The sequence below is a fragment of the Dendronephthya gigantea genome, unplaced genomic scaffold, assembly GCF_004324835.1.
Source record: "Dendronephthya gigantea isolate DGI-Jeju-01 unplaced genomic scaffold, DenGig_1.0 000076F, whole genome shotgun sequence".
Lineage (NCBI taxonomy): Eukaryota > Metazoa > Cnidaria > Anthozoa > Malacalcyonacea > Nephtheidae > Dendronephthya > Dendronephthya gigantea.
This window is the reverse complement of record NW_021163086.1, coordinates 936,913-1,042,500: the sequence shown is the minus strand read 5'-3', so window position 1 is coordinate 1,042,500 and position 105,588 is coordinate 936,913. Positions and strand designations below refer to the sequence as shown.

Sequence of the window (105,588 nt, the reverse complement as noted above, 5' to 3'; positions counted from 1 at the left end):
TTTTGATGTTGTGACTTGTGACCATGCGAATTCGGTGCAATTCAAACAGGATAAACTCAATACCGACAATACGTTTATCTGAACTGATTTTTCATGCACGAACGATTTCGAAATGGTTTCAACACGTGTTCAATTGTTCCGGAACACGTGTCGCACCTCTTGAGAGTTTATCGTGTCGCTTTCGATTCACAACAATATTGATATCCGCTGAAAAGGGATACAGATAACAGCAATTCAGCAAACCGAAACTTGGGCGGCCGGCACACTGGCGACAATATTTTTCAGGGGGGAGGGTATTTCATGTGTAGATGAGGCATCTTAACACTGTCGGCAACTCAGCATCATATAGATTGTGAAGAGTTTGTGGTCAAATCTCTGAAATCGCTAATAGAAAGTGCATAAGCCCACAAGAGAGGTAAGCTCAGCTAAGAAGGGTGTGTGAAGGAGACCACTGAAATGCATCCATTTCGAAATGTAATCAACTTTGCGGTTACCGGAAAACAAAGTTTTAATAAAACTTGTATCCTTGGTGATGATTATCTGAATTATATGCAATTATACCTATGTGATGTAATTTTGTGTCTTATTTAAGTACGTTATTTTAAGTATAGTATAATATACATGGTGCATATAGAATTATAGATTAGGGGCCAGTCTATATGCACAGTGAGTAACACAATACATCGAAACATATCAATCGCTGCTGATATCCATGAAAGGTATTCAGCCAGGGCAGTTCAACTAGTTGTTTTGCATCGTTCGTGTGATCGTTCTGTATACTCCACACACATGCGGCACCAGCCAACGCTTGAGTATCAAACTTTGAAGTCCCATATGCACCTGCAATCCTAAAGCTTTCCAAAACTCGATGAATGCAACACAGGAATTGCCTTGTTTTTGTTCAATGACATTGAAGGAGCACTTAATCCTTATAATAAATGAACAGCATGTTAGAGTGGCACGTAAAATAAAACTATGGAAATTGTGAAATCTGTTATGAGGAAATTGTCAAATCCGGCTATGAATTGTGAGCTCAACCGTCTATTATATTAAAAAAGAATGTATTTCGAAGTTATATTTGTTTGACTTGCATTTTGCAGGTCAAGTGTAGTTTAATTCTCGTGGTCATGATGTACTGATGGTATCATAAGATATAATGCATGCGGAACTCCCCCTGGAAAATATTTTCGGCAATCCTCCTGCTGTGTGTTAATCCAATAGTATTCAATATTTCTCACGCGGTTCCGTTTCCAGTTCGGACTCCTTAAATCGCCCGTATTGTAGTTGTATATCATTCCGCTTGCTTGACACGTTAGACTCTCGTTAGTCCAGCTCAGTGATGTTTAACCAAGGCGACTTGCAAGAAGCAATATACTGCATGGTTCTTTGCATATATAGACCTTGGTTATAGGTAAGGATGATGTTCTTTATATGCCAAGCTTCAGCGTAATGTAGTTATTGCTTGGTGATGATCTATTCATCATCTGAGGTACAGATGCGTACATTGGCGAGAATAATGCTCTTTTATTAATTTGAGTGACACAATTCATGTACGCGCCGAGGTCAAGGTATACTCAACATGTAGAATGTCGTCACGCATTATAAATATATCGCGACCTCTGATCTGTTATTCGAGGATAAGCTGATCTATACATAAACTGAGGATTGTTTGTACATTTGCTAGATAGCCTAGATAGCGCTGTGCACGGTATGAGTTTTCAACCACTGTAGTAACCACTGTATAACAATGCACATTTCAAGAGCAATAAAAGTCCTTAATAACTGACTGTGGAGAAAGTTGGCTAAGCTTATTCTAGGAGCAATGCTAAGCCTACGATAAGGTTTCAATTTGCATGGGTGATACTACACACGTCTTCATTAAGACAATTTTAGGGCTGGTTTACATACGACGAATCATGACGAATTATGTCACAATTACGTTTCGATCATGCTTTTCAGGATTACCATCTTTACATTTTTTGCATCGAAGATAACTTTCTATATATTTTATGCATCAGTTGCAATTGCTGTTGCTTGTTAGCGTCCACTAGCTTGATCGGTAATATGGATAATGAGAAGACCGAACAAGGCCGTGCAATATAATGATCACTATGTAAAGCCTATTACGTTTATTTTTTAAGTTCCCCGTGCAATTAAATAGGGCCCAAGGTTTTTTAAAAACGGCGTCGTTTTCGACTGCTTTCCGCAGTGCCGTTTTGAATGCAGCAAGAGCTCTGCACCAATCTTGTTAATCATAGCATTGTAAAAAAAAGGTTTATGGCAGTTTATATAACGCATGCAGGTTATCGCTCTTCAGGTGTCAGGTGTCTTATATACTGATCGTGTTCCACATATACTTTCAGTGATCTGATGGTAAGGCGATCGACCTGCTGAGCTGTAGCATGAAGTATTTCTTGAAGTCAAAGATTTTCCTTCACGCTTTCCATATAATAACGTTCTCTGCGTTGCTGGTTGACACCGCTGGACAAGAGATGGATTCGAAAGAACCTCGTGGAGACGATATTTCGTGCGTTAAAAGCTGCGTAGCGCAGTTACTGGGAAATGTAAGTGAACTGACCGACTATCCTTTAGGGGTATCTTCCGAGATGCATGTATGCTTCTGATTTATGGCACTTTTAGCTTGCTCGCTGCATATTTCAGCTTATTTATGACATCCGATAATATTAATATCTATCATGCACGCCATCCATCTAAGAATATTCTCCGAAACAAGACGCATGCGTGCAGCAACCAACCCAATTTCCACTACAATAGGCCATGGTCGACTACAATTGTGCAGCGATTTCTGAAAATAAGTCATGCACCCAAAAATAGTTGTACTTGGAAACGAGCACTTTTGCAGTACATCGCGTCCTATTTCTTTGACGCGCAGGACATCCTGTTTACCGTGGCGATGCTGAAACGGATGCTCGTTTAATTAATATCAGTTTACCACTTGTCGAAATGTGCTCTCGAGAATTTTATTGGGTTATAATTTATAAACGGATTCGATACATGAATATTTATACCAAGGTCCGATCTTTGCAATATATGACATATTCACAAGAAGAAAAACTTTAAATTTGCTGAAGGATGTCGTAATATATATAGAAACACTTCGGAATCGACTCGATTTGGCATTCATTATCTTTATATTGCAATCCCCTTGACCTTTAATATCCATGCCTTATTCGTCTTGAATTTAAATGAATATCACGTTGCACAAGTGTGGTTTTGGCCAAGTGACAGCGAATTCGATCGTGCCAAGCGAGGTGTATGTCTGTATGAAATGCAACAGTTTGAAACATATAAGATATAGCTAATTGTTGTAACATGGCCTTCGAGAAATCCTTGTTTTTGATTGTCTTCCTTTTGTCGGGAATTGAATGTCGAGTAATCATCGGTGGAACCGATTGTTCCTACAACTGCCGAGCCACAGCAGTCGAAGTAAGATGATATTGACACATTATCTATGTTCCTATATGTAGTTTTCTTTACTATACAGAATTTAGCAAGGGCGAATTTACCGAAACATCGTACCTGTTGCATGCCCGGATATTTTTTAAATTTTAAATGTGTGTATAAAATATGTGTGAGATAAATTGGTGAATTTTACACTGAGTGAACGAATCGTATTCATCGACTGTGTAGAATTAATAGGAAGCATTTAAATGGTATTATTTTTTCTCCACTTAGTCAAGAGGAAGGTAGTTGACTTTATCACACTATGAATTTGACTCGACTAAATTACGCAGTGAGACATTCACATGACTGACGATTTGCGTTAAAGAATTGGCGCACAATAGACGATTCAATATACACATATTTATGGCAAGTGTTAACTCGTTAAATGACGCTCTTTGATTGGTAGCTGACAAGGCGGGCTTTTCCATATCGAGCAATGAATGGCGCCCTTCCAACAATTAAAGGCTCGTTCACCATTTAACTGTTACTGCAGTGAACATGTCATTTTCGAGATGTGAAAAGTTTCGGCTGTATCGTTCTGCAAATTAGTCTAAGTACTATAGTATCTCAGTCAAGTCGTCAACTGGTAATTTCAAACCAGAAAAACCTCAATCAAAAAATAAGGATTTACCCTGGTAACAGCCAAAACAAAGCCATATAAGGTTAAAAAAGACGTGAATTGGGAAATAAAATAAAAATGAATGCAGCAAATGGTGCAGACTGCATGCATGGTCCTATATTTTGAACATTTCTTTTCCTGTGGTATTGGGCACATTTTCAACAATTGAAATATGCAGGGTTAAAAATGACCTAAACTAAAGGCCAATAATTTTTCTAGACCGCTCTGACCATTTTAACTAAATTAACTAACCGTAGTCATCATAATCATCATATCGTTACCAAGATTTTAAAACAATAAAATCAGCATATTTTAAATTGTAGCGTTTTGACCTGATTTTGACAGATCAAGAATCACCTAATATGAATTTTTTTCTTAAAAATCTTGAAGATGAAACTCAGGAAAGGGCCCCGAAGACTGAGACACTAAAATGCTGAAATTCAGCAGCGTTTCAGACTTTTGTAGCAATTCAATCGGACGTAGTCCCGCCTGTAGCTCTCCAATTCAATTCTGACATTCACACTATACCTAATGCGATCCTTTGAAGCTTCAAGTATGTGAAATTAAGTTTGTCTTTCCTTGCTAATATTACTTCAGGATCGTAGAAGATGCATTCTTGGATGCAGATTACGAAACGAAGGTATGAATGTTTGCTTTTTCTATTCAGCATTTTTGACCGTGCATAGGGTCCTAAGCCTTGGGGTCAGGGCCGTCGCTAGAAGATTAATTGGGGAGTGTATATTCATATATTCATGATCCTAAAATCAACAAATTCCTTTAACGAAGATCCACGCACCCTCTCCCCGCCTTAACGTTGTTCCGTTCCGAGTCAGAACGAATATGAAATTTCATATTAGTTTTGATCTTTGTAGGACGGTCTGCTCGAATCCAACGAGCTAGTGAGGACGACAACAGTCTCAAGGTAGTTTATATAGTATATAATTGAGGTGGCGCCCTCTAATATTTTATGCTTTTTTTCATGCGGGTATTAACGGTTGTTCGTGCATTTTTAGGGATTTCCAAGAACGTCAAGAATTAAAAGAAACGATGGTAAGATCCATGCATACCTTGTTTACATTACTATAGCAAAAGCCCGACCCATTAAATCACGCGTCGGGGACTGACTGTTGCCACCATCTTGACAGTTCTAGTTTTGTCGGGAACTCGCATTTTTTATAACATTATTAAGATGAATCAATCATTAATTTATGTGTTTTTTAAAAAGGAAGAGGCCTCCGCAACTCCTTTGCTTAAGTTGTTTAACAACTTGCTTAACTTGTTCAGAACAAAAAATGTTTTGACATATAACGATATACGTATATAACGATAACGATATAATGACATCTAAATTCTTATGAATCACTAGCTATATAGGAAGGGCTTAATTTCAACAACTGCCGGAAATATAAGTTAAATTTTGCGACGTTTTAAACAAAGTCAAAGGGTAACATGGATGAGAAATGCAAAAAATCGTAAATGCCGAATGGTGCTCGTTGTATAGATCTACTGCAAATATTTTATCAACGCAGAAAGTCAGAGTGCATGTTTTTTACGTCTGATATATCAATACAAATCATGACATTATTCCTGTTTGTCAATAATCCCAGCGAAAATTTTGAAAACGGTCACGTTTTGACTTGGAACTAATTCTCATGAAGCATATAGATGAAGAGAATCAGTGGCGGCCTGAAATAAAGTAAATATCGCGACGTTTTAAACATATTATAGCCAAAGGGAACCGTTGGGAAATGTAAAAAAAATCGCTATATAAATTGATTGGCAGGCTAGCCAATATATATAGGTATGTTTAAAGTGGATTTATATAAGGTCGAGCTGAAATGTAGTAAACGGAACGGCTTCAGTGTTTGACTGGAAACGTTTCCATATATGCATGATCCAAATCGTGATCAAATGAATGACACTCTTGTGCATGATTTTTTGTTAATTTTCTTTCCGCTGTCATTATAGATTGCTCTTTTGACTCAAAAAAATTCCTGAATCCAAGACATGGAATCAAGAGAGCAAAAGCGAAAATTCGTAAAATTGTCTTTAGTCTTGATAAGAAAAACAAGACGGTAGCGAGGATCATATGGGATCCCCTTCCAGGTAAAATGAAACGTTTTGGGAATAATGAGTTATATTTGAGTTATTTCAGCTGTGGCATCATCGTATATACCAGGTTTCAGAAAATTTCGATTAGGCACAGAGAATAAAACCTAACGACTAAACATGCAACCATTTACACTGAAGAGAATTTTGTGGAAAACTCTCGACAGAACGTTTAATTTTGCAGAACTTGATGAGTTTCGTACACATTTGTATATACTATACGAACAAGTGAATAAGCATGCACTTTCGGCTTGAAATTGTATTAATGAACTACTCAAAATATGATCGGATTGACCATTTTGGTCGCTCAAAATAGGAAAGCACCCTAGGATTTTACTTTTCTATACGGACACAAATCTGCCCCTCGTGCCCTTGCATCGTTCCGGCGTCGACCTGTGAACAAAACCAACTTGTTGATCGGTTTATAGAATGCTTAAAGAGAAAGGATTACTGCAAAGGATACTTTGTTCAATGGTCGTTTGCTTCCAGAACATTCGAAGGTGTCTATTGTACGACGGTTAACAATGTAAGCGAAATAGCTACAATTAGTTCTAGCAAAAACTGGGAGGGGAGACAATACCAGCCTACTTAATTTACTGTAGGTCCGTGGGTGACATCGCAAAGGATTAATTCCTGCGCATGCATGCAGAAACTAGTACAGTCATACACATGCATATATATAGCTATATATACATTTTCTTTCCAAACCATGAACGAATTTTAATATAATTATAGTAAATCGATCCTTTCCTTTTTAGACGAGCGACTACATCATTTTGGATGAATCGACTGGATTTAATGGGCGAAGTAGTTTTGATGTAAAGGTAAGCACGCACAAGCTCGCCCCCTACGTGCATATATGCATGCGTCTACAATTCAAGCTAATGTTATCTTCCCTCAGGAATATATATATATATATAAGGTTATTATTATGGTTTGTGCCATAAAGTGTCAAAGTTGAAAATTAGCTATTAGCTATATATATGTAGGCTATAAGGAAAGTCAGTGAACATAATTACCCCGTGGTTGGGTCTTAGAGGTTTCTTTCAAAAATGCGATTTACACTCGTTTCATTGTCTCTTAATCCATTTAGGTCAAAGCTTTTCCATATACGTCAACAGAGGACCTGAAATTTTTTTACATGGATCCCCCAGCACCAGGTAAAGTATATAAATATTATTATTACTATTATATATTATTATTAATGCATGATTTAAAGGCACACTTTCGCAATAAATTTAATTACGGTGCTCTTACAAAGGTTATCAAAATGTGTACTATGAATATTAATGTCACTATCATTATCAATTTGATGAATTTTTTTAATAAGTTCATTTTGAAATCTTTGAAATCTCTCAACATGTTGGTAAAAATTGAACCGAGAAGCAAATGCTCATATTTTAGAAAACCGCATGATCATGTAAATTTATTCGTCTAATAAGTTAATTGTTTCCATGTTCTTTGCGCAGAGAGTTTGTCAGAACCACGCGTCTGGATATTTACCACACCAAATCCAACCGACACGTTGGTTATACCTAGTACGAACTCCTCTCTCCACGTATCCACAACAGGTACGTCTGGTCCATACAACAGATATATCTGCTCAGACAAGGCCAGGCCAAGGTGTGTTTCACGAAGATCTAGGCCAAAGTGCGTTTACACTAGGAAGATCTAGGCCAAAGCCAGGCCTAGGCCAGGCTCAGGCTTGTGGTGTAAACACGGCTTTATACGGAGGTTTAGCAGAGGTTTTAATCGGCACCCTCCGTGCAACAGGGACGAATTTCGTTTTAGACCAATCAGGAAATTTGTATCATTTTAATGTAATCGAGCTGTCAGTATTATACTGGCGGACATGCCAGCAACCGACTTCCTTCCCAGGCCCACACTAACAGAGCGCATACCCTAGAAACGATGTTGTTGTTCAGAATGTTGATTGCATGGCCAGGGTGATAGCGGACATGACGCGTAATCCTCCTATATGGGTCTACTATATATTCTCTGTAATGCGACCTGTATGTACATAGATATATGAATCATCTTCTTTAAAATTCTAATCTTGTTGATAACCCCAAATTGTATCTCTTCCAGAGTCGTCAAAATCGCTAAGTCCAGAAGCAAATAACTCAGGTAAATTTAACAGAAGCTAGATACGTCAAAACAAAAGGCCTTAAACAAACGAAAGGTTGTTGCATTGCAGTAATTACAGCAAGTAAAGTATAGATGACGTCAATACCGGGTAGCTGGAGGGGTGGGTAGTCCTATTGTCGTCGTTTATCAGTAAACAACCTTATTATTTTCTTTAGCAAAAGAACCTCACAATAAAGAGGAGATATCGCCAACAACTCTGATATTCTCGCTCTCAGTGTTTGCCGTTGTCATCATCGCTACAGTTTTCCTGGTTGTGAAGTGGTTCTTAAGGCCCAAGAAAAATGATTTCAAAATTACTTCAAAAAGTAAGAAAGTTTTTGCCACTTTCAGAGTCCACACAAGTCCACATCGTTTCCCGCTACACCACGCGATGACGCGAACTCCCATAGGCGAATTTTTTGCGCGAAATTTTTCACTGACCAATTACATTGCCTCAGCGCCGCGCGTGACGAAAACAAAATCGCGCAGTGAATGAAGCCTTAGAAGAGCAGCGGCAGGTTTTTTTACTGTTTTCATTAGCACGATCGAAAACAAACGAAATGTACCATGCAAGTCCCATGCAATTCTGGTTACGTGGTTTAATGCCAAATGATTCTTTACAGGCTACGAAGGGACGGTCTATGTTTCTTATTTGCCGGAGAAAAGCACAATCAATCAAGTTAACGAAATTTATTCGTTGTTGAAATCGCACAACATCAACGTTGTTATGGACCAAATGTACGACCCCAAGCTGTACAATTCCCTCGGTCCTGAACGCTTTGGCGAGAAATTTCTGGCGCACGCAGATAAGGTCATCATGATCGTGACGCAAGGTTACCTCAAGCTTTGCAGACTGGACGAAACCGTGGACATCGGCTCGAGGCCTTGTTTCAACTCCTTGAACGACCAGAGGCTCTATGGAGAGGTGGTCAACATCAAGAGTGAACTAAGCACGAAGATGAAGCACAGTCCAGTTCGCTTTATTCCAGTGCTGGTGAACGTCGCAGACGATTATTTGCCAAAGTGGCTGCAAAAATTGACGTCCGTGACGTGGCCGGACGATTGGAGGAATAGCGCGTTTCTAAATCTACTCAGCGGCGACGACGCGATTGTTCATGAAAAGGATAAGACATACTCCTTTGCTTGAAACGTCGGACTTTGTAGTTTGTAATAAATATTTGGGTGCATAGGTCAACTAGAGCTAGGGAGATTGTTCTATGCTCAATAAGTCAAACCTGAAGGTTTTCACGCATATTTGGAAGTTCTTATTTTTATGCAGTTCGCTTTATGAAAAACATGCATCTACAACTACATAGTAAAAAAACATTCGCTTATCAGCCTCCTTTATATAGAAGAAATTCGCTAACACGATAAATAAATGGCTTAGTTATATTCGGAATTTTAAAAATAATAATTATATATAGAGAATTGGTTTATTCAACATTGTTTATTCAAAGTTACTATATATATATAAGGGGTGTATTAGAACTAGAAGATTTTATATTGTCCAGATAACTATCATTTAAAAAAAAATTAAAAATGTATTTCATCTAGCAATCGTTTGGCTGAGTAGCCTTTCACAGCGCTGTGAAATTCAACCGGCTTACTGTGAACAAAACGACAAACGTACGACTGTAGAAACATCAACGTACGACTGTAGAAAGATAAAAACAGTTAAAACATCCTACTTTGGATTTTCGGGCCTTTTTCGAATGTCATTACGTTGTCGTTTTTCCTCCATTTGCCGTGATTTAGTTGTCATGCATGGTAATATTATTTGCCATTTCATTAGCTGATACCTGACTAGGATATACTTTTAATCAAGGAATTGTTGGGGTATTAAAATTCTAAAATGCCGCGTATAACTACATGATCTAGCCTATAGAAATTATAATTTTGATAGTTTGTTCACTAAATTTTTTTTGTTTTGTTGCGTTTGACAAAAATCAATAAACTTAAATCAATAAAAACTCGGTTGCGACCTCGCCCGTTTTCGAGTCCTCGGCTCGGGCACAGTTTTTTGTATTCGGACTTCGTAGGCGTAGCCATGCAGTAAATAACATAGCATATGTGTTTTAGCATCTACTAGCTCATCTATACATGCATGACAGTAAAAACTATATCAGAAAAATTAACCTCAAAAAGCCGAAGAGAGGTTTGTAGAAGGCGAAAGCCTCATTCTTAACCGCTTACGCAAAGAAAGGTACTTTTTCATTTAAGCATCAAGAATTATGCATGTTTACGTTTTTGCATTACAGTACGTTTATGTTTTTGCATTGCAAAGATCACTGCAAACATTACTTCATAACTTGTCTGGTTTCCATTTAAGAGTTTCCTTAAGACTTACCAGTTACCATTAAAGAAGACGTGTCCACATTCAGTATTAGTACATCAATCAATTTCCAGCACAAGTTTTCCTTGAGCAGAGCCTTCTATTATCTCCTTATGAGCTTTGGGTGCATCGATCAACTTGAATGTTTTGCCAACTATTGGCTTCAGCAATCCGTCCTCCGCCCATTTCTCGAGCTTGGTTACAGCTTCGTCAATTTCAGTCTTAACATGTGACGAGAAATTTTAGTTAGTGGTTGAATCCCGTTCGATATTTCTCGGTATAATGACAACGAAAGCGATGTAAAAAAGTTTATTTTTTGGCACATGGCATGCATTTGCATTAGCTTGGAACATAAACTAGAAATAAGCGAATTTGTATTAGTGAAACATGGCATTATTTTAACCTAAACCTATATAACTATTTGCAGACATCTTATTGATTGTAATATAAATTCAATTTGCCTATGAGCTACGCGGAAGATATATAGTCCACGAATCATTTCATTTCATCGCGCAAAATTGATATGCAATACAGCAACACCCGCGCACTCACTTGCGAAGCCTTATGCAGCAATACACCAATGACACTCGACTCTTTCATCATCATTAGGCGAGGATTTATTTCAATTGAACCGCGGTTCCCAACAACCTATATAGCAACGAAACAAACCGTTACCCGTTATGAGTTGCATGCGTAAATATATATATGAATGCAGCAACAGTGAGAAGGGTGTCATATGGGTATATCAGGGTTCGGGAATTGCACATCCTTGATTCGCTTTATTTTTGCACGAATTAAAACACGAAGAGAGAAACATACACCTAAATAATAGTGAAAGTACTGCTTTAAAATCTTGCCGAAAGACCTGAGCTAAATTTTTCGAAGCGTTCTCAGTTTGTCTTAATAATAGTATATTTCTAGGGACATGTCTTCGCCCTCGGAAGCTTTCGTCCAATTGGATAATTCGTTTCTATGCTTTCTAAAGAACGAAGCTATGCTATTGGTTGAAACAGAAATGTATTGTAAAGTTCAGCCAATGAAAATCATTCTTGCGAGGAGCTGCGACACTAGTACCTACTCTATTTCTACCTTTGTTTCCTGAAACCATCATCAGCATTTAGTATACATAGAAGGTTTTAGATACCTTGGTCTATAGGTACTGGTAGTTTATATTTATCAATAATTAGGTTTCCATTTTGTTCATTCGTTCTTCATGACAGTATAATCTAAACAATATTGAGCCAGCAAACAATCTCTGTTTGTCAAGCGGTTTCCCTTACCCCTATCCTGCCATGGTCCGCCACAATTTTCAAATCATGCTCCAGGTTCACATTCGCCAAATTTTCCAAAATGACATCAGCACCTCGGTTTTCAGTCGCTGTCTTTTAGAAAAAAGTGCATTCAGTTGATAAGGATGGCTTCATTTGTTGTGGAGCTTCATTAAACCGTGTCAAATATCATCTACAACATCATGTATACCCAGCTAAAACCCTTACTGAACAGCACGGACGTGCAGGAAAAATAAATCATAGAGAGAAAATGCGAGCACAACTTTGTATAATGATGCAATCCTCACCATAACTTTGTCTAAATAGCCACTTTCCCGGTGGTTGAATACTTCGTGAGCGCCAGCTTCCTTCACAACCTTACTTCCTAATTCGGTTCCGGCAGTGCCAAGAACGCGCATCCCGTGAGCTCTGGCAAGTTGTACTGCCGCCACACCGACCTTCAAAATATGAAGTTTTTAAAATCAATATCGCAACCTTTAGCCCGATAACCCCGTTTGCCTGACCGCCCCCCCCCCCCCCCAGCTCAACTCGCAAAGCACTATTGCTTGTAACTAGAAATACATATAGCTTCTTAAAACAAAAACACTTGGGGAGGTGGAGGAGAAATTGAGTTTAAAATAATATCTTGTAGTAACCGTTGTACCAATCACCAAAATCATATATTCCTGCGAGAGGATGAGAAAAAGTCAACAATAGTAAGCTGTGAGTAATACTTACTCCACCACTGGCACCATGTATAAATATAGTCTCTTGTGGTTTCACGTTCATTCTTAAAAGGAAAGTAAAATGAAATCCATAACTGCATGGCGAGGGCCATATAATTCTTATAAGACCCTGTAATTCTAGGTCTATAGGGGCTGATATAAATTATAAAGGACCGCGTATCTGACAAAGCAGACTTTTGACGAACTTTCTTTTACCCTCTTGGTAATGTGTTTTCATTTGCAAAATATTCAACTTTCAATTTATTTGTTCCATACTCAAAATATAACTGACTGGGTCGACATCATACTACACATTGGCAATTTTGATTTTACACAACAATGTATATGTGTGCCAGCAAACTTATCAAAACGTCAAAAACGACATTCTGATTCAAATATTGAAATTGAAGAACCTGTTGCCCAGTGAGTACATAATTTATAGCCTATCTATCTGATATGATCGAGTTTTGTGCTTGGCTTATTGTAACAAAAGTGAACAGTGTTTATGATTTGTACTTAGAAAAATATCGGACCGAGGTCTTGACAGTATACGGACCGAGCGATAGCGAGGTCCGTACATAAAAGACCGAGGTCTGATATTTTTCCAGTACGGACCGAACGTATTCGGTTGATAAGGGATTTATTATATGGCATATAGTATTTAGTTTATTTATTTCTACAATGCGCTGCAGCATTTTTGCCGGCTCTTTCGCCAGCCAGTCGCCAACAAGCACTGAAGTCGCTTCCAAAACTTTGTTTTTTACTCGTTAAATAAGAATGATACAGTAATATAAACAAAAATCAAAGATGAATAAATATAATATTCACATGTACCAAATAATGCTCTTCCTCGTCCGTTCTCCGTCGATATTTTTCGCGTCAAAAATAAAAGTGCAAGCTTGTTTTTGTTCAGAAATATGAGAGTTGAACCGTTACTACTTACTACGGCAACGGTCTAATACTGGGGGATTCCAGACCGACAAAGAACCAATCAGCGCACGCCATTTTAGTCACGAGACCATGTGCCATATAATAAAAACCAATATCAAAGCTCTTCGTATAGGTCGATATACCAAACCCTCTTGTTCAATAAAAAAACAAAAATACTTGTCGCTACAGAATTTAACATGCCGCGTAATACATTGTACATTCAAGTTCGTTCTGCGCATCTGCGCATAAAATGTTGCCAAAATTTCATGTATGTCTCGAAATTTTCCGAAAACCTCTAATCCATATTTACATATTTAGAAGCGTAGCGAATCTAAAAGCATGGTGTAAGATATTCAGACGGCAGCACGTCGTGTAGTTTGCAGCATAGAAGTTCAAAATGTATAAACAAACAGTTTGTTATGATATTCTATTGCATCGGATCCCATTCGAATTGTGTAGAGGGAAGTAAACTTTGCCACTGGAGAATTGAACACAAACAGAAAAGATCGAGGAATAATCCTTTGTGAAAATCATACGTTCGAAAAATGCAAATCTATTCAGTGCAAAGCCTTTTCTTCTCGAAAAACACCACAGGGTGTATACATTCAAGGGAGGTTCTTATTTGTATTCACCGAATATATCAACTTCAATGATTGAGAAAGCCTTCTCCCCTGCCTGAGCCGGGCTGAGAAGCGAGGAATTTTATGCTCGACGCGATAGCTGTTTTGTTGAGGATGTTTAATGCATTTTGCCATATTTGGTAGTATAAAGTGAGGATTAAAAAAAGCCCATAAAATCCGCGTCATTTTGCACAATAGCCAGTCAGTATATTGGCAACTAAAAAGCAAGTTCACTCACGTTAAAGAATCTATACGCGGGTAGGTTGCTTAAAAGCATACATGCATGTAACTAATAATGTACTGTATATATAAATTAAGATTTGCAACCAGAATTTCTTAAATTTTAAAGCCTCTCTCCCTCTAAATCTTCAATACGCTTCTATACTTACAGAATTAGAGTGGTTTGACATTCCGCCTATATATATATGCACATTTTAGCGACTTTTTTTTCAGTCACAGAAGGATACTAATGAATGCGACTTAGTACAGTTTGGAGAAGTAAAGTTTAAATTCATTTTGGTTGCAAAAATACTATTCTGCTGCTAACAATTATAGCCGGGGTATAGCTATTATATAGCTATGTTCAGGCAGTAAACATACATGCATGCATAGTCATAGAGTTTACACTGAATTCGTCGTTTTTTGCTCCTCACAGTACATGAAAACCAAATTGAAGCTGCATGCATGGACAAATCTAAAATAAAAGCTCTAAACTATCTGGACGAATCTACCACCCGGATAAAGCAGGTCTATTTTTGCATGATTTCTAAAATTATAGGATGACGCATAAACACGACGCGCAACTGAACCTGCTCTGCGGTTAAAATAATGCGAAAGAAAGTAGATATTATATACCGCGGGTAACGTAAAAGCTATAAAAGCAGGCAAAATAAAAAATACAGTAACCAATTGCATGTAGAAAGGGCTGACTTTATAAAACATTAACGCATTTATCCGTGCGATATTGTTGGAGCAATTGAAAATCAAATTTGAACTACCATTTTTGAAAATGTTGAGAATTAGCATAAAACCGAATTAAGGCTTAGATTATAGTTTTAGATTATTTTTCTTCTTTGTAAAATAATGCGTTTTCATTTAGTTACAAAGGATTAACAAATATACAGTTTACTTATCAGGAAAAGCGTGTCCTTGAGCCTGAATGAACCTTCATGCTCGAGAGATCCAAGATTCACAAGCAGACACGATTTCTTCGCGCAATTCTCTAAGGTTTCTTGAATATCATACTTTATTTTATCCCTAAGAATAATTCTTTTAGTGTAATTTTTATTTTTCAAAGTATAAGTTTGCAATGGTAAAGCCTACCTACAGTTAAAGTTAAAATCATTCAAGTTAATATAAAAACTTTCCAAGGGAAGTGGCAAGTATTTTCAAATTTTAAAATTTAATAGCCGATTTTTGTCGATATTTTCACGAATTTTGAAAGTACCTCGCGATATCAAATGCTTGAATCCCCGTCAACATCGCATTTTATAGTTTTTGAGTTACATATATTAAAACAATAGAAATTAAATTACGAGGGATATTTTGAAAATACATTGAGCAATATTAATGCTACCACGAGAGTCAAATGAAACTCTAAGACTATCTCGTCTATATACTTTAAGTCTTTAAATGTGATTTAAAAGGGAATTTTTTTAAATTTAGCTACTTTGACTACTTTGAACGCATTTTGAAATTAAACTAATTCGCATTCCTAGTTTTATAAAAAGGATTGTTAAATCAAGTTAAAAATTATGGTTGTTTTAACCACGTTTTTAGTTATTTTAACCAATAAAAAATTGGTCTAATAAATTAATCTGAGGTAACAAATTTCAAAGCGCATGCATATATTCTTGAAAACGTAAAAAAATTTTAAACGAATTTTTCAGAATATCAGAAGAAAGTAAAATAAGAATAATTTTATAAAGCTGAAAATTTTGACATACAGTACTCAGTAGCTATAAGAACGTTGTAAATTAAACGGGCATCGTACAGACCACAGAATAACAGGAAAGTTCCGATCATATATAATACAATCATCACTAAGAAGGCGAGATCCAGTGCTCTATCATATTTATATCTATTTTATTTATTTATTTACCATCTTTGTCAAATGTGACTGGTGATCCCTACAGAACTTTATTGCCCCATTGACAGGTTACCCAAAAAATATTATGTATATTAACTTACTTGTGAAACAAAGCCCGATAAGCAGTGAGATATGGGACTCCCAGCGCCGCTCCTTGATTGAAGGTCAATTTTGGATGAAGTCGATTTACATTCTTTTGATCACAAACAGCAAATTGAGCGTATGTTCCGTTGGCGTGATGCACGTACACACGGTCACCTTCCTGCCAGAAATTGAAAAACCTAGGACTAGGTATAATTTCAAACAACCTGGTTGACGGAATATATTGGCCGTACTGTATGTATATATGTAATATAGTCACACAATGTGTAGGATGAACAATCAACAATGCTAAGGTTAATTAAACTGAGCAGTTTCGCTCATCAGACGCATTAAGAGAATAGACAAGTTGTAAAGTTTGGTGGCAAAATGTTATAACATGTGGAATATATGGCCTTCCAAAGATCGCAAATTTAAATACATTTTTTGTGTGCACAGAGATTGAATTACTTTCATTAAATACTTTGTATCATGCAACCTCAAAAATTTTAAAACGCCATACCGGTATTACCCAAAAATGAGGTTCATGTATATATAATACATGTATACATATAATCGCCATGCCCAATACATGCATACATATAATACATACTATAGGGCTGGCTACCTGTATGTGATCGATTGTACATAGCAATGCCTGGTAAAATGTCTCACCTTGAAAGTTGACACACCTTCTCCTACTGTTTTTACAATACCGGCACCATCAGCTCCTGGAGTATATGGCAATGTTGGTTTTCTAGCATATGTGCCACTCCTGATATATGTATCAACAGGATTCACACCAGCAGCAAATAGCTTGACAAGAACCTCAAAGTTCAAAAACTAATCTTACCCTAATCGGTACCCTAACACACAGCTGTACCACATGGTGTACATGTTTTAAGAGAATCCACAGATTCTGTAAGGCTAGTGAATTTATTTTTAATCCATAAACAAACTAATGGTTTTTTTCAGGGAAAAACTTATGTAATACCGTTACATACAGTAGCTAGAATATAAAAAACTCTATCTTATCTTATCTTAAGCCAGCAGCATACATGAGTATATATGGCAAATAATTAAGTTTATAGCAAATAGTTTTCATAACATATGACAAGTTGCTAGATGAGAATTACTTCTTTTAGAAAAGTCAGAATGTATATTGAGTATAAGTATTGGCTGGTAATGGGCAAATGGCAACTATAGTGCTATGTCTATAATGTGGCAAGTGATTTGAAGAGTCATTTCAGGACTAAGATTGATTATCAATTTGTATCTATAGTTTCATCATCCAGATAAACAATTTCTTAAGTTATATACATTTTATGGTATTAGACCTTCATGAAAAGTCTACATGCATGATTATTAATTTACACACAGATTATCTGGCATGCTTCTAAATTATTAGCCAATGTGGCCAGTTAAGTAATTCAAAAACATGATATATCTCCTGAAACTACGTTACATCGCATGGTGTTCAAAAATGTGTTTATAATGTAGTACCAGGCTACCAGCTAAACACAAAAACCTCTAATGGCCTACTTCACCAACTAATTGTTACATTTATATGTCAGACAAAATGTCATAAAAAACATAAGATTGTATGTTCACTTGTTTCTAGCGAATTGACTAAACACTGGGGTCTGGTAATGCACAATTTTTCCAGATGATTGTTTTATATAAAACAGTAACCTTAGCTAAATATATACCTGCCCCTTGCCTACATTTTGAATAGGTACATCACGAAATTGCAACACTTCTGGTCCACCAAAAGCCAAAACTTGAATTGCCTTTGCGCTCTTCATCCTTTATAGTTTATTCTTGCACCATATATTACTATTCAATCTAAATTATCGGGTGCAACCAATAATTTGATCGATTGTTGGTGAATATGGTTGATTTAATACCTGACACTCTGTGAGGCTTAAACCAAGTTCAATGTTTATTGACACCGCAAAAACATATTAGTGCGGGCGCACAAATGCGTTCCCCAGATCCAATTAAGACCAATTAAGACCAATTAAGACCATAAAGGCTTTCTGTATAACTACCAATTCTATATATCTCCTAAACCCAGCCTGACCTAAACTAAGTCTTTTCATTATTATAAGGTACATATCTTCTGTTACACTTGAAAATGGAAATTTACACTAAATTAGAAACTACACTAAATCATACTTGAAAATTAATGGATTTACAAATGTGGCCTTGAAACGCTGCGTGTTAATATTGGGATAAAGCTATAGAGGCCAAATTTCTAATCGGGAGTGAAATGTAACTACGTTTGTAGCTACTTTATCTCCATTTCAACTTTATGTCAGAGCTATAGTTCTCATATCTAAACATAATTACAAAATTTCGACTAGTTTCAATAGTTTAATCTATTTTCAGAGCCGGCCGTGAGAGAGATCACCTTGAGATATACTACAAATAATGGTAATTGCACTGAGTGGAATGCAATTTGGTGTGAAATCAAACGCGTGATTACAAAATCACACGACCGCAAAGCGGGAGTGCGATTTGTAATTAAAAGTTTGATTTCACACCAAAATTGCACGACTACGAAGTGCAATTTCCACTTTATTATATTCATTTTGAAATCATACAAAAGATTAAACAAATTCAAAACGATTTATTGGCTAAAAGAACCGTAAACGGTGTAAAATGTGAGTAATTTTTTCTTATTTTTGTCAAGAAATTTTGCGGGGCGTTTAAAAATTCAAAATAATAAAATTTTATAATAACTTGTAGGTACACCACGTAAGTATTAAATACTGCAAAGCTTTCGGTCCGTTAACCCGGACCTTCATCAGTGCAATTACTTGAATACACGTTTGCGCGTCACTTAAATATCATGTTAGTCGTGATTAGTTTGCTCGCGCTATTAATTAAACGGTTTCTAACATGATATTTAAGTGACGCGCAAACGTGTATTCAAGTAATTGCACTGATGAAGGTCCGGGTTAACGGACCGAAAGCTTTGCAGTATTTAATACTTACGTGGTGTACCTACAAGTTATTATAATTACTAAAGTCGCCATGCAATCATACAAGAAAATTAATAAAATTTTGTTCCATTTTCCCCTGTAATTTGATTAGATAGTTACACTGAAATACTAAATCTGATTGGTTATTATGGTGCAGAGCTTCAATCTTATTGGCTTGTAAATGATGTGATTAATGCTCAAAAATAGTGCGATTTGGGAATTAATCACACTATTTTTAACCAATCAGATTGCAAGAAACACCATTGATTTCAAAATGAATATAATAAATTAATTTACATCGGACTGATAGAAATGTAGTATGACTGTAAGGAAACAAGAAAACTTTCCTTTTCAAGGGATGCAAACTTAAATGTCTCCCTAATAGATCCGGAATATTTTTTCTCAAAAAAATATACAAAGAACGCGAGAAATAAACGAAAAGTTTTACTTAATTAGGGTTTTACCCCGAGCAAACAAAAGGGGGTCGATTGGCTTATTCCATTGTTTCATTGTTCTATTGTATTGTTCTCTATAATTTACGAATATATGCAAAACTTTTTTTTGCCGCTTTTCTTAGCAAACTAAAATTCTCATTCCCCTTATTTTGGGGAACGATAACTCAAAAATTAATAAAGCTAACTTGGTAGGCTGACTTTGAAGGCAATTGGGTCGGACGTGAACCTACTGAAAATGTTTCATTTCGTTCAGTCGTAAGGTAATATGGTCTGGCGAACTATAGGGATTGAAAAGGGTCTTTTTTCACTCAGAGCAACTTGGCTTGGAATATGGCATGAAAATATTTTCAGTATACTTTTAAAAATAAAAAAGTACCATTTTTTTGTACAAGATCACCTTAATTTATTAGGCGGTGCAGTGTTAACATAAATATATGTATAGACACAGAGATATTATTAGATTCCGGAAATGCGAGCGAGAACATACTAAGCACCTGCAAATTCCACGAATAACGACTTTTTAGGACAATTTACGCAGAAAGGAAGTTGTTCGAGAAAATAACATCTTCTGATTGGTTAATTTTGTTTTACTGCAGATCTTACTGTTGATAGACGCGCAAACTGGTGTTTCACTTTCACATTGCCTTGACAAGACCTGAGAAAAGTTTGAGGACCATTTGAGAGCTGAAAAAATGAGTGCCGCGAGGAAACTATCTAAAGCAGGTATATATTCTGACTAGCTAAATATTTATATTGTATGAGATCTGATGTATAATTTTTCTCTTTAATACGATAGTATGCGATTAATCATGGCTATGTGGCCATGGAACACGCTACAATAATATGTTCAATTTTATAACGCGCCACTCAAACAATTTCAAAATTTCTTTCTTCACCGCACTTCAAGGTTTTCAACGTGAAAACTTTAAATTTTGCTAATAAAGAAAACAGCATCTAGTTAAATTCACAACTGTTGATATTGACGTGACATTCGAAATTGCAATATTGGCATAAAGCAGTCATAGGAAACCTAATGTCGAATCTTCCCGGTCGGGCTTTTTTTTGTCATTTTTGGGAATTTAAGCTTGACCATATATTTAAGTAAAGCAATCACAAGTTTATATAGCTTTCCTCAGAACAAATAGTTTATATCGTCGCCAGTTCAAAACAGGGGCGATTGAAAACAAGACATACTTCAGAAAATGTAACTATGGAAATGTTGCAATTGTATGCAAAATGACGCGAGTAGATATATATAGACGCTTATTTTTTTACAGTGTAAATAAAGCAATCTGATTGGCTGAGAAGCGTTAAACAGCGGGCAGGAATTTTCCATCCGGCCCGCTGTGAAATGCATCCGGCCCGCTGTGAAATTACGGCTAAAATGTGTGAAAACCTTTGTGGAAAAGGCTAAGAGACTGTTAAAATAAAAAAACATACCCGAAAAACCACTTAGTTTAAATTTTTTACGCCTTTTTTCGCCAGTCAATACTTGCGGCTTGCCATGATTTAGTTGCTATGGTAACAATATTTGCCCATTTCATTGGCTGTTTCCCGATTAGGATCATAGAGATTATAAATAACATCGCAAAATATATGCACAATTGATAATGAACTCCTGTAAAACACGAATACTGACAAGGATAGGAAGAATCACGTTTGATGGAGATTATTAAAAAGAAGATTGATAAAGTTGAGTTGCGTTTTCGAGAATTTAATGTGTTTTTTTAATTGAGCGGATAGGGAAAAAATATGGAGGATGCGGGCATCGATCCCGCTACCTCGCGCATGCAAAGCGCGCGCTCTTCCATTTGAGCTAATCCCCCGTAGCTGCCGAAATACTTTGAAATCCATTGTTACAATGACGCATATCTATTTTGATATTTTTAACTTTTGATTACTGACGCAAACTTTTTGGCAAAACCGCAAAATGAAAGCATTATTCTCAAAATTTTGCAGACATATAAAGCTAACCGGCAAAATATTATAAATTATTTCCTGCCGAAACCCGCAATTGAACCAGGGACATTCAAACCTTCAGTCTGACGCTCTCCCACCTGAGCTATTTCGGCACACAGCTGAAAACGACTATTCATATATTCTTCAGCCGTTTTCGAACCTCCACCTAGTTCCCTAGCTGCACACAACAACGGAGCAAACTGTGCAATTTCAAAATATCAGGTTATAATAAATATGCATACATATATTTAATAAATTTCTACTCCATTGCCAGTATGTCAATTTGACATAGGCAGGTAAAATATTTTTCAAAAACTTTTCAATGCAACTGTCCTTCAAACAGGATTTGAACCAGTGACCTAGGGATGTTTGCTTACTTATCCACAGTCCCCCGCTCTACCAACTGAGCTATCGAAGGCTGATAACGGCCAACTTCATTATTGATTAATCATATTAATTTTAGAAATATTACGAAAAGCCTTTAACGCGAAGCAACGGTTTTCTGATGAATGATTTGAGATCCAAAGCGTAAAATTTTGGAGGATACGGGCGTCGATCCTGCTACCTGCATGGTGCATGCTAAGCACGCGCTCTAGTATATTATATGCTACTGTAATTTATAATGTAAAATTTATAGCTAGTACGCGATTGCTTATTGAACAGGAATTGTGTTTTTATAACAGCTGTATAGAAACACGGAAATTTTCCCACCGAAATTGATCGGATACAAAATCTTTTTATTGAGTTATTTTATAAAAATATAGAAAGCATTTTCCCTGTGTTTATAATTTATACAGTTGTTAGAAACACTTAGGGGCTCGTTTTCCCACTGATTATTTCTTGGTCTCCCAACATGGGAAATGTTTTCTAATTTCTATTCGATCCATAAATACTAGCCATTCGCTTACCCAAACTATTGATTGAACTACTACCTGCATGTATATTAGCTTACGTTGAGTAGTGAAAACACGGCCGGCAATACAGTGAGAATTGGTTTAATTAACACATGTTTGCATAATTTTACTACCTTAAAGTTCAGGTTACCATAAAACAATTATATAGATGATAGCCAACTTGCATTGCCTTCGCCTTGTAGGTGATCTCATGCAATTTACGACTCGAGCTCATGGTATATTTGTCACATTTATTTGAGACATGTCGCAGTGCTCGGAAGCTTTCGTCCAATTGGATAATGGTTTTCTATGCTTTCTAAAGAACGAAGCTATGCTATTGGTTAGAACAGAAATGTATTGTAAAGTTCAGCCAGTAAAAATCATTCTTGCGAGGAGCTGCGACCCTACCTATTTATTTCACACCAGTGAATATTAATTATTGTTATATACATGCACACTTTTCGCTTTCGTATTCTGTTGGAACTGCAATGTTTCAAGACTAATTTCATATAAAATGACTTTTATTTTTATTTCTCTCAGTGTTTTCGAGGTATTTCTTCGACCAATCAGTCAAATGGTACAACGAGCTTGGATCCGTAATGACCGTGACAAGCTTGGACACGGTTAAGGGATCGTTCAAAGGAAAGTACATATCTGCCGTTGGAAAAGCCAAGAAAGAATACGACTTGGTCGGCAGGTTCGACACAAATGGAGACACATTAGGATGGGTGGTTTCATACCAAAATAGGCATCTAAATGCTCATTCCACCTGCGCTTGGTCCGGACACATGCAAGAGCACTCTAATAAACCATTGATTCTGACAACGTGGCTGCTGACTCGCGAAACCCCTATCGAAGAAGACTGGGGATCAACCATGGTCGGATTTGATACATTCACTCAAGATCCACCGAGCAAAGAAATTATTGAAAGAGCTAAACTACGCGTCGTAAGAGCGGCAATCCGAACAATTAAGGTATAAATTGTATAGGAAATGGGTACGAAACGAAACGTTGAAAACCCATTTGCACACTTTGATGGCAACGAGCGCAAGCTATAGCTATGATTTTTTTCAGTGTAGATAAAATTGTACGCAAGTTCGTGCCAAGATTTTTAGCGTTTTTGTACGTTCGTCATCTTTATAGACATAGCAGGGCACAGAAAAATGTAATGCCTGAAAACGGTAAACAATATTTAAAAGGAATTTTAAAAAAGTCCTTTCATGATGCATTGAGTAAATCATATATTTAAGGTAACTGATTTAGTAAAGACTGTAAAACCTACGCAGAGGCGAGGAGAAGCTGACTAGTCTTGGTAGTATTTGTTTTAATAGTTTTTGCCTGCTTGTCAGACCACAATTTTTATCTATTTTAGTCTTCTTAATTTAATTGCACTTATCGTGAAAACAGCCTAATGCTTTCATATAATCATATAGCTTAATTTGTATTTATTCAGAATATGTCGTAAAATAAACAATAATTAATATACCGAGAATGTTGGCCTCCTGAGCGGTAACCCAGTTTGGGCAAGGTTGTTTTAAAACTTCAACTTACAGTTGCGTTGTATTTCCGGGGTTAGATTAATAATGTACGGCAATACAACGAATAGGAGTGCAATTATTCCCAAAATCATACAAAAACCAAGGGTTACAAAATAAACATAATTTAAATGAGGTTACGCAGCAACCAAAGGTTACATTGACCTTATCCTGACCTTGTGTGAACGAATGCTAATGTTGTCGTGTGCGTTCCCTGCAGCATATTATATACTGAACTGGCTTTTCTTTGTAGCGCGGACGTGTGACGCTGTGACGTGTGTGACCAGTAACAATTTCACACTCCAGATGAGCAAAAAATATATCGTGCATGGTATAGTCATTTTCCCCAAAAACCATCGTATAAAACATCTATAAAATTTTCGAAAGAGAATTTCGAAAGGTTAATCCGATAGCAGGAACCGCACGCGGACTGGATACAAGGGCAGTGAGAGGCCTGGGACGAGGCTCATAACTCTGGAAAGGAGCGGATATAGCGAGGGATGAGCACGCAAGGAAGCCATTGGCGTATTTAACGCCAGCAAGAAAAGTAGTCCGTTAGTTAGAATTTTTTTTTCGGGTCATGGTGCACCCCTTTTCAAACGGAAGCACAGTTAGGTTACCTCTAATGAACAGTTGTGTCAGTGTGATATGGTGCAGACTTCGGGTGGTCAGGTCCGGACTAAGCATGCTCACGTGATGCAGACCTGAATCCAAGTAACTGATAGTGTCAGGATCACAAGAAAAATTGCACCGTGTAACAGGGCCTTAACGGCGCAACATGGTCGGTTATTACATTGATAACCCATTTTCAATAATTTAAGAATCCACACTTACGGCAAATCAATGATAGCGGCTTTACGTGTCTTATACTGTGCGAAATCGGTCGCTATAACTGATTAATAATCCGGAATGTGTGTCATATTTAGAAAAGATAAAATATACTTTGCTAAAGCAGTTTGGAGATTGTTGGGGAGGGTACATTTCGGACAAATTTGAAAACTGGTGATACAATCAGTCCAAACATGCATCAGCCATGTTGCTTTGCTTGAGTTGCAACTGGAGCTGATATTACATGCACGATTTCACGATTCTAGGATTCTAAAATTCTAGAAGAACCGATTCCGGTTACAGGGTGATTTATGTATGTAATATGATAGTCTTCGTGACAAATAGACCAAGCCCTGAGCAATCGAAGAGTTTACTTGTTAAAAATGAGCGCTGCTGCAAAAAATGTCTCCAAAGGTAGGTAAAATTATTGAATACTACTATCGAATGCTATATTTAACGTGATTTCGATGCCATACATCGAAGCGTGTGGGTCGGCTTCATGTTAATGTGAATTTTTTTCTAGATTTATGTTGATATCTTCGGTCTCAGGAGTTGATTTAAAATGCCGTAGTGATTGGGTATATTGTGTTCTCCCTAGCGTGGCATCCTCATATTTTAGTGGCATGCACCAACAGGCATATATGATAATATTATCATATATTTCGAATCTAGAAGTTTCATGAATCAGTCGATTGCGTGCGTTTCCGCTATCATAAAATCTGAAGGAACAAGTTGCGACTGAGAACTCTTTTCATTAGGACGCAAAGCAGATTTAAAGAGCTGGCGCGAAAAAAGGCGTAAATATATGAAAACCTTCATTACATGCATTACGGAAGAGCAAACGTTCTTGAAATTCTCAAAACTGCACGTATACCTAAGGCTAAGCCACATGTCATGGCATAAGTGGATGGCTCAGAATTAGTGCGATATAATCCTGCTTAGGAAGTTGACATGTTTCTCTAAGAAGTCGAGAGCGATTCGCGAATCGTCTGACTATTTAGCAGGTCAAGGTCTCGTTCGTTAACGGAATTAACCAGACAAATCACTCCACCAACTAAGAACGGCCATGCCAACATGTTTTGATATAATGATAAATAAAAGTAGATGTATATAACTGAAACACAGCGGCTTTCCCTCATCACTAAACCGTTTTCAGTTTCAAACGTCCGTTTAAAATGCCCAACCGAAATATCTAACAACATAGCTACATGCATGAATGAAATTAATGTACAGTCGTGCTGAAAAAGTTCCTAAAATTCCAAAACCATAATTAATTTTTGATTGCACAAATTTGTATTTCAGTTACTTTGTACAACTATAGTATAGATCTAGACGTATTTTAACCTAAGGTTAAGGTAAGGTTAAAAAGCGCCGATACAAAGAGTCTAAACATGCATTAGTCCGTTCTTCGACCCGAGTTGCAACTGAAGCTGAAATTCAACATTTCCATAAAATTCTAAAATTCTAGAATAACTGCGGTTCCGGTTTATACCGTAAAATATATATAGGGTGCATGATTCACTCGTGTAATGCGATCTTCGAGACTATTGGGAATCATTAAAACCAGGAACGGAAAATCGTCGAAGGGAATGGGGAAGGTTGAAACAGGCATGAATGGAATGAGAAAAGTCCGAATCTTTAAAACTAGGAAAAAAGCCAAAACGAGTAAAACAATTAAGAAATGAAAAAGTATATAGATTAACATTACATTAATTTTATGAAAGAACATGCTAAGGAATACCATGTTATATAAGCTACGTGGCGAGGAAACGTTTGCTTCGTTATTTGTTTCTTCCTGGAAAGCTTTGCTGCCGATTAGAAATTCTAATGAATTTTGGCAAACTCTTAATCTTAAGTATAAGTATATGACGTAAATGCGACGGATCTTTAAACGACGAGTTGCATGATATATGATTGTCTTATTTTCGTGACGAATTAACCAAGGCTTAAATAATTGAAAGAAATTGATAATACTTGTTAAAAATGAGTGCTGCTGCAATGAATGTCTCGAAAGGTAGGCAAAATTGATTAAATTTGAATTTCAGGCACAGAGCGGAAATCGATCGTATACAAGTCTTAAGAGAAACGTGATCAATATCAACTATACACGATAATGCATGTTGAATGCAGGTATACATTTCTATCCGAATATGAATCCATTGCCATTGGAAAACGTTTTGGTAACTCAAGTCTCAATTTAATAAAAACTTGCTTACTTTTATTATAGCTAAAGTTCTAGCTATAGGCCTATATTATTGAATAACTATGTCACTGGTTTCGCCTGGTTCCATTAGCTAAGTCAGCAAAATACAATTCGAGCTTATAGTATGATTGTTAAACTGATATACAAGCATATAATGTATAATATAAATACAAATTAACATATATTGTTGCCACTATATACTTTTTTTTCTCGGTACGGTATTTTCCTCTCTCGTAACTTAGCAGTATTTTTAAATTAGCCTTTCTCACGATGACGAAATGCCACCATTTTGGGAGAAATTTCTTTCAAAACCAAGACGATTGTATCAGACGATTTACCAGATCGTTTGAGTCAAAAGGGAGTAGTTTAGCAGCGACAACGACTACGAGTACGAGATTCGTCAATTTCGCGCCTTGTTTGCTCACGCCATCAGACAAAACTCGTAGTGACGTAGTCTACAGAATAAACATTCAACCAGAAGCCTCACTCTTTGCATTTGGCGTCCGAAATTTTTTGAGAGTGTGATGCCACCAAACACAAGCCAAATACGCGAGTAAACGCAAGCATAGTGACACTGAATGACAAATTTCGGACATGAAAACATTAGCAAAATATAAAGATTGAGGTTTCTGGTATATGTCTATTCTGTGCGTAGTCGTTGCGCTTTTGAGTACGAAATTTACCAACAAACTCGCACTGAAGCCAACATACAAATTACATACAAACTTTTTTCTTTTCTCAGTCCTTTCGAGGTATCTTTTCAACCAATCAGTCAAGTGGTACAATGAGCTTGGATCTGTAATGACCGTGACAAGCTGGGACCAAGTTAAAGGTTCCTTCAAAGGAAAGTATAACTCTGCCGTTGGTGAGGCCGAGAAGGAATATGACCTTGTTGGCAGGTTCGACACTGATGGAGACACATTAGGATGGGTTGTATCGTACCAAAACAAGCTTCTTAATGCTCATTCCACCTGCGCTTGGTCCGGACACATGAACGAGCATTGCGAAAAACCAGTCATTCTGACTACGTGGCTGCTGACCCGCCAAACGCCTCCCAAAGATGATTGGGAATCAACCTTGGTTGGGTCTGATACCTTCACTCAGGATCCTCCCGATGAAGAAACCATCGCAAGAGCCAAACTCCGTCGCCAGTGCAGCCATCCAAAAAATGAAGAAAAATAAGAAGCTCCTGGAACTGCTGCATGCTAGCTACGATTTTTAAGACTATAAGTACAAGTTATATGTAATCGTTTGGTTTCAATAAAATTGCATAGACGAGAATTTGAATACGTCACTTTTTATAACTGTCACTCAAACATGCAAGGTACGTATGTGCAAGCACCGTCTTGTTGAAGGAAATGACCGTAATAAACAATATTTACATATTACTTTCCAAAACCGAAGCGTGAAAGCCAAGTGCGTGGATCATGTTTACCACGACGTTTACCTAAATTGAAAGGAGAGAGCATGTCTTTTACCTCACTTGGCCCGACTGTCCAGAATGCGGGGGAACGATATGAAAAACATGGGGCCACTTTCAGCAGGGTCACGTTAGGGGTGTGTCAGAGGCATGACGCCCCAAATTCTGTGAAATTAGCCCGAAAAGCATGAAAGAGGCAAATGGTCGGTTCGGCTGCACATATATACAATTCTCAACGAAATAAAAAGCTCTTGAACAAAATTCCTAGACTATATTTGGCATTAGCCACTCCGACTACATCATCGCTAATCCTGCTTCACAACAGTTGACATACTTATCTTCGAATTATAATATACTAATACTGTCTATATATCAGCTCACAAACGACGAGACTGAGAGAAAACAGCCAATAATTTACAGTTGAATTTGTGGTTAGAATTTAATAAGAGTTTGTTTCTGGCTAATTTCGGAATGATCACGAGCTATGACAATTGACAAGTTAATCTCTCTTTCTCAGCGTCGGAAATATCGTTGGCCATGGCGGTATCAATTCGAGCTATAGTAGACATCGATATAAGATAGTGCAATGGTGCAGTCGCTTTCGAAGGGATCCGAGCTATGTAAGCCACGTTTACACTGCATTTAGTTTATTTGCACGGCCCGCCTAAAATTAGTACCCTTGCACAGGGTTTTAGTGCTTAGGCTTCCGTTACAGAGGCCGAGCGCTGATGAATTCGGTATGTGTAACCATCCAAAGTCGTGCCGTACCAACAAATTGACAATAGTGTACGTAAACGGGGCTTTAAACTGTAAGCTCTAAACCATTTGACACCATTATACTTTTGCTATATTATACTTTTGCTACATTATATGTACTATTATACACCATTATACTTTTGCTGAACAGTCTCCTTTCAGCAACACAGTTTCACGATTAAATAAGATACAATAATATTTGTTATTGTCTGCCTGCCATACATCGAAGCGTGTGGGTCGGCCGTCGGCTTCATGTTAATGTGAATTTTTTTCTAGATATAATGATATTTTCGGTCTTCGGTCTCATTATTGTGTTGTCCCTAGCGTGGCATCCTATATATTTTAGTGGCATGCACCAACAGGCATGTATGATAATATTGTCATATACTTCGAATCTAGAAGTTTCATGAATCAGTCGATTGCGTGCGTTTCCCCTATCATACAATCTGAGGAAATACTGAGTTACGACTGAGAACGGTAAAGTGTTGTGTTTTAAAGGACGAATGTTTTTATCATTTGTTGCTATATTCTATTGACAATATTAACAAAGTTCTCACGGGTTGAAACACACAATAATAAAAAAGCCAACTGTTACTCATTGTATATATTCATTAAATAAAAACCATTTCATTCCAATCTAATCCAATCTAACCCAATACAAATTCCTTGCTTTCAGCGAGAGAGTGAAAATGTGCATGTATTTACTGTACCTGTAAATTCCAACGACAACAGCCTGATCCCTTTCGTAAGGTTCCAGGGTGAGCTGTTCTTGAGGTTTCATTTTCTCTGCTTGCATTTTATTCACTTCTCCAGCAAAAACAGCTGCTGGTTCAGTCGTAGAATCGATACAGTTTGCCTAAATGAAAAAAAAAGGAAGAGCAATTAAAAGCACATCTACAGGATGGGCAATGTATAGTCAAGTGACGATATTCTAACTGCTCAGTCGAAATCCTAAATCAATCACCCGCATCAATTGTCATAACCAAGGAACTTGTCCCCCAAATGGCACCCGAGCTACATATTAGTAATGATTTAGTTTTAAATGATCATTCAAAAGGATCTCAAAATTGTATACCAGAAAAATTGCAACCAATGATCAACCAGAAAGCACATTGTTGTGACCCAGAACAAAAAACTAGGGAACAATCACCGCCTATTAGTAAAGGGAAAGTATTTTAACCTGTGATCCAAGACCAGATTTTAAATCTCGCAAGTGTCGTGCTTCCTTACCACTTATAAACGCACCCAATTGCGATTATAGTCCTGTCAACAGTGCAAATTTAACTGTAATAGTGTGCAAGAAGATCCCACAATTAGTCAAGTAATATCTACAAACACAATCCCGGTCCGAATCACCAGTCGCTGCGATAAGCGTAAAGGAAGGAAGAAACATGGCTACAAAAAGAAAAACCATACCCGTTTTTTTCGACATACGAGAAATCACAGCCGCCCCCCTGGATGGAAAGAGAAATGGAATGCTTATTTGGACTTCGTTCACACAAGTTTGCATCCCGATCACCCGAGTATGTCTCACCGATTACATCCCGATTACGCACGATTACACCACGACCTCCCGGAAAAGATATTCATATAAATTCCATTCCGCCCTCCCAGTCACCTCTGACAGGAAAGGAGTCACGATGTGTCACCTATGTTCCCCCCATTATGTTGGCCAACATCATGTCCCTGGTTCCTAAGATTGATGAGCTAGCGTATGTAATTGACAAACATAATCTTGTTTTTATAACGGAAACCTGGTTGAAATCTAACATTCCGGACAGTGTAATTAACATTGATAACTATAGCTTGCTCAGACTTGATAGAACCGAAAGAGAACACGGTGGAGTGTTCATATATGTAAAAGAAAAACGTACAGTTAATATTGAAATGCAAAACGAATACGGCCTTGAGGTCCTTTGGGTTGTTGTTAATCCACGTCGCCTACCCAGAGGTTTTTCTAGGCTTATCATCGCTGCACTATATCACCCTCCATGGGATCTTGTGATCACTCCTGAATTCAGTTGTGAAGAAAACCTAGATACTCTAACCAACATTATCAACTATGGATTAGACACTCTGGCGCCACTAAAAAGCGTTAAGATACGGGAAAATGACCGACCGTGGTTGAATTGTAATCTCAAATCGCTGATCGATAAAAGGCAAAGAGCTTTTGCACAGAATAACGATATTTTATACAAACAGTTGCGAAATAAAGTTAATAGAATGAGGAAAAAGTGTCGGAACTCGGAAAGCATATTACGAAGCTAAAGTAAAGGATATAAAGCAAAGTAAGCCTAAAGATTGGTGGTACGAGGTAAAACGTTTGTGTGGTCTTCCGTCAGGATCAGGATGTAATTCCATATTTTCAAACTTAGAACACGATATTCAGGATCCTGTCACACTAAGTAATACGATTAACAGTACTTTCTTGGAACCCATGCAAGGATATCTCCCTTTGACACCCATGACAGAGAACAACGCTACGATTGTTGTGACTGAAAAGGAAGTGTGGACACACTTACACAGCATCAAATCGGGTAAATCAAGTGGTCCTGATAACTTACCAAACTGGGTTCTGCGGAAATTTGCAACTGTATTGGCATCTCCTATTGCAACAATCTTGAATGGTTCTTTTAAAGATGGCCGGTTGCCTTTGGTTTGGAAATTGGAAAATGTTTGTTCGATCCCCAAAAGTAAACAAGTGTTAGACATTAACAAAGATCTTAGGCCCATCTCATTGACCTCAACTTTGTGTAAAATTGCAGAGGATTTTGTAATCACGAGGGATCTTCAACCGACGTTAAATATATTGATCCTAATCAATACGGGTTTATACCAGGATCAAGTACCACCCTTGCATTGATTTCTTTGATCCATCGTTGGTCAGAGAGAATGGACAAGGCGGGCGGGTCTGTGCGAACACCTCTAAAGGACTGTCGTAAAGCGTTTGATCCTATAGATCATAATATACTTTATGAGAAGTTACGACGACTTGATTTGAAACCATCGGTTCTAAATTGGATTGTCGATTTTCTACGTGGAAGATTCCAAATAGTGAAGCTTAATTCAAACTGTTTTTCTACGTGGAAACCAGTTAATGCTGGGGTTCCACAAGGGATGAAGCTTGGTCCGTGGTTATTTCTAGTAATGATTAATGACCTCTCGATCTCAGATGACCAGTTCATGGGTGACATGATTAAATATGCTGATGACACCAGCATTTGGGAGAATCTCACTTATCAAGTTAATACCAACTCTATCCAAGAAGTGACAGATTCTATTGTGGATTGGTCCCAACGCAACAAGTTTGACAACTTAATCCGTCCAAATGCAAGGAAATGGTAATTAATTTCCAACAGAGCGAGCCTGATTTTGCCCTATTTTGATACAAGAACAAATCACTGCTCGAGTAGAAGAGGCAACAATACTGGGCGTTTTGATAAGCCAAGATCTAAAATGGAATGGACATGTTGATAAAATAACGACGAAAGCCGCCAAGCGTCTTTATCTATTAAAGCAACTCAAGAAGTCTGGTCTTGACAGTAACGATTTAAAATGTTTTTACATTGCATCGATCAGGACATTGCATCGATCAGGTCGATTCTCGAATATGCTTGTTAGGTCTTTCATTACGGCCTGACAAAATACCTCTCAGACATAATCGAAAGAATCCAAAAAAGAGCAATGCGTATCATTTTTCCTGATCTATCAGTCGTATGAAGATGCTTTGGCTACTCTTGATATGAAGCATTTGTGGGTGAGAAGAGAAGACTTGTGCAAAAAACTTTTTAAATTTATAGTTAACGATGAAAACTATAAATTCCATCATCTTTTACCTATGAAAGTTCCGGATATGTACAATCTTAGAAGTTCGAAACAATTTTACATTCCTAACTATCGTACAAACAGATATAGGGACACGTTTATAATATCCAGTCTCTTAAATGAATAGTAAATTATATAGATGTTTTTTACTAGTAGTGTACAGTAAAATTTTTATAATGTTTTTAAATTGTTGTATAGCCTCATGCAATTCAGCCGATTGGCTGCCATATGAGTATTATTAAACGGTTTATCTATCCATCTATCTTAATGAATCTTAATGTTATTGCGATAGTCATAGCGGTTTTGAACCAAACAAAATCTTAGTCACAACATAAACGCAAACAACTTCAATTTCGATATTCTGTGGGAAAAAACTACCCAGTATGTAGCTACAAAAAATTAATGCAAAAGTGCATATTTACTGCATAATTATACAAACCTTTCTGGATATTACAAAATGTCCTCCATTTTTTAAGAAGTTATGTGCGTTAATCCTATATATTTTAGTGGCATGCACCAACAGGCATGTATGATAATATTATCATATACTTCGAATCTAGAAGTTTCGTGAATCAGTCGATTGCGTACTTACATACATACGTTTCCCCTATCATAAAATCTGAAGGAACACTTAAGGTCTAAGAGACAGCCTGGCAGACTCAAGTTACGACTGAGAACTCTTTTCATTAGAACGCCAATTTATGAAAACGTTCACTTCATTATAGAAGAGCAAACGTTCTTGAAATTCTGAAAACTGCACAAATACCTAAGGCTATATAAGGCTAAGCCACATGTCATGACATAAGTGGCTCAGATTTAGCGCTATAATCCTGCTTGACATATAATTATAAATAAAAGTAGATGCATGGTATTTATTTGTATTTTAACCATGCTTGTGGCTAGTGTAGCCTGGGGGAAAGAGGCGGCTAAGGTTAAAAAGCACCGATACAAAGAGTCTATAAACATACATTAGTGAGTTTTTCGGCCCGAGTTGCAACTGGAGCTGAATTCTGAAATTCATGGTTTGAACATTTCTATGGAATTCTAAAATTCCAGAATAACGGCGATTCCGGTTTATACCGTAATATTGGGTGCAGTATTTACTCAGATTTAGGTGACATGTGATATTCGTGGCCATTGGGAATCATTATAAAACCAGGAATGAAAAATCGTGGAAGGGAATAGGGAAGTGGGGAAGGTTAAAACGTGCATGGAATGAAAAAAGCCGGAATCTTTAAAACAAGGAATGAGAAAACCCGGAATCTTTAAAACTAGAAATGGCAAAAGGCGGAATCTTTAAAAAAAAGGAATGAGAAAAGCCGAAATCAGTAAAAAAACTAAGGAATGAGAAAAGCATATAGATTAACATTACATTTACGGAATGTAGGTATGAGTTAGTGACAGAGAAATATAACGATGGCAATTAAAACAGGTCGACTCGAATATTGGTAAGATAGTATATTTAGCAGTTAATTACAGTGGTAAGATAGTATATTTTACAGTATGGGTCAACTATATGGTAAAAACTGGCAATGCTAAAGTTTGCCTTTCAATTAAAAAATATCAAAAATAGACTGAATCGTTGTATATAATTGCTTTCAATAAGAATACCTGTAGAGACGCAGCAGCTATCAACAGCACTAGAAAGAAAATCTACAATCATTTTCAAAGTTGTTAGGGCACCTATATTATTTAGCATTATTTCTAACAAAAATCTACTTAATGATGACTGTCGTACATCTTTAACCCCTTCCTTCACACTGCTCAACTTATACTACCCCCAAGAAAGAAATGTTTAAAACCGCCTCTTTTCTATATGGAGTGTAGCCAGGATTGAACTCTGCTATCTCTGCTATCTCTTATATAGAATAAAGGGACAGTAAGTAGCCGCCGATAGACCATTGCAAGTGTTTCCGAGATTATATAAATTAACAGTCATTTATATAAATACAGCAATCTAGATAATTAAAGGAAACATACACGCCTTATACAACGCCGGATAGTGAGAAGATCGAATGTATAATGTTAATGTTAAAGAATACGAGAGTTGGATCTAAAGACTACGTTGCGTGTTACGGGAGCTCATCTCGTTACATAAGATATAAGCTGCATAGTGAGGAAACGCTTGCTTCGTTATTTGTTCAGTGTTTCTACCTGGAAAGCTTTGCCGCCGATTAGCAATTCTAATAAATTCTGGGAAGCTCTATAGTCTCTTAAGTATATGACGTCAATGCAACGGATCTTTGGACGGCGTGTTATTCATTCAAAGTTGCATGATATATCATAGTCTTCGTGACGAATTAACCAAGCCAATTGGAAAGAGATTTATAATACTTGTAAAAATGAGTGCTGCTGCAAGGAATGCCTCAAAAGGTAGGCAAAATTGATTAAATGTGAAAACTAATATGTAATTGCTTGTATATATCGGTATCTGCATGTCTAAGCGTGTTAATCAGATCGGCGCTTGCTTACTTTTATTATAGCTAAAGTCCTGGCTATAGGCGGCCTATATTATAGAATAATTATGTCTCACTGGTTTCGCCTGGCTATAAGTCAGCAAAATACAATTCGAGCTTATAGTATAATTGTTAAACTGATATACAAGCTTTTGGCCCCTGACTGTCTTCAGCTCGAAGGCGAGTGGTTCTCTCCTCGTGGCGAGAAAAAAGTAATTATATTGTGGAGAATATCCAACTATACTTTGGTGGAGTAAAAAGAAACTTTTACAGATCCAAGGAGTGAACGCAGAACCTATCCAACGAAAGCTGTTTCCGGCCTTGTATTCTGAAAGCCTTGCCTCAGATGGAGCTATGGCCACTAATCAATTGAATATTAGGGGTGAAACAGGTAGTTCTTCTCGGTTTATCTGCAGTGATCTATCGGCTTATCTAGAAGAATTTAAACACGATATGTCTATTGCTAAATCAAATCCGGCGAGAAAGAGCTTTTAACTCAGTTAAAGCAGACATAAACAAAATGCAAAGTGGTCTCGAATCGATAATTACTGCAGTTAATATAGCTTGACAAAGGACAAATTTAACTCGACTCTCGAGGTTGGACAAGCGGGCCGCAAAGCGTCATGGGTTCGAGTAGATAATTCCACGTGCGACCAATCTTATTGACTCTGACTGTCGTGGAGAGGATATCTCTTTCACTAAAAATATCGAAGTTTTCGAAGTGGCAACCACCTTTTTAATTTCATAGAAAGTGCTGCTAATTAATGTAATATAATCTATTTGAGGAAAAGAATTGTGATAATAGTATATGTTATCGTAAACTCGCCTCCAAATCAGTATTCACAATACTCACAAATCTCATTTCACAACACAAAATCTCAAATTCTCTCTCTCCTCTAAAATGTACAACCTCATGCTTTTTTGATTGACATTTCCCTCTCTCTATCGGCATGCACCTTAATAATAATGTTGTAATAAATTAACTTATTTAAGTCAATCTCCATCATATGTTATCTACTAAGGAAAAAAAGTAAACCACTGCAAAAAATTGCTTTAGTTAACCCAAATTGTAAATATTCCCTCAATAAACTTATTGTAAGAATGAAAAAATGTTTATTTTTATTGTTATTGCATTGATCAAAACTCCACAATTGACCATAACAAAAAAGATGGCGAATGTACATTTTACCAGAATGCATTGCGGTCGGAAATCGTTTAAGAAAGCGAACTGACGTCTTTTATTAAAGGACACGCATAAAACAGGAAGTTATTTTCTTCGCTGTTAAAATTTCACGTCATTAGGAGTTTTTCTTGCCATCTTTTTTCAGTCAACCATTGCCGCGATCTTTTTCGTTACGGTCAATTGTGATATATGTTGAATGATACATAGTAATACACACTAAAAAATTGGCCCATGTCAGAAATGATTTGTGATTTGTGAAAATCATGATTATCCTCACTCTAAGTATGAACATTTCTAAAAGGCTGTAGCATTGCCACATACTACATATCTTTGCATGTATGTGATGCTTGTAGAAATGATAGACACATAATTTTTATGATTATGCTCAATTAAGAACTCCAAAACATGTTTATAATATAACATTTATAGTACGCGCGTGCTGATTGGTCGAGAAGCGTGTTTCTATAACTGTATAGAAACACGGGAATTTTCCCGCCGAACTTGACAAGCGAAGCGATGTAATGAGAATTTGTAATTTAATCAAATCATAATATTTGTACAAAATCTTTTTTTTGAGTTATATTATAAAAGAAATAGAAAACATTTTTTCCTGTGTTTCTATACAGTTATAGAAACACTTGTGGGAGTTTGGGAGAACTCGAAATAACGTGGAAAAACTCGCCCTACGGGCTCGTTTTCCCACTGATTATTTCTCGTTCTCCCAAACTCCCACGCGTGTTTCTATAACTGTACAGGGTGTATCAAAAAAAAGGTAATCCAACTTTGGTGCGCTATTGTACGTGAACTACTCATTCTATTAACGAATTTTTTTTCACATTCCGAAAGGTTATGCTTTTAACTATCGAATGACATACACTGAGTAGTTCACGTACAATAGCTTGTTGAAGTTGGATTACCTTTTTTTTGATACACCCTGTATAGAAACACGGAAAATGTTTTCTATTTCTTAAATATAATTGATAATGTTAACAATTCATTAGCTACCATACAATTGTCTATGTTCTGTCCATGCAGTATTCTGTGAAGACATTATATTCAAATGGACTTCATTATATTAAAATGGGCTAGTCTTGTTAGCACACTAAAGTTGACCATGTTGAGGAATAATTGTTGATCATGCAACAAAAATCCCAGGACACGTATTAAACGATCCAGTCGCTCATCACCAAAAACTGCAATGTAATATAAGTTCTAAAAAACATTAAAAAAACTTGTAACTCTCCGAAATGATATTATAAAAGCAATTTGATACTTTAAAAAAAATATTGAAAATAGCACAAGCTAGAGGGGCAATTTTTCTCAAAAGTATTGACACCATTTTCGCGAACGTGGATTTGACATCAGTCAATTCAATGGCCAATATCTCGGAAAATGCCTGGGGATCACCGAGATCATTCCAGCAGATTTAAAGCTTTTGTGATTGTCTTTCGCATCACCAAGAATGAAGAAAATCGAACCATGGGAATTCTAGATATTTCATTTTAAACATTGTAAACAGATTTACACCTGAGTCAGCCATTCGCGGGGAGTCGACCAAGTTCAAGTCTCAATATAAGATAGAATATAACATTTACCTCTGAGATTTTTGCAGAAACCACTAGATCTTTACTTCTTCTGTAAGTACACTTATTATATTTATTATATTTAGATATTATTATATAATATTTATAATTTTCTCTATTTATTTCGCGGACGAATGCAAAAATTTTAGCCAAAATTTTTCTGAAACGCGATGAGAAAATAGAGCCATCTGACGATCTCATTGGTCGAGAGCTCACGTGACAACTTGCTAGCTGCTTGCCAACAGCTCCTCTGGAATACTGCGAATACAAACGAGGAGGAATTAATAGCGCGTTAAAGCAGGACGAGAACAGGCTACTTTCTAACACTTTGGAGGTTCTGACAATTGAGTTGGCTAAGCGCAAACCTACGGTTAACCTAGATGTATAGATAAAGCTAAGTATAGAAAAAGCGGTGACTCCATATGCAAATTCGCAGGCAGCAACAACCCTTTCCCTTACCATGCATCAATAGGAATCGGTCAACCGATTAATCAAATGGCGGCCTTTACGTTTATTAAGATATACATATACAGGGTGTCCCAAAAAAAAGTCCCCTCTATTGAAATCAAGCCTTTGTTAGAATCTGATTGCCTTATTATTATTATGATAAACCCAATTGAAAGCAAGACGCTTTATTTGAATGCCTCAACCTAATAACTATGCTGTTTACACACTACTGCGTTGATCATGCATTCAAATCAACAAAGGCTTCATTTCAATAGGGGGGACTTTTTTTTGGGACACCCTGTATACAATCACTCGATTGTATATATGTATATCTTAATGGACGTAAACGACTATACAAATTCACAGGCAGTATCAACATCCCCGTCACCGACAAGTCGCGAATGGATCAATTAAACCGACCAACAAATCCCTCAACTAAAAGAAGTGCATCGTTACCCACTACAAGCCCATTATGCGAAGTAAAAAAGTCTGGGCCTTCTTTTGATGTACAAATGCAAGAATATATATAAGCGGTTCATATAAGCGGTGCAAGAATATAAACAAAAACTGGTTGAAATATTATGAATTAGTTGATTTATATACTTCCTAGGTTACGTTTATTAATATTTTGATGATCACTCGATTGTATATAATGTATGTCTTAATAGTTATAAAGTTTTATTAGTATAATGTTTCATGCTCTAGGCATATTTTTTAATATATAATATAAATACAAATTAACATATATTGTTGCCACTATATACTCGTTTTCTCGTTATTTGTTTTCTCTCGTAACTTAGCAGTATTTTCAAATTAGCTTTTCTCACGATGACGAATATGCCGCCATTTTTGGGGTACTTTCTTTCAAAACCAAGAGTATAAGACCTCGTAACGGCGATTATCTTTATTTTTAGGCTGATTTTTTAGTCTGTTGATTCTAAAAAAATTGCAGTTACTACAGTCACTCAAAAGATATATCATACACTCGTGAAAAAATAGAAAACCGGTAAAACTCGTAGTGATGTAGTCGTTGGGCTTTCGAGTACGAAACTTACCAACAAACTCGTACTCAAAAGCCCGGGAACTACGTTGTACAACTACGAGTTTTGGCTGATGACGTAAGCATTCAACGCGCGAGAATGACGACGAATCTCGTACTCGTACTCATACTCGTAGTCGCTGCTGAAAAACTCCCTAAAACCTGCTCAAGCCAACAAACAAATTACATACAAACTTTTTCCGTTTCTTAGTGCTTTCGAGGTATCTTCTCAACCAATCAGTCAAGTGGTACAATGAGCTTGGATCTGTAATGACCGTGACTAGCTGGGACCAAGTTAAAGGCTCCTTCAAAGGAAAGTACAACTCTGGCGTTGGTGAGGCCAAGAAGGAATATGACCTTGTTGGCAGGTTCGACACTGATGGAGACACATTAGGATGGGTTGTATCGTACCAAAACAAGCATCTTAATGCTCATTCCACCTGCGCTTGGTCCGGACACATGAACGAGCATTGCGAAAAACCAGTCATTCTGACTACGTGGCTGCTGACCCGCCAAACGCCTCCCGAAGATGATTGGGAATCAACCTTCGTTGGGTCCGATACCTTCACTCAAGATCCTCCAGATGAAGAAACCATCGCAAGAGCCAAACTCCGTCGCCAGTGCAGCCATCCAAAAGCTTAGAAAAATAAGGCGGAATGTTAGCTACGATGATTTTTAAGACAAGTTATATGTAATTGTTTGGTTTCAATAAAATTGCATTGACGGGAATTCGAATACGTCATTTTTATAATTCTCACTCAAACATGCAATGTACGTATATGCAAGCGCCGTCTTGTTGAAGGAAATGACCGTAATAAACAATATTTACATATTACTTTCCAAAACCGAAGCGTCAAAGCCAAGTGCGTGGATCATGTTTACCACGACGTTTACCTCAATTAAAAGGAGTGAGCATGTCTTTTACCTCACTTGGCCCGACTTCCCAGAATGCGGGGGAACGATATGAAAAACATGGGGCAACTTTGAGTAGGGTCACGTTAGGGGTGTGTCAGAGGTATGACACCCCAAATTTTGTGAAATTAGCCCGAAAAGCATGTAAGAGGCAAATGGTCAGTCCCGCTGCACATATATACACTTCTCAACGAAATAAAAAGCTTTTGATGAAAAATCCTAGACTATATTTGGCATAAGCTACTCCGACTACATCATCGCTAATAAGGCTTAGCAACGGTTGACATACTTATCTTTGAATTATAATATACTTATACTATCTATATATCAGCTCACAAATGACGAGACTGAGAGAAAAGAGTTTGTTTCTGGCTAATTTCGGAATGATCACAAGCTATGACAATTAATAAGTTAATCTCCCTTTCTCAGCGGGGATGAAATATCGTTGGCCATATATGGCGGTATTAATTCGAGCTGTAGTAGATATCGATATAAGATAGTGCAATGGTGCAGTCAGTCGCTTTTGAAGGGATTGCCCAGTTTTATTAGTGCTTAGGCTACCGTTACAAAGGCTGAGCGCTGATGAAATTGGTATGGGTAACCATTTAAGCCGTGCAGTGCCAACAAATTGACACTAGTGACTAGTGTACGTAAACGGGGCTATAAACCATAAGCTCTAAACCATTTGAAGGAAATTTGATATTTGTCATTGGCGGGATTGCTCAGCAAGCATCCGAAAACGACGTACACCTCACTCCAAATTTTCCCCTTAAGTTTAGCTGAAACTCTAGAGTAAATTGGTAGACTCGATGAGAGGTATATATATATGTATATATAATATATCCTGAACATTGAATCAAAACACAATTACTTATACATATAATTGAGTGTATACGGAATGTCTATAAAGTTTCTATCGCCGTGCACTTTCATTAATTTGAATTTCATAAACTTTTCGCAACGCCTCGTTCTGTCTAAACAATGCAGAAAATGTTATATTTTACTGTGTACGCAATTCATGTAGCAGAATACTAGCTGTAGCTAGCACTTAATCGTTGTACTTTTTCACTCTGTATAGGGAATATATTACCGGGCATGAGCGAGGCTATTGAAGTATTTGTTGTAATCCATGCTTCGGTAACTGGGCGAATTCTGTCAGAACATTTCAACTTCTCGTTTGGCAAGGTCAGTCCCAAACTTCATTTGTGTCAATTCCGCGAACAAAGAATTTGAGACATGTTTGCGGCTGGTAGAAATGTTCAGTCACTCGGGTGACTGGATATTTGAGGTTAATTTACCCGAAGGTATGTCATTTATCTCATAAATATAAAATACTAAACGAAGTTTTTGTTCGAATGATGCATATATACCACGCTTCCCGCCCGGTACACTATTGAACCTTTATGTCATCTTTGTCAAATATTTTTCTTGCAGCTGGCGGTGTTGCAGCAGTCACGATTGAGCGCAATTGCCTCATTACTCCGGCGTCAGCGACGGAGTTGAAAATTCACCTAGGTTTTGTTTTGTTTTTAGTTTTTTTTGTTTTATATTATTCTTCGTCGTCGCAATTGTGTGTTGGCGCAAAATATAGTGGCATTCGTGCGAAGTATGGCATTATAGTTTGGTCCAATACCTAAACGCCTTCCGAATAATCTTCCCAGATTGCCCCTATGATAAAGCAATGGACCGTGCCGGGGTGACGACGCCTTTTATACGAAGAGAGAAGATTTGTAAGAGATTCTTTGAACGAAGGTGTATCGATTCAACACACAAATTGCGCACTCCATTGTTCCACCAAATTATAATACATCTTACTCTCTTCGCAGTGGTAATGATAAACTCTTAATACCTAAGTGTCGAACTGTCAAATTTGCCAACAGTTTTGTAATCGCTGGAAGTAGAGCTTTAAATATTTGTAATAAATCCTAAATCCAATTTGATGGTATACCCACTTTTTAAATGTAAGCGAGAAAAATGAGCCGCATTAATTGTTCATATCATCCGTTAGTTCCGCAATTGTAGAACTCTGCGATGGTCCACACATACACGTATTTCATCCGGATTTTTTGGTTTAGGCACAATCACAGCTCCACTGACCCACTCGGTACTTTTATTAACAACAGGTTCAATCAAATCATTATCCTGGGACTCTTGAAGCCACTTCTCTAACTGCGACACTTTGCACAAGTTGCGACACTTTGTATCTATCGATGTTCTGTCACAAATTTATTATGCAATTATTATTTATTCATTCCTTACATATGCTGTATTAATCTGAGGAAATACCTATATTACAAATATAAACTCTTTAGTTGTCTTACAAAAGAAAGCATTACGTATAATAATTTGGCTGGTCAGCAGCCACGTAGTCAGAATGACTGGCTTCCTGCACTGCACCTCCATATGCCCGGACCAAGCAGTTGTGGAATAAGCAATGAGAAACTCGTTTTGCCAAGATACGACCAATCCTAACGTGTCTCCATCAGTGTCGACATCTGTGTATTCCTTCTTAGTTTCCCCAACAGCAGAATTGCATGTTCCTTTGAAAAAGCCTTAATCGCAGTCCCAACTTGTTATGATCATTACGGATCCAAGTTCACTGTGCCACTTGAATGACTTGTTGAGTAACTGTTTGCATGGAAAGCGCTGCAAAACAGAGAAAAATTTTACTTGGAATTTGTATTTTCGCTTAAGCGGTTTTTGACTTATGACCCGGGTATAAGTGCAGACTCGTTCCCAGTTCTCATAGGCTGTTTGAATACATTCTATTAGCCATTTCCCAATCGAGCAGGGTACTGGGTCTAGTCGCGAACCTCAAAGCATCTATGGACTGTTTGCAGGGACAAATGTACTCATACGCGTCCTAATTAGTAAGAGTCCTATAATTTTGACTTCGAGTGGAATTCGTGCATGCATATTCACATGCATCTCAAATTCAAGCCAGGAAGGATCAAGTGGGAAAAAAATGGTAATTTAGGTAGACTATAACTCAATCGTAAAACTAAGTTGCTAAATAAGGCCGCTTTTTTACGCATTCAATCAGTTCTATCAAGAAAATAGGAAGAGAAATATAGTGTGAAATGGTTTAGAATTTATAGCTCGCGTTCCGCCTTCCAAAGCGACTGCATCATTGCACTCTCTTAGATCGAATTCATCGAAAAGTATTAGCTTGAATTGATACCAGCTGCCCTATTGCATGCAGAGAAAGTTTGTGTTGGTTGAGTTGGTTAAACAAAGAAAATTAACGTTGTATAGCTCAGTTGTCATATTTAACATTTGTACCATAGCTCGATCGAGACTCTTTGGTATTCAACTAGTAGACAACGAGCCGAGGGTATAATTGTGTGATTATTAATAACCAGAATTTTAGGTATAAAAATGACCAAACTTTTATTAAAATAAATTCTCATCGCAATTTCAATTCCATGCATTACTGGCTGTTTGCATACATATGCATGCAGCTGATATATACAGTAAGTCTATTAAAATTCAAAGATATATTTATAGATAGGCTTATAAACTTGTGCCGGATGAGCGATGACGTACTCCGAATGGCTTATGCCAAATACAGTCCGGGAATTTTCCTATTTAAAGACGTATATAATACAAACGTATATATACGCGTTATATATATTTTACTTTTCAAGTCCTTTGCGTCTTTTGTATTGTTAGATGTCTCGGCTGGTAAAGCTCCATCGATTGTCGTTATGTACTCAAGAGTTTCCCAAAATATAATTGATTTGATATTGGTTTTAAAAATTTTGAGAACCGTTTTGATGTCTGCGTTGGTCTACGTCATATATTGTGACTCTTTTCAGCCCCTTGCCTTTTGCATTGTTAGACGTTTCGCTGGCCAATAATAGTTTTAATTAATTGTTTGTCGAATAATAACCAGAACTTCACAATAAAATAAAAATGAGCAAATGCATGCAAAATGATTAATTTCTCATCACAAATTCAACTGTATATTATGGGGCCAGGCTGCTTTCACTACAAACCGTATGTATGCATGCTGATATATGTACAGTATAAGTTTATTATAATTTAAAGAAAAGATATATATGCACGTGAAACTGTGAGGCCGCGGATTAGGGATGACGTATACTTCTGAGTGGCTTATGACAAATACAGCAAACAAAGTCGGATAGTTAAAGATCAGTCGTGTAATAATTTTGAAACATTATTTGCTTTGAGACATTGGTTTAACGCTTGGTCAATTCGTCAGGAAAAACTATAGTATCATATTATATATAGGGCAAGTTATTGTCCTATAAAGATTCCGGCATTGATTCACATCGTATGCTTAACTCAAGAGTTTTCGAAAATTGATTAGAATTATTATTCGGGGCAAAGCTTCCAATGCAGGTATAGACAAAAGCAAATAATGCCGGAAACAAAAGTTTCCTCTCCAGTTAATATTTTTGAATTTTGCAATAAGTCTAAATTTATATTACTTTAATATGTCCTGTTGTAACGAAATATGCAAAGGGTTGACTGAGTCTGGGATAAGAACAAATGCTCAGTAAAAATTGCTTTGATGAAAGTGTTAATATTTCGTCATGTGTCTTTTGTTTTTCTTGGCAACATACGTCTCAATACGAAAGCAGAGGTTTAATAGTGGGGGTAGAGGTATCCCTTCTCTGAGGGTCAAATATATTTCACTGCATGCTTGATTTAACCCGCGAGGCATTTGTGGTCCAACCAGCTGTGTATCGATGATGAAACATTTGATTCATCTCCATTGTACACTTTGTCATCTTGTTCATAATATGATGAACCATACCTATTTGTTAAATGTTATTCAGCAAGATCCACATATAATTACAGGTATAAGTGGTAATTTTCTTAAAATTAAATATGATTTTCAAGAGTAATACTATGTAACAAATATTCAAATGTTTAGGATTATATTTACAGTTGCATCATTTTTAAAATTAAATAATACATATAATTATTACTAGATTTTTTGCACTGTACAGCTGTACACTTTACATTCCATTTTTCAACCTTTGAAGACTGATATATATTGAAGTGTCCAAATATTACCCAAATTTCAGATATTTTCAATTCGTTAGACATGAATAAGCGGTTTTTGACTAATAATCTGGGTTAATTTACATGCATCAGAGATTCAGTATTCGAAAAAAAAACTCAACACTGCAAAAACGCGAAAGAAATGGTAAAATTTTTTATTTATTATGTCGTTTCATGCAGAAAAATATAATGGTGTTATAGGCCTAATGTTAGTCTATATATAGGGTTAACTCCTTTCACGTCATTGTCATATTTTCGGCTAGAGCATGCACGAAAGTAGTCAGATTGTTAGGTAATATATAGATAGTTTTTATTACATAATAGAGGTTGTCAGCTTAACTTATTAGATAGATTTATATTCCAATAGATTTAGCACCATTGTATTTAAAGATTCTTCTAAGAAATCCGCGTTCTTAGGTTTTCAGTGGTAATATTATAAATCTGTTTCACGATTCCGAAGATCGATCATAGGAGGAATTACCTTTATGAATCATCGACGAAATAATTGCTTTAAATTATCACTATATTTTAGTATTATTACTTACTTTATGTACCTATATAAATGGATTTATAGTATAAGTCGATTTGCCTAACTTTATTTCGCACCTACTGTAAATTTAAGAGTTAAGCATACTGCTGTATGGTTATAAACTGCTTAACAATCAGTATAAATTTAAAATTACTGCAAAATCACCATGCAAATACCATATATGTTTAAACACGAATATATGGTTTATTATACGGCCTGCAATACATAGGTGACATTAGATGACATTCCACATATGCATGTCTGAATGTATATTTAACAAATATATATACTCTGAGACTGAGCTCAAGTCGTATATTTCAGCTGATATAGCCAACGGAGGCAAAACCAATGGTATAATTCTTTTATAGTATAATATAATATAATGTAATATAATGCAATATAATATGATATAATAAACTTATATATGAAACTCCCATGCATCACCTATAATTATATCCCAATTGTATTACTTGCATGGCTGTTTTCACTACTCACCGTATTACGTATATGATATGCAGTAAGTTGATGGCAATATCAACCCTTAATGCATGGTTTAATGTACTCAACTGCTATTTCAAGGATTTAATAATAGATTTATACGGGGGGGGGGGGGGGGCAAAGCTTCCCATGCCGGCAGACAATAACAAATAGCGAAACAAAAGTTTCCTTTCCAGCAATTTATACTGTACAATGAATCTTAAATTTACTGATTACGTTAATATGTTTCTATATATAGCCTATATTGTAGCTAATTTGTAACGAATTGTGTAAAACTGTGTTGCTGAAAGAAGGCTTTTCTATTTACATTCAATAAATTTACAATCAATCAAGAATATAGCAAAAGTATAATGGTGCATGTCAAATGGTTTAGAGCTTACAGTTTATAGCCCCGTTTACATGCACTAATGTCATTTTGTTAACATGGCACGGTATACTAATTTTATGTGGGCCGTGTCAATAAATTGAATGTAGTGTAAACTGGCTCATTTGTCATAATAAATAGCTCATTTGTCATAATTATTTAACATATACCAGGACTGAAACTGCTGAGAAACTCTCGTGTGGGTCGTGTTAAGACAAGAAGTAAACTTTATTGGTTGTATTAAGAGGGAGGGGGCAGATATCATATATTTGTGCCACCTTCCTATTTTAATGCAGAAATAACGCGCGCTGATGTTGATCGATGCTACCAACGAGGCGATACCAATGGGCAATGGTATATCAGATTTATTAAATTTTTGGAATTTAGAATCTTACTCCGTGCCGCCGACCTGATTAACATGCACGCTTCGACTGTCCACCAAAGTCGCATTAAATAGCGACTATAGTTAGATTTAGATTACGTATCAGTCTCGACATTTAATAATTTAATTATTTAAGCCACATATTAACGTAATATAAATTTAAGAGTCATTGTAAGATACAGTATATTAGCTGGAAAGGAAACTTTTGTGTCGCTATTTGTTATTGTCTGCCGGCATGGGAAGCTTTGCCCCAATAACAATATTTGAAAATCCTTGACGGCAGCCGAAACGTCTAACAATACAAAAGCCGGCAAAGGGCTAAAAAAGCAAAAAAAAATTATATAACGACAGCCAGAAGCGGGTTCTAAAAATTCCTAAAAATAAATATTATGAGAAACTCCTGGGATATGACGTTATCAATGGGTCTTTATAAGGCGAGTTATTCATTCAAACTTGTATGATATATGATTAGTCTTCGTGGCGAATCGACCAAATATAAGCCTTGGATAATTTGCTTATACCTTGTTGAAAATAAGTGCCGCAGCAAAGGATCGTTCAAAAGGTATGCAAAATTATTAAATGTCACGACTGATATGTAATCTAACTATAGTTTGTAGTATGCGACTTTGCCGGACAGTCGAAGCGTGTTAATCCGATAGGTGCAAAATAAGATTGTTTTCTAAATTCAATAAGTTTCCATTCAATAAGTTCTAATTCTGTTTAAATTACTCGATAGCCATTACCAAAAACGGAGGGTTAAGATCGAGAAGTAAAAATATGTAGGGTGCATGTAAAGCAAGAGTTATTACTATTATTAAATCCTTAAAAAAGCAGTTGAGTATATTGCATTTAAGGTTGCTGCTACGATAAACGTACTGCATATCATTTAGACATATAGCTACAGTGAGTAGTGAAAAAAGCCAGTATACATATATAATACAGTTGGAATAGGTGATGCATGGGAATTTCATATTGGGACTCATGGGAACTTATGTTTATTATATTATATTATAAAATAATTACACCATTGGTTTTGCCTCGTTAGCTATATCAGCTAAAATCAGTATACAACTTGAGCTCATATATAGTTGTTAAATATACATTCAGACATAATGTAGAATGTCATCTAATGTCACCTATTTATTGCAGGCCGAATGTAATAGACCATAATCCATATATTCGTTGTTAAACAAATATGGTATTTGCATGGTGATTTTGCAGTAATATTAAATTTATAGAGATTGTTAAGCAGTTTATAACCATACAGCAGCATGCCTAAATAGATATATATCGTACACTTCTGACACGTATATAGTCTTACAATGTCTTTAAAGTTAGGCAAATCGACTTACTATAAATCCATTTATAGCCTATAGGTACATAAAATAATTAATAATACTAATAGTGATAATTTAAAGCAATTATTTCATCGATGGAATATAAAGGTAATTCTTCCTAAGATCTTCGGAATCGTGAAACGGATTTATAATATTACCACTGAAAACCTAAGAACGCGGACTTTTTAGAAGAATCTTTAAATACAATGGTGGTATATATATCCATTGGAATACAAATCTATCTGCTGAGTTAAGCTGACAACCTCTATTATATTTCTATATATTACCTAACAACCTGACTACTTTCGTGCATGCTCTAGCCAAAAATATGACAAAGACGTCAAAGGAGTTATACCTTATATATATAGACTAACATTAGGCCTATAACATTATTTTACACAAAGCATGCAATCAGAGTTTTTCTGCATGAAACAACATAATAAATAATAAATTTTACCATTTCTATCGCGTTTGTGCTGAATCTTTGATGCATGTAAATTAACCCGGATTATTAGTCAAAAATCGCTTATTCATGTCTAATGAATTGGAAATATCTGAAATTTGGGTAATATTTGGACACCTAAATAAGGTTTATCATATTATAAACAAGATGACCCGGTGCATAACGAGACCACAAATGCCTCGCTGGTTAAACAAAGCATACAGTGGCCCTAAGAAAAGGAATACCTCTACCCCACTACTAAACCTCATTTGTGCACATATTATATCAATAATTTAATTCGTAACTTGTGGAAGATTTGATCTTTAAGGTTTTTTAGACTAAGTCCTTCATTGGAATAATAATGTCAATGGTTTCAACAGCATGCCCATAAACGTTTCGTACTTTCTGCATTAATTCATGTAAAAATTAGATTAGTATTCCGACGGAGTTTAGAATGTTTAATAATTTCCCTCGTTTGCATATATTTTATTATTCTTTCTTTCTTTCTTTTACAGTTTTTTTGAGAACATAGTTTTAGTTCCTGTTCTTAAATGTACACGATTTATATCGCTGAAATGTTACTAAAGTGCAATTATATGCCAAAAAGGCTAACTGCGGCAGCGTCCATTTCTACGGTAGCGTCCATTAGACTAATCTAATCCGGACGTTATTCCCATAACGTTTCACTAAAATCATGTATCCAAGAATAGGGATGAATGTTATCATGAGAACGGATCGGAGCATATATTTGCAATTGTTAATTAAAAGAACCGGCCTAACCGGGTTTCATGCTTTCGTTTCGTTCTCATCATTCTAAAAGTTGCTTCTGTATAACATCAAAGCGTGACGGGCACTTTCTTTCGCTGCTTTCCGTCTTATCAGTGAGACGTATGTTTCCAAGTAAAAAAAAGAGACACATGACGAAGTATTATCACTTTAATTTCATCCAAGCAATTTTTGTAGAGCATTAGTTCTTATCCTAAACTTAGTCAATTGATAACCCTTTGCACATTTATAATTCGTAGCAAGAGGACATATTAAAGTAATGTAAATTTAGACTTATTGTAAAACACAAAAATATTAACTGGAGAGGAAACTTTTGTTTTCGGCATTATTTGCTTTTGTCTATATACCTGCATTGGAAGCTTTGCCCCCGAATTCTAACTCTAATTCTAATCAATTTTCGAAAACTCTTGGGTTAAGCATACGATGTGAATCAATGCCGAGATCTTTATAGGACAATAACTCGTCCTACATATCATATGATACTATAATCTTTCGTGACGAATTGTCCCATCGTTAAACTAATGTCTCAAAGCAAAGAATGTCTCAAAATTGTTACACGAATGATATGTAACTATCCGACTTTGTTTGCTGTATTTGTCACAAGCCACTCAGAAGTATATGTCATCCCTAATCCGCGGCCTTACAATTTGACATGCGTATGTATCTTTTCTTTAAATTATATCGATCAGCATGCGGTTTGAGGTGAAAGAAGCCTGGCCCCGTAAGACAGTTGATTTTGTGATGAGAAATTAATTAGAGTTTGGCATTTGCTCATTTTTTTGGTCGCTTGTTTTCAGAAATAACTTTGATCTTTCCTCCAATGGCGACTCACTTTCTTCTCTGCCTCTTCTTCTCTTCTGGTAAGTCGGACTGAAATGCTGTGCGTTTATTTCTTAATTATGCATGTCTTTATTGATAACTCATGTTGCTAAAGCCTGCGAATCAGGTTTCGGCGCATCATGTCCATGGGCGTCAATCGAACGTTAAGTGGGGGGGGGGGGGGGGGCATAGTAATATATTCTCCTTTGCTGAGCAGACAATGAAGCAAATTTAATATGAAGCAAAATTGAATATCAAGCATTCGAGTACTTGATTTTAAATTTAAAAAAAGAAATCAATTCTCTACCCTAAGTCTAGAGATATCAACGGATGAATTAATATTGAACTATGTGCATGTCATCATCTCTCAAAATATTCTTTACAGGAATGCTTGCTAATATTAAAGCAACAATTCAGAAGGATTGGGAAAGCAAATATCAGGTAGAACAATCTTGGGAGGATCAGAATTTTCGAGGTAAAACTATTGAATAAATGACTATTGAACAAATTTTCTTATTACATATTTCATTATTTTTATGAGACGAAACGCGACGAAAGGTTGGGCGATTTTGCTATGCCGTGGCAGAACGCACAAAGCGACGCTATCTCGATCAGCACGCACAGAGAGCACGATACTATCCTAAGTGCTTGCGCGAATTTGAATATCAACGTTAAAATTAACTGTGCATGCACTTTATATTATGTGAAAGCTAGAGCATATATATACTAATTTGCTATCACTAAATATATTCACTTTCAAATACCCTATTTTGATGAGTTATTATTGATCACCTTATTTTTCTACTTATTGAAAATAGAGCATATTGAAGTAAAATAAACCAATATTGGTTCTCCAACCGAAACGATTGGTTTATAAATATATATATCGTTCATTTCCAACTTAGCGCAATCAGCTAAAAATAAAAGATAATTTTAACCTTTATATTTGGGTTGTAACCCATTCAATTGGGTAAAATGATAATAGTTGTAACTTTTTAAATAGGTTATATTAACATTAACCTACCAGTTTTTACAGTGTATATACGTTTATATTATATACGTCTTTAAATAGGAAACTTTCTCTGCATGCAATAGGGCAGCCGGTATCAATTCGAGCTAATACTATTCAATCTATCCATGCACTAATTCCACTCGAAGTCAAAATTAAGACTCTTCAACTCTTTAAACATTTCGTCACAATATATATTATAGCGACATAACAACGTAATATAAATATAGACTTTATTATGTAAAATACAGAAGTGTTAGCTGAAGGGCAAACGTTCCGTTATTTGTTATTGTCCTCCTGGGAAGCTTACACCCCCCCCCCAATAACAATTCTAATCAATATTTTGAAACTCTTGATTATATAAAAAGAGGCAAAGAGCTATAAAAAGTAAAACCAATATTAAATCAATTTTCGCAAACTCTTGAGTATATGACGTCATCAGTAAGGCGAGTTATCATTCTAACTTGTATAATATATGATTGGTCTTCGTGACGAATTGACAAAACCTGACATAATTAAATTATTAAATGTCAAGACTGACATGCAATCTATATCTAAGTATAGTTTGCTATTTAATGCGACTTTGGTGGACAGTCGAAGCGTGCATGTTAATCAGGTCGGCGGCACAAAATAAGATTCTAAATTCCATTAGTAAATTTATGTTAATTACTGGACCTAGTCGAATAATCAACAATATAACAAAGACAGAGTAACATGCATGTACAACGTGCAAGAATTCTTCAAGAGATTCGTAAAGGCTCGTTTACACTTTTTGCTGCGATTTTATGTGCGATTTTCTTCTTTTGATAGATGTGAAGTTCTGGCAGAATATATTATATTATAAAATAATTATATCTTTGGTTTCGCCTGGTTGGCTATCAGCTAAAATACGATTTTTGAGCTCATAGTATACATTCAGACATATATGAAGGATGCAAGTTTTATTATCGCATGTCACCTATATTTCAGGGCGTAGGGCGTATAATAGAACATGTATTCAAAGAGCCTAGGAACTGGGAACGAGGCATCATGTATATCCGGCATAAGTCAAAAAAGACCTTATGAGCGAAAATACAAATTCCATGTAAAAATTTTCCTTTTTTTCAGCGCTTTCCAAACAGTTCTTCAAAACGTCAACCAAGTGGTACAATGAACTTGGATCCGAAATGATCATAACAAGTTTGGACAGGAACAACGGCTCTTTCGAAGGAACATACAACTCTGGTGTTGGACAAGCTGAGAAGGAATATTACCTGGTTGGCAGGTTCGACACTAATGGGTCTACAATAGGATGGGTCGTATCTTGGCAAAACAAGTTTCTCATTTCTCATTCCACAACTGCTTGGTCCGGACAGATGCAGTTCCAGAACCCAGAGAAACCAGTCATTCTGACTACGTGGCTGCTGACCCGCCAAACGGAGCCCAAGGATGACTGGGAATCAACCATAGTTGGATTTGATACCTTCACTCAAGACCCTCCAAGTCAAGAAACCATCGAAAGAGCCAAACTCCGTCGCCGGGTTCAGCCATCCACAAAATAAAGGGAAATAAGAGGCTTCTGTATATTTTGTATACAACTTTTGCTACTAAGTAAATGCTGTATGCGTAATATTTTGGTTTCATTTGCAATAAAGTTGATGACAACTAGACTCCTTTTTTAATTTAACCTTTACGAACTAACCCACAGTTAGATCGTAACTCATGGGACAGAACAGACTAACTTCACATAAAACCTCACGTGCATGGTAGACATGCTGGAGTTCGATCAGCATCAGCGCGCATTATTTCTGCATTAGAATAGGAAGGTGGTGCAAACATATCTGCCCCCTCCCTCTTAATACAACCAATAAAGTTCAATTCTTGGTTTAACACGACCCCCACGAGAGTTTCTCAGCAATCTCAGTGTTACCAATTCAAGATACTCATAGGTCGGTAAGATATAGGAATGGTGCATGCACTCCCTTTGGAAGGAATCCGAGTTATTAACTCTAAACGCCAACTGAATTGGTTGTACATTTTCTTTTTGGACTGACTCTGAGATATCGAAAAACTTACAACAAATATCATCGCTCAATTCTTTTGTAATCATAGACGTACGGGCCAGGGAGGCAAAATATTTGTATTTTCTGGCGCAAACATGCACAAAATCATGTTCTATATTCTATAGACATCATGCCCTCGTCACGAGAAAGTTTCCATTATAGCTTAAGGATCACACAGACAGCGCGATTTTCAAAGTTTTTTACTTTAAAAACAACATACAACCTACCTCCTTCGCAGATCCTTTTCGGGCAAATATGGCGGGCGGTGATATTTTTGCGGGTAGAAATACATACAACAGACGTCAAGACAACAAGAGTCATATAAAAGGATTTACTTATTAATCAGAATTTGAAAACTTTTACAGGTACTGTTGTGTGCCAGATATTATGGAAATTAGCTAAATATTTTCATTCACATCGCAATTTAAAGACAACGCTATATGTAATCCCACACATGCAATTTTTACACGGCTTTTTATCTTCATTCTGATTTTTACGCTTGATATTGCCAACAATCGTGTGTATGTACAAAATTTGAAGCACAGACACAACTAGAAACTAAGAAAAGTACAACCCGTTCCGTAAAAAAGCTCTTATCGATAGTGAATTTCATCCGAAGTTTCGAGGACTACATTGATCACTATAGCTTAGCTGTGATTGATTTAATAGTTGATGAATCTGTTCCTGTATTGGAAGAGTCTTCGGGTGATAGATCTTTTAGGCTGCAGCTTTCTTTGGTGGAGGTCTTAAAATGAACGGTAAAGTGCTGTATTTTAAAGGAAGAATGTTTTTATCGTTTGTTGCTATATTCTATTGACAATATTAACAAAGTTCTCACGGGTTGAAACACACAATAATAAAAAAGCCAACTTTTAATCAGTGTAAATATTCATTAGATAAGAGCCATTCCATTCCATTCCAATCCAACTCAATACAAATTCCTTGCTCATTACCAGAAATTTGGGACAAGATGGCGTCTTGCATTCGGATAAAAACAAACATGGCGGCCAAATTTCATGCGAAACAATATGGCTTAATCACAAAACTTTAAATTACGCTTCCTATGTGTGTTTTTTTCTTAGTTCGGAGTTCGAATTCTGTAAATCGCTCAGAAAGGAAGAGTTATAACAAAAAATATTCACTCACTAGCAAATCCTCTAGGTTCCTGAGTGCGATTTATATACAAGTCCAATTTGAATGATTCGGCTATATAAACCATAGTAATATCGGTAAACATGCTCTACAATCTGGTCAAATACACCACTTTCCTTTTGGACGATGCAAAGTTCGGAGTTGGAAATGTCTTTGGTTGTGATATAGCTACCGATATAACTCATAAATATCTTCGTATTTTTTACCGCCACGGTTCCCACAGCGTTTGAAATTTCATGATTTTTCAGTGTGTTAAGCATCCGGCCATATACATTTGAAGCATAATTATAATTGCATAATTATACCATCGAGCCATTTTATGAAATTTTCACCAATTCCTTAGGTCAAGAAGCGGACGCTGCCCACGAACGCGGACGCAAAATGTCTCAAATTTCTGGTAATGCTTTCAGCGAAAAAGTGAAAGTGTATATTTGCTGTACCTGTAAATTCCAACGACAACAGCATGATCTCTTTCGTAAGATTCCAGGGTGAGCTGTTCTTGAGGTTTCATTTTCTCTGCTTGCATTTCATTCACTTAAATGGAAAAAAGGAACAGCAATTAAAAGCACATCTACAGGATGTGTAGTCAGGTGACGACATCTTGTTATTGCGATATAGTCATAGTGGTTTTGTACAGAACAAAATCTTTGTTACCAAAAAAACGCAAACAAGTTCAACTTCGATATTCTGTGAAAAACAATTATCCAGTATGTATATTTACTGCGTATACAAACTTTATGCATTCCGCCCTGATGAGCTTGGCAATTAATACAACGTCGCAATAATGCTCTATTTTCATACCATGATGTTGCATTTCCTCAGCTTGTTACTGAGCATGAATTTGGTAATCACGAATAAGACTCCTTACATGAGTTTGGGATATTTTGGGCCAAAAGTTTTGTAATCGCTGGAAGTAGAGCTTTTAATATTTGTAAAATTTCCCCTAGCCAGTTTATTATTCAAAATATTTTAAATTTTAACAAAATTTCATTATATGTATTAATGGACCACTTTATAATAGACCAACTTCAGATCTAGGAAACAAGCAGGAAATATATCACAACAGCTAAAAAGAACATACCAAAATTAGTAAAATTGCCAAGTTTGGTTGCAAAATGTAAAGTAGTACGGAAGATATAGCCATGCGAAGTTGCCAATTTTGTATACTTTTTTACTACGGCTGGAAGCGTGTAACTAATTTAGTTACACGCGTCCGGCCGTAATACAAAAGTATACAAAATTCGCCAACTTCGCATGGCTATATCTGCGGCACTTTACAATATTTCACAGCAAAACTTGGCAATTTTACTAAGTTTTGTATGCTCTTTTAGGAAATTCCCTTTTTGTCACCTAAATCAAAAGTTGGTCTATTATGCAAGTGGTCCATTGTTCATCTGCGTCAATAGTGTGTTTCCCAGTAAGGTGAGGGCACAAATTGCCAGGGGCGCCGGAATATCGATAATAACGGGGGCAGATATTCATATATTCGTGTTCTGCATTATTGACTCCTTTTGAAATCGATTGTTTTTATGATCTGCGAACACGAATATATGAATATCTGCCCCGTTATTATCGATATTCCGGCGCCCCTGCTGAAATTGCGCCAGAAAGCATGTTAACCAGAGGTTGGAGCTTTACTGGCGTTGGAAGTGGATTTGGCTGAGTGGTCAACGTTGGCGTGCTTATGCGTAGGGCGACGAAAAGTACATTGATTATGGCTATGGGACCCTTTGCATTACATGCATGTTGAAAATCAAAATTTTTCCGCGCAAAATTGACCACGGTGGAATTTGAAACAAAAACCTGCGGGGATTGACGTGGGCTCAGATTTACGATTCGTTCGGTTAACATTTTGCACCGCGGAAGGCGTTATTGCCTTACTAGCATACTGGGAGCGGAGCCACAATTTCCCGTGAATGAAACCCCACGGCACCCCATTCAGTTGAGTTTGCCGCAAGTATATCTAAAATTCTCGTCATATTTTGGCCGCAGCCAGCTAAACCCCTAATACTTTGCCCGTATTTCATGAGGGTTGGGGCCTCATGCGGGTATTTTTTACTATAAACGTCAACGAAAACGTAAGGCAAAAAGACGTCGAAAGTCCGGTCTCAGACGGTTGCAAGGAAATTTGATATTTGTGATTGGCGGGATTGCTCAGCAAGCATCCGAAATCGACGTACTCCTCACTTCCCCTTAAGTTTAGCTGTAACTCTAGAGTAAATTGGTAGACTCGATGAGAGGAAAACCTGGATTGGAATTACACTAGGATTATCTACATTAACAGTAGGCAATGATTGGGGCTGACCTGTAATTTGCGAGTGAGCCGCAGTTATTGCGTCGTTCACCATATTTGAAGCATGACTTGCAGACAACTGCATTGGCGATGCATGTGGTAGGGCGTGCAGATTTTGCGCCAGTTGTTTAGTCACCTCAGCTGTCACCGTCGAGACTATGGAATCGACAAGGCCGGGCGGTAGCTGGACTAGAGCACTTGGTGTTGGAGCTGTTGGTAGTTCTGCGACGTGTTGCGGTATCCGTGGCTGGGCATTATTATCGCCTTGAGAAGCCAAAGAAGTATGTACGTTGAATGGTGTCGACTACGTCGTGTAGACGGACCTTCGTCAACAGAAGTGGACGGCCCAGCATTGTGGCCACGTTTACGAGTCGAGGATCGCTTTGGTGGCATTCTCAACGAAAAATCTGCGCCCAGCGAAGAATAGAAAAAACATAACAAACGTATACTGATTAAAATTTCGCGCATGTAGGAAACACACTTAAACTGTAAATTGAAATTTCACAGGATCAGGCAATAGCAGACAGTGGAATGTCGCCGCGTATCCTGTCCTGAGTGGCCAAACATCTAAACTGCAAGCCAACAGAGGTTGGTAAAAACACCTCAAAGGTGGAATAATTGTAAATATCCCATAATTGGGGAAGAAATCCTCCGAAGAGGACGAAATATCCTCGATATGTCGGCAATAATATAATAATTAGCAACATTAAAATTGACACTCTATGTATAACATGTTATAACATGCGTTGTGCGCGTAATATAGCACCTCGATAGCTGCGATAGAGCCTATATTGACCCGTTCTCGGCGTTCTGTTGAAATGGACCCCGTCCGGTAGAAAGGGGGACACAGATGGTTGCGCAAAACCCGTATGCTTCCAACAATCGGCTCAGGCACAACGCGCATATATTGATTAAGGAGCGCGGCTTTATCGTTAAATTTGCATTGGGTATATGCTTGGCGTTTCATCTTACTCTCTTCGTAGTGGTAATGATAAACTCTTAATACCTAAGTGTGGAACTCACAAATTTGCCAAAAGTTTTGTAATCGCTGGAAGTAGAGCTTTTAATATTTGTAATAAATCCTAAATCCAATTTGATGGTACCCACTTTTTAAATGTAAGCGAGAAAAATGAGCCGCATTATTCATATCATCCGTTAGTTCCGCAATTGTAGGTATTGGGTGATGTTCCCTAGCTCCTGATGGCCTCATTAACTCTGCGATGGTCCCCACATACACGTACAGTACTGTGCAAAAGTTTTAGGCCCCCAGTCAAATTGTCACTTGTTAGTAAAATTCATGGTATTGCAAGACATGCTTGGTAGAAAGACTTGTAGTGGTCTTGCACTTGGTACAGCTACCATGAGAGACCATTATTGCGGCACAATGCCCACTCATTGACCTAACAAGCTTGTTTGTTACATCTGGATCAACAGCCTCACGTGATGCGAAAATGGTCTCTTGTATTCTTCCAGATGTCGAGATGGTCTTCTATCTGACCTCTTCCTCACTTATTCCCAAAAATGTTCAATGATGTTTACGTCAGCAATCACTTATAGCCCTGGGCTGGTCAATATCTCTTTCTTTCAAGCTCTCTTCTGAATGACATGGTGCCCCATCTTACTGGAAGATATAATCTCCACCACAAAGCCATCTCATCTATTAGGAAAGTTCTAGATACAAGCCAAACATACTATTTTCCGTATCTAGTCGAAAATTTACGATCTTGGGACTTTCTAAAAGGTGGAGAGAGCTTTGCGGTTGAGACTTTATCTTTGAACAAGATAGGGCACCATGTGACAGAGAAAAAGCCCCACAGAAAGAAATATCAATCAGTTCAGGGCAACGAAAGAATTCTGACCTAAACCTGTTCGAATATCTCTGGGAATAAGTGAAGAAGAGGTCAGATAGAAGACCATCTCGACATCTGGAAGAATCAAAGAGACCATTTTCGCATCACGTGAGGCTGTTGATCCAGATGTAACAAACAAGCTTGTTAGGTCAATGACTGGGCATTGTGCCGCAATAGTGGTCTCTCATGGTGGCTGTACCAAGTGCAAGACCACTACAAGTCTTTCTACCAAGCATGTCTTGCAATACCATGAATTTTACTAACAAGTGACAATTTGACTGGGGGCCTAAAACTTTTGCATAGTACTGTTTTTCATCCGGATTTTTTGGCTTAGGCACAAGTTGTATTTTAACTGGTAGCCAACGAGCCGAGGGTATAATTGTGTGATTATTAATAACCAGAATTTTAGTTATAAAAATGACCAAACGTTTATTAAAAAAAATTCTCATTGCAATTTCAATTCCATGCATTATACTGTCTGTTAGCATATATGCATGCAGCTGATATATACAGTAAGTATATCAAAATTTATATATATATATATATATATATATATATATATATATACGTATATAATATATATATATATATATATATATATATATATATATATATATATATATATATATATATATATATATATATATATATATATATATATTAGGATGAGGATGGTACTCGGGAAAGGGTATGATTTGTAGTAGGATGACACCGAGTGGCAACTTTTACAGTAAAATATAAAGTAAAACACACTCGGTGTCATCCTACTACAAATCATATATATATATATATATATATATATATATATATATATATATATATATATTATATATATATATATATATATATATATATATATAGGAAACAATTGTAACTACCACGGCCAGAAGTAAAACTAAAAGATTTTATTAAAAATATACTAAGCTTAAATTTTCGGCCACATGCCGCAGCCTTCTTCAGAAATTTCTGAATTTCTGAAGAAGGCTGCGGCATGTGGCCGAAAATTTAAGCTTAGTATATTTTTAATAAAATCTTTTAGTTTTACTTCTGGCCGTGGTAGTTACAATTGTTTCCTATATGTCTTTACTACCGAGCAGTGTGGGAATACTTGTTGGTTATATATATATATATAGGCTTAGAAACTTGTGCCGGATGAGCGACGTACTCCGAATGGCTTATGCCAAATATAGTCCGGGAATATATACACGTTATAACGTATATATACACGTTATATATTTTACTTTTCAAGTCCTTCGCGTCTTTTGTATTGTTAGATGTTTCGGCTGGTAAAGCTCCATCGATTGTCGCTATGTACTCAAGAGTTTCCCAAAATTGATTTGATATTGGTTTTAAAAATTTTGAGAACTGTTTTGATGTGTGCGTTGGTCTACGTCATATTTTGTCACTCTTTTTAGCCCTTTGTATTTTGCATTGTTAGACGTTTCGCTGGCCAGTAATAGTTTTAATTAATTGTTTGTCGAATAATAACCAGAACTTCACAATAAAATAAAAATGAGCAAATGCAAAATTATTAATTTCTCATCACAAATTCAACTGTATTATATGGGCCAGGCTGCTTTCACTACAAACCGTATGTATGCACCCTGATGTATGTACGGTATAAGTTTATTATAATTTAAAGAAAAGATATAATTATATGCATGTGAAATTGTGAGGCCGCGGATTAGGGATGACGTATACTTCTGAGTGGCTTATGACAAATACAGCAAACAAAGTCGGATAGTTAAAGATCAGTCGTGTAATAATTTTGAAACATTATTTGCTTTGAGACATTGGTTTAACGCTTGGTCAATCGTCAGGAAAAACTAGTATCATATTATATATAGGGCAAGTTATTGTCCTATAAAGATTCCGGCATTGATTCACATCGTATGCTTAACTCAAGAGTTTTCGAAAATTGATTAGAATTATTATTCGGGGCAGAGCTTCCCATTCAGGTATAGACAAAAGCAAATAATGCCGGAAACAAAAGTTTCCTCTCCAGTTAATATTTTTGTATTTTGCAATAAGTCTAAATTTTATTACTTTAATATGTCCTGTTGTGACGAAATATGCAAAGGGGTTGACTGAGTCTGGGATAAGAACAAATGATCAGTAAAAATTGCTTGGATGAAAGTGATGATATTTCGTCAGGTGTCTTTTGTTTTTACTTGGCAACATACGTCTCAATACGAAAGCAGAGGTTTAGTAGTGGGGGTAGAGGTATCCCCTCTCTGAGGATCAAATATATATCAGTTTCACTGCATGCTTGGTTTAACCCGCGAGGCATTTGTGGTCCAACCAGCTCTGGATCGATGATGAAACATTTGATTCATCTCCATTGTACACTTTGTTATCTTGTTTATAACATGATGAACCTTACCTAAATTTATTTTCCCTGACATGCAAGGCATGCCATATAATAGCCGAAACTGACTTCGTGTGATCACTGCCAAGCCGGCATGCCCATGTTACTCAGCAAGATCCACATATAATTACAGGCATAAGTGGTAATTTTCCTAAAATTAAATATGATTTTCAAGAGTAATACTACACTGCAAAAAATAAAATGCTTGAAACAAGAAAAAAAAACTTGTTTTGAGAAAATATTTCTTGAATCAAGAAATATTTTCTTGTCCCGTGGGTAAGAAAATTATTCTCGTCTAGATTTTCGCAAGAAGAAATATTTTCTTAAAATAAGACAAATTATCTTGTGTTACAAGATAAATAATCTTGTTAAGAAAATTTTACTTTTTGTCCCGTACGCAAGAAAATAATTCTTACTAAGAAACGCTTTCTTGTTTTAAGGGAAAAAATCTGGTCAAACAAGATAAATAATCTTGCTAAGAAAATTCTACTTTTTGTCCCGTACGCAAGAAAATAATTCTTACCAAGAAACGCTTTCTTGTTTTAAGGGAAAAAATCTGGTCAAACAAGATAAATAATCTTGCTAAGAAAATTCTACTTTTTGTCCCGTACGCAAGAAAATAATTCTTATTAAGAAACGCTTTCTTGATTTAAGGGAAAAATCTGGTCAAACAAGATAAATAATCTTGCTAAGAAAATAATACTTTTATTGTTTCATACACACGAAAATATTTCTTTTTTTCTTATTAATTTACAGAAAAATATCGTTAATCAAGATAAAATTATTTTTCTTATTGTTTTACGCTGTGGCATACACAAGAAAATATTTTTAAAAACGCTGTAAGGAAAGAACAAGGGAAATTTTTCTTAAATAATATAAATGAGCGGTTTCCCTTCTTAAACAATAACATATAAAGTTTTGGTCATAAAAAAACTATGTTCCACACCAAAAACAAATGCTTTAACATCATGTTCTTATAGAGCAAAAACGCAATTTACTGCACGTGTTTCTTGGCTAAATCCAATTTTAAACAACATGCTGGACATGCATGTGCTCATAAGGTGCGTTTTTATTTCTACATAAACGTGATTTCAAAGCGCAAACTTAGGGTTGCAAACAAAATAAAAAAATTACTACAGTTCAGATAATATGTAGTAAAAATGTTCTAAACTGGCGTATATATGAACTTGCCGTCTCCACAAAACGTTATGCTCGGTCATGATACATTTCAAAGTCTTTTAGAACTTTAGCAACTTCGCCTTGACAACTGGGATGCACTTGATTGTCCTGGAAGATAATTTTCTGCAAGACAGAAAATGGTACCAATGACCTAAAAGGGTAGTCCAAATCTAGGAGGTAGAAGGAAGCTAGGAAGGCTACGACCGCTTTCGCTAATTCCGTATCCCCGAAGCGCAAGAAAACATCCTTTCCAAAGAGAATCATTGCGCCGTTTTCTTTCGTCATTATTAGGCCCGGAGAATTACCATGGCGTGTTTGCTGCCACACGTCTGGAAGTTCGTTATCCTATAAAAAGGAAATCAAACAATGTTAATTTGCAAGAATTAAATGCAGGGGCGAAATTAGAGCTCTACTTCGGAGAGGGTGAATTCTCATATACATTCTGTTCTGTCCAACGGAATTCGTTTGTGCGAATACGTGTTTTCAAAGAAATCCGTCGGGCAGAACAGAATATTATATGAAAATGAACCCCACCCCGAATTAACGCTCTAGTTTCGTCCCTGATTAAAAGTCTACATCGAAACCAGGCATTATAAATTTCACACATACATTTCTAAAACTTAAGACAAGACTATAGGGAATATTAAAGGGGAAATTACGAGCTTTTTACCGGCGAAACAAACAGCACTGAAATATAACTATAATTATATAGAGTAAACTTTTACCTCCGGGATAAAAATTGAATCATGCACGATAAGCTTCTTAGATTTAGGCTTTCCTTTAACAAATGCACTATCTTTTGGTCTAAAGAAAAATATAATAAAAATTGACAGTAGAATTAACACGTGTTAACGCTGTAAGGGTGGATTTCCACTTGCAGCGAAATATTTGCGTGTTTTCTTTTGAATTTTAACAGCATAAATCAATTAGTTCAACTTGACTGTTCTCAATTCAAAGCAAAATATTAAACTATTTCGCAAGCGAACTATTTCGCTACAAGTGGAAATCCACCCTTACTATAACAACCTTATTTGGCAGTATTGCCTTCAGCATTTCACCGTGGCTAACGCACCAGACACTTTACCTTTCAATTGCTGACCTCCTGGCAAGGGATTAATAAGCAGCGTTTGTAGAGTTGGATAGAATTAACATACATAAATACTGCAGTGGCGTCGCTAGGGGGGGAACTGGGGGGGACTCGTCCCCCCACTTATTCTAAAGACCACTTTTGGGATTTTTCTAAATCTGAAGAGAAAAGGGGGGGGGGGGGTACAATGATTCTAATTTCCAACAGCAGAGTAAAATAATAAAGAAATTTTCGAAATTAACATTACTTTTGATCACGTAAAGAATAGCATTAGAATAACATAGTCAGCATATAGAAAGAGACATTGCTGATAAAATTGAGTTGGATGCTCTTGTTGACACATTTAGATTAGGCTGATTAGCTAACAACAAAAAGTTCCCCTTGTAAAAACTGTTTGTTTATAACAAAAATCTCCGATCTGTGGCTTTCGGATTGTCATAAAACTTGGCTGAAAATGCGGGAAATAGCGTTTTAGAGACCCTAGAAATAAAAATTTTCTCGGGGGTGAATGCCCCCGAACCCCCCTAGAGGTCTTGCGCTTTGGTGCCTCGTCCCCCCCAGTCTGAGCAACCTGGCGACGCCACTGATAAATAGAGTACATGCACTAATACAACTCACCAACTGACTGGCTCATAGGTGGTTGTATAGCACTTTTTGAGATCCCGTAGTATATCATCTGATCGACTTTCTTCTCCAGAAGACTTACACGGCTAGTCATGTACGATTCAGGATTACCAGTCTCCTTCAATTTCAGACATCGTCTTACTTCTTCAACAACCTGCAAAGCAAAAACATGTACTGTATATTTCAAAACAGGCAATATTTTTTTTTATATTATTTTAGACGAAACATTAATGGATGCAAAACATTTAATACGGACACAATTAATTAAATGGTTAACAAATATTTTCAGCAACACAAATGTCATGTGTATTCAAACCTGGACAACAGGCTAAGATACATTTCTGCAACTACATTTACCTCATTAGGATCTTTAAAACATGGGTAGAGCTCCAGTATTTTGCTTGGCCTCTCATCTTTCTTCGTCTCTTGAATCAATTGCCTTCTAGACGAGAACTCTAGATTCAAATATTTGTTAATCACCTTTGGGTTAGGTTTACCCTGGTAGAAATCCTAGTTAGGATCTTATATAAGATCTTATTAAGATCTTGCATAAGATCTTGCATAAGATCTTACAATACAATCCTATAGGATCCTATAAGATCTTATAGGATCTTACATTAAGATCCTATAGGATCCTATAAGATCCTATAAGATCTTAAAGGATCTTAAATAAGATCTTAAGTAGGATTTTAAAGATTCCTATAGGATCCTACAAGTATCTTAATTAGGATCCTAAGCAGGATCTTATAATTTCCTAAATATTCTTTTAGGATCCTAGGCAGGATCTTATAATTTCCTAGATATTTTTTTCAGATCCTAGGCAGGATCTTATAAATTCCTAAATATTCTTTTAGGATCCTAGGCAGGATCTTATAAGTTCCTAAAGATCCTTTTAGGATTCTAGGAATGCAGGATCAAAGCTTGATCTTAAACAAAATATCTAAATTGATTAGATAAAAAACACAACACAAACATGGTAAATTGTATTAAATAATGTTTATTTTTGCGTTACATAAAAAATTACTCTATCAAAATATAAGACAAATATTACCCCAGATAAAGTTCATCTTAAAGATAAAGTTCGTTAATGTTCATCTTTTTAGTCTTTTAGTTCTGTAGACATTGATATTTTTTTGTACTGTCTTACTTTGTCCAGGCACTTCTGATTGAGACTGCCAAATTTCAGGCCATCCATTGAGTTGCCTTGTCCCCATATTTCACCATCACTGACTGTATTTGACATAATAAAAAGAGGAAACTGGATTAGACTACAGTGCGTGGAAGCAATCTAGGTTTCAATTAGGACAAAATGCAGAAATTAAGCACTTGTCTTAATTTCTGTGATTTGGCTACTCATGAAAACCTCCTGTGCTTACCCAGAAAATTATTTTGCGGTAATGTCCACCAGTAATTTTGTCTCTTTGAAAACCTAAAATGTATAGAGTTTAGAAAAAGAATAATCACATGATTGTTGAATGCACCAATTTGTCATATTGCACAAATGAACACCAATTATGGATAGTTATACTCTCAAATGAAATGATGGTTATTTTGTCAAATGAATTATTGTTACCTTATGAATTCAGAGTCCTCAGTTTGCAAAATGTTTTCCCCTTGCAAATGGCTTAACAACATTGAGATGGCCCTAAAATATAAACAATAAAAGGCTTAGCACAGCTATATCAACAAACACCATGTAATGCAGAAATGTGAGACTTATCTCATGTTCAGGTGGATAATCCAGATCCATCTGATAATATGTTGTTGTGAACACATTTTTCATGGTATTCCATACCCAGTGCCTAAGAAGTACCATATAACTTTGAAGAATTGGCCCTAAAATTAGAAGAGATTTATGAATCAACTTCTAGAATCTAGCTAGCTAGACCTTAATTTTAAACAAATTTCATATTCAGTATCAATATAATATATAACAAGCTCATGTTATAACAACAGCATTCAAATTATAGCCAGTCAATGCTGCCTTACTGGCAATGGATACATATTTAGCAAGCCTATAGTTAGTAAGAAAGAAATCGAAGAATTCGCGCAACGCCGCAACAGTCAACACACAAATATTCACACAAAAAGTCTGAATTTACCTTCGATAAGAGACGCTGCCTCGGGAACTTGCCTTCATATTTCTTTCAACAAAGAAATCGCACAATTGGCCATTTTTTAAAACACTAAAATTGTGTCGAAAGTATATAAAACGCCAAGCGAAGGAAGACAGACGAAGTGAAATTACAGTTTACAGTTGTAAAATGGCGCGTTTGAAATTTGAATTTGACGCAGTGCTTCCATACACGGAACTGCGCTTCCCTTGAAATTTTTTAGTTATCGCAGACGCAGAGGACTACATACCATACCACTGCTACATAAAATACATAATACATATATCATTAAACTATGATATCATGATATAGTAGATATACATTATCTTTCGTGCATGTGTGGTTGCATGTATGTTGGGCTGTATATGATAAGAATATGTATAAGAATTTGGTAAGATCTTAAGGAGATCCTGTAAGAATTCCAAAAGATCTTGAAGAATCCTGTAGGAATATAATAAGATCTTTAAAAAAATCCTGTAAGAATACAATAAGATTTTTAAAAAATCTTGTAAGAATGTGGTAAGATCTTAAAAATATCCTCTAAGAATTTCATAAGATCTTGAAGGGTCCTGTAAGAATATAATAAGATCTTTAAAAAATCCTGTAAGAATACAATAAGATTTTTAAAAAATCCTGTAAGAATATGGTAAGATCTTAAAAAAATCCTGTAAGAATTTCATAAGATCTTGAAGAATCCTGTAAGAATATAATAAGATCTTAAAAAATTCCCGTAAGAATACAATAAGATTTTTGTAAGATTATGGTAAGATCTTAAAAAAATCCTGTAAGAATTTCATACGATCTTGAAGAATCCTGTAAGAATATAATAAGATCTTAAAAAATTCCTGTAAGAATACAATAAGATTTTTTTAAAATCTTGTAAGATTATGATAAGATCTTAAAAATATCCTGGACGAATTTCATAAGATCTTGAAGAAACTTGTAAGAAAATAATAAGATCTTTAAAAAATCCTGTAAGAATTTCATAGGAATATATATATCCAAAAAATCCTGTACAATATATAAATATTGAAGAAGGAAATCCCATAAGAATTATAAGATCTCAGAGAAATCTTTAGTTTTTATTGTGTGATATTTTAAACAGTTAAGCAAACAAAATTGTAGCAATTAAGCATGACAGGATTGGGGAAACTACATTTTCCCAGTTCCCAGTACATATTTTATTATTTATGATCAGATTATGATCCTGTAAGAATTTTAAGATCTTATTTAGAATCCTGAATAAATTAGGATTTTCTGTTTAGGATCAGTCAATATCTTAAGTCATTTAAGATCTTTTAGGATCTTGGACAGGAATTTGTTAGGATCCTGAAAAATATAGGATCTTAAAAGAATCCTAGAGGATCCTATAAGATCCTATAAGATCTTATAGGATCTTATATAGGATTTCTACCAGGGTACACTTCCTTTGTTCTCTCTCTAATGCACTGTAATGCCTTGCGCAAAGACCGGTGTCTTCATTAGATCCGTCTGTTGTCTCAGTAGATGATGATTCACTCTCTGACCCTTTTTTCAAAGGATCACTCGAATCACCTAAATAATGAGTGTTATACTGAATTGAATAACTTGACTTTTCATGCTTTTATACTGTGGACAATAATCGGAAATTATATGCTTTGTGTTTTTTTTTCATTTTTTTTAATTATCATAAGAAAGGAGTTTCACAGTGGTGGACTGACGCATATAGTGTAAACTTAAGGAAATCACAAAAATGTTGCATTAAATGCTTTTAAGCATTTAAAAATTTCAGGATATACTGTACATGCGGTAATGACTAGTGTAACAGGTTCTACTATGGGGTCCAATACATTAATTGCAAAGCATTCACCAGCCACAAGGGCAGTTAGGCAATTTAACCCATTAGATGCCAGTACAACACAGGGAAAGTCATAATAACATAGGGCAAATCATGGCACATCAATCCTCTTATATTATGCTGTGAGTGCAAAAGTAGAACCAGGATGGATCCAGAGCGATTTTGTAGGGGGGGGGGGGGGTGTGTGCAGACAAGTGCTGGACATGGGTTGAGGTACAAGCACCAGTTGTCAGGGATATTAGGATATTAGAAATTTATATATAAATTGGAGGATAAGGTGCTACCAGATTGTCAGAGCCTGTGAAACTCTCAAATACACCAAAATACATCATTTAAGCTCTGATTTTCGTACATAATCCCCCAAAATTTGAATTTATACCCAAACCTGCACCCTTCCTGGTCTAGGCTAGGGGATCAATGCCCCCCTGGCAACCCATAGTTTGCAAATTCATCTTTTAGCAGAATACTGCTACTGTAATTTCAGGCCCCAAGAGCTGTTTCATTGCATGTACTAGTAAGTTTTCCAACTTTATCAAATGACGATGACATGCATATGGGTTACTCTGACAAACAAATAGGTTATATATTAACTTACCAAGTTCAGGCATGTCTAATTTAATACGTTTATTTGATCTCGCAGGCACTTTTCCTTGCCTTTTCTTAGCTGGGACAACATTTCCAAGACGTTTTTTAATTTTGGACAACACAAAAAGCTACAAAATTAAAAACAACATTTATCTCAGTATAATCGGCAAACTATATAGTAGCTAGGCAGGAGTCGCTCATAGTAATAGATAGGTTTAGGTGGGTAAACAACTCCTTCATGAATAACTTAATTATGTAAAATAAAAATAATTATCTAAAAATTGACAGAAAGTTTCTACCAGAAGCTAACTATATTACTATGAACCATTTGCTTGTGGCATGGAACTCCCCCCTCTTCCAATTTTATTTTGCACTTTTAAATTTTTAATCTGTCTAACTTACATGACCGCTTTCACTTCCTGTCAACTCTGAAGCTCTTTCTAAACAGGGATACTTTTGACATAGAACCTTGGCCATTTCTCCCATTTCCAGGGATGTTGGCTCCCTTGGTACAGGTAAACTATGACAGGCTGATCGCATATTTGACACAGTATTTCGTATCAATCTATTAAACAGATCTTGCGAAATATCACCAGTCTTGGCTGAACAGACAATTTCGTTATCTGTATATACAACAAAGGCCGGAGAAGGTGCTGGGGTAATCACCTGACTTGAAGTTATGTCAACACTTGCAGGGCTAGGGGGACTCTCCAACCAGGAAGAAGGTGAACGCAATAGTTGTGACTGCGAAATTCCCAAATGTTTTTGTACAGGAGGAGTTTGAGGATTTACCACTGGGGTTTGATTAATCTTTACTTTTGCAGAGTTAGGAGACTCTAACATTTTTTCTTTACATCCTCTCTAAAAATTATATTCAGATAGCAATTTTTGTACGTTAGACAGCTATTCTATGAATAACTTCAAGCGGTTAATTTGCAAGCTGATAACAAGAATTACATTGAAAAACTGATAATTTTTCTTCGAGGAACAAAAATAGATTAATTAACTTTACTTTGATGCAGTGCATGCTTATGAAACAAAAATATATAATTTTACTTTGAATGTAGCTTACAGCTTTCTCAATAATATTCCAAATCTTTTTTCTCAACAAAAATTTATCTGCACCGGCAAACAAGTCTTTTAGATCATCCCGACTGAAATCCATTAACATATCTTCATTAACACTGGCATCTAGCAAATTAATAAAAGTATGATTATGAATTTGATATGAGTGTGATTTCCACTCAAAAGACCCATTAACCCCCTAGAAATTAGCCTTAATTAATTCAATGAAGTGATAAAAATGGTAATTGATTTCCCAGTACATACTGCATGATAAGTATAACTAAAAGCAAAATCACACCAAAAGTACAAGGATTTTATTGCATGAGTTGCAGCTGCTTGTATCACAGAAGTGAAACATACCTACAGTATGGTTTAATACTCCCATAATACTACAGAAATTTTCCCAAGTACGTCTAAACTATATAACATTTTCAAATTAATATGAGCTGGTGTAGAGTATTTTATTGATTTTTTCCCCGGATTAAATTACAACGGATTACTTGAAGATGTTTCTATTTTGTGCTGAGCCAATTTCTGCTGAGCTGGAATAGGATCCTAGCTCAAGAACAAAATATACTTTTTAACTCTCATGCAAATACTTTTTAAACTGAGCAGTCGATCCAGGATGGCAGCCACAGGTTTGGGGGTTATGAATGAGTGTCGGCCAGACAAGAGCAAAATAGGGAGTTATTAAATAGGGAGACAATTAACAACTTCTATTCTGCAGTACCTTGAAGTATATCATAAGCCTCGATGTCCAGTTTCCTTATGTCTTCCATTGACATGCTTGGCCCTGTACAAAAAAAGTTTAGAAAATCAGTATTTTGCCATATTCCAGTATTTGAAAAGTAGTATCTGACGAACTCGAAACAAAAATTCCTAATAAAATTTTCTGCTCCAGGTAGTTTAAATTGGCTAAATAGGACTAGAAAATAATACGAAGTCGCTACCATTTTACCTGTAATCGATTCGCGCTATTCCTACGGGAGTTGTTTTTATCCCCAACCCTAAAAAAATACAAAAGCTAGAATAAAAGGATGCCAAATATCGCAGTTTTTGGAACTTCAAATGTACATTACTATCATTACATTCTGGAACAGTAAACTAACTGTGATATTGGAATTTGGCAGCTCATTTAAATGTTGAACACCGCAAAATACATGGAACATGAAAATATATAAGTACACGAACCACTGAGCATGTTTATAAAATTCAAAAGAGCAGTAACTCCGAAAATACATTTTGTAGCTTTAATGAATCCACGTTTCGACTGCACTTTAGTCGTCGTCAGTATTATACAAAATGCTTTTCGGAGTTACCGTTCTTTTGTTTTTTTGACAATACTTGAATGTTCCGATCCGGCTCCAGCGTGCGACTTTTATAGCGTTCATTCTCAAATCTCAATAAACATTCGTAATTCGGTGTTGAATACACTTGACTATAAAAGACTACTTTTAATATTAACAAAAGGTCAAATATTTACCTTCTTAAATTTCCTTTAAAGGGTCGGATTACAAAGGATTAAACGTTGAATAATGTATATTTTCCAGTGATATTCTCACACCAACCGCTCAGTTTAAAATAGTGATGGGCGATACTTCGATACCAAGTATCGATACCCACCGATATTTATGATTTGCAGGAAATATCGATACTTGACCAAGTAGTCGCAAAATTTCGATACTGAGCCTACAGTATTTTAGGTCAGCGTTTTCTACCAAAAAGTACAAAAAAATTTTATTTTTTTTTTGTTCGTCACTTTTTTGTTACTTAGTTCTTTAATCATATGCTACCAATCAAAATAATTTCTGCCCATTTTTCATTTGCGAAAAAACAAAGGAAAAAACCAAAAATGTGAGTGGATAAATGCACATTATCGTATGGTATATGAAATTACAAACGGTAAAAAACGGCCCAATTTTCTGGTATCGGTATCGAAATTTGGTATCGATACCACTACAAATTGTCTGGTATCGAAGCGGTATCGTATCGATTTGAAAAAGCTGGTATCGCCCATCACTAGTTTAAAAAGGGGATGGCGACACTGTTAGTGGCGTGATTTTGTACACGTCACGAAGCGGGTCACGAACAGGGCGAACTGGTCGCGAAGCATGTCCGACATTTCCCGAGTATTTTTGAGTGATGGCTGTTATAGCCACTGCTCGCGGCTTCGCGCCAAATACAAATCATGGCATTTCATTTCTTGCGTTGAACTGTGGCTGGAAAATTAACTAAATATGTCGAACGTGTGGTTATGTAGTATTTGTTTTGTTTTCTCAGCACTGACGCTGAAGGCCTTGTTAAGGCATATTACTTTGCAACATGCATCCCATCCAAATTTTAAGATTAAATGTGGAATCAATGGATGCCCAGAGCAGTATAATAAAATGAATTCTTTCCGAAGACACATTCATCGGAAACACGAGGAGGAAATGTCTGCTGCGGAGACATCCAATTTGCTGCCAAACGACAGTCAGGGAGACAACCATACACCTGAAATGAGTAGCAACAACTCTTCGGAAACGTCGACTGATACTGATAGCGAGGATGACAACCCAACTGTTGAGGTACAGTAAGTTCACAGGTGTTCATGCATTTTAATAGGGGTTTTCCATTTCATGAATGCAGGCTAATTTATAAACATATTTTACATATTTTGGCATGTTTTCAGAAGGGCACATTTTACCATTTTACCACATTTACTCATTTAGTCCTTTCCCCAATTCTTATCCCTGTGGTAATTGATGTCATTTTTGCATACTAAAATGAATTTGTTCGACTTTTTTTGAAACCTTGTTTTTAGTTCAGCAAATAGGGACCATATGTATAGGAAATTAAGCTGGATCCCCATTTCATTAATATGCCTGAGTATGAAAAACTGAATTAAGAGAGACCATGAATTATGGAGTTTGCAATTCTAAAATCTACAGGGTACTGTAGGATAAATTCTGCAGCATACATGTATGCTCTATTTCCTTACCTTAACTTTTTGTATATTCTTACTCAATAACTGCACATTTACTAGGTTGATGTCAATCAAACTGATAAAGCTGTAGACCTCAAGCAATGTTCTGCTCAGTTCTTGCTTAAACTTCAAGCACGGTCTAAGATACCAAAGGTATGAAAGGCTTCTTTTGAATCAAAACGTTAATTGTTGGTATAACACTGCAAGTCCATTTAATATCAATGTAATATTTCTGTTATATATTTATAGTTAAATAGTAATATTTTTTACCCCTTTTTACTTATATTTGCCAGCTTGAGTATGCCTTAAAAAAGATAGACACAGGAAGAAAGAAATAATATTGGAATAGGCAATACAGAAATACAGAAAAAAATAGGATAAACAATTGTTGCACCTTACAGTTTTACAGCAGCACTATAATTACAGCAAGCTACAGTGTAAGTTCAAACAGTACCTATAAATAATTCCCAATTTCCTCAAACTAATTACACCTAATTTAGCAATTCCTGCAATGTTGCCTTTTAATTTAAACGACATGATGGAGTTATACAGTATATGGCATAACTCAATTATGCTGTTATTATTGTTAACATACTAGTTTGTGGACAAGCTACAATACCCATGAGAAATGACAAACTTTTAGTAAAATTTAATAACCTGAACATGGACCTGAAAATAATATTTCATAATGTTACAAAAGAGAGTTACCAAATGTCAAAAGATTCATCATTACAGTTCGGGCTATCCTTGAAAATTTAGTTTAGTCGCTAAATTCAACGTACTTGAACATAACTCTCCAGGTTGACTAATTTGTATCTCAGCATTATTAAAAAGTCCTAAATATTTATCCCTTTTTGCACAAGTTGTCATATAAAATCATGTTCTACAGTGTTACATATAGTATTTATTATCATTTTCTCTTTAAAAATAGGTAATGTTGAATGGGATTGTGGAAAGTACTAGCAACTTAATTGAGCAAGTAAAAGAACACCTAAAACAAAAGGTATTGAATTGTGTAGAAAACGGTGCTGACAAATTGACTGAGGAATCCGTTGAAGAAATTTTCAATTCTTTCGAGGACCCATTTAGCAAACTTAAAACAACTTACTTGCAGTCTTCATTTTTGGAAAGCAGCGTCAACTTTATCAAACCAATCCAATATGTCCTGTCCACTAGAATCACATATAAAAACAAGGGCTCAAAGCGTCTTATTTGTGAACAAGATGACACAATGGTGTATATTCCCATTCTTGATAGTCTACAGCAACTCTTGTCAAATTCAAAGATAGCAGATGTTATAACCGCACCACGCCAAGTATGCAAAGAAGGTTTTTTATTTGACATTTGTGACGGTGAATGTATAAAGCACAATAGAATCTTCATAGAGCACCCAAATGGATTAATAATTATTCTTTACCATGATGAGATTGAAGTCTGCAATCCGTTGGGCACACATGTAGGCAAGCACAAAATCGATCTTTATTATTATACACTTGGAAACATTGGCCCCAAATATAGGTCAAAGCTTTGTGCCATTCGGCTACTGGCTATTGTGAAGGCTAAAGATGTTTCAATGTACGGTCAGAATAAGATTTTAACCCCAATAATTAATGACCTACATACACTGGCAAATGGCTATACATTTGTGGTAGGTGGAAATTTTATGGAGTTGTTTGGTGGCGTAGTCAGTTGCCTTGGTGACACCGAAGGGCAGCACCAGTGGGGAGGATTCAAAGTAAAGGTTGGTTTTTCTCACCAGAAATGTCGAAATTGTTTATGTACATTTCTAAGCATGCAAGAGAATTTCAGGGCTAGCTGTTTTACTGAAAGAAACTTAGTCCAGTATCGTCAACACTGCGAAGATATTGAAACAGCTCCAACAGAAGAAAGCAGGAAAAATCTGGTGACCACATATGGAATTAACGAAAGAAGTGTATTGAGCCGCTTACCTCAATTTGACATAACGAAACAGCTTCCCCAAGACATAATGCATGTCCTTTTGGAAGGGTCTGTTCAATACGAAGTCCGCTATGCATTGCAATATTTTATTGATAATGGATCTATAACATTGCAACAATTGAACAGTACGTTTTGCCAACTTAAGCTTGGGTACCAAGATGAAGCTAACCGTCCTCCGCCTTTAAGAGAAACAGTGTTTAATGGCCAAGAGAAATATAAACTGAAACAAACGGCTGAACATGCTAGAATCTTCTTGAAGTATTTGCCCATTTGTTTGAAGAACTTCGTTGCTAATGACTGTCCGCAATACCAGCTTATATTGCAGATTTCATTGATTGTTCAGATCTGCTTTTCACCAGTCATCAGTGTTGAAACTATTAAAGAATTGGAAACTTTAATCGAAGCAAACCTCATCCTCTTTAAGGAAGTGTTCCCAGGTGTGAATATTACCCCCAAAATGCATTATATGCTCCACATACCGCAGCAAATTGTGTATCTTGGTCCACTTGTAAGGCACTGTTGTTTACGTTTTGAAGCCAGGCACCGTTATTTCAAAGACCTGGCTCCACTACAGAACTTCAAGAACATTTGCCTCTCTTTGGCAGAGCGATGCCAGGTTGATGAATGTGCAGACTTTGAAACCCAAACACCCTGCCAACACCCGTTATTTAAGTCCGAAAAGGTTATTGGTCCATCCAGTATGGTGACAGATATGTTGAAAGCCCACTTTTTTCAACGAATTACTGACTGCTTGCTTTACGCCAATCCTGAAAGTTTGACCAACGTTTTTACATGTAAGTGGATTCAATTGCACGGAACAAAATATGTTCCCAATAAGGGCTGTATCATTGCAGTTGATGCTACTTTTACAAGCATGTTGCCCGAATTTGGAAGAATTCAGAGAATTTGGCTTGCAGATGAAGATACTATATTTGAATACACACCTTTGAAAACAGTTGAATTTAACGATGGCCTTCTGTCTTATGAGGTTGAAGATCCTGGAGATGGTGTTCCAACAAAGTTCTGCTTATACGCAAGTATGTTGGATTTTAACGTATATTCTACACTGAAACAGTTTGATTCCACTTTCATTCCTACTAAGTATGACCTGAGGGATCTAATAAGACTTCATGTTGTTGGGGAGAACCCCCTGCATCGCTAAATGCAATTATATACTTTAACTTTGAACTGATACAGAACTATACTGTAGTTAAATCGTTTATTATATACAGCTAGTATAGGTCGCATAAAATTGATCATTCGATCACAAAGCGTAATCTAAGATTAGTTGGGTTTGTACAATAGAATTATAGTATCAGTTTCATGTTGGATTCTATACACTTCACCTTTAACTTTGATGCATTTGTTCTTGTCATACTATTTTGTTTTACAGTACTGACATATTAAAATTATTATATTATTGCATAAATTAATGACCAATGCGAAATTGTTCCATATATAGTGGGGTTTGAGCAGTACTGCACCTTTGTCAGTGCCACACATCACGCATGGCTTGCAACCTTGCTCAATACGTGCATATGTTTGTATAAATGAATACAGTTTAGAGTTTTTATAACTTGAAGAAATTTAACACGCTGAGAAAGCCATGCAAATAATTATAACAGGCACAAAGTATTAATGGCAACGAGTTGAATTTTCATTGACCAAGAAACAGTGACTAGTTTTAAGAAATGCATACATGTCGACTCTCAGTTGTTAGACGAAGACGTATTTGCTGCGAAACAAGCTGAGATAGCTTTCTTGGCATAAGAGACATAGACTGACACTGTTTTCCTTCAGGAATCGACTATAATATTTTCTTAAGACAAGATAAATCATCTTTGACTAAAAAACAATAACTCATCCTAAAATAAATCGTTTGCAGCTCTGATGAACCAAGCTTTAACATCTTGATTCATCACGGGAGAGGCCATTTTTTAGATTTGTTATCAAACCGAGATGAATAATAATTATCTTTGTCTAAGAAACAGTTAGTCGTTAAGCTCCGATTGACCAAGATTTAATTTCTTAAAACAAGACAAATTTCTTGGTTAAACTTTCTTAAAACAAATTTCTTAAAACAAGATAAATTTAACTCTGTTAAATAAGAATACATATCTTAAAACAAGATAGCTTTCTTTAAATATGGATTTATACCATGATTAATGTTCTTAAAAAGAGATATATTATCTCTTTAAAAGAAAATATGACTCGTTTTAAGAAATTGAATAATTTTGAGCTCGCTGTACCAAGATTTATTATCTTAAAACAAGATAGCTTTCTTGAAATAAGAAATAACACCTTACATAAAGACTAATGTTCTTGAAACAAGATAGCTTTCTGAAAATAAGAAATAAATTCTTGATTTAAGAATTGGATTCTTTCTTTCAAAAACTATAAATGCTTTTTTTTTCTTCAAGCGAGATTTATATTCTTAAAACAAGATTAAGTATCTTGAGTCAAGAATTTTTACCTTAATTTAAGAAAAATCGGTATTTTTACAGATCTCATCAAGATATACGATCTTATTACAAGATAATTTTCTTAAAATAAGGAGTGGAATCTTGATTTGAGAAATAAAATCTTAAAATCAGATAAATAATCTGGCCTAGACTTTCATTTTTTGCAGTGTATGTAACAAATATTCAAATGTTTAGGATTATATTTACAGTTGCATCATTTTTAAAATTAAATAATACATATACTTATTACTAGATTTTTTGCACTGTACAGCTGTACACTTTACATTTTATTTTTCAACCTTTGAAGACTGATATATATTGAAGTGTCCAAATATTACCCAAATTTCAGATATTTGTAATTCATTAGACATGAATAATTTTTGACTAATAATCCGGGTTAATCTACATGCATCAGAGATTCAGTATATTCGAAAAAAATTTCAACACTGCACAAATACGAAAGAAATGGTAAAATTTAATATTTATATGTCGTTTCATGCAGAAAAACTCTGATTGCTTTGTGTAAAATATAATGGTGTTATATAGGCCTAATGTTAGTCTATATATAGGGTTAACTCCTATTTCACGTCATTGTCATATTTTCGGCTAGAGCATGCACGAAAGTACTCAGGTTGTTAGGTAATATATAGATACATAATAGAGCTTGTCAGCCTAATTTAGTAGATAGATTTATATTCCAATAGATTTAGCGCCATTGTATTTAAAGACTCTTCTAAGAAATCTGCGTTCTTAGGTTCTCAGTGGTAATATTATAAATCCGTTTCACGATTCCGAAGATGATATAGGATTACCTTAGAATTACCTTTATATTCCATCGACGAAATAATTGCTTTAAATTATCACTATATTTTAGTATTATTAATTACTTTATGTACCTATATAAATGGATTTATAGTATAAGCCGATTTGCCTAACTTTATTTCGCACCTACTGTAAATTTTAGAGACGTTGTAAGACTACATGTCAGGAGTGTACGATATATCTATTTAGGCATACTGCTGTATGGTTATAAACTGCTTAACAGTCAGTATAAATTTAAAATTACTTCAAAATCACCATGCAAATACCATATTTGTTTAAACAACTTATATATGGTCTCTTATTCGGCCTGCAATAAATAGGTGACATTAGATGAGATTCCACATATGCATGTCTAAGCGGCATGTATATTTAACAAATATATATACTCTGAGGTCTGAGCTAAGTCGTATATTTCAGCTGATGGCCAACGGAGGCAAACCGGGTGTCCCAAAAAAAACTTTACCTGTTTGTCTTAATATAACTCAAAAACGATAAAAACTATTGAGTTGAAATAAACTCCGCTGTATACAAGCAGGGCTAACTTAGATTTTGATATATAACATTAAATTATTGATGTGATATTTACGGAGATACAAGCATTTGATGTCGCAAGGTACTTTCAAAATCCGTGAAAAATTGACAAAAATCGGCTATTAAATTAATTCGAAAATACTTGCATGCCACTTCCCGTGGTAAGTTTTTAACTTCAGCGATTTTAACTTTAATTGTTCGCTCTTATATAAGAGTAAGTTTGCAATGGAAAAGCGTACATTTAAAGTTAAAATCACTAAAGTTAAAAACGTAAAAGTTAAAGTATTAGTTTCGAATTAATTTAATAGCCGATTTTTGTCAATTTTGCACAGATTTTGAAAGTACCTTGCGACATCAAATGCTTGTATCTCCGTAAATATCGCATCAATAATTTAGTGTTATATATCAAAATCTAAGTTAGCCCTGCTTGCATGCAGTGGAGTTTATTTCAATTTAATGACTTTTATTCGTTTTTGAGTTATATTAAGACAAAGAGGTAAAGTTTTTTTTGGGACACCCGGTAGTATAATATATTTTAATATAATATAACATAATAAACTTATATATGAAATTCCCATGCATCACCTATATATAATTATATCCCAATTGTATTACTAGGCTGTTTTCACTACTCACCGTATATGATATGCAGTAAGTTGATGGCAATATCAACCCTTAATGCATGGTTTAATGTACTCAACTGCTATTTTAAGGATTTAATAATAGATTTATAGGAATGGGGGGGGGGGGGGGCAAAGCTTCCCATGCCGGCAGACAATAACAAATAGCGAAACAAAAGTTTCCTTTCCAGCAAATATACTGTACAATGAATCTTAAATTTATATTACGTTAGTATGTTTCTATATATATAGCCTATATTGTAGCTAATTTGTAACGAATTGTGTAAAACTGTGTTGCTGAAAGAAGGCTTTTCTATTTACATTCAATAAATGTACATTCAATCAAGAATATAGCAAAAGTATAATGCATGGTGCATGTCAAATGGTTTAGAGCTTACAGTTTATAGCCCCGTTTACATGCACTAATGTCATTTTGTTAACATGGCACGGTACTAATTTTAGGCGGGCCGTGTCAATAAATTGAATGTAGTGTAAACGGGGCTTATAGCTCGGATTCCTACCAAAGCGACTGCATCATTGCACCTTACATCGATGACTAGTAGCTCGAATTGATACCGCCAGCGATATTGTATGCATGCTTGGAAAGTTCACGTTTCAAAGAAAATTTTAACGGTTAAAACTTTCTAGCTCATTTGTCATAATTATTTATCATGCAGGTACGAGCACTGAAATTGCTGAGAAACTCTCGTGTGGGTCGTGTTAAGACAAAAAGTAAACTTTTTTGGTTGTATTAAGAGGGAGGGGGCAGATATCGTATCTTTGTGCCACCTTCCTATTTTAATGCAGAAACAGCCTTCTGAAGTGCTTACGTCACACAGTTTTCTATCTATACAATTTTGTCCCACTTGTTTCCCAGATTGCATTGCGATTCATTGTTCGAGACCGACATGACGTAAGCACCTCAAAGGTCTATAGCGCGCGCTGATGTTGATCGATGCTACCAACGAGGCGATACCAATAGTACATCAGACTTATTATTAAACTTATGGAATTTAGAATCTTATTCTGTGCCGCCGACCTGATTATCATGCACGCTTCGACTGTCCACCAAAGTCGCATTAAATAGCGACTATAGTTATAGATTTAGATTACTTATCAGTCTCGATATTTAATAATTTAATTATTTAAGCCACATATTAACGTAATATAAATTTAAGAGTCATTGTAAAATACAGTATATTAGCTGGAAAGGAAACTTTTGTTTCGCTATTTGTTATTGTCTGCCTGCATGGGAAGGCTTTGCAACAATAACAATATTTGAGAATCCTTGACGGCAGCCGAAACGTCTAACAATATAAAAAGCGGCAAAGGGCTAAAAAAGCAAAAAAAAATTATATAACGACAACAAGAAGCGGGTTCTTGAAATTCCTAAAAATAAATATTACTAGAAACTCCTAAAATATGACGTTATCAATGGATCTTTACAAGGCGAGTTATTCATTCAAACTTGTATGATTTATGATTAGTCTTCGTGGCGAATCGACCAAATAAGCCTTGGATAATTTGCTTATACCTTGTTAAAAATCAGTGCTGAAGCAAAGGACCTCTCAAAAGGTAGGCAAAATTATTGAATGTCACGACTGATATGTAATCTAACTATAGTTTGTAGTATGCGACTTTGGTGGACAGTCGAAGCGTGTTAATCCGATCGGTGCAAAATAAGATTGTTTTCTAAATACAATAAGTTTCTATTCAATAAGTTCTAATTCTGTGTAAATTACTCGATAGGCCCAGTCGAATATCTAACAATACCAAAAACGTAACGGAGGGTTAAGAGAAGTAAAAATATCTAGGGTGCATGTAAAGCAAGAGTTATTAAAATTATTAAATCCTTAAAAAAGCAGTTGAGTGTATTGCATTTAAGGTTGCTGCTACAACAAACTTACTGCATATGATTTAAACATATAGCTACAGTGAGTAGTGAAAACAGCCAGTATACATATATAATACAGTTGGAATAGGTGATGCATGGGAATATCATATTGGGACTCATGGGAACTTATGTTTATATATATTATATTATAAAATAATTACACCATTGCATGGTTTTGCCTCGTTGGCTATATCAGCTAAAATCAGCATACAACTTGAGCTCATATAGTATATTTGTTAAATATACATTCAGACATAATGTGGAATGTCATCTAATGTCACCTATTTATTGCAGGCCGAATGCAATAGACCATATATTCGTCGTTAAAAAAATATGGTATTTGCATGGTGATTTTGCAGTAATATTAAATTTATAGTGATTGTTAAGCAGCTTATAACCATACAGCAGCATGCCTAAATAGATATATATCGTACATTCCTGACACGTAGTCTTACAACGTCTTTAAAGTGCCCATGTCATAAAATTGGAATTTAGATTTTTAGAATCTTTGTTTGAAATGAGTTAGTAAGTTCTAAATCAAAACTGAAATTGGATTTTTATTTTTCGAGTTATTGCCATCTAAACATTGATTTTGTTGGAATGAAAACTCTGAAAACCGCGCAAATGAGACTGGTGCGAAACAAGGTGTTTGACGTCACAATAGGAACTCGTTCGACGCGACAACTTAGTAACTCTATTGCATGGAGTAATAAGTAGAAGCTAACCGCGCAAAAAAGTGATTGTTCTTACTTAACAGACAATTCTGTATAAAGTGACTCATATATTATCAAAATCTGTTGTGAAATGGCTTTAATAATTGTACATTCCTGGCAACAGTCGTGCAATAATTGCAAATACGCCATGAGTCTGACCAATTGAGTCACTGTGTTGTAAACACGTTAGGCAGTGTTTCAGTTAACAGATAAAGGTTCGGTGAATAACGTCTCAAAAGATGCGAGTGCGCACATTTTAGTAAAGACAGCTAAAGAATGTTGGTAAAAAGATGCCATAATAAAAGCGAAATGTACTGGGTTAATTTATATACACATGATTTGATGTTTTTTTTGCGCGAGACGTGTTAGATTTCTCAGTTAATATTGATAGTTCTATGTCTCTCTTTGAACTATTTTTTTTTGAAAGCACATGGGAACTCCACTCATACTCTAGCTCAGTTGATTTGTAATGAAGATAAACCAGATAATCATGCGTGACTTACATACACATAAACACATTGTAGAAATACCGGCACTCATGAGCCACAGGAAAACCTCAATCGTAATGCTATTAATATAATATTTATATAGGGCAGTAAATGTATTAGGGTTCCGCGTCCGCCTTATATCTACACCCGGGTGTATTGTATGTATGTGCGCGATTACGAATGACGATCAACTAAGACGACACTTTAGAATTAAGTTAAGTACAATTGCCAGATTACTAACATAGAATCTGTTTGTAATTTGAATACTGTATATCTAGCGTAATGATATTATGTTCTGGGGTCACGGAAAGCAAGTCGCGCAATCAAGATCATAAGAAAACATTTGCTATTTACTGACGCCTACGATCAAGTCTTCGTTGTAGCGTCGATGCCATGATCGTTGCACGATTGCTCCATTTCGCGATACCTTTTCAGCTTATCATCGGCATCTGGTTTGTTAATGGACCCTTAATGTATGGTCCGAAGTGTTCTTACTGCCTGACAAGGCTGATATTGACCCGCGTTCATGGTCTTAACTTTTGTTCTTTCTTAGTATTGCATTGGCAGGAAAACATTTTAATCGGTGTTATTTCTTTGGTAACTTCTCAATAGCTAAACTTGATGAAGACATATTTCTGCCACGTTTAATAACCGAATTTAGCTGGCATAAAGTCGCTTCTCTTGTACTACATACTATTATTTATCTAAAGGCGCAATATGCGAGTTCCTATTGTGACGTATTAGTTACCAGTTTCCGACTGTCGCGGATTTCAAAAACTTTTGCCGTTAAAATTTGAAATTTTCAAACTTTATCGCTTTATTTCTCCGCGAAAACAAACTCAATTTCAAATGTGATTACTATTTTCGTAATCTACGTTTCACGGCGATTCTAATGAGATAAATTCCAATTTTATGACATGGGCACTTTAAGCTCACTACTGTGTTGTAAACACGTTAGGCAGTGTTTCAGTTAACAGATAAAGGTTCGGTAAATAACGTCTCAAAAGATGCGAGTGCGCACATTTTAGTAAAGACAGCTAAAGAATGTTGGTAAAAAGATGCCATAATAAAAGCGACATGTACTGGGTTATATTTATATACACATGATTTGATATGTTTCTTTTGCGCGAGACGTGTTAGATTTCTCAGTTAATATCGATAACTCTCAGTCTCTCATTGAACTATTTTTTTTGAAAGCGCATTCCACTCATACTCTAGCTCAGTTGATTTGTAATGAAAATAAACCAGAGAATCACACAGGCATGCGTGACTTAACTACACATAAACACATTGTAGAAATACCGGCACTCATGAGCCACAGGAAAACCTCAATCATAATGCTATTTATAATTTATATAGGGCAGTGAAATGTATTAGGGTCCGCGTCCGCCTTTTATCTACACCCGGGTGAACCGTATGTGCGCAATTACGAATGACGATCAACTAGGATGAAACTTTAGAATTAAGTACAATTGCCAGAATACTAACACAGAATCTATTTGTAATTTGAATACTGTATATCTGGCGTAATGTTTATGTTCTGGGGTCACGGAAAGCAAGTCGCGCAATCAAGATCATAAGAAAACATTTGCTTTTACTGACGCCTACGATCAAGTCTTCGTTGTAGTTTCGATGCCATGATCGTTGCACGATTGCACCATTTCGCGATAGCTTTTCAGCTTATCATCGGCATCTGGTTCGTTAATGTATGGTCCGAAGTGTTCTTACTGCCTGACAAGGCAGACATTGACCGGCGTTCATGGTCTTAACTTTTGTTCTTTCTTGATATTGCATTGGCAGGAAAACAATTTTAATGGGTGTCATTCCTTTGGTAACTTCTCAATAGCTAAACTTGATGAAGACATATTTCTGCCACGTTAAATAACCGAATTTATCTGGAATGAAATCGCTTCTCTTGTACTACATACTATTATTTATCAAAATATGCGAGTTCCTATTGTGACGTATTAGTTACCAGTTTCCGACTGTCGCGGATTTCAAAAACTTTTGCCGTTAAAATTTGAAATTTTCAAACTTTATCCCTTTTTTTCTCCGCAAAAACAAACTCAATTTCAAATGTGATTACTATTTTCGTGATCTACGTTTCACGGCGATTCTAATGAGATAAATTCCAATTTTATGACATGGGCACTTTAAAATTTACAGTATAGGTGCGAAATAAAGTTAGGCAAATCGACTTACTATAAATCCATTTATATAGGTACATAAAATAATCAATAATACTAATAGTGATAATTTAAAGCAATTATTTCATCGATGGAATATAAAGGTAATTCCTCCTATGATCTTTGGCATCGTGAAACGGATATATAATATTACCACTGAGAACCCAAGAACGCGGACTTTTTTGAAAAATCTTTAAATACAATGGTGCTATATATATCCATTGGAATACAAATCTATCTGCTGAGTTAAGCTGACAACCTCTATTATATTTCTATATATTACCTAACAACCTGACTACTTTCGTGCATTCTAGCCGAAAATATGACAATGACGTGAAAGGAGTTAACCCTATATATAGACTAACATTAGGCCATTATATTTTTCTGCATGAAACGACATAATAAATAAAAAATTTTACCATTTCTTTCGCGTTTTTGCAGTGTTGAGTTTTTTTTCGAATACTGAATCTCTGATGCATGTAAATTAACCCGGATTATTAGTCAAAAATCCCTTATTCATGTCTAATGATTTAAAAATATCTGAAATTTGGGTAATATTTGGACACTTCAATAAGGTTTATCATAATATAAACAAGATGACCCGGTGCATATATATAACGAGATGAATCAAATGTTTCATCATCGATTCAGTGCTGGTTGGACCACAAATGCCTCGCTGGTTAAACAAAGCATACAGTGGCCCTAAGAGAGGGATAACCTCTACCCCCACTACTAAACCTCATTTGTGCACATATTATATCAATAATTTAATTCGTAACTTGTGGAAGATTTGATCTTTAAGATTTTTTAGACTAAGTCCTTCATTGGAATAATAATGCCAATGGTTTCAACAGCATGCCCATAAACTTTTCGTACTTTCTGCAATAATTCATGTAACAATTAGATTAGTTTTCCGACGGAGTTTAGAATGTTTTATAAACTATTTTAAAATTTACCTCGTTTGCATATATTTTATTATTCTTTCTTTCTTTCTTTTACAGTTTTTTTAAAAACATAGTTTCAGTTCCTGTACTTAAATGTTCACGATTTATATCGCTGAAATATATGCTAAAGTGCAAATATATGCCAAAGACCCTATAACTGCGGCAGCGTCCATTTCCACGGTAGCGTCCATTAGACTAATCTAATCCAGACGTTATTCCCATAACGTTTCCTAAAATCATGTATCCAAGAATAGGGATGAATGTTATCATGAGAACGGATCTGAGCATATAATTGCAATTGTTAAAAGAACCGGCCTAACCGGGTTTCACGCTTTCGTTTCGTTCTCCTCATGTGACGGGCAGTTTCTTTCGCTGCTTTCCGGCTTATTAGTGAGACGTATGTTGCCAAGTAAAAAGTAAAAAGTAAAAACAAGAGACACATGACGAAATATTATCACTTTTATCCAAGCAATTTTTTTAGAGCATTAGTTCTTATCCTAAACTTAGTCAATTGATAACCCTTTGCACATTTCGTAACAACAGGACATATTAAAGTAATATAAATTTAGACTTATTGTAAAATACAAAAATATTAACTGGAGAGAAAACTTTTGTTTCCGGCATTATTTGCTTTTGTCTATGGGATGCTTTGCTCCCGAATAATAATTCTAATCAATTTTCGAAAACTCTTGAGTTAAGCATACGATGTCAATCAATGCCGAGATCTTTATAGAACAATAACTTGTCTTATATATAATATGATACTATAATCTTTCGTGACGAATTGTCCCATCGTTAATTAAACTAATGTCTCAAAGCAAAGAATGTCTCAAAATTATTACTCCACTGATATGTAACTATCCGACTTTGTTGGCTGTGTTTGTCACAAGCCACTCAGAACGTCATCCCTGATCCGACCTGACAATTTGAAATGCATATATATCTTTTCTTTAAATTATGATAAACTTATATATACTGTATATATATCAGCATGCGGTTTGAGGTGAAAGAAGCCTGTTCCCGTAATACAGTTGATTTTGTGATGAGAAATTAATTAGAGTTTGGCATTTGCTAATTTTTTTGGTCGGTTGTTTTCAGAAATAACTTTGATCTTTCCTCCAATGGCGACTCACTTTCTTCTCTGCCTCCTCTTCTCTTCTGGTAAGTCGGACTGAAATACTGTGCGTTTATTTCTTAATTATGCATGTCTTTATTAATAACTCATGTTGCTAAAGCCTGCGAATCAGGTTTCGGCGCATCAAGTCCATGGGCGTCAATCGAACGTTAAGTGAGGGGGGCCATAGTCATATATTCTCCTTTGCCAGGCTGAGCAGACTATGAAATTTTTTTCCAAAAGAGATTAGTCAGGCATTGCAGCATAATTGAATATGGTCCCCCTCAATTAAAGTTCGATTGACGCCGCCAATGATTCATATTTTTGATACGGACTGCTTAGGCTTTTACAAAATAAAAATGAAGCAAATTTGACATGAAGCAAAATTGAATATCAAGCAATCGAGTACTTGATTTTAAATTAAAAAAAAAAGAAATCAATTCTCTACCCTGAGTCTAGAGATATTAACGGATGAATTAATATTGAACCGTGTGCATGTCATCATCGCTAAAAATATTCTTTACAGGAATGCTTGCTAATATTAAAGCAACACGTCAGAAGGATTGGGAAAGCAAATATGAGGTAGAACAATCTTGGGAGGATCAGAATTTTCGAGGTAAGACTATTGGATAAATGACTATATTGAACAAATTTTCTTATTAGATATTTCATTATTTTTATGAGACGAAACGCGACGAAAGGTTGGGCGATTTTGCTATGCCGTGGCAGAACGCACAAAGCTACGCTATCTCAGCACGCACAGAGAGCACGATAGCTACTACCCTAAGACTAAGTGCTTGCGCGAATTTGAATATCAACGTTAAAATTAACTGTGCGTGCACTTTATCTTATGCGAAAGCTAGAATATGTCTTTACTAAGAATCAAAGTATTGCGGCGTGATATTGGCATCATTTCCTATATACTGGTTTTGATATCTGTTAGCTAAAAATAAAAGATAATTTTAACCTATATATTTGGGTTGTAACCTATTCAATTGGTTAAAATGACGTATGATAATATAGTTGTAACTTTTTAAAATAGGTTATATTAACATTAACCTACCAGTTTTTACAATGTATGCATGCGTAGGAAAATTCCTGGACTATATTTGGCATAAGCCAATTGGAGTACATAATCGCTCATCCGGCAAAAGTTTATAAAGCTATATATTTTAATTTTAATATACTTATTGTATATATTAGACAGCTGAGCTATATAACGTTAATTTTCTTTGTTTAACCAACACAAACTTTCTCCGCATGCAATAGGGCAGCCGGTATCAATTCGAGCTACTACTATTCGATCTATCCATGCACTAATTCCACTCGAAGTCAAAATTAAGACTCTTCGACTCTTCACATTTCGGCACAATATATATTATAGGGACATAACAACGTAATAAATATAGACTTGTGTATGTAAAATACAGAAGTGTTAGCTGGAGGGCAAACTTTTGTTTCGTCATTTGTTATTGTCCTCCTGGGAAGCTTACACCAAATAAAGCAATTCTAATCAATATTTTGAAACTCTTGAGTATATGACATCAATGAATGGTTCTTTTTACCAACCGAAACGTGTAACAAATACAAAGGCGAAGAGCTATAAAAAATAAACCAATATTAAATCAATTTTCGCAAACTCTTGAGTATATGACGTCATCAGTAAGGCGAATTATTCATTCTAACTTGTATAATATATGATTTGTCTTCGTGACGAATTGACAAAACCTGACATAATTAAATTATTAAATGTCAAGACTGATATGTAATCTATATCTAAGTATAGTTTGCTATTTAATGCGACTTTGGTGGACGTCGAACCGTGCATGTTAATCAGGTCGCCGGCACAGAATAAGATTCTAAATTCCATTAGTTTAATAAATTTAATTGTGTTAATTACTCGACCTAGTCGAATATTCAACAATATAACAAAGACAGAGTAACATGCATGTACAACGTGCAAGAGTTCTCGAGATTCGTAAAGGCACGTTTACACTTTTTGCTGCGATTTTCTTCTTTTGATAGATGTGAAGTTCTGCTGAATATATTATATTATAAAATAATTATATCTTTGGTTTCCCCTCGTTGGCTATCAGCTAAAATGCGACTTTATCATTCAGACATATGTACAGAATGCAACTTTTAATATCGCATGTCACCTATTTGAAATGCGCATGAGTACATTTGTCCCTCCAAAGAGTCCGTAGATGCTTTGCGGTTCGCGACTAGACCCAGTGCCCTGCTCCATTGGGAAATGGCTAAAAGGAGGTATTCAAACCTTAAATAATTGAAAGAGATTGATAATACTTGTTAAAAATGAGTGCTGCTGCAAGGAATGTCTCGAAAGGTAGGCAAAGTTGATTAAATGCGAATTTTAGTCACAGAGCGGAAGTCGATTGTATACAAGTCTTAGAGAAACGTGATCAATATAAACTATACACGATAATCCATGTTAAATGCAGGTATACATTTCTATCCGAATATGAATCCATTGGCATTGGAAAACGTTAAAAGCTTGCTTACTTTTATTATACCTAAAGTTCTGGCTATATATAGCCTATCATAGAATAATTTTGTCACTGGTTTCGCCTGGTTCCATTGGCTATATATCAGCAAAATACGATTCGAGCTTATTAAGTATGATTGTTAAACTGATATACAAGCATATAATGTATAATATAAATTAACATATATTGCTGCCACTATATACTTTTTTTTCTCGGTACGGTATTTTTTCCTCTCGTAACTCAGCAGTATTTTCAAATTAGCCTTTCTCACGATGACGAATATGCCACTATTTTGGGAGAACTTTCTTTCAAAACCAAGACGATTGTATCAGACGATTTACCAGATCGTTTGAGTCAAAAGGGAGTAATTTAGCAGCGACAACGAGTACGAGATTCGTCATTCTCGCGCCTTGTTTGCTCACGCTATCAGACAAAACTCGTAGTGACGTAGTCTACAGAATAGACGTTATACCAGAAGCCTCACTCTTTGCATTTGGCGTCCGAAATTTTTGATGAGTGATGCCACCAAACGCAAGCCAAATACGCGAGTACACGCAAGCATAGTGGCGCTTAGTATTCAATTTGTATCTTGCTCATGCAATCCTGGTGTGTGCAAGAACTTTTTCATGGAGGTAAAAAGTTCCTGCACACACCAGGGTGGCGTAGAATGGCGTAGAATGACTCGTGCGCTTCTGAAAAATTTCGGACATGAAAACATTAGCAAAATATAAAGATTGAGGTTTCTGGTATATGTCTATTCTGTGCGTAGTCGTTGCGCTTTTGAGTACGAAATTTACCAACAAACTCGCACTGAAGCCAACCTACAAATTACATACAAACATTTTTCTTTTCTCAGTCCTTTCGAGGTCTCTTTTCAACCAATCAGTCAAGTGGTACAATGAGCTTGGATCTGTAATGACCGTGACAAGCTGGGACCAAGTTAAAGGCTCATTCAAAGGAAAGTACTTCTCTGCCGTTGGTGAGGCCGAGAAGGAATATGACCTTGTTGGTAGGTTCGATACTGATGGAGACACATTAGGATGGGCTGTATCGTACCAAAACAAGTATCGTAATGCTCATTCCACCTGCACTTGGTCCGGACACATGAACGAGGATTTCGAAAAACCAGTCATTCTGACTACGTGGCTGCTGACCCGCCAAACGCCTCCCGAAGATGATTGGGAATCAACCAGGGTTGGATTTGATACCTTCACTCAGGATCCTCCAGACGAAGAAACCATCGCAAGAGCCAAACTCCGTCGCCAGTGCAGCCATCCAAAAAGTGAAGAAAAATAAGAAGCTACTGGAACTGCTGCATGCTAGCTACGATTTTTAAGACTATAAGTACAAGTTATATGTAATCGTTTGGTTTCAATAAAATTGCATAGACGGAAATTTGAATACGTCACTTTTTATAACTATCACTCAAACATGCAAGGTACGTATATTCAAGCCCTGTCGTGTTGAAGAGAAATGACCGTAATAAACAATATTTACATTACATATTACTTTCCAAAACCGAAGCGTCAAAGCCAAGTGCGTGGATCATGTTTATTACGACGTTTACCTCAATTGAAAGGAGTGACCAAGTCTTTTACCTCACTTGCCCGACTGTCCAAAATGCGGGGGAACGATATGAAAAACATGGGGCCACTTTGAGTAGGGTCACGTTAGGGGTGTGTCAGAGGTATGACACCCCAAATTTTGTGAAATTAGCCCAAAAAGCATGTAAGAGGCAAATGGTCGGTCCCGTGCACATATATACACTTCTCAACGAAATAAAAAGCTCTTGATAAAATATCCTAGACTATATTTGGCATAAGACACTCCGACTACATCATCGTTCACTAATCCTGCTTCACAACGGTTGACATACTTATCTTTGAATTATAATATACTAATACTGTCTATATATTATCAGCTCACAAACGACGAGACTGAGAGAAAACAGCCAGTAATTTACAGTTGAATTTGTGTATAGAATTTAATAAGAGTTTGTTTATGGCTAATTTCGGAATGATCACGAGCTATGACATTGGCAAGTTAATCTCCTTTTCTCAGCGTGCATGCAATATCGTTGGCCATGGCGGTATCAATTCAAGCTATCAGTCATCGATATAAGATAGTGCAATGGTGCAGTCGCTTTCGAAGAAATCCGAGCTATGTAAGCCTTGTTTACACTACAATTAATTTATTTGCACGGCGCGCCTAAAATTAGTACCCTTGCACAGTTTTATTAGTGCTTAGGCTTCCGTTACAAAGGCCGAGCGCTAATGAAATTGGTATGGCTAACCATTTAAAGCCGTGCCGTACCAACAAATTGACAATAGTGTACGTAAACGGGGCTATAAACTGTAAGCTCTAAGCCATTTGAAACCATTATACTTTTACTGTATTATGCTTTTGCTATATTATACTATTATACACCATTATACTTTTGCTAAAAACCTTCTTTCAGCAACACATTTTCACGATTTCGATTCGGGTCGAAATACCGCCATTGAAACGTTATGAGAAGATTAATAAGATCTCCTCTCAATGAGTTTGAGTGTGAGTGAGCTTTTAGAAAACAGGCTTTAATCTTAAGTATAAGTATATGACGTCAATGAAACGGATCTTTAAAAAGTTGCATGATATATGATTGTCTTATTTTCGTGACGAAGAAACCAAGCCTTAAAAAATTGAAGAGATTGATAATACCTGTTAAAAATGAGTGCTGCTGCAAGGAAGGTCTCGAAAGGTAGGCAAAATTGATTAAATGTGAATTTCATTCACAGAGCGGAAGTCGATCGTATACAAGTCTTAGAGAAACGTGATCAATATAAACTATACACGATAATCCATGTTGAATGCAGGTATACATTTCTATCCGAATATGAATTTATTGGCATTGGAAAACGTTAAAAGCTTGCTTACTTTTATTATAGTTAAAGTTCTGGCTATATGCCTATCATAGAATAATTATGTCACTGGTTTCGCCTGGTTCCATTGCCTATAAGTCAGCAAAATACAATTCAAGCTTATAGTATGATTGTTAAAATGATATACAAGCATATAATGTATAATATATTGCTGCCACTATATACTCTTTTTTCTCGGTACGGTATTTTCTTCTCTCGTAACTTAGCAGTATTTTCAAATTAGCCTTTCTCGCGATGACGAATATGCCACCATTTTGGGAGAAATTTCTTTCAAAACCAAGACGATTGTATCAGCCGATTTACCAGATTTTGAGTCAAAAGGGAGTAGTTTAGCAGCGACAACGTCACAACGACTACGAGTACGAGATTCGTCATTTTCGCGTCTTGTTTGCTCACGCCATCAGACAAAACTTGTAGTGATGTAGTCTACAGAATAGACATTATACCAGAAGCCTCACTCTTTGCATTTGGCGTCCGAAATTTTTTGAGAGTGTGACGCCACCAAACGCAAGCCAAATACGCGAGGACACGCAAGCATAGTGACGCTTAGTATTCAATTTGTATCTTGCTCATGCAATCCTGGTGTGTGCAGGAACTTTTTCATGGGGGTACAAAGTTCCTGCACACACAAGGATGGCGTAGAATGGTGTAGAATGACATGTGCGCCTCTGAAGAATTTCAGACATGAAAACATTAGCAAAATCCAAAGAGTGAGGCAAGCCAACATATAAAGTACGTACAAACTTTTTTCGTTTCTCAGTGCTTTTGAGGTATCTTCTCAACCAATCAGTCAAGTGGTACAATGAGCTTGGATCTGTAATGACCGTGACAAGCTGGGACCAAGTTAAAGGTTCCTTCAAAGGAAAGTATAACTCTGCCGTTGGTGAGGCCGAGAAGGAATATGACCTTGTTGGCAGGTTCGACACTGATGGAGACACATTAGGATGGGTTGTATCGTACCAAAACAAGTATCTTAATGCTCATTCCACCTGCGCTTGGTCCGGACACATGAACGAGCATTGCGAAAAACCAGTCATTCTGACTACGTGGCTGCTGACCCGCCAAACGCCTCCCGAAGATGACTGGGAATCAACCTTAGTTGGATTTGATACCTTCACTCAGGATCCTCCAGACGAAGAAACCATCGCAAGACTCCGTCGCCAGTGCAGCTATCCAAAAAATGAAGAAAAATAGGAAGCTCCTGGAACTGCTGTATGCTAGCTACGAATATTCTTTGCTTCTAAGACTAAGTACAAGTTATACGTAATTTTTTGGTTGCAATAAAATTGCATAGATAGACTGGAATCCGAATACGTCGTTTTTTATAACTGTCACACAGACCTGCAATGCATGTAGGTATATGCAATTAGCGCCCTCTTGTTAAAAGGAAATGGCCGTATAATAAACAATATTTACATATTACTTTCCAAAACCGAAGCGTCAAAGCCAAGTGCGTGGATCATGTTTACCACGACGTTTACCTCAATTGAAACGAGTGACCAAGTCTTTTACCTGACTTGGCCCGACTGCTCAGAATGCGGGGGAACGATATGACAAACATGGGGCCACTTTAAGCACGATCTTTATAGGACAATAACACGCCCTATATATAATATGATACTATATATATATAGACTTTCGTGGCGAATTGACCAAGCGTTAAACTAATGTCTCAAAGAAAGGAATGTCTCAAAATTATTACACGACGGATATGTAACTATCCGACTTTGTTTGCTATATTTGTCACAAACCACTCAGAAGTATACGTCACCCCTAATCAGGCCTCAAAATTTGGCATGCATATATATCTTTTCTTCAAATTATAATAAACTTATACTGTATATATCAGCATACATAGGGTTTGTAGTGAAAGCAGCCGGGGCCAGTAATACAGTTGAATTTGTGAAGAGAAATTAATAAGAGTTTGGCATTTGCTCATTTTTATTATTAGGAAGTTCTGGTTATTAATTATCGCGGCAAACAATTAAACCATTATAGGCCAGCGAAACGTCTAACTGACAAAGCTGAAAAGAGTAAAAATATATGACATAGACCAACGTACACATCAAAATGGTTCTCAAAATTTTTAAAACCAATATCAAATCAATTTTGAGAAACTTTACCAGCCGAAACATTTAACAATACCGACAAAAGACGCGAAGGACTGAAAAAGTAAAAGATATATAACGTGTATATATATACGTCTTTAAATAGGAAAATTCCTGGACTATATTTGGCATAAGCCATTCAGAGTGCGTCATCGCTCATATATCAGCTGCATATACATATGTATACAAACACCCAGTAATGCAATTGAATTTAGGATGAGAATTTATTTTAATAAAAGTTTGGTCATTTGTATTACTGTAAGGTTCTGCATGCTTATTAATAATCATACAATTATACCCTCGCCTCGTTGGCTACCAGTTAAAATACGAGTCTCGATCGAGCTATGCAGTATGGTATAAATGTTAAATATGACAACTGAGTTATACAACGTTAATTTTCTTTTTTTAACCAACTCAACGAACACAAACTTTCTTCGCATGCAATAGGGCAGCCGGTATCAATTCAAGCTAATACTATTCGATCTAAGAGAGTGCAATGGTGCAGTCGCTTTGGGAGCCGGGACGCGAGTTATAAAATCTAAACCATTTGACACGATATCACTCTTCCTATTTTCTTCATATAATCTTTTGAATGTATAAAAAAGCGGTCTTATTTTAGCAACTTAGTTTCACGATTGAGTTATAGTCTACCTAAGTTACCATACAATTATAGAATTTTTCTTCTCAACCCTTCCTCGGCTTGAATTTGAGATGCATGTGAATATTCATGCACAAATTCCACATGAAGTCAAAATTAACTAAAGTCTCTTCAACCATTTGCACATTTTGTCACAATATATATTATAGGGACATAAAAATGTAATAAATTATATAGACTTTTGTAAAATACAGAAATATTAGCTGGAGAAGAAACTTTTGTTTTGTTATTTGTTATTGCCTGCCTGGGAAGCTTTACAATCCCCCCCCCCCCAATAACAATTCTAATCAATATTTGGAAACTCTTGAGTATATTACATCAATGAATGGTTCTTTTTACCAGCCGAAACGTGTAACAATACAAAGGCAAAGAGCTATAAGAAGTAAAAATAGTTATATGACGATAGCAAAACGTGAGTTCTCGAAATTCTTAAAACCAATATCAAATGAGTAGCTATATTACATCAATGAATGGTTCTTTTTACCAGCCGAAACGTGTAACTATACAAAGGCAAAGAGCTATAAGAAGTGAAAATAGTTATATGACGATAGCAAAACGTGAGCTCTCGAAATTCTTAAAACCAAGATCAAATCAATTTTCGGAAACTCTTAGGTATATATGACGTTATCAATGGATCTTTATAAAGCGAGTTATCCATTCAAACTTGAAACTTATGAATGGTTCTTTTTACCAGCCGAAACGTGTAAGAATACTAACTAAAGGCAAAGAGCTATAAGAAGTGAAAATAGTTATATGACGATAGCAAAACGTGAGCTCTCGAAATTCTTAAAACCAATATCAAATCAATTTTCGGAAACTGTTCAGTATATAAGTCGTTATCAATGGATCATTATAAGGCGAGTTATTCATTCAAAATTGTATGATATATGAATAAAGTCTTCGTGACAAATTGACAAAGCCTTAAATAATTGAAAGAGTTTGCTTATATACCTTGTAAAAAATGAGTACTGCTGCAAAGAATGACTCAAAAGGTGGGCAAAGTTATTAAATGTCAAGGCTGATAATGATAATTATAATCTATATCTATCTATAGTTTGCTATTTAATGCGACTTTGTCTTTGAAGCGTGCATGTTAATCAGGTCGGCGATGTATCTGTTCTTTAAATTATAGTATACGGTCTGTATAGTGAAAGCAGCCTGGCCCAGTAATACAGTTGAATTTGTGATAAGAGTTTGGCATTCGCAAAACGGTTCTCAAAATTTTTAAAACCAATATCAAATCAATTTTGGGAAACTCTTGAGTACTGCATGAGGACAACCGTGGGAGTCATAGAACCTTACCAGCAGAAACATCTCAGTAACAATAGCGACAAAAGACTTAGTCGGCCTAGTCGAATATTTAACATTATAACAAAGACAGAGGGCTAAGACAAGTAAGAATATGTATAAAATGCGTTACAAACTGGAAGAGTTCTTGAAATTCGTAAAGGCTCGTCTACACTTGCGATTTTTGCTGCGATTATACATTAACTATGGTAAAATTTAAAGACACATGCCAAAATAAAAACGTTGATTTTCAGATAGCCGTGTGTTAACAAAGTTAAAAACATTAAAAGTGGAACTATAAAAATAATAATTATTTACAATATGTGAAATTCCCATGCATGCATTACTTATTCCAACTCTATTACTTGGCTGTTTTCACTACTCACCGTCACCGCGTATGTACTGCATGTGCATGGCTGAGCTGATATGCAGTATAAGTATATATAGTCATTCAAAGATAAATATCAACTCTTAGTGTTTACACTTGCAGTTTTTGCTGCGATTTAATTCATGTGCGATTTTCTTCTTTTGATGTCAACGAGTCATTTAGTTACTGATGTTTTAAGTAAAAGTTCTTATGCATCAGAGCATTCGTAACTATATAATTACTCGTTCACATCTACCAAAAGAAGAAAATTGCACCATAAAATTAGGATTTTATCTGATTGGTTGAGATGCTACCGTGTATAAATATTCGTAAATAAAAATTCGTAAATAAAAAAATATATAAGTTTATATATTACTGCAAAGTTCTAGCTGAATATATTATATTATAAAATAATTATAGCTATCTTTGGTTTTGCCTCGTTGGCTATCAGCTAAAATACGATTTTTGAGCTCATAGTATACATTCAGACATATATGAAGGATGCAAAGTTTTATCATCGCATGTCACCTATATATCAGGGCGTATAATAGAACATGTATTCAAAGAGCCTAGGAACTGGGAACGAGGCTGCATGTATACCCGGATCAGGCATCAGTCAAAAAAGGGAAAATACAAATTCCATGCAAAAATTCTCTCTTTTTTTCAGCGCTTTCCAAACAGTTACTCAACACGTCAATCAAGTGGTACAATGAGCTTGGATCCGTAATGATCATAACAAGTTTCGACATCAACAAAGGTTCTTTCGAAGGAACATACTGCTCTGCTGTTGGAGAAGCTAAGAAAAAATATTACCTGGTTGGCAGGTTCGACACTGATGGAGACACATTAGGATGGGTCGTATCTTGGAAAAACGAGTTTCTCAATGCTCATTCTACAACTGCTTGGTCCGGACATGTGGAGTTCCAGTGCGAGAAACCAGTCATTCTGACTACGTGGCTGCTGACCCGCCAAACGGATCCCAAGGATGACTGGGAATCAACCTTAGTTGGATTTGATACCTTCACTCAAGACCCTCCAAGTCAAGAAACCATCGAAAGAGCCAAACTCCGTCGCCAGTGCAGCCATCCACAAAATAAAGGGAAATAAGAAGCCTCATTTTGTATACAACTCTTGCTTCTAAGTAAATGCTGTGCGCGTAATATGTTTGTTTCGATTGCAATAAAATTGATGAGTTAAGTTGTACTCATGACGACTTGTCTCCTTTTTGAATTTAACCTTTACGAACTAAACCAGAGTTAGTTCGTAACTCATAGGACAGAACGGACTAACTTCACCTAAAACCTCACGTGCATGGTAGACATATGCTGGAGTTCGATCAGCATCAGCGCGCATTATTTCTGCATTAGAATAGGAAGGTGGCGCAAACATATCTGCCCCCTCCCTCTTAATACAAGTGAACATGCACAATTCAACGAGAACGAACGACTATGCAGTTATGTTAATAAGTGTTATGTTAATATAAAACAAAACACATTTGTACCAAACTGCTTGTACACATTAATAAATACATAATTACAAAGATCTTAATTTTTGGATAATGCAAATAATGTCGAAATGACCTTCAACCATTACACATTTGATGTTAGGACTTAGGGTTTCGGTTTATACGTTTACGGGTAGCGATATTTTACTCAATGAATTTCTCTGTAATTATTCACACGTTTAATCATGCAATTTTTGTTTGGCTCGACCTTTTACAAATAAATTGAATAGCCATGCCATAATTATGCTGTGTTTTCTTTGGGGATTCATCCCTATTTACATTCATACGGTTTAAGTGTTTTCAAAACACAAAACAACACAACTGTTTTCTGAGATTGATGACTTAGAAGCAACCGCGACTGCTTTGCACTTGATGACTAATTGTTGACAGTTTTATTCATTTTTTTTTCTGTATACTTACGTGCGATTAGAGCAAGTATTGAAATATCGTTAGAAAACTACATACTGTAATATTGAACGATGAGATAAACCCTTTGCAATCATCCGCCTTGTTAATTGAGAGTTTCAACAAATTGGTATACCAATATAGCCCTTGCGGCCTTAAAATTATACTCCTTTCTTCGTTTCCTAACCTTACAACTTGACGAGGAGGCATTGTCCGTAGCAAAGTCAACGACTTCAAAGCTGTTTGCAGAATATTTTAAAAGTATTTAATTACATAGCAAGCAAAGGGCTATACACCACTCTCAAGAGTGCCGGCATTGCTTAAAATATACTCGGCATTTCATATCATCACGGTTATTGACACGCTAATTGTTCAACTTTTCCGTAAGCAAGTCGTCTGGGTTTGAAGTCTTACATATTTGTTCCTTGTCAGTGAATTGTTTATGCTATAATCGGCTTGGAACGGAATAAAATTATCACATTCGTCTAAGTGCTTGTCGAAAATTCATATTTAAGGTCTCATCCAGTAGCCACGCGAGTTTAAACGAGTGCAGACAACTGAGTCGCTCGGTTAATGAGGCTACTCGTTCGTTCTCGTTGAATTGTGCATGTTCACTAATAGAACCAATAAAGTTCACTTCTGGGTTTAACACGACCCCCACGAGAGTTTCTCAGCAATCTCAGTGTGACCAATTCGAGATACTCATAGGTGTAAGATATAGGAATGGTGCATGCACTCCCTTTGGAAGGAATCCGAGTTATAAACTGTAAATGCCAAATGAATTGGTGGTACATTTTCTTTTTGGACTGACTCTGAGATATCGAAAAACTTACAACAAAAATCATCGCTCAAATTTTTTTTTATGTAATAGACGTACGGGACGGGGAGGCAAAATATTTGTATTTTCTGGCGCAAACACAAGATCATGTTCTATATTCTATAGACATCATGCACTAGTCACGAGCAAGTGTCCATATACCTTAAGGACCACACAGACAGGACGCGATTTAGCAATGCGGCGTGGTTTTATAAAGTTTTTTACTTTAAAACAACATAACAACAAACGTAAAGACGACAAGAGTCATATAAAAAGATTTCCTTCTTACATCAGAATTTGAAAACTTTTACAGGTACTGTTGTGTGCCAGATATTATGGAAATTAGCTAAAAATTTTCATTCACACCCCATCCACTCGAAATTTAAAGACAACGCTATATGTAATCCCGCACGTGCAATTTTTACACGGCTTTTTATCTTCCTTTTGATATCCACGATTTTTACGCTTGATATTGCTAACAATCGTGTGTATATACAAAATTTGAAGCACTGACAAAACTAGAAACTAAGAAAAAGCTCCGATCCGTATAAAAGCTCTTTTCGATAGTGAATTTCATCCGAAGTTTCCAGGACTACACGATCACTATCTTAGCTGTGATTGATTTAATAGTTGATGAATCTGTTCCTGTATTGGAAGAGTCTTAGGGTGATAGATCTTTTAGGCTGCAGCTTTCTTTGGTGGAGGTCTTAAAATGAACGGTAAAGTGCTGTATTTTAAAGGACGAATGTTGTTATCATTTGTTGCTATATTCATCGACAATATTAACAAAGTTTTCACGGGTTGAAACACACAATAATAAAAAAGCCAACTTTTACTCAATGTATACATTCATTAAATAAAAACCATTCCAATCCAACCCAATAGAAATTCCTTGCTTTCAGCAAGAGTGAAAATGTTTATTTACTGTACCTGTAAATTCCAACGACAACAGCATGATCTCTTTCGTAAGGTTCCAGGGTGAGCTGTTCTTGAGGTTTCATTTTCTCTGCTTGCATTTTCTTCACTTCTCCAGCAAAAACAGCTGCTGGTTCAGCCGTAGAATCGATACAGTTTGCCTAAATGAAAAAAAGGAACAGCAATTAAAAGCACTTCTACAGGATGGGCAGTGTAATCAGGTGACGACATTTTAATGTTATTGCGATAGTCATAGCGGTTTTGTACCAAACAAAATCATAGTAACAAAAAGAACGCAAACAAGTTCAATTTCGATATTCTGTGGAAAAAAACTACCAAGTATGTAGCTACAAAAAATTAATGCAAAAGTGTACTTTGTATATTTACTGCATATACAAACCTTTATAGATATTACAAAATGTCCTCCATTTTTTAAGAAGTTATGTGCGTTAATCGCAACAATTCTTGCTTGATCAGGTTGGGCAACATCAGCAAAAATGGTATCAACCATACCTGGTAAGAAATATGCATATATACAGTTATAAAGATATATATTCATTCAATTCAGTGTCTTTTGCCCTTAAAAAACAGGTTCCAAATATTGATATGCACCAACAAAGATGGTCATTTATAGGACCATCCAAATGCTTACCCACAAGCATTCTATATTTGTGAGGGTGACGTGCATCCTCGATGATTGGAATTACGTTTGTCCTTTTCTTGGCAACATTGATCAAGTCTCTTCCGGATCTGTGTGAGAATTCCACTGCATACACAAGACCATCCTTAGGATAAAAAAGTCGTAGCAATCAAAATATTACATACCCTGAACATTGAATCAAAACACAATTACTTATACATATAAGCGAGTGTAAGACAATGTCTATAAGTTCCTATAGTCGTGCACTTTCATAGTCTTAGGTGGGTAACAACGAATTCATCTGATTTTTTAATGGTTATAAACTATTGGCAGATTTATCCCAATATAATAAGGTACTATACACTGTACATACAGGTCCAACAATGTCAGAGACATGTGAAACTGTTGTTCCTGAAGCTGCTCCAAGATACAGAACTTTGCTACCCGGTTTCATGTGAATCTTGTCAATACCACCCAAGATGGCAGCAGCCAGTTTGGATCGGAATGGATTCCAAACTCTGTATTCAACTTTATTCCCTTCCTCAACCTATAATTGTTCAAATATTTTATTTTATCATTCCAACTGTGAATATCCAATGCTTAATTAGGTTAGGTAAAACATACTTTGAAACAGGAATTTCAAAGTGCGGTTCTAAAATGTTGCAGCCATGCAATTAAGTTTGCACATTCTTAGAGGAAAAAATAGTTCTCTAGTAGCTCTATAGTTTTGCATATATATATGCTGTGAAACACTAACAGTTATAAGCTTGTTATAGCTTATAGGCCTGAGGAATTTGTTGAGGTCTTTAATTTAAGATGTGCTTACAAATACATAATAGCATTATAATACTGTATTGTCTGTATATAATTTTGCTAACTACAAACAAATCACTGCTACAAATCATAACATACATCAACTGCAATCTTCTTTTCCCCATACACAGTTTCACCAGGGACAATATTCTTGGTGACCAATGCATCTTCTTTACCCCGAGCAATAAATACGCCTAAAGTGGAATAAATTGATATATTATACCTCAAATTGTCCTGCCACATGAACACAAAATTTTTCTTTGTGCGAGCCTTTGTCATCCGTATTGGCCGCAGTGGCAGATTTTTTTCATATTCACCAGTGAATATCAATTCGCGGAAAAATAGTAGATACCTTATTATATATTGACTCACAGAATTCATGTATCTATGTACAAAAATGTGTTGAGATAGCATGTGCTGACGAAATATAGAACTAACCTTCATGTCTGTGAGGTTCAACAGAAACTCTTGCTCCACCCTTAAAACCACCTGGAAGGATTTAAGAGTATGGTATTGTCAGCAAATAGTGATTATGTATTTTAGTTCAAGTGACAATGTTTTGATGATATATCATAAATTAAAAAAAGGACACAACATAATCACCTCTTCCACCTCCACGACCACCACCTCGTCCTCTCCCACCTCCTCTTCCTCCACCTCTGCTTCCACCACGACCACCACGTCCAGGACTTTTAAATCCACCTGAAAATATAAATAAAATATTTAATTTCTAAATAGACAACATTTCTGTGAACATTTTACATGTACTAAATTTTGCCTCTTTAACATTTTACCTCTCAGATTTACATTTAGCCAGATTTATACTGGAAACAGATTATTTCTGAATATGAATTGGGAATTCACAGTTTATGTGTAGATGGTCATTCAGTTTTCTCACATTTATAAGGAATGCATCTCAGAGATATGAGCAGTTCTGTTATTGTACCAGTATGTGTGGATGTATGTATGTATGTAAAAACAGAATTTTTTTATCAAATTGTCTTTTTAAGATCACAAAATGACTACCGGTAGATTTAACATAAACAGAGTTACTGTTTTCATGGTGAATCCAGTTAAATCCAAAAGGTAATGGATATACAGTAGTCCCTTGCTAACTCGAACTCCCAAGGGGAAAGAAAAATTGTTTGAGTCACCAGGGGTTCGAGTTAACCAGAGTTGGCGTTAGATTACGTTTATTGTAAGTAATACAGTACTAAGGTATAAAATCCAAATGAATCATTCTTTAAGAGATACCATGCCTACCAATATGAATGGTCACCGAAAGTGGATGACATTTTAAAATTAAAAAGATCGAAAGAATACAAAAGGAACTAAAAAAGCTAAATCAATAACGACCGTGGCACTATAGAAAATCTTTTGTAAGATTTAAAATCAATTATACACCAATACTTTATACATTGATTAACTTGGATAGTTTAGTTGTTATTTGGATAGCTCCCAGTTGTCAAAATGCTATCTTCTCACATTTCAAAGTTTGCTGATCTATGATTTTAAACCAAAGTTCAAGTTAACCGGATATATTTGACCAAGGGAAAATTACAAAATTTGTTCGAATTAGGGAGGAATTCGAGTTAAGCAAGTTCAAGTTAAGCGGAGTAAATTATTATAAAAAAACACTGTCAAATTCAAGGGGAATTGGATTTAGTTCGAGTTAGCGAGGAGTTTGAGTTAAGCGAGTTCGAGTTAGCGGGGGACTACTGTATACTGGAAATATATATTTCTTAGACATAGACATAGAGTAGTTTTATTAATATGTGGTAAGCCGAATTCAATGCCAGAGGTGCATATAGTAATAGTGAAATCATATTTCAATCCAGGCAGTGGGGTTGACTTTAATCCAGACATAGTATGGGATATGGATAATATCAGTGTGTTGCCAGTCGAGTTCAGGCCACTAAATTTCATCATATCAAATATCAATAGCTCATTACTGGGCTGCATATTGCTCAAAACATTTCAGGTTGATCCCAATTTAAATTACTTAATAAATACTCGTATAAAAAATAATAAAACTCAACAAATGGACACTGTTCAGTTTAAAATTTATATAGGATAGTCTGCCGAATCGATTCTTCCAAAGCAATTGTGCCCCATAGCAACCCACGGTCTAACCGTGCCGTACCACAGGGCATCATATGATAACATTTACACTGCAGATCACATTTACACTTAAACATGAAACTGTATTATCCAAGAAACATACCTCTTCCTCCGCCACGACCACCTCTACCACCGCCACGTGGTGTGCCTGATCCTATAATAAACATACGATATTTAGCACTCCCATCAAGTTTCACGAACAATGCAATGAAATGATTACTCAACCTGGTCTTCCCATCGCAAAATACGGTTCTAGCAACTGCTGTGGTCAACGTGTAAACGATAAAACGTCCCCCAAATGTTTCCAACGTTTTCAGTACTGCGGAGTCAGAAAGGGCAACATGCACGGTATACGGACAAATGACAAATCTTACATGACATTTTAGCACTTCGGGGTACAGGAAGATAGTGGGCGCATAGCAGCGCCGCGCAAGGTTACCTGGTATAGATATTTTTTACCTTTGCTAAAAATTCAAGATGGCTTCTTCTCGGATGGTGAAGCTGGCAGAAAATGTGTTGTCGAAAAGCATAGCTGTGTCCACAAAAATGGGAATGAAGGGGATAGGTAATTTTTCATTTGTAACTCGAAACATTTACTTTTAAATAAAACCCGTTTTTATGCTAATACGTCGAAAAATTGCAAAGTATTACTATTACTCGATATAGATAATTTTGAGATTTGATCACAGAAATATATTAATATATGCAACTCGTCGAAAAAAGCTTTTCTATACTAGGGGCAGTATTCGGGGGTAAAAGTAGAGATTGAATAAGCAAACCAAAGTTTTTTGCAGAAATAGATAAAAATTGTGTAATATACAATATATTACCAAAAGTGTGAATAGCCAGAATAGGTAAATATACAACATTATACAGATTATTTGCCCAGTTTCTGCTGCAGAGAGATTTTTTGAATGGTATATATGTTTTGAAAATTTGAAAATATTGTAGCTGCTAAGTTTTAAACAATAATTTCGTATTAACTTATCAAGTTAAAATGCACTTTTCATTAATCAAAAAAGATATGTTAGCAAAATAATATGTAACAACCTGTTAATATTGTACTCAATTCCCCATTTATTGGTGCAAGACTCTATATTTCCCTAAGATGAAGGGAGGTATTTTAAAGTAAAATATGTTCTATCACTGTATTTCCCAAAATTGTTGCCTTGCAAAGGATGCTACATGTAAGATAATCACATGGTTCTGTTGAAATAATGAGATTATTTGAGTGTTTACATAGAGACTATTGCTGGCAAGTGAACATAGCATATAAAACTGTGCACAGAATAACATATAAATCTGGTAAACATTTGAAACAAGTAACATAGTAACATACCATGAGTGATTCTGAAGGATGCCACAGCATGTGAATGGTTACATGTAATTTGTCTCAGATGGGCAAACATTTGAAAAAAAAGACCTCTGCCCCATATTTTTTGGTAGACCACACACTCGGTTAATAAGAAGTTAATAATTAATCAACAGTCAATTAATTTTATTTATAATTTTTTCCTATCGTTATTTTAAGAACTTGGCAAGAGATCTCGACCTCATCTCTCAACAATATGGAGTACAGCTCGTGTTG

General features: G+C 36.0%; 10 protein-coding genes, 3 long non-coding RNA genes and 3 other non-coding genes across 24 annotated transcripts in view; 7 read left to right on the top strand and 9 right to left on the bottom strand.

Annotated features, from left to right (window-relative positions):
* LOC114531893 (quinone oxidoreductase-like) overlaps positions 1-18,266 on the bottom strand; it is a 21,597-nt gene extending 3,331 nt beyond the window's left edge. The window contains exons 1-9 of one of the 3 annotated variants that reach the window (XM_028553494.1): positions 18,072-18,266; positions 17,038-17,190; positions 16,386-16,546; positions 12,659-12,710; positions 12,229-12,378; positions 11,933-12,034; positions 11,205-11,300; positions 10,668-10,873; positions 396-928 (exon numbers count right to left, since the gene is read on the bottom strand). In XM_028553494.1, the coding sequence (XP_028409295.1) occupies positions 10,712-10,873; positions 11,205-11,300; positions 11,933-12,034; positions 12,229-12,378; positions 12,659-12,710; positions 16,386-16,546; positions 17,038-17,190; positions 18,072-18,167 (972 nt within the window). In that variant the 5' untranslated portion in view covers positions 18,168-18,266 and the 3' untranslated portion in view covers positions 396-928; positions 10,668-10,711. Of the gene's footprint in view, positions 1-395; positions 929-9,748; positions 10,874-11,204; positions 11,301-11,932; positions 12,035-12,228; positions 12,379-12,658; positions 12,711-16,385; positions 16,547-17,037; positions 17,191-18,071 lie in introns of those variants that run through there. The other 2 variants (XM_028553493.1, XM_028553492.1) reach the window with 2 other exon arrangements.
* On the top strand, positions 1,324-9,678 carry LOC114531892. Of its 3 annotated transcripts, XM_028553489.1 has the most exons (13): positions 1,324-1,411; positions 2,364-2,564; positions 4,682-4,724; positions 4,957-5,006; positions 5,098-5,134; positions 6,053-6,190; positions 6,622-6,719; positions 6,952-7,017; positions 7,287-7,353; positions 7,663-7,764; positions 8,282-8,320; positions 8,497-8,646; positions 8,944-9,678. In XM_028553489.1, exons 2-13 carry the CDS (start codon positions 2,403-2,405, stop codon positions 9,465-9,467), a joined length of 1,476 nt encoding a protein of 491 aa, XP_028409290.1. In that variant the 5' UTR covers positions 1,324-1,411; positions 2,364-2,402; the 3' UTR covers positions 9,468-9,678. The 3 variants fall into 3 exon arrangements, with proteins under 3 accessions (XP_028409290.1, XP_028409291.1, XP_028409292.1); XM_028553490.1 differs by lacking the exon at positions 1,324-1,411 and having other exon boundaries at positions 2,291-2,564; XM_028553491.1 differs by lacking the exons at positions 1,324-1,411; positions 2,364-2,564 and adding an exon at positions 2,582-3,447.
* Positions 18,267-20,442: 2,176 nt separating the features above from the next.
* Positions 20,443-24,125, top strand: LOC114531894 (streptavidin-V2-like). Its single transcript, XM_028553495.1, has 2 exons — positions 20,443-20,527; positions 23,197-24,125. Exons 1-2 carry the CDS (start codon positions 20,497-20,499, stop codon positions 23,634-23,636), a joined length of 471 nt encoding a protein of 156 aa, XP_028409296.1. The 5' UTR covers positions 20,443-20,496; the 3' UTR covers positions 23,637-24,125.
* Trnaa-ugc lies at positions 21,558-21,630 on the bottom strand. The gene has a single exon. It is a non-coding gene; the product is annotated as a tRNA-Ala (tRNA).
* On the bottom strand, positions 21,804-21,876 carry Trnaf-gaa. Its single transcript has one exon. It is a non-coding gene; the product is annotated as a tRNA-Phe (tRNA).
* Trnah-gug lies at positions 22,095-22,181 on the bottom strand. The gene is given in 2 exon segments: positions 22,095-22,130; positions 22,145-22,181. It is a non-coding gene; the product is annotated as a tRNA-His (tRNA).
* Positions 24,126-25,349: 1,224 nt separating the features above from the next.
* On the top strand, positions 25,350-28,495 carry LOC114531982 (streptavidin-V2-like). Of its 2 annotated transcripts, none has more exons than XM_028553579.1 (2): positions 25,350-25,433; positions 27,965-28,495. In XM_028553579.1, the coding sequence occupies exons 1-2, from the start codon at positions 25,403-25,405 to the stop codon at positions 28,402-28,404; spliced, it is 471 nt and encodes a 156-aa protein (XP_028409380.1). In that variant the 5' UTR covers positions 25,350-25,402; the 3' UTR covers positions 28,405-28,495. The 2 variants fall into 2 exon arrangements, with proteins under 2 accessions (XP_028409380.1, XP_028409381.1); XM_028553580.1 differs by lacking the exon at positions 25,350-25,433 and adding an exon at positions 26,964-27,033.
* A 6,967-nt stretch (positions 28,496-35,462) lies between these two features.
* Positions 35,463-40,658, top strand: LOC114531978 (streptavidin-V2-like). The gene is made up of 2 exons (XM_028553573.1): positions 35,463-35,596; positions 40,143-40,658. Exons 1-2 carry the CDS (start codon positions 35,497-35,499, stop codon positions 40,571-40,573), a joined length of 531 nt encoding a protein of 176 aa, XP_028409374.1. The 5' UTR covers positions 35,463-35,496; the 3' UTR covers positions 40,574-40,658.
* Positions 40,659-48,124: 7,466 nt separating this feature from the next.
* On the top strand, positions 48,125-53,690 carry LOC114531979 (streptavidin-V2-like). The gene is made up of 4 exons (XM_028553574.1): positions 48,125-48,212; positions 51,013-51,075; positions 51,420-51,509; positions 53,151-53,690. The coding sequence occupies exons 2-4, from the start codon at positions 51,036-51,038 to the stop codon at positions 53,582-53,584; spliced, it is 564 nt and encodes a 187-aa protein (XP_028409375.1). The 5' UTR covers positions 48,125-48,212; positions 51,013-51,035; the 3' UTR covers positions 53,585-53,690.
* A 1,062-nt stretch (positions 53,691-54,752) lies between these two features.
* Positions 54,753-58,757, bottom strand: LOC114531995. The gene is made up of 3 exons (XR_003687908.1): positions 57,543-58,757; positions 55,678-55,771; positions 54,753-54,830 (listed from the first exon to the last, which is right to left on the bottom strand). It is a non-coding gene; the product is annotated as an uncharacterized LOC114531995 (long non-coding RNA).
* On the top strand, positions 54,762-91,802 carry LOC114531992 (streptavidin-V2-like). Of its 2 annotated transcripts, none has more exons than XM_028553589.1 (4): positions 54,762-54,843; positions 86,922-86,984; positions 87,464-87,553; positions 90,301-91,802. In XM_028553589.1, exons 1-4 carry the CDS (start codon positions 54,837-54,839, stop codon positions 90,738-90,740), a joined length of 600 nt encoding a protein of 199 aa, XP_028409390.1. In that variant the 5' UTR covers positions 54,762-54,836; the 3' UTR covers positions 90,741-91,802. The 2 variants fall into 2 exon arrangements, with proteins under 2 accessions (XP_028409390.1, XP_028409391.1); XM_028553590.1 differs by lacking the exon at positions 54,762-54,843 and adding an exon at positions 80,819-81,173.
* LOC114531990 lies at positions 62,619-69,842 on the bottom strand. The gene is made up of 7 exons (XM_028553588.1): positions 69,577-69,842; positions 69,185-69,302; positions 68,175-68,306; positions 64,996-65,135; positions 64,633-64,792; positions 63,653-63,731; positions 62,619-63,272 (listed from the first exon to the last, which is right to left on the bottom strand). Exons 1-7 carry the CDS (start codon positions 69,712-69,714, stop codon positions 63,215-63,217), a joined length of 825 nt encoding a protein of 274 aa, XP_028409389.1. The 5' UTR covers positions 69,715-69,842; the 3' UTR covers positions 62,619-63,214.
* LOC114531993 lies at positions 65,140-66,707 on the bottom strand. The gene is made up of 3 exons (XR_003687906.1): positions 66,212-66,707; positions 66,015-66,067; positions 65,140-65,868 (listed from the first exon to the last, which is right to left on the bottom strand). It is a non-coding gene; the product is annotated as an uncharacterized LOC114531993 (long non-coding RNA).
* Positions 69,866-71,710, bottom strand: LOC114531994. Its single transcript, XR_003687907.1, has 4 exons — positions 71,198-71,710; positions 70,970-71,032; positions 70,247-70,365; positions 69,866-70,035 (listed from the first exon to the last, which is right to left on the bottom strand). It is a non-coding gene; the product is annotated as an uncharacterized LOC114531994 (long non-coding RNA).
* LOC114531989 lies at positions 72,364-76,516 on the top strand. Of its 3 annotated transcripts, XM_028553586.1 has the most exons (4): positions 72,364-72,806; positions 73,265-73,357; positions 73,498-73,641; positions 74,136-76,516. In XM_028553586.1, exon 4 carries the CDS (start codon positions 74,139-74,141, stop codon positions 76,323-76,325), a length of 2,187 nt encoding a protein of 728 aa, XP_028409387.1. In that variant the 5' UTR covers positions 72,364-72,806; positions 73,265-73,357; positions 73,498-73,641; positions 74,136-74,138; the 3' UTR covers positions 76,326-76,516. The 3 variants fall into 3 exon arrangements, with proteins under 3 accessions (XP_028409387.1, XP_028409386.1, XP_028409388.1); XM_028553585.1 differs by lacking the exon at positions 73,498-73,641; XM_028553587.1 differs by lacking the exon at positions 74,136-76,516 and having other exon boundaries at positions 73,498-74,093.
* Positions 91,803-99,764: 7,962 nt separating the features above from the next.
* LOC114531925 (rRNA 2'-O-methyltransferase fibrillarin-like) lies at positions 99,765-104,351 on the bottom strand. Its single transcript, XM_028553521.1, has 10 exons — positions 104,226-104,351; positions 104,104-104,154; positions 102,483-102,581; positions 102,318-102,368; positions 101,979-102,073; positions 101,440-101,613; positions 101,079-101,211; positions 100,827-100,939; positions 100,442-100,587; positions 99,765-100,217 (listed from the first exon to the last, which is right to left on the bottom strand). The coding sequence occupies exons 1-10, from the start codon at positions 104,236-104,238 to the stop codon at positions 100,190-100,192; spliced, it is 903 nt and encodes a 300-aa protein (XP_028409322.1). The 5' UTR covers positions 104,239-104,351; the 3' UTR covers positions 99,765-100,189.
* Positions 104,352-105,588: the final 1,237 nt, after the last annotated feature.

Excerpts from the sequence above, each read along its gene's own strand:
- LOC114531892 (XM_028553489.1), top strand. The coding sequence starts at position 2,403 with ATGAAGTATTTCTTGAAGTCAAAGATTTTCCTTCACGCTTTCCATATA. Across the intron at positions 5,007-5,097 it reads AGGACGACAACAGTCTCAAG|GGATTTCCAAGAACGTCAAG; the intron begins GTAGTTTATATA and ends GTGCATTTTTAG. Across the intron at positions 5,135-6,052 it reads AAGAATTAAAAGAAACGATG|ATTGCTCTTTTGACTCAAAA; the intron begins GTAAGATCCATG and ends CTGTCATTATAG.
- LOC114531894 (XM_028553495.1), top strand. The coding sequence starts at position 20,497 with ATGAGTGCCGCGAGGAAACTATCTAAAGCAG. Across the intron at positions 20,528-23,196 it reads GAGGAAACTATCTAAAGCAG|TGTTTTCGAGGTATTTCTTC; the intron begins GTATATATTCTG and ends TATTTCTCTCAG.
- LOC114531982 (XM_028553579.1), top strand. The coding sequence starts at position 25,403 with ATGAGCGCTGCTGCAAAAAATGTCTCCAAAG. Across the intron at positions 25,434-27,964 it reads TGCAAAAAATGTCTCCAAAG|TCCTTTCGAGGTATCTTTTC; the intron begins GTAGGTAAAATT and ends TTCTTTTCTCAG.
- LOC114531978 (XM_028553573.1), top strand. The coding sequence starts at position 35,497 with ATGATATATCATAGTCTTCGTGACGAATTAACCAAGCCAATTGGAAAG. Across the intron at positions 35,597-40,142 it reads TGCAAGGAATGCCTCAAAAG|TGCTTTCGAGGTATCTTCTC; the intron begins GTAGGCAAAATT and ends TCCGTTTCTTAG.
- LOC114531979 (XM_028553574.1), top strand. The coding sequence starts at position 51,036 with ATGGCGACTCACTTTCTTCTCTGCCTCTTCTTCTCTTCTG. Across the intron at positions 51,076-51,419 it reads CTGCCTCTTCTTCTCTTCTG|GAATGCTTGCTAATATTAAA; the intron begins GTAAGTCGGACT and ends TATTCTTTACAG. Across the intron at positions 51,510-53,150 it reads GGAGGATCAGAATTTTCGAG|CGCTTTCCAAACAGTTCTTC; the intron begins GTAAAACTATTG and ends CCTTTTTTTCAG.
- LOC114531992 (XM_028553589.1), top strand. Across the intron at positions 86,985-87,463 it reads CTGCCTCCTCTTCTCTTCTG|GAATGCTTGCTAATATTAAA; the intron begins GTAAGTCGGACT and ends TATTCTTTACAG. Across the intron at positions 87,554-90,300 it reads GGAGGATCAGAATTTTCGAG|TCCTTTCGAGGTCTCTTTTC; the intron begins GTAAGACTATTG and ends TTCTTTTCTCAG.
- LOC114531990 (XM_028553588.1), bottom strand. The coding sequence starts at position 69,714 with ATGCGATCAGCCTGTCATAGTTTACCTGTACCAAGGGAGCCAACATCC. Across the intron at positions 65,136-68,174 it reads AGAGAGAGAACAAAGGAAGT|GTAAACCTAACCCAAAGGTG; the intron begins GTACCCTGGTAG and ends ATTTCTACCAGG. Across the intron at positions 64,793-64,995 it reads GTTTTAAAGATCCTAATGAG|GTTGTTGAAGAAGTAAGACG; the intron begins GTAAATGTAGTT and ends TTTGCTTTGCAG.
- LOC114531989 (XM_028553585.1), top strand. The coding sequence starts at position 72,477 with ATGTCGAACGTGTGGTTATGTAGTATTTGTTTTGTTTTCTCAGCACTG. Across the intron at positions 72,807-73,264 it reads ATGACAACCCAACTGTTGAG|GTTGATGTCAATCAAACTGA; the intron begins GTACAGTAAGTT and ends CACATTTACTAG. Across the intron at positions 73,358-74,135 it reads CACGGTCTAAGATACCAAAG|GTAATGTTGAATGGGATTGT; the intron begins GTATGAAAGGCT and ends CTTTAAAAATAG.
- LOC114531925 (XM_028553521.1), bottom strand. Across the intron at positions 101,614-101,978 it reads AAAAGAAGATTGCAGTTGAT|GTTGAGGAAGGGAATAAAGT; the intron begins GTATGTTATGAT and ends GAACAATTATAG. Across the intron at positions 100,218-100,441 it reads GTTGTCGTTGGAATTTACAG|ACCTCCACCAAAGAAAGCTG; the intron begins GTACAGTAAATA and ends GTTCATTTTAAG.